This window comes from Marmota monax, unplaced genomic scaffold (genome assembly GCF_021218885.2).
Source record: "Marmota monax isolate L192 unplaced genomic scaffold, Marmota_monax_Labrador192_F-V1.1 WCK01_AAM20220418_F8-fsc00026, whole genome shotgun sequence".
Taxonomy (NCBI): Eukaryota; Metazoa; Chordata; class Mammalia; order Rodentia; family Sciuridae; genus Marmota; species Marmota monax.
Window position 1 is genome coordinate 15,480,117 of NW_026693108.1, and position 121,896 is coordinate 15,602,012.

Genomic DNA, 121,896 nt, shown 5'->3' on the forward strand with positions numbered 1-121,896 from the left:
GTAATATTCCATTGTGTATATATGCCACATTTTTAAATACATTTATCCACTGAAGAGCATCTAGGTTAGTTCCACAGTTTAGCTATTGTGAATTGTGCTGCTATAATCATTAATGTGACTGTGTCCCTGTAGTGTGCTGTTTTTAAGTCCTTTGGGTATGGACCAAGGAGAGGGATAGCTGGGTCAAATGGTGGTTCCATTCCCAATTTTCCAAGAAATCTCCATACTGCTTTCCATATTGGCCACACCAATTTGCAGTCCCACAAGCAGTGTATGAGTGTGCCTTTTTCCCTACACCCTCACCAACACTTATTGTTGTTTGTATGCATAATAGCTGCCATTATGATTGGAGTGAGATGAAATCTTAGAGTTGTTTTGATTTGCATTTCTCTAATTGCTAGCTACGACGGATGAACATTTTTTTCATATATTTGTTGATTGATTGTACATCATCTTCTGAGAACTATCTGTTCAGGTCCTTGCCCTATTTATTGATTGGGTTATTTGTTTTGTTTTTGGTGTGTGTGTGTGTGTGTGCGCTTAGCTTTTTGAGTTCTTTATATACCCTAGAGATTAGTGCTGTATCTGATTGTTTCTTTTGCTGAGAAGAAACTTTTTAGTTTGAATCCATCCCATTTATTGATTCTTGATATTAATTCTTGTGCCAAAGGGTCTTATTAAGGAAGTTGGGGCCTAATCGCACATGTTGGAGATCAGGGTCGATTTTTTTCTTCTATTAGACCACAGGGTCTCTGGTTTTATTCCTAGGTTCTTGATCCATTTGAGTTTTGTGCATGGTAAGAGATAGGGGTTTAATTTAAATTTTTGTTGCATATGGATTTCCAGTTTTCCCAGCACCATTTATTGAAGAGGCTATCTTTTCTCCAATGCATGTTTTTGGTGCCTTTGTCTAATATAAGATAATTATAACTTTGGAGGTTAGTTTCTGTGTCCTCTATTCTGTACCATTGGTCTACCAGTCTGTTTTGGTGCCAATACCATGCTGTTTTTGTTACTATTGCTCTGTAGTATAGTTTAAGGTCTGGTATAGAAATGCCACCTACTTCATTCTTCTTGCTAAGGATTGCTTTAGCTATTCTGGGTCTCTAATTTTTCCAGATGAATTTCATGACGGCTTTTTCTATTTCTATGAGGAATGTCATTGGGATTTTGATCAGAATTGCATTAAATCTGTATAGTGCTTTTGTAAGTATGGTCATTTTGATAATATTAATTCTGCCTATCCAAGGGCAAGGTAGATCTTTTTATCTTCTAAGGTCTTCTTTGATTTCTTTCCTTGGGGTTCAATAATTTTCATTAAATAGATCTTTCACCTCTTTTGTTAAGTTGATTCCCAAGTATTTTATTTTTTTGAGGCTATTGTAAATGGGATAGTTTTCCTCATTTCCCTTTCTGAGGATTTGTCACTGGTATACAGAAATGCATTTGAGCAAGGTTGGTTCAACATACGGAAATCAATAAATGCAATTCATCACATAAATAGACTTACAGATAAGAATCATATGATCATCTCAATAGATGCAGGAAAAGCATTTGACAAAATATAGCACCCCTTTATGTTCAAACACTAGAAAAATTAGGGATAACAGGAACATAGCTCAACATCATAAAGTCTATCTATGCTAAGCCCCAGGCCAACATCATTCTAAATGGAGAAAAATTGAAGGCATTCCCTCTAAAAACTGGAACAAGATAGGGATGCCCTCTTTCACCACTTCTATTCAACATAGTTCTTGAAACACTGACCAGAGTGACTAGACAGATGAAAGAAATTAAAGGAAAAGAAGAACTCAAATTGGCACTACTTGCTGATGGTATGATTCTATACCTAGAAGATCCTAAAAGTTCCACTAGAACTAGTAAATGAATTCAGCAACGTAGCAGGATATAAAATCAACACCCATAAGGAAAAAGGTTTTATAGTACAAAAAGTGGCAAAGGGGGGTGTCTTGAGAACTTACAGATAACAGGATTCTGACAAGCATAATACAAAGGCAGATAGCAGGTTAATGATCTACATGACATGATATTTTAAGGTAGGGAGTGAATTCAGATTCCAGCATCAAAATTTATGAGACGCAGTGAGGTGTTAGAGAGGGTTGTTATCTGGTCAAGGAGACCCAGGCATGGGTGAGTTCAGAGCATGGGCGGGAATTCCAAACAAGTTTAGGAATCTCATCAATTTATAGTAAATCAGAAATTAACTTTTCATCACTTTGTGATAAGATGGCTCCCAATCTTAAAATGGAATTAGGCTGGGTTCATCAAAAGGGCCTCATGAGGATTATGAGAACTCTTGTACCATTCACCCAGAGTCACGTGGCAGTTACAGACCTCTATGTGGACAGCACAGTCTTCACCATATCAAGGAGGAAATGGTTCTGTAATTGAACTGAACTGGACACTAGGCTGAGCCTCCCTGAAGGAAGAAATTTAAACATTTGGGAATGTAATCTGGGAAATTTGGCTTTAAAAAATATTCATTTGAAATATTTGGGTGATTTATCAAAAAGTCATTTTCCAGAAGTTTAAAATATTCTTCAAATGACCTGGATTCTTCCTTCTTGTTGATATGTGGGGACACATCCTAAAATATACACATTCTATCATAATTGCTTAGTCAGTGAACTTCAATCCTCTCTGGGGAAAGAAGTCAGGGTGACTTTTACAAGAGAGAAGTCAGGTCCCTCCAGTGCTTTGGTCTTGCATGTCCACCCACCTGCTGGACATTTGAACATGCATGGCTCTAGTCACCCCAAAGTCCAGTCAGCCAAATGCTCCACCTACCCTCCCCCATGAAGTCTCTCCTCCCCTCCCCATCCCCCTCTGTGGGTGTTACCCTCACTCACCATCACCCTTTTCTCTTTTGTTCCTCAAAGCCTTGAGTCACCAAGGCTGGCCAGGCCTTCCCTGCACTCTCTCTCCCACCCCACCCTTCCTTTCTGTTCCCATCGCCCCCCAGACCCCCCGCTGCTTCAAGCCTGGATAATTCTAATAGCATCCTAACTAATCGCTTACTTGTTTCTCTCCCTCCAATTCACTGCTGCCACAGTAATCTCCCTAAAACACCATTTAATCACGCCAAACCCTTAATTAAAAATCTTCATTATCTCTTCATTACCACCAGGATAAAGTCCAAGCGCCTTAGTTGCCTTCCACTATCTGGCCTCAATCCACATTTCCAGCTTAATGCCTACTAGTTTCCACCGTTTTTGTAGATTCCACCAAGACCCGTCTAGCCACACCATTCTCCCACCTGGAACGGTTCCCCCAGCTTCACTGAGATTTGTGTCTATTCTTTGAGGTCCCTGTCAAGTTCTTCTGCCTTGTGTGCAGCTTTGTCCCTGAATACCTGGGTCCTCCTAAGAGATCCTGGAATACTCAGTGCTCTTTTTTTTTTTTTATTGTTGGCTGTTCAAAACATTACATAGTTCTTGATATATCATATTTCACAATTTGATTCAAGTGGGTTATGAGCTCCCATTTTTACCCCATATACAGATTGCAGAATCACATCAGTTACACATCCATTGATTTACATATTGCCATACTAGTGTCTGTTGTATTCTGCTGCCTTTCCTATCCTCTACTATCCCCCCTCCCCTCCCCTCCCCTCCCCTCTTCTCTCTCTGCTCCCTCTACTGACATTCGTTTGTCCCCCTTATATTATTTTTCCCCTTCCCCTCACTTCCTCTTGTATGTACTTTTGTATAACTCTGAGGGTCTCCTTCCATTTCCATGCATTTTCCCTTCTCTCTCCCTTTCCCTCCCACCTCTCATCCCTGTTTAATGTTAATCTTCTTCTCATGCTCTTCGACCCTACTCTGTTCTTAGTTACTCTCCTTATATCAAAGAAGACATTTGGCATTTGTTTTTTAGGGATTGGCTAGCTTCACTTAGCATAATCTGCTCTAATGCCATCCATTTCCCTGTAAATTCTATGATTTTGTCATTTTTTAATGCAGAGTAATACTCCATTGTGTATAAATGCCACATTTTTTTTATCCATTCATCCATTGAAGGGCATCTAGGTTGGTTCCACAGTCTAGCTATTGTGAATTGTGCTGCTACGAACATCGATGTAGCAGTGTCCCTGTAGCATGCTCTTTTTAGGTCTTTAGGGAATAGACCGAGAAGGGGAATAGCTGGGTCAAATGGTGGCTCCATTCCCAGCTTTCCAAGAAATCTCCATACTGCTTTCCAAATTGGCTGCACCAATTTGCAGTCCCACCAGCAATGTACAAGTGTACCCTTTTCCCCACATCCTCGCCAGCACTTGTTGTTGTTTGACTTCATAATGGCTGCCAATCTAACTGGAGTGAGATGGTATCTTAGGGTGGTTTTGATTTGCATTTCTCTGACTGCTAGAGATGGTGAGCATTTTTTCATGTACTTGTTGATTGATTGTATGTCCTCCTCTGAGAAGTGTCTGTTCAGGTCCTTGGCCCATTTGTTGATTGGGTTGTTTGTTCTCTTATTGTCTAATTTTTTGAGTTCTTTGTATACTCTGGATATTAGGGCTCTATCTGAAGTGTGAGGAGTAAAGATTTGTTCCCAGGATGTAGGCTCTCTATTTACCTCTCTTATTGTATCTTTTGCTGAGAAAAAACTTTTTAGTTTGAGTAAGTCCCATTTGTTGATTCTAGTTATTAACTTTTGTGCTATGGGTGTCCTATTGAGGAATTTGGAGCCCGACCCCACAGTATGTAGATCGTAGCCAACTTTTTCTTCTATCAGACGGCGTGTCTCTGATTTGATATCAAGCTCCTTGATCCATTTTGAATTAACTTTTGTGCATGGTGAGAGAAAGGGATTCAGTTTCATTTTGTTGCATATGGATTTCCAGTTTTCCCAGCACCATTTGTTGAAGATGCTATCCTTCCTCCATTGCATGCTTTTAGCCCCTTTATCAAATATAAGGTAGTTGTAGTTTTGTGGATTGGTTTCTGTGTCCTCTATTCTGTACCATTGGTCCACCCGCCTGTTTTGGTACCAGTACCATGCTGTTTTTGTAACTATTGCTCTGTAGTATAGTTTGAAGTCTGGTATCGCTATACCGCCTGATTCACACTTCCTGCTTAGCATTGTTTTTGCTATTCTGGGTCTTTTGTTTTTCCATATGAATTTCATGATTGCTTTCTCTATTTCTACAAGAAATGCCATTGGGATTTTGATTGGCATTGCATTAAACCTATAGAGAACTTTTGGTAATATCGCCATTTTGATGATGTTAGTTCTGCCTATCCATGAACAGGGTATATTTTCCATCTTCTAAGATCTTCTTCTATTTCTCTCTTTAGGGTTCTGTAGTTTTCATTGTATAAGTCTTTCACCTCTTTTGTTAGGTTGATTCCCAAGTATTTTATTTTTTTTGAAGATATTTTGAATGGAGTGGTTGTCCTCATTTCCATTTCAGAGGCTTTGTCGCTGATATACAGGAATGCCTTTGATTTATGCGTGTTGATTTTATATCCTGCCACTTTGCTGAATTCATTTATTAGCTCTAATAGTTTCTTTGTAGACCCTTTTGGGTCTGCTAGGTATAGAATCATGTCATCTGCAAATAGTGATAATTTAAGGTCTTCTTTTCCTATTTTGATGCCTTTAATTTCTTTCGTCTGTCTAATTGCTCTGGCCAGTGTTTCGAGAACTATGTTGAACAGAAGTGGTGAGAGAGGGCATCCCTGTCTTGTTCCAGATTTTAGAGGGAATGCCTTCAATTTTTCTCCATTCAGAATGATGCTAGCCTGAGGCTTAGCATAGATTGCTTTTACAATATTGAGGTATGTTCCTATTATCCCTAGTTTTTCTAGAGTTTTGAACATAAAGGGATGCTGTACTTTGTCGAATGCTTTTTCCGCATCTATCGAGATGATCATATGATTCTTATTTTTAAGTCTATTGATGTGGTGAATAACATTTATTGATTTCCGTATATTGAACCAGCCTTGCATCCCAGGGATGAATCCTACTTGATCATGGTGCACAATTTTTTTGATAAGTTTTTGTATCCGAGTGGCTAGAATTTTATTGAGGATTTTTGCATCTAGGTTCATTAGAGATATTGGTCTGTAGTTTTCTTTCTTTGAAGTGTCTTTGTCTGGTTTAGGTATCAGGGTGATGTTGGCCTCGTAGAATGAATTTGGAAGTTCTCCCTCTTTTTCTATTTCCCGAAGTAGCTTGAAAAGTATTGGTATTAGTTCCTCTTTAAAGGTTTTGTAAAACTCTGCTGTATACCCATCCGGTCCTGGGCTTTTCTTAGTTGGTAGTCTTTTGATGGTTTCTTCTATTTCCTCAATTGATATTGGTCTGTTTAGGTTGTCTATATCCTCCTGACTCAATCTGGGCAGATCATATGACTTAAGAAATTTATCTATGCCTTCACTATCTTCTAATTTATTGGAGTATAAGGATTCAAAATAATTTTTGATTATCTTCTGTATTTCTGAAGTGTCTGTTGTGATATTGCCTCTTTCATCCCGTATGTTAGTAATTTGAGTTCTCTCTCTTCTTCTCTTCGCTAGCATGGCTAAGGGTCTGTCGATTTTGTTTATTTTTTCAAAGAACCAACTTTTAGTTTTGTCAATTTTTTCAATTGTTTCTTTTGTTTCGATTTCATTAATTTCAGCTCTGATTTTAATTATTTCTTGCCTTCTACTTCTTTTGCTGTTGTTTTGCTCTTCTTTTTCTAGGATTTTGAGATGAAGTATGAGATCATTTATTTGTTGGTTTTTTCTTTTTTTAAGGAATGAACTCCAAGCAATGAATTTTCCTCTTAGAACTGCTTTCAATGTGTCCCATAGATTCCGATATGTTGTGTCTGTGTTTTCATTAATCTCTAAGAATTTTTTAATTTCTTCCTTGATGTCTTCTATAACCCATTGATCGTTCAGTAACCTATTTTTCATTCTCCAATTGATGTATTCTTTTCCCTTCCTTCTTTTATCATTGATTTTCAGTTCCATTCCATTATGATCAGATAGGATGCATGGTATTATCTCTACTCCTTTATATTGTCTAAGAGTTTCCCTGTGACATAATATATGATCTATTTTTGAGAAGGATCCATGTGCTGCTGAGAAAAAAGTGTAACTGCTTGATGTTGGGTGGTATATTCTATATATGTCAATTAAGTCTAGGTTATTAATTGTGTTATTGAGTTCTATAGTTTCCTTATTCAACTTTTGTTTGGAAGATCTGTCCAGTGGTGATAGAGGTGTGTTGAAGTCTCCCATGATTATTGTATGGTGGTCTATTAGACTCTTGAACTTGAGAAGAGTTTGTTTGATGAACATAGCTGCACCATTGTTTGGGGCATATATATTTATGATTGTTATGTCTTGTTGGTGTATGGTTCCCTTGAGCAGTATGTAGTGTCCCTCTTTATCCCTTTTGATTAACTTTGGCTTGAAATCTATTTTATTTGATATGAGTATGGATACTCCTGCTTGTTTCCGAAGTCCATATGAGTGATATGATTTTTCCCAACCTTTCACCTTCAGCCTATGTATGTCTTTTCCTATCAAATGCGTCTCCTGTAGGCAGCATATTGTTGGGTCTTGTTTTGTGATCCATTCTACTAGCCTGTGTCTCTTGATTGGTGAGTTTAAGCCATTAACATTTAGGGTTATTATTGAGATATGGGTTGTTCTTCCAGCCATATTTGTTTATTTATGTTACTAAACATGGTTTGTTTTCCTCTTTGATTATTTTTCCCCCCTTTACTGTCCTACCTCCCACTGTTGGTTTTCATTGTTATTTTCCATTTCCTCTTCCTGTAATGTTTTGCCAAGGATGTTTTGAAGAGATGGTTTTCTAGCTGCAAATTCTTTTAACTTTTGTTTATCGTGTAAGGTTTTAATTTCATCTTCCATCCTGAAGCTTAATTTCGCTGGAAACACAATTCTTGGTTGGAACCCATTTTCTTTCAGTGTTTGAAATATGTTATTCCAGGATCTTCTAGCTTTCAGAGTCTGTGTTGAAAGATCAGCTGTTATCCTGATTGGCTTACCCCTAAATGTGATCTGCTTCCTTTCTCTTGTAGCTTTTAAAATTCTCTCCTTATTCTGTATGTTGGGCATCTTCATTATAATGTGTCTAGGTGTGGGTCTCTTATGATTTTGCACATTCGGCGTCCTATAGGCTTCTAGGATTTGGGGTTCTGTCTCATTCTTCAAGTCTGGGAAGTTTTCTCGTATTATTTCATTGAATAGATTGCTCATTCCTTTGGTTTGAAACTCTGTCCCTTCCTGTATCCCAATGACTCTTAAATTTGGTCTCTTGATGTTATCCCATATTTCTTGGATGTTCTGATCATGGTTTCTTAACAGTCTTGCTGAGCTGTCTATGTTCTTTTCAAGTTGAAATACTTTATCTTCTTTGTCTGATGTTCTGTCTTCTAAGTGTTCTACTCTGCTGGTAGTATTCTCAATTGAGTTTTTAAGTTGGCTTATTGCTTCCTGCATTTCTAGGATTTCTGTTTGTTTGTTTTTTATAACCTCTATTTCCCTGTATAGTTGATCTTTTGCTTCTTGGATTTGTTTATGTAAGTCATTGTTGAAGTGATCTTTCATTGTCTGATTTTGCTGTCTGATGTCTTCCTTGAGACTCCAGATCATCTGAAGCATGTATATCCTGAATTCTTTATCTGACATTCCATCTGCTGCAGCTATTACCTCTTCTAACGTTGAGTTGACCTGCAATGCTTGTGGTCCTTTCTTTCCTTGTCTCTTCATACTGTTCGCGTTCCTTTCTACTTGGTGAAACTGTTGTGCTATTGAATTTTCCCCCTATATATTTATATTGGTCTTGTATAGTTGCAAAGTCGCCCTCGCAGGCGCAGGCGGCGGCTCTGTCCCTCTGCGGGCCGCTAGGCATGTTCTGTCAGTGGTCACAGTTCTGTCTACTTTGCAGGCGCAGGCAGCGGCACTGCCCCTCTGCAGGCCTCTGGGGCTGTACTGCCAGTGGGTCGCAGGTGCGCCTACCTTGCAGGCGCGGGGGGCGGTGGCTCTACCCTTCCTCAGGCCACTGGGCCTGTTCTGTCTCTCGGTTGCAGGTCTGGCCTGTTCTGATGGTGGTCACAGTTCCGTCTACCTTGCAGGCGCTGGGGGGAGGGGGCGGCTCTGCCTCTCAGCAGGCCGCTGCTCCTCTTCTGCCGGTGGGTCGCAGGCCCGCCTACCTTGCAGGAGTGATTGGAAGCTCTGCCACTCCGCGGGCCACTGGGCCTTTTCTGTCAGTGGTCACAGTTCCGCCTACCTGACAGGCGCGGGGGGTGGGGGGCGGCTCTGCCCCTCAGCAGGCCGCTGGGCCTGCTCTGTGCGTGGTCACAGTTCCCTCTACCTTGCCAGTGCAGGGGGAGGGGGCGGCTCAGCCTCTCAGCAGGCCGCTGCTCCTCTTCTGCCGGTGGGTCGCAGGCCCGCCTACCTTGCAGGAGTGATTGGAAGCTCTGTCCCGCCGCGGGCCACTGGGCCTTTTCTGTCCATGGTCACAGTTCCACCTACCTGGCAGGCGCAGGGGGTGGGGGGCGGCTCTGCCCCTCAGCAGGCCGCTGGGCCTGCTCTGTGCGTGGTCACAGTTCCCTCTACCTTGCCAGTGCAGGGGGAGGGGGCCGCTCAGCCTCTCAGCAGGCCGCTGCTCCTCTTCTGCCGGTGGGTCGCAGGCCCGCCTACCTTGCAGGAGTGATTGGAAGCTCTGTCCCACCGCGGGCCACTGGGCCTTTTCTGTCGGTGGTCACCTGGCAGGCGCAGGGGGTGGGGGGTGGCTCTGCCCCTCAGCAGGCCGCTGGGCCTGCTCTGTGCGTGGTCACAGCTCCCTCTACTACTCAGTGCTCTTTATCGTAGTCTGCCACGAGTCATTATTTCGTTTTGAAGTTTTCTTGTGTTTTCTGCCTACATAGATGATATGCGTCTTCAGATCAGAAAATGTTCCAGATATATTTTCATATCTCCCCTTTGTTTACAAACACACTACCACACTTTGCCTGCCCTCATCCTCAATAAATAACAGTGATGCTATGATTTGGTTATACGGGGTATGGAGTTTGATGGCCAAAGGAAATGACTGCTGTGGTTGTTCATTGTGGTCCTTTGATTTGAGACAATGCGTAAGGGTGATTGGCATGCCTGATTATAAAGGGAATTTTCTGGGTGTGAATGGGTGCTCAGTTAAATTTAGCCACCCCCAAAGATGTATAATTAAAGGAGAAATGCTAGGGAAAACTGTGTGTGGGGAAAGACTGTACAGATCTGTGGACAGCCTTGTGCCCAGCTGTGGAATGGCAGGAAGGCAGAAGTACAGTTGTGTTACCACCTGGATTGGCATTGCCATCACAGTGTTCACCAGGTGTGGCTCTGCCCTCTTGCACTTGGGCTGGACCATGCTGGATTGAAGCACATACGCTGGGCATGGGGAAGCTTCAGACAGCTCTCCCAATTCTGTTTTGAATTTTAGTTCTGATTGGAATATGAGTTCCATGTCCTGAAGAGGCCTTAGTGGCTTAAAAACACAGCCAGGAACAGCTCCCTTCTCTCTGCTAGCCACGAGTGCATTTCATCTTGAGGGCCTATACTTCACCTCAACTCCCAGGACCCCTACATCTGAGGCCCTGCAGGAACTAAGAACTCTCCTTGTCCCCAGGGAGTCCTGAGACAGAGTGCTCAATATCATACATCCCATGACTATGGAGTGAGAACCTTCCTTAGTGCCATTTGAGTATAGAATACCTCCTTCCTATCTCACCCCACTTATCTTCCACTTTCTGGGAAGAACTATGAAACAACAACTAAAAAAATTTTTTTTCTTTTTTTTTTTTTTTTTTTTGTGTGTAGGCCACACCAGGTGGTTGGGAATGTTGGATTTCTTTCTTTCTTTCTACATTTCCTCTGGGGAGCGGGAATCTGGGCCACATCTGCATTAGCACTGTGTCTAGAAGCCAGAGGTACAAACGCTCCCCTTTACAGTGCCAGGACCCTGGGCACCAGCTGCAGGCTTTCCTATGTTACTGGCATCCCTAGGAGACATTTGTCCTGTGAGGAGCCCCAGGGACTAGCAGATGTCCTCTGACTTGCTTGTCCCGTCTTTCCCAAAGGGTCTTCTGCAACAAATTATTCTTAGTTTTTTTCCTCAATAAACCAGTATTTCAGTTAATGAGAACTGAGGTCACACTGTGCGAGACCCAGAAGATATCATGTCTAAGAGCTCCCAATGGTTCCAAGTAGGTGAATTCACACTCAAATGACCTGAGGTTTTCTCCAGGCTAAGGCAACATATAAATACTTATAAGCCATAAATTCTGAGTATCACAGGTGACTGAAGGAAGAAATCTGAGTTAGAAGTTGTCCTAGAAGTGGTAAACATGAGGAAAATTTAGATGCATATGAGAGAAAATGAAGGAGAGTGGTCCACACAAACTGGGCTGGAGGGATCCCTATGAGGAGAGTGGGTTTTGACGGATACAGATTGCTGAATGGAAGTTCATTTTCCCACCAGGCTTGAAATACAAATTTGGTCTAATCCATCTTTGCATCAGTGGCAACCAGCGTACAGTAGGCAGGAAATGACTGGTGAATTAAAGCATGAGAAGTGTTGTAATGTCAATAATGACCAATACTAGTTAATCAGCTCATTTCCTCTAATTTGGTTTAAACTTTTTCTTCTCCTACTGCCTTGGACTTGACTTTGTGACAGCCTCAAGTGGCAAGAAAGAGATGCCTAGATTATCTTACATATACCTGTAATGTTGACCACAGGCGGGTGTAAGAGTCAGAATGGATAAAGCTCTTGGGCTCCTTCAGAATAGAAAGACCAAGTTAATGACCAAGAAAAATATCACCAAAGGATTTAAAAGCTTTTTGCTATTGGATGGCTGTTAAGGTCCTCCTAGGAAGGGCGATGGCATCTTCCCAATCGTTCATGTGTGTTAGGTAACTTTATACAAGAATTCAACTTTCTCTGGGTTTTCCCCAGGTCACAGCAGCAGTTCCCAGACTCCTTTCTTGCCTGGATATAAACCTTACGTAATCTCCCCTGGAGCAACGAGGAAACTGCAACAATTTCACTCCCCTTGGAAGGTCATCTACAGCGCAGAACAGAAGTCAAGTAGCACAATCACTCTTTAGAGTGGGATCCTGGATGTCTCCATAGTGACCGCGCCTGATTGGTGATCTGCCGCCTCTGCCCACCCCAACTCACTCCGTGCCCTCTAGGCACTCGAGCGCCACCTAGTGAGGAAGTCCCTTTCAAAACTTTCCAACCTAAACACCACCAACTCCATTCGTTTCACCTTCCCTTGGAAAATAATTACTTTAACTTCACACCGACGGTCCCATTGTTTTAAGTATTTTAACAAAGAGTACTGACTTTGCAGTCAGAAAACTAGAGCAGACCAAATGAATTGAGAACCAAGAAATTCAAAGATTTGACCAGCTCTTTGAATTATTTACAATGCGTTTCTGATTTCTTTTCAACCATGTGTATTTTCAAAAGTTTGCTACCTTATTTTTCAGATATAAACAAAATCTTCAAAACTCTGGAAGGAAATTCAAGAGGCAGAGGAGAGGAGTTGGGAATAGAATGGAAAGGGACAAAAATGTGGACTTTTATTATATGCTATATACTGTGTGTTTTGAACCCTATGAATGTATTACTAATAAAATAAATTTTAAAAAGAGATGCCAGCATATATTCATGTTGCAAGCAACCATTTAGTTTCAGCAAAATATAGTATCACCAGCCAGGTGCCAAGGACACATCTCTGTAATCCCAGCTGAGGCAGGAGGATCACAGGTTCAAAGCCAGCCTGTGTTTCAGAATAAAAAGGGCTGGTGACATAGCTCAATGGTAGAGCATGTGAGGCCCTGGGTTAAATATCCATTACTTATAATAATAAATAATAATAATAATAATGGTAATCAGTCACATTAAATTTATTTGCTAATTTGGAAAAAAAAAAAAACTCCTTCCCATGAAACTGAAGAATTTTCTCCAAAAAACGTACATGTCTTTAGGCTAGGGTTGTGGCTCAGTGGTAAAGTGTGTGCCTAGCACATGTGAGGCACTGGGTTCAAGCCTCAGCACCACATAAAAATAAATAAATAAAACAAAGGTATTATGTCCAACTAACAAATATTTTTTTTTAAGAGAGAGAATTTGTTTTAATATTTATTTATTTATTTATTTATTTATTTATTTATTTTTAGTTTTCAGCGGACACATCATCTTTATTTGTATGTGGTGCTGAGGATCGAACCCAGCGCTGCGCTCATGCCAGGCGAGCACGCTACCACTTGAGCCACATCCCCATCCCCACAAATATTTTTTAAAAAACTGGTTGTATTAAAAAATAATAATAAAGCAGTGCATGTCTCCTGAATGTAGACAGGTACACATATAGAATGTCTCTCTCTCTCTCTCTCTCTCTCTCTCTCTCTCTCTCTCTCACACACACACACACACACACACACACACACCCCTTCACCTCTTCTCTGAGTTTCTTACATCGTACATAGGTAAACCTCTCAGCTATCGATTAAAAAACAACACTTAAGCCAATGACACTCAACTTCTTTGAGCAAGCTCTACCAAGAACTTTACCTAATTTGATCCTTCCGTGTTCTAACAAAAAAAGCAAATGGTGTTACAAGTTACATAGAGAGCTCAAAGAATATGTCTTTGAGGTTGCCACAATTGCTGAAGGAGGACTTCCATTTATCTTCTGCAACTTGTAGAGAAGAGATGTGTGGAATCCTGTACCCAAGGTGGCTTCTGTCATGACAAAGACGTGAACCCAGAAGCCATCAGCCTGGATGATACTGACATTCCTGTGATACTCTGCCAACATTATTGAGTTCAGGAGTGGCAGACCACTATATTCCTATCTGGCACACCTCAGAAAATATGATCATTTGAACTGAGATTATTTTATAAAAAATCAAATTGTCTGATTAAAAATGGAGAGACTATCAGGTATTCTTGAAGATTTTTTAGTCTATATTTATGGTCATTTTTTTTTCTGTCCACAGATTATTTTATGGTAGGCCAAAAGACTCTGGAGACTCCAAAACTGGTTCCATTGAATGGAAATAAAACAATACACAAACAAACGTGACAGCTTTTTCTAAGCAGGTGATACGATTTTTTTCAACTTATTTTGGAACTTTTAGCCAGCTCTTCAGTGAATGAAAGCCACACCACCATCTCCATATTTTACTGCAATTTACATTTGGATGAATAGTGGAGAAATATTGCATTTCTACCACATTTAAGCATAATAACAAAAGATGAAAATATAGATTTGGGATTTTTGCATATGAACACAAATTATGATCTTAGCATAATTTTACCTTAATAACATGAGTCAGTGTGCCGAATGCTAAATGTAAGTAACATCTTCTATCATATGCATGTGAATAAAACTGTAGAAAATGGTAAGTAAATTAATTCAACAATTAATATATGACATGTGTTCATGATTTTTCCTTAGTTACATTCCCTGAAAGTATTACATTGAATGGGAACTGACACCTAACTAATAAATAAATAAAAAGTTAAAATGAGGATGTTTGGAGATTTTAGATGTATACTGACCATGTAAGTTTGTGATTTTAGTCAAACGCTATAAAATGAGGTAGAACCAAGGAAAAGGCAATTTATTCTACATGTAAGAGTGGACTAATGGGAGAGGACCATTGGTTTAGGTATTATTTTTAATAAAAGAAATGTATGATTAGTGTATTATTAATTAGTGTATTATTAATTAGTATATTGATTAATATTCAGTATATAACTCTAGTTACATGACTAAAAGCTGAAAAGAAGTGAAATTAAACCATTCCCCAGTAAATTAAACTCATATAAGTGTACCACGTAATCTGTTAATCAACCACTGTCTCTGGGTTCACCCGGCCCTAACCCACCTGTCCTAGCATTGTTCTCAGAGCAACAACAGTGATCTGACATTTAGTAATGGATCACTTAAGTAGAAAAAGAAAACCCCACAAGTCAAACAGACTTTGATACTGGGATCTCAATTCATATTGCTAGAGCTATAATCGGAAAAAAAAATCCTCTGTGGTTTTTGTAGGTATATAATTCTGAAGTTATTTTCTCTGAAAGTGGAAACTTTGTTTGCACTTTGTTGCTTGATTCTTTACAGGTGGGGAGAACTTAGCTTCTCCATGAAATATTACAACTATTTCCGGTTCTGGGTTGACTGCATGTTATGATAATACACATTTTAACAGATGCTAGATGGGTTAATATTTTTCCATGTGAATGAATTATTTGGAAGTCCTTCTCCACTTAATGGATGGGACTGCAGTTTCGTTTAATTCTACCATTTGTAGCAACTGAATTGGAGCTAATAAGCAGCAGATCCAAACAGCAGATCTATTAAGTTAGACAAAGCTATGGTTAATCTGTAATTCTTTGAATATCTACTATATAGGTGCTGCGTGACCTAAGGTAGCACAACACTATCTCAGAATATTCTGTGAAAATTCCTTTAGCCCCCTGTGGAAGCTTATTTTTCTCTGAAGTCTATTTAATTCATTAGCTCTTCCATCAAATAAATTAACTAGAAATAAAGCGAGATATGGAATTTTCCTCAGTAAATCTTTCCCTGCTCCATTCATTCATTCATCCATCCAGTCAGTGAACACATATATATTATCTAATAAGTGCCAGACACTGAATATTTTAACAGCAAAAAAGAGACATGATCCCTGTCTTCATAGGGAAGACAGACTTGAGTCAAAAAAACACAAAAGCAAAAATAGAGTTATAAATCGGTGTGAGGGAGAAGGTGGAAAACAATGGTGTGGTCTGAAAAATAAAGAATAATTTACTTCAGAATGGGTCTTCTGAGAGATTTGTGTGAGGAAGTGCCATTCAATTGGCCTGAAAAATGAGCCTGAGGTAGCCAAGTAATGAGCAAGGTAGATGTATGTAAGCAATTGATATTTTTTTAGTATAAATTTATGATATTTGAGACATACTTCCACATAAAAAATTTAGTTATTCCTCTGAAATTGGAATTTAATGGGGCATCCTGTATTGGATAGGCAATCTCAGGTGGACCGCTGAGCCAGAGGCCACTGGGAAGATTCTGAGGTGGACCAGGCCCAGCCACTCGGGAGGGCATGAGGCAGCTACCATGTAGTGATGGAAGAGGGGAGTAGGTGAGTTGAGGGTGGTGGTCCAAGAGCCCGAGGCAACTGCATGGCTTATTGATGTTCCTCTTTCAGACCTTTGATTTTGCTTAATGCAAAATTTTGCAGCACAATGGTCAGAGGCAAATTTCAATTTCATATGATAACTTTTCAATTCCTATGAAAATCTGGGAAATCTTCTCAGCAAATATAAGAACTGTAAATTCCTGCAAGATGTGCTAATTTTGTTGAAAGACAAGTTTAAACAAGGATTTGAGTAGACATAAGTCCTCAACATGTTTGATAGCTGCTTTTCTGTTGGATCAAGGTACATGTAGGAGTCCTGGAGAATGCTCCTGTGGACTGGATGCTTGTATCCTCCCAAAACTCAGATGATGGAGCCCAAATCCTCAGTATGATGGTGTTTGAAGTTGGGGCCTTTGGAAGGAATTAGGGCACAAGAGTTTCACCCTCATGAATGGAATTAGTGCCCTTCTAAGAAGAGACCTGAGACAGGAGACAGATGATCTCTCTCCTCACCAGGTGAGAACGCCATGAGAAGACGGCCTTCTAAAAACGAGGAAGGTGTTCTCACCAGGCACCACAGCACCCAACACCTTGACCTTGGACTTCCCAGCCTCCAGAACTGTGGGAAATAAATTTCTGTTTTTGTGTGTGTGTGTGTGTGTGTGTGTGTGGTGCTGGGGATTGAACCCAGGGCATGCGAGACAAGTACTCTACCAACTGAGCTATATCCCCAGCCTAAATTTCTGTTTTTGAAGTCAACCTGTCCATTATATTCTGAATGGACTTAGCCACATGCTCTCTGGGGAAATGCACTGTACTGGCCGGCAGAGGGGCCCCACAGAGGCCTTTGACTCTGTCCATTTCAGCTCCCTCAGGTAGTCTCACATAAACCTCTCTGAGTAGCACATATAATTTAATCTTTTCAGATCTTTGAGTCAAGTAAACATACTAGCTTCTGTTGTATAATTTTCTACTTGGTGTTAGAAATCATGTAATTATATAACCCTCAAAAAAAAAGGTGTACAAGTGTCAAGTTTATTCAGGACATTTAGTTGGTAGTTTTTTTGTTAATAAACAGCTAAATAATACCACAAGCCAGGCATGGAGGCACATGCTTGTAATCCCTGCTACCCGTAGGCAGAGGCAGAAGATGATAAATTCGGGGCCAACCAACTTAGAGAGACCCTGTCTTAAAATTAAAAAAAAAAAGGAAAAAGAAAAGAAAGGGGCTGGGGATGTAGCTCTGGGGTAGAGTAACTCTAGGTTCAATCTCTCTCTCTCTCTCTCTCTCTCTCTCTCTCTCTCTCTCTCTCTCTCTCTCTCTCTCTCTCACACACACACACACACACACACACAAGATCTTTCATTCCACCCCTGGAATGATATAGAAAACAGTAGAAAAAGACCAAACTTTTTCTGTTCTACAAAGTCCTTAAACAGAATGAATTCACTCTGTTTAGAAATCTCCCGATGTGTTGTCTAGGCTCATGTGTGCCTCTAGTGTAACTTTTTTATTGATTATTTATAAAACTCTTATTTATGTGCCCTACGACATATTTTCTAGCACTTTCAAAAAGAAGGCTAACTAGGAACTTATTAAGTTTACTAAAAATGTCATTCATTGAAAGTCTACTTAGATATTTATTAAATTGTATTTATTAAATTATATTTAGAAAAAGAAATGAAACAATACTGGAAATTCAAAGAATCCCTGAAGCACAGAGTTGGAAATGGTACAAACTAATGGTAACAAACCTCATTGCCTTTTAGTCACCAAAGGTGCCTTCTCTAACTACATTTAAGCCTTTGACCTAAAAACTGCCCTCAACAAATGACAATGTGCATGAAGTAACACAAAAGGGAATCTGTGTTCCATATTCCTTGTTGGAGGTCTATTTTCCTATGGCTGCTGTAACAGAGAATCACAAACCAAGAGGCTTCAACCACACAAGTGTCTTGCCCCACCATTCTTGATGATGGAAGTCTGAAATTGAGGTGTTGGCAGGGTTAACTCTTCTGGGGGCTGAGGAAGGCTCTGCTCTGTGCTCTTCCCCTGGCTGCTGGTGGTTTGCTGGAGATCACTGCTGACCCTTGGCTTGTAGATGAGCAGGCCAATCTTTTGTCTTTGTGTGGCATTCTCCCTGTGTCCTGTCACATCTTCTTCCCTCTATGCGTGTGTGTCCAAATTTCTTCTTTTTACAAGGCCACAGTCATATGGTGTTTGGGCTCACCCTAGTGACCTCATTTTAACTTGGTCACCTGCAAAGACCCTGTTTCCAAATCAGGTTACATTTGCAGGCAGTAGGGATCAGGACTTTAACATCTTTTAGAGCAATTCAATTTAACCCCTAGCAGGGAAACCAAATAATAATCAAATTAATTCTTGTTATACAAATTTTTTTTGAAAAAAGAAGAGAAGGAAATCATGCTAAACTGGTTTTCTTAAACTGATTCTCTTAACCTCTGTTTTGATAGACAAATCTAGACAATTTCAGGAAGGCAAGATTCCTTATAAAGATGGGTCACCTAGACATGCAATAAAAAGGATCATAAGGTTTAGGGGGAGACTGGAGCTCTGTTTTCCTGTTCTGGTTTCCCCAGGTTGTTGGTGTCTTTGGGCAGATATTAACTTGTGTTTGTCTTAGTATCCTCGTGAGAGAGTTGGACAATGATCCCAAAGTTCCTTCTCAGACCTGTGTCAGTCACCGTGGAACACTGAAAGACCTGGTGAGGTATGCTCATGTGTGCCCGAGATGGGGACGAAGGAACTCTTTCTAATGCTCTAGAGTAAGATCTCCAGGGCCTCCTCCATGTGTCTACACTGTGTTCCATGTTGTCTTCACACTGATGTTCCATTGATTTAAAAGATATCCACCAATCGATTTGACTTTAGCTCTGACACATTGCTATTATGGTGTGATAGAAATATAAATGCACCAGTTGCACTAAATGGAAAACCTTGGAACATCTCTTACTTGGCAGTGCATCTGTGTGCTCCTCTTTCCCCTGAATAACTTCCTCTCCACTCACTGGAGGACCTGGGGCGTCCCTGTCTGAACAGCATTATAAAGGAAATAGGAGCCAAGGACTTTGCTTTCGAGGAAGTTGGTTTGTGTGAAAGATTCAATGGTGGATATGAACTAAAAGGAGCATGAACACTCTGACAAGTATCATGCCACATGATGTTTTCTTGAGAATATGAACACCTTAATGGCAGACATTAGCTGAGCTACTTCTTTAGTATGTTCTCATAAGAACCTCAGCTCAGAGAGATTGGAAAGTGTCTTGAGAGCATCAGAAAAGACCCCAAATCTGGCTCCCTTTGAAACCTGTCTTCAAAACATACAGGACTGAACTGGACCATGGACATCTACAGATGACTTGGTAAGTCCCTCTCCCTTCCTACGTGTGGCCAGCCTCATGCTGGGAACTTCATAAAATTGACTAGAAAACTGTTTTCTTACATTTCTATTGACACACACCATGCTGGCAAAAGTCCATCAAGCTGCCTAATGGTCATTGCTCCAGACGGGTGGGAGAGAGGGTAGCTTAGGTTTGGTGGTTTCTTTGCGTTATCAAGAAGTTATTTAAGGGCCTGTTTTCCTCTGGCAATTTCTACTGGAAGATGGACCTTTTCTGGAGCCCTCTCCGATGAGAGCAGTGCCACATTTAAAGGGGCCTCTCGTTGGGCAACAGTCACGATGCTTCCAGTGTTCCCAAAAGGGAGATGATTCTTCTTTGGCTAATGTTGAGTCTGGCTTCCTGAACAGAAGGTTTTTTTGCTTTTGTTTTTTTTTTTTTTTTTCTGAGAACAAGTCATTGGTCCCTGTCATAGTTTAGATTAATGTCCCCCAATAGCTCATGTGTAAGACAATGCAAGAAAGTTTAGAGATGAAATGATTGGGTTAAAGAGGTTTGAGCTAATCAGTGCATTAAGCCCCTGATAGGGATTAACTTGGAGGTAACTGTAAGCAGGGTGTGGCAGGAGGAGGTGGGTTCCTGGGGCCATGCCTTTGGGGTTTGTACTTTGTCCTGGTGAGGAGAGCTCTCTCTCCCCCTTTCTCTGCCCCCTGGCACTATGTTCCCAGTTGTGTCCCTCCACCACAACCTTCTGCCATGATGCTCTGCCTCACCTTGAGCCCTGAGGAATGGAGACAGCCTTCTATGGACTAAGACCTCTGAAACTGTGAGTCCCCAAATAAACTATTTCTTCTCCACAATTGTTCTTGTCAGGTCTCTTGGTTGCTGCAGTGAAAAAACTGACTTCAAAAGAGTCCCTGTTGGTTGGGAGGTTGGAATGGACAACCTCCTGTCACTCCTCTAATCAGCAAGGCTGAGGGCACCAAGTGATTTTCCCCATCACTAATTAGTGTGCTTGCTTTATTGAGGCTTTTCTGCACGAGGCACACTGTAGGGATCCCAGCGTTGAGTGCAGGTGTCTTCTTCCAAAAGGACATAACTTGTGTTGATAGGAAGGTACATGGGGGAAGAGACTACAGAGGAGCTCACTGCAGCTCCTTCCTCAGTGGAGATCTTAAGCACATGCTAAGCAGCATGAGGTCAGTTGTGTTTTGGAGTTGCAATGGCACTTGGGTTCAATAGCCAATAGATGGGGCCACCCCAGTGTACAGAGGAGTCCTTTACGAATCCCTGCAAATACAAATCCCTTAGCACCCTATTAGAACAAGCTAGTGACTGTGCTTTCTTTTTCAGTTGTCATAAGCTAATTTCAGGTCCACGTGTGTACAAGTCACCATCTTTCTCCCTCAGTCACTCCGCTTATCATAGCGATGGCTGTCACTGATCATAGGTGCACTCTGGGAGTGTTTAGTCATAGAAATAGCAGCATATAAATGTTGTTTTAGGGAGGAAGAACTCGTGGTCATTAGTGGCAAGGATAATAACCGTTGATGTAAAGAAATTTGGAGCTTATCTGACTGAAATAGGAAATTGTCTTTTATTGCCAGCTGATCCATCCCATCAAAGACAAAGGGAGTCCTTTGGCCTGGAACATTAGAAGGGTTGTCATCTTGGCTGCCTCTCAACCCTTGCATGGCCCCATTTATCTCCTCGGCTGACATTGTCTGTGACATGAAGACTCCCATTCACAATAGAGACTTCAAATAGGTAGGGAGGAGAATTAAGAGCTTATCAGACATCTGGGGATAGGCAACTTGGGTTTAGGCTTAGATGTTGTGGGATCTCCATTCTACAGCATCAAAAGGTTCATTTTGTACAGTTTGAAATGTAACTTTCAAAGATGACCCTAATCTCAGGGGAGTAGATAGTCTATCCGACATATGGGAATTTCACTAGACAGCCAGTTTTTGCTTCCCTGTGAGGAATTAAAGTAGATATGCTAAAAGGTTGTACCTTTTTCAAAGCTAATTCTCCCTGGAAGAAAGTGTTAAACCACAGTCGGTGATGGAAATGGCTGATAAGGTGTCTAGTCGGTGCCACTGCTCCGTGGGTGGCTGCTCTTTTGACATATCTGAATTCCGAGTGAGCCACTGTCTGTAACAAAGTCTTATATACAAAATGTACATGGTCAGAAAGGTCTGTAATATAACAAATACCCTTATCATCATGGGAATCTTTACAACAGCTTGGATGACTTTTTAATTGTGGCTTAATACAGTTAATTATGGCAACTCGTCCCCATTTTTCAGGATGATGAATTAATATTGCAGATCATTAATATTACTAAATTGGCATAATGATACAGTAGATTTAACGTCCCAGTTACGTTAAGTCCTGCTTTGTAATTTGGCTCTTTTGTTATTTGCCTTAAATAGGAAGAGCAGGCACACTGCGCTTGCCTCTTACAGTAGGCTGCATGTAACTACTCGTACTATTTTCCTTAATAAATTATTAATACAGAAAATCCCAAATGGAAGACTTCTTCATCTTCAGACTCTATATGAAGCCAACATTTTCTTTCTAATATCCACTTCATCAGTAATAAAAGTTAGAAAGCTCTGGCTCTTGAGCCAGGTTTTATAATTAGAGAAGGCTGTATTTTACATCTGCAAAATACTCATGCTTAGTGGGGAAAAAATGAGAAATGCGATATGTTCCATTCTGTTGCAATGGTTATACCATTTTAATCTCTTAAGTTCAATATATATCCTCTAGCAGGCTATACTTCTAGGATTTCATTTTTAGATCCTTAAGGCTGCATATATCTGTCAAACCGACATAATGAATTTAAAGTGCTAATGCCTAGAAGACCAGAAAAACATTGAAATATATCCTCGGTTGATTAAATTACCACCTCCAGCTACTTTACATCCTTATGTCCAAATAGATTTTCTTTTTACTTACCAAGTGCCAGATCTGGAAGATGTGGAAGATGTAATTTTATGGTGAAAACATGCACATGTCTTTAGACAAGAGCATTTTATTTAAGCATCTTTTTAAAGTCTGTTCAGTACCTCTGTGACAGGACTTGCAATTTGATTGTGGTTCTTTCAATTATGCTCAACCTTCAGGTTAACCTTAGGATCTAACAAGTAACTTTCAAGTGCATTCTTGGAATGGAATTTATGTTAAAAATCTGAAATGCTAATAACAATAATGAAAATATGTTAATTTGTTTTTGCAAAAATAAAGAGGCAACAGTGCATTCTAATCTTCATGTAAAAGTTGTTCCTTTAGGAACTGCTTAGGTTGACAGACTGACAACCCAAGGCAGCAAAAGGGACTCAGAGACATTCCTTGCTCCCAAGTGGGGTCACTTGGCCACTGAACTGTATAGTATGCCATGAGAGGGAGGTTTGGTGAAAACCTTTATTACCACCTATAAAAGTGGTGGTCAAATTAACCCTAGAAATAAAATGCTATGGGCCCCAGTGGGGAGAATATTGGTTTTCAATTCAACTTTTATTTCTAGAATTCAAGGTCGAATCAAAGCCAGAAGATAGTCACATCTTCCTATATGCCTGTATTTGCAGGCTTATGCCACTTAACTCCACATAGCTTTGTACACTTCCACATCGTCTGGTTCATACACTCAGAACACATGAACACTCAAGTACACAATCACAAATCTCAAATAGACACAGATTTCAATAATCATTCGAGAACAATATTTAACAGGAAGAGTAGCAGCCAGCATGGTAGCAACTACATGGGACTCGGTTTCTGATGCAAGATGGCCCATTACAAGCATCAGGTACATGACGCCCTGTCCCAGCCATCAGGATAAAAAAAGGACCAACTCAACCCACTGAGAGGTTCACCGTCCACTCCAATCTGAACCCCACTAAGGGTCTGAGAGAATGGTTCTGCCATGCCAAGGTTACATTTCTAGATCCTTGCGGGGCCAACATGCAATGCAAAGACAGGGAGCATCAGTGGTTAGACATCAGCATGATGCTGCGTCTGGGGGTGAAACTAAAGACTACGGTGGATGTGAAATAAAATGACAGGTATCAGAGGAAACAGGAGCAGGGACGGAAAGCAAGAGAGCAGATTTGTAGTGCTTTGAAATGAAACGTTATAATCCTTCTGACAATCCTGTTGACTATGAGCTATAGCACTAGGAGTACAACACAGAAAAAAAATACATTGTGGGATAAACAGCTTCTTATAAGGTAAAACTGAATGGCCCAAATAGATGAATAAGGAGACACAATGGAGGGAAAAAAAGAATCGAGTCAGTAGCAATGTAAGAAAAAGGTAAAAGTGAACAGAGGACAGAAAGGCAGAAAAGAAAAAAAATGTAAATGAGCGAGACAAAAAAGCCAAAAGACGAAAAAGAAAAAGAGAACAAGAGGGGGAAAGAAGTAATATTTTCCTTGATAAAAATGCACAAAAGGGAAGATGAACTTTGTTCTTTTTCTCTTTCTACTCTCCTCTCTTTTTCTGCTTTTCGCCTCGCAGCACGCCAGCCTAAGCTGAGAGCTGTAATGTCATTAAATTGCAAATGCTTTTTCATTTCCGACACACACTGTTTACTTATCTGGCAAAAACATATGTTGGAAGGAATCCGTTAAATTCTGCCCATTGCCTTGGGTAAAAGTGCAATGGAAACGGACCCACCGAGCGTCCTCTTTCTTCTTCTTTAGCACTCCCCTTATCTACAAGACGGCTTCGCAGAAAACTGGCTAGTTCAATGAAAAATGAAGATACAGCGGGAGATTAGGGAAGAACACTGAGCACAAAATTCCTGGAGAGAGGGTCACTCCATTGCAAATGATTTCACTCCTCTAGATCTGCATAAATTACTATTTTTAAGGCATCTCCAAAGTCTGTATATTTTTCTCACTCTGTCAAACATTTAATTTCACGCCCCGTGTTCTGAATATGCTAAAATGCATATCTCTGATGCACCTTTAAGCCAGAAAAACGAATGCAAAATTGAAGATAAAATGATGTGATTTGCACTACAAGCCTATTACTTGAGGTATTTACATATAGTTTACCTCTGCAGTTCTGAGGATGATTTATTAAAAAAAAATCTGGATTAAGCTCATATAAATATGTATAAATCTTTGTTTAGAAAATAGATTTTGCAGCTGTTGTGTCAAAAAAAAAGTTCTTTAAGATTCTGTGAAGAATTTTCCTTTTAGCATGCTTTAAGAGGGAAAAAAAAGGGGGGACAGAATTTGACATTCTGCTTGACGGGGAGGGAAAAAAGCCTATTGCACCATCCGGCAGTTATAAAGATTCCTTTTATTGCCCTTCTTTGCCCAAAGCAGCTGGCCCCTCCTTGCTTTTATTAGACTTATTTAATTTTCTTTCTTTCTTTTTGTCTCCCCCACACCCCAACCTTTTCCTTGGGCCCAAATCATAGTGCCCAGGATTACTAAGCTCAAATTAAATATTGGTGTTTAATGACTGAAACAATCATGAGCCTCTTGGATGTGTCCCCAGTTCCTTCCCTTTTCCAAGCATGCTGTCCTCCTCTGCATCCCACACAGATCCTTTCCACTGCCATCAAGCTTTGGAGCTGCCCAGGAGCTGTTGCTGTCTTCTACTTACTGATTTGAAAACAATGATTAACACAGGATAGGCAAGATGTCTCATCGTCTGGAGCAGCTGTTCTGAAAATACTGGCACTTTGTCTCAACCATCCCCACGTGTGCATTTCACCCTCTTCTCAATTTTTGCATCTAGAATTTTGCTTTTGTCTGGGGGGAAAAAAAACAAAACTAAAAACCACCTTCATTTAGTCCAGTCCTTTGCATCCCCCTCTGATCCCAGTCCTTGCGTAATCATTGTGGGGAAATTACTCTTTGCTATTTTCTTGTTAGGCTTTGGGTTTGGGAGAATTTAGATAACAAAAGTTGGCTAATTCCAGACTGAACACACATTGGACTCTGCAAATATAGCGCCCGCTACATGATAAGGGCAGGGCCCAGATCCTGGGCTGCACCTGCTGTGATGCTGTGGGAACAGCCGCCTCTGGAAGCAGGTAGTGAGAGCAGCTATTACTTCAAAGCCCACATTAATCCTTTCGCAATTAAAACAAGAAAGGGATGTTTACAGGCATTTGATCGCTTCAGGTGGAGATAGGCATTTGCTTACAGAGATTGAATTCCAGTTCTGGTGTGTCGGCACCTGCTTAAAGTTGACTAATGACAATTTAAAATAACAAAATTCCAGTCATTTTCAAAAGTTAAGAGTCATTCTTTTCACACAAAATGGCTTAACAATCCCCCCTAGTGGTCTAATTCCTGTTAACGGTGATTTATGAACAATCCTTTCCAAAACTGCCCGCTCGGTTTGTTTATAGGTTCATTGCAGGGGAAAAAAAAGTGCAGATAAAACCAAAATCAGAGCATTTAGAATTGAGCAGTGGATTCCTCCTTCCTGCTCCTAGACAGTGGCCATTCCTCCTGGAGTGAGCAGACCAACGCCTCCCATAGAGCCAGCTTTCTATCTCTGGGGTTTTCTTAAGACTAATAAACTGGGTTTCCAGTGCTCACACTCCCATCCCTGAAATCCCTGAATAGAGCGGGGGTGTGATGCACTCCATCTTTTCAATATTTCTGGTGGTGGATTTGGGTTTTTGAAGGGAAAAAAGAGTAAATCGTAGAAACGGTCTATGCCTTTCTTTCAGGAAGATTTGGCCCAAACTGGATTATTTCAATCCTTTAGGATAGAATTACCTTTAAATGATTGAAAAACTCTATATGTTTTTCAAGTGCAACCACTAAGAAAATGCCTGGCCATCGCTGCCATTCCAGTGTGTAATCCTTTCTTTTCCACACAAAGGGTGGGCAGGGCTGTTTCCCTCAGGGTGTACAGGTGAGGTGAACTGTCCAGCATTGCCCTCTGCAGCCTTCCAGGCCCAGGCCTGCATCCCAGGTAGGCTGCATCTGAGCTGAAACCACCTTTGCATTTCAAGTGGAGAATAGGCACACCAGGAGAGATCCTGTTCTCCTGAGAGCAAGCTTCCCCTCCCATGGCCAAGCTCCAGCCACATTCCTCTTCTGGAGTATTTAGTAACAGAATCTAGCACTTCCGCTGATCATGGAAGAGGCTGTATAGTTTTGTCTCCTTGATAGCCCAGATAAGGACAGTATATAGATTTTTCATATTATTGGAATATGGGAGGAGATGAATATTTCCAAAATGTGCACCTCCAAAAACATTGCAAAATAATCCGAAAGTCCTCAACCCTGACCCACAAGAAGCTTTTGATGTTATAGAAAAGTCACATAAAATTGAATCCATTGTTAACCTCTTTGCACTATAGCCTTGAAAGCTTGCAGGTTTTTAAGTCCAGTTTCCTCCCAAATGTTTAGACTATTTAATATCACTTGGACTTGGCTTCATTTTCTTCCTTTTAGTTTCTGCGGTCTCCATCCTGGTCCACAAAAACCATCATTTCTTGCTCAAAATATTTCCAGGTGCTCCAGTGCTTTCTTTTTATTTATTTATTTTAAACCCAGTGGCAAGAAATATTTACCTAATCATGCAACTTTCCTTCTTACAAGTCTGCTCTAGTTCTCAGCTACTTCATCATGAAACTTAATCTCCTCAGTTTTCAGGTGTCTTAAAAGGACTGAGCCTCTCCATTGAGCATTTAGTTATCCAGTTATTACCTTCCTCCATATGCTAGCTTTCATTTCCTACCCTAGTTAGTTAAACCTATCGGCTCTTCTTTGAGCCATGTCTTAGGTTTTGACACCTACATATACCTCTCCTGCAGTGGCAGATTCACCATGATACTCATGCTTCGGAAACTTCAGGTCCCTTGCTTGCATGTGCATTTCTAAGTCTTTACACCTACTTTTGCATTTGTTCTCTCAAGAAGGATGCTCCAAATTATATGAGATTCAGGTCTTACAAAGTCAGGACCTTCACCAGTCTTTCTCCTGCATTAGTTCACTTACATGTGAGCATCTACTTAGTCCAGAATCTTCTTATGATATGCACCCATGCCTGCTCATTCTCCCTCCCTGAACTCTACATTGTACTTGTGTGTGTTGTCAGTTTTAGGAGTTTTAGAAATTTCCTCCCCTGAAATTGTATTATCTTTTCCATTAGATGACATAGTAAGTCATTCCAAAATAGAGAATATCTCTTATGAATATGCTGTGAGGGTACTGAGGAGCAAAACAGAAGAGCACTGGTATAATGTTCTTAACATATTGAGCAAAAATACTTACCAAATTCTTTGGAGGAAATTTGAACATTATTAGTTTCCTTAAACATCTCATTGAGGCTAAAACTGTAATTTCCCAATATCACGATCATTCGCATAAAAAATCAAAGCTAGCAGTCATGGAGCGTGTTCATTGCTGAATCTTGAACCCAAGCATGAGAGGGTAATAAATACTTCTTGAATAGTTCAGGATGGGGTTAGGGATGGAGAGAGGTGCTTATTATTTATGTGAATGAAAAGCCAGGGGGATTTAGCTTTATTCTAAATTCTCCAGCTTGATCCAGAAATTGGTCTCTTCTCTTTTGAGTTCTACTTCTTTTTGTGTTAGATTCACTCACTCAAGTCTAATTCATGCAGCTGCCTGATGACCTTAAGCACCTCTAAGCTTAAATTCAATTAGATCAGAAGCTCCAGAATAAAAAACAAAATGAACCTTCAGTTTCCTAAAATTTCCAGCAGAAATTGCAAAATTGTGTCTCATTGGGCAGACCTAAGACACAACCTAAGTGGTATGTCCCCATGACTTGTGCCCAGGTACAGCCGGAGCTGGGCCATGTGCAACTCTGGGGAGGGCCATGGGGCTAGATTGAGAAACTGCAGGGATTGAGAAAACACTGGGAGTCATTTCTCTAGAGGAAACTGAGGTGCTATTGCCAGTATGGAGAGCAGGTACTGGGTTGGCAGAGAGAGCTAGACACAGTTTCCAGCCTCACATGGTTTTTATCTATTTGGTAAGAAAAAGACACACACCTAAAAATACAAATGATAAGCTCACACAAGTAAGGCTGTACCGGAGAGGTTCTGAAAAACAAGTTAAAAGATACTTCAAAAGTGTAACTATACAAAGCATTTGTTATTCTAGGCTATTTCCATTTTTATATAGAAAAATGTGAGGAATATCAGGGCATGGTAGCACATGCCTATGATCCCAGTGACTCAGAAGGCTGGGGCAGAGGATCACAAGTTCAAGACCAGCTTCAGCAACTTAGAAAGATCCTAAGCAACTCAGCAAGGCGCTGTCTCAAAATGAAAAAATAATTAAAAGGGTTGGGAATATGGCTCAGTGGTAAAGCACCTGTAATCTCAATCCCCAGTACTATCCCCCGAAAAATGTGAAGAATAATTATAAAGCAAAGGAAGTCTTTACAAACTGCTGGTTGGAAAATAATTTGGTAGAACCACTACAGAAAAGAATTAGAGATCATCTTGTGAAGCTGAACACTTGTATTGTCTATGGTCCTACCCCTCAGTGTATGTTGGAAAATTGTTTTCAAACATGCAGAAGAATGTCCAAAGTCCATTGACAGGTGAATGGTTAAATAAGTTATAGTATAATGACATGATGGAAAATGAAAGAATTGTAGACATGCAACCGCAGGATGGATCTTGAAAATGTGACTGAAAAAGTCACATTCAGGGTGACATCATGTATACAAAGCTCAAAATCAGGACAAGACAGACAATATGTTGAGTAGGCATAGGATGTATTTATAAAATATGACATGATAAAAGGATATAAGTGCTTTTAACCATAGCTTCAGGAATAAAAAAAAAGAAAGACAGAATATACAAACTTTAATATTTCTTTGTGCTTCCCAAATATCTGTTTATTGATTATTTTCTTTGAAAGGAAAAACTCTCTCACTTTGTTAGTCATTTAACATATTAAGATAAGAACTAATACAAATCAAAAAATAATTATAATTAATTAATAAAATTTCAAAAAATGAAAAAAAAAGACTGAATAATTTTGAATATACAATGGTAGACAAACTAATACAGTAAATCACATGTGTCCATTAGCCGGCCCTAACAACGCTTGACCTATGGTAATCCTTCCCTATACACACCTCCATCTACTACTATACTTCCATGTAAATTGGGGCAAATATCCATACACCATTATCATTTTGTGATATTCATAATGATATTGATATGAGGTTATTCAAAATAATATTCACCCATAACTATTTCAACGTATACCTCTAAAAATGACTCTTAAGGAACCCACAATACTGTTTTTACGCTTTTTAAAAGTCACAATAATTCCTTACTATCATAAAATATCTAGAATTCAAATGCCTCTTATATATCAAAAGTTGTTTATATAGTTGTTTTAAAGCAGGATTCAAGCAAGGCCATAACTTTTGGTCCAGTTGATATATGTCTATTTGTTTTTTCACCCTGTAATCTTTTTCTATCTCTTTTGTTTCCTTTGAATTTTTTTTTTGTTGAGGAAACTAGGTTCTTCTCTCCTGTAGAGTTTCTTGTATTCCACCTTTTGATGACTGTGTCCTGTGTTGAGTTTATCTGTTCCTCTGTCCTCTGGCTTTCTAATAAATTGATCAATGGAGCTAGAGACTTGGTCTTGATTCATGTTGTGTTCTTGATGAGTCAACTTTGAGTGGTTGTATCTTTCTATCAGGAGGCACACAATCGTGTGTGTGTGTGTGTGTGTGTGTGTGTGTGTGAGAGAGAGAGAGAGAGAGAGAGAGAGATGTTAGCAGGCATTGGTGCTTAATGCCTGATCCATTTGTTTTTTGGAGCAAAATGGTGACAGCCTTTCACCCATCTCTTTCTCATTTATTTTTGTAATATATAAAGAGAAACATTTCCTCATCTACTAAGAGTTTATACAGGAAAGGCAGGGTAAATGTTTGATCTGGAGTTTAAAAATAGAGGAGAACCTCTATTTTTGAAATCATGGATTGATTTCCTTAAACAATGACCAGTTTTTTGGTGTGATTATGAAGGAACATATTTAATCAGGTTTGCTGTATTTCAACCCACTGCACTTATCTCCAAGGTTTTCCACTTGGAGAACACCTTGGAGTTCCAGTTGGCTCCAGAGTCCATCAGAAAAGATTCTATTATTCTTTGATTGTTTTCTTTGCTTTCGATTTGACAAGATGCTCTTGCTTATTCTGAAATACCCCCTGCTGCCAACCTGGAATCAGAGATGTCTCTTCAAGGAGCCCTGGTTCCTTCTGAGTGAGAAGTGACTGATGAAGTTGACATGCTCCGTGCTGGAGATGCTCACGGTTCCTCGCCATTGTTTCTGGGTCTTTGCAGTCAGCAATGGGAAGGTGTACACAGTAAAGGCAAAGTACATCAAGAGGATGAGGATGTAGAGAGCTAGGCATGTATATTATTCACAGGTATACCCAATGCCTAGGTATGGCTGACACACCTTCTTCAGATAATGCTTACCACAGGTGTAAATGACTGGTCTTCGAAGTACATGGGTAGCTTATATCAGAAATCTAAGGGCCTGATTCAATTGCTATTCTTGAGCCTTTTTAAATTTGCAGCTTGTGCTCAAGACATATTAGATTGGACCACAATGTTATAGAAAACAAAACGAACAATTCGAAATCAAAAGTCATCAAAAGAAAAATTAAACTGATCGTTTATGGAAAACTAAGCCAATGATCTCAACTCCAACAAAAATAGACTATAAGAAAAAGAGCAATGTTCCAAGTAAATTATCCTGTACAGGCAGGAAGTGAACTGATTTTTTCTGTCATCTTTACTTACACAGATGTCTAATAGAGGAAAATCTGGCCCCTGTGGAACACATTCCTAAGGCAGGATTGGGCAACTCAATTCGAGCATTTCAACCATAACTATAAACTTGTTAGAATTCTGGTATCTACTGGAAACACTTTTGGGTAAATCTATTTTATAATATGTTATACCTCACACCTAGTGACTCTGATGACTCATTTGTTGCACTCTGGCAAAAGAAAGTGGCATTAAATTTTGTTTCTTGATAGGTGCAAGGAAAACAAACCATATATTTCTAACAAACCATTGCAAAATGTGAATCCAATAGTTGAACACAAAAGAAAATGAAATGAAACATATCTGAAAAGTAGCTGCTGTACTCACAAGCTAATCACACCTCAAAGCCTAACATTGTTTTTTTTTTTTTTTAAATAACAGAAGCAATAAAATCCTATTATGGATTAATCTTGTGCCAAATTTTGTTTTTTAATCAAATCTATTTTCAGCTAAAGAAAATACGAAAATGCAAATGAAGGGCCTGAGCCTCCAGATCTTGTGAACATGTAAGGGCTGATACACTTCAAAGATTTTTTTTTTAAGTCATAAATTAAGATCATCATACAACACAGCAAAACATACTTGCAAACCTTTTAATTCTATATTCCATGTAAAGTTTTAGCCTAATAAATACCTTTAAGAGGAGGGGGGTTTCAAGTCCTAAAATTAGGTGTTTAGTAAATAAATATTGATCTATTTCACTGTCTTGTGGATGTACCATCGTCTGCAAGGTGTTTTGCGTGGCAGAGAAACACAAGCACCAACAGCAAAGCCATCTGTGAGAGGAGACAGTGTGTCAAATGAGCAGCCCCGTCCTTCCCAGATGCCCACACACTTGAACTCCAAGGGTGAGTGCGTTCAGGGAAGGGTTGTTTTTGCAGATTTCCCCTGGGTGCTTTCTCCAGCTGGAATGAAATATTCATTAGTAGACCTAAACAAACTCTTCAGAACACTTTTATCTCCAAGGGTGAAAACACTATTCAAACAGGCTGCTGATGAAGCCATCCACCATCTTGTTTGATGTGGTTCTGCAGCTGAAAAGTGCTCTAGAGGCCCCTGGCAGTGCCTGCTCTCAGCTGGCAACTGTCTTAACCTCAGGGCGGCGGGCAACTGTGCAGCTGAACAGACTCGTCCTATAAAACACCAGCCCACACACTGGAAATGCAAAATATGACAATATTTACGGACATCCACTATATGGCGTCAGGTATCCCATAAACCTTCTTTCCTGCTTCTTCTTAGAATTCAAAACACGAAAGTGTTTTAGAAGGTGTGTTTAGTTTCTGTCCTGAAGCCAGAGAACCCAGAAAGCACTGGGAAAATACATATAAACTATTAATGTGTTTTTTAAAAATAGTTGGTGTGTATGCTTTCATGGAAATGTCTCGCACATCACTTAGAAGCAAACATGCATACAATGGGAAGAATTTTATATATCAAGACATGAGTATTAATACATACACATAGAACTATGAGAAAGATTACAACATTCAAAATGGAAAAGTTTGCATTAAGGTTGCAATAATGCAAAGAAATTGTAAGATGCTTTTGTTATTCATCCAATTACTACTTTTGTCCAGTTGGGTGAGTGAAATTAGGAAGATGATTTTGTAGTATTTTGCCTCCGTGGAATGTGTGGACAGCCTGTAGATGCTACGTAGAAAGTCACCAAATACAAAGGTTCCATCCAGATGACTCAGGCATTGCAACTCAATACCCCCCAAATTAAACTCAATATATAACCCCCATGAAATGGTCCCCCATCCTGTAATTTTCTGTTTCAATTCATGACATAGTATACATGGGAGGCAGAATTCTGAGACGCCCCCCAATGACCCAGGACCTGTGAATATGATGGGCTGGCATACTGGTGACTGTTATACTACCTGGCAAAGAGGAAGGGACTTTTGCAGATGTAAATGAAATCCCTAATCATTTGATGTTGAGTTAATCAAAAGGGAGATAAACCTGGGTGGGCTTGGTCTCATCAAGTGAAACTTTTAAAGAAGATCCAGAGGTCAGAGAGATTCTCCTGTTGGCACTGAAGTAAACTACAGCACTGAAAGGGGACCCGTGAGAGGGCCACAAGGCAAGGATCTGGGAGCATCCTGGGAGCTAATTGTGGCCCGTGGCTGAGAACCAGTAAGTGAGGAAGGACCTCAATCTTACCACTAGAAGGAAGTAAATGCTGCCAGCCAGCACTACACCTAAAAGAAGACTTCAGCTCCACAAAGGAACACGTCCCAGCTGACACCTTAGTTGTAAGGTGATGGGCAGAGGACAGGGAACCCGGGAAAACGGTGACATAACCAACGTGTGCTGTTTTAAACCATCACCAAATTTGTGGTAATTTGTTAGACAACAATAGAAAACGAACACATTATCAACGCGGCTTCTCAAAGCCAAGCAGAAATCATCCTTACCTATTCTTCTGCTGTGACGGTCACTCATGGTCAACTGCACTTCCAAAATACATTGTTCCTGCCCCCGTGGTGTTCTCAAGTCTGTTTACTTCTCACCTGGTTTCCGTCGTAGACTCTGACTGTAGACTCAAACCTCAACAGCCTGTGTCTGAATCGGAGGCAGGATTCTCTTAGCTTGATATATCACTGTTCGTGGCACGCTTCTCCTCAGATACTTCTGGGTAAAATCGCATCCCTTAGTCTGATATTCAAAGCACTGAGCTGGTGGCCGGCCATCTGGCTGCCCTCATCTTCTGGTGCTCTCCAACGCCTACCCTGCTCTCTGGCCTTACAGATGGCCAGATTTCCCCCCCGACATGCCCCTTTGGACCTCTGTGCATCACAGGATGCGCACTTTGCAAGGAATGCCCTTTGTTCATGGGCCACCTGGGAGACTGCCCCACTCATTCTCCAAGATTCCAATGTCTTCAGCTCGCCCTTCATCTCCCCCATGGACCCTTCCCTGACCACTCAAGCCTGCAGTTGCTTTCTCTGTAAGTCTTTTCACTAACTCTGTTCAGGACTCCTTGGACACTCAACATAACATCATTATTGGACTCAGGTCTCTTCTTTATCTGAAAGAGCTTCCTGAAGAAGACAGAACCTCCATCTCCATTTCCATTCCTGCAGATCTTCACCTCCAAGACTGCTTGGCACAGAGCAGGCAGTAAAACGTCAACAACGAAAGAAGACACAGCGGGGACTCGCCACCATGATCTAACATGACGTGAAACTTCCACGTAAGCTTGGCATTGCATCACACACTCGGCAAAGTCTAAAGGACACAGTGAGGAAAGATCATTAACTAATATCACCGATGCAGACAGACCATACAACAAGAAGGAGACTAAAACAAGACTAAAACAGGAATATTGTTAATTTATGCTATTAATAAATGAATACACGGAAAGGAAGAAAATTAGTTTAGACATGAAATAGAATCCCAGAACTGGATAAGAAGGGTGGGACTCCAGGGGTTGTGGATGTAGGTCTGTGGAAGAGCACTTGCCTAGCATGTGCCTTGGGCTCCATTCCCAGGAAGGAAGGAAGGAAGGAAGGAAGGAAGGAAGGAAGGAAGGGAGGAAGGGAGGAAGAGAGGGAGGAGGGGAGAGGGGAGGGAAGGAAGAAGAACTTCACCAGCAGAGGAGAAAGACCATTGTCATGAAAACCAGTCCTTTCTCTCCTCATGCCTCTTCGCTGTCCTGACATAATCTCACTGAGGATGTAGGGTGGAAGGGTGTCCACCCCAGTGTGGCAGAACTTTTACTGAAGATTTGTTTTTGTATATACTACATTCTTTTTGGATGGAAAAAAAGCTGCTTGCTTTTATAAATCTTTAAGAGATAAAAACTTAAGCATTGTTTATAATAATGAGAAACTGGGGAAAATCTACATACTATTTTTGGAAGGAGTATTTTATAGCTCTTACTAATGACACATCTATTTTTTGAGGCCAAGAGCAATACCCTTTGGAGGAATTCAGGGTTATGTTTGCAAAGGATTTTAAAAATATGAGAAAAAAATTAAACTTGCTAAGAATAAGATGAAGAAATATACAACTTAAAAAATAGCTAAAGGTAAAGCAAGATTCTCATTTTCTTTGACATTCCTTCAGAAAAGTACAATACTTAATAAAAATGAGTGATGATCTAGGTGCTGAGAAAGAGGCTGTGCTACCAATAAAAATCAGTCACATGGAGACCTGGGAGGTTTGTTACCCTACCACCCCAAAAAAATACAGCATAACAGTATCCTAGAAGATTCCTCCAGACCCTGTCTCCTTCCTGTTCCTTTCCCAGAGAGTCCCACAGTGTTCTGGCAAGTCTGCCAAAGTATCTTGCAAACCTGACATGTTCTGGATTTCTGTCTCTTATGCAGCACAAGACACTTCACCTGAAGTTCGTTTCAATCAAGAGAAGGAAGTAGAATGTAGCAATGTCAAGCCTTAGAATCTGACACATTCTTCATTCTGTCACTTAATTGTGTAGCACTGGGTGGATTACTGAATCAACTCTACTTGAACTCATTTACTGTCAAGGTTGTAAAGAGGATAAATAATAATATGCTAAATAATCCATACTTGGCCACTGCCTCGAATTCTCAAAGTGATGAGTAAGTTGTCACTGCTAGTTTCTTAAGATTTTTCCCAAAGTTGGTAAAGTAAACATTTTTTAAAAATGCCCAAATAAGCACATAGTTAATAAATTCTGTGTACTTAATAATCACAATCGCAAATTATTTACCACTGGAGACTTTAGATTTCTTATCAGCAGAAACAATTGTTTTTAGAGAATTTCTAAGACTGCTTTTTAGATCTAAGATTTTAATACTTGAATGCCAGTCTTGCTCTGATCTCAGCCAAATGCTTAAGACAAAACATTTCACTTCCCCTCACTGCGTGCACTGCGTGCTCGCCTGGCATGCGTGCGGCCCAGGTTCCTCACTACCACATACAAACAAAGATGTTGTGTCTGCCAAAAACTAAAAAATAATATTAAAAAATTCTCTCTCTTTTAAAAAAGAAAACTGTCTTATCTTTCTGTATTATCAGTTGAATAGAATAATGTCTTTGTTTTGTGGACTCTAAGATGCATGTATTTTTCAAATTTTAAAATCTCTGGAATTAGATGTGTCTAATGGCAAACGTTTGGAAAGCACTGTATCATTATTTGATCAGAAGCACTTTTTCTTTCTTAGAAAGGTTAATGGTGATTCTTATCAGCAATGGAATCTTAGAACCAAATATAATAAAATTCTGTCTACCTCATACAGGATTTTTGTAGGGCTCAGGCGAAATAAATGGTCTTGGAAAAGTTTTATCCATTGAAAAGAGGAAAATGGTTTAAATGCTGTCTTAAGTTCTTAGTCTCCGTATCTTTAGAAGTCTCATATGAATGCAAGGTCTTATGAAATTTCTTTCCTTAGGCAAAATGAGTAATATGCAAAGACAAACTAAGATAAAACCATACTGGCCACTGTGGTTTGCTATGGTTTATATGTAGTATCCTCGAAAAGCTCACGTGTGAGACAATGCAAGGTTTGGAGAAGAAACGATTGGGTTGTAGCCTTTCTCTAATCAGTGAATTAATCCCTGATGGGGTTAACTGAGTGGTAACTAGAGGCAGGTGGAGTGTGGCTGGAGGAAGTGGTTCACTGGGGGCGTGGCTATGGGATAAAAATTTGTACATGGTGAGTAGAGTCTCTCTCTCTCTCTCTCTCTCTCTCTCTCTCTCTCTCTCTCTCTCTCTCTCTCTCTCTCTCTCCTTCCTCATCCTCAAGTGAGCCGATTCTGCCACAATTTTCTGCCATGTTATTCAGCCTCACCTGGAGCCCCAAGGAATGGAGCCTGCTGTCTGTGGATTGAGACCTCTGAAACTGTGAGCCCCCATATAAACTTTTCATCCCCTACAATTGTTCATAGCAGTAAAATAGCTGACTAAAAGTTTCCCTATCCACCTAAGAAATCAAATGCTGAAATACATAGGTACTTTCAACCAACCTTCTCAGAACAATATTTCAACCTAGGGTAAGTTAATATTAAAAAGAAAGAAGTCTAGACGGCATGGTGACACACACCTGTAATCCCAGCAGCTGGGGAGGCTGAGGCAGGAGGATTGTGAGTTCAAAGCCTCGGCAAAAATGAGATGCTAAGCAATTCAGTGGGACCCTGTCTCTAAATAAAATACGAAATTGGGCTGGCGAAGTGGCTCAGTGGTTGAGTGCCCCTGAGTTCAATCTGCAGTACTCCCCCCACACCCTCAAAAGTCTAATAAAGTTATAAATCAACATATGTATATAAAATAAGCATTTATTTTCAAAATGCTTATCTATTTATAAAAACATAAGCAATAAACAGTAAAACCTATGTATGCAAGTACATGTTTTCATCTAGTAAGCTACCTTTGCAAGCTACAAATTTAATCTAATGATAATAGACACTTCAGTATTCTATGTATTTTTAAAAATGATAACTAGAAATTAATCTGTTTTTTTTAAATAACATTCTTTTTGTAACTATTTCTTCTCATTAAAAAGAGTATTACATGGTTCTTGTAAAGAATTTGGAAAATGCAGAAAAGGATGAATGAGAAAAAATTTTTTTCAGTGTTTATTTACTTCTATATATAGTATGTACAGTTGGAGTTAGAGAGTATCAGCATATATAGTTTATATCCACAATGGCACTTATGCTCACTTTATGACTAGTTTCATATCAGTAAATATTCTTCAAAAATATAAGGTGGATTAGAATAATTTTGAAAAAGCCAATGTTGGATTCTTGCCTGAATATTTACATAGAAGTTCTTGACTCTGTTATCATAAGTTACCTGCAGAAATTCTGAAAAAAAATATAATGGTCAGATCCCATTCTCAAAGATTCTCAATGAATTATTCTGGGATGGAATTTAAGCACAATTTATTTTTCTTACGTGATTTTAATTCATGCATCTGGATGAGACCTACTGTTTGGCTTCAAAATAAATTCCACATAGATTAAAATTAATTGAAACCATGGAATTAGTGAGAAAAAATATAAATGTAGATGTAATTTTGGAGTACTAAAGAAAGCCAAAGGCAGAAACCCTGAAGGAAAATATTCATATACTTGACTACATGAAAACTTTAAAATTTCTGAATGTCAAAATGTATATTTTTATATCCACACACAAAACTGAAAAGCAAATCATAAAGTGTGGCAAATATGTCTAATATGTATTATAGACAGAGCTCTTAGAGAGTATAAAGGAAAAGATGAAGGACAAATGGAAAAGGCCAAGTGTAGGCAAATCACCCAGAAAAATAAGTCACTATATATATGGAGATAAAATGCATTTCCTTTTTAAATGAAAAATGAGCTGAGCTCCACATCAGGATGTATTTCCCCTCTCCTGACTTCTGCCCTGCCCCTTCCCTGCCACCCATAACTCAGGGACCATCCAGCAGTGTTTACATTCATGACTGTAAGCTTTACCTCATTTAAAAAGAAAAATCAAACTCAAAGCAAATATATTAAAACTAAAACATGAATACATAAAGAGGAAAGTCACTCTGACACATAAAGATCTCATAAAATCAGATTCAAAGAAACATAGCCTCACTTTATTGCTGCCAGAGTCGAGCTCTGCACAGGTTCAACTTGCAATAAAAGGAAGTCTTTTCAATCTGCTCTAGTGACTTTACCCTTATTAGAATGCATACTCATTATTTTCTGATTACCCCTCTACATAAAACACACAGTTTTGTACCTTGGTTTCCACACCCCCTTGTACAGTATTCATATTTTATCTCTAAAGACTGTAATAAATCACTTCAAACACAATAATCCGTTTAAGAATGGATTTTATAGGCAAAAAGGCACACCCTTAGTGATGTGATTGCAATCATCAGATGCTCCAATTCTCCTCAAGCCTGCATTACCCAGGGTGTACACAATGATGCGGCAGTGTAGAAGAGGCTATTACTGGCTGAATGAGTCAACTCAACCCTGTGTGTACTTCCTGGTTTCAGGAGGTATCCATAGGAACCCTTTGAAATGTTTTGTTTTAGTAATTTGGCTCCTTTCTAGTTTTCACTAGAGCCAACACTTTTAAGATAATGCAGTTTAGACATGTCACAGCTGTGGAAACTCAGCATGAACTTGAGCTGACAGTGGTGTATCATCAAAAACTAGAAACACCAAAACAACATTATGATAAAGAGTATACATGTGAAAAAGAAGACAATGAAGGGCAGGAAACCTTGCCTTACAGTCTTCACAGCCCTGGGGGAAAACATCTGGTTGGGAGCAAACAGTGATTCTTTTAACCTAGGGAAAGGGTCTCACTGATAGAGTGAGTGGTCAGATCTGAGGGATGGGTTCCTGGAAGGGGAAGAACAGGCAGTGAAAGTCTACTTTCTGAAGGAAATATATATATATATATATATATATATATATATATATATATATATATATATATATATATACAATTTTTTTTAAAGTGAGCCATAAAGACCTCTAAATCTGGATGAGAGTCATAATCTGCGATTTTTGCTCTGTGTTTAAAACCTGACCTTCCTACACCAGGAGCATTTTTCCATCTTGAATTCTCAGGCTAACTTTATGAACCATCTACATGTTTTGAGGAACCATCAAAGTTAGAATTTATAGGGCTTAAAAAGATCATTAATTTGAAAATATTAAATTGTAACCACTATGGAACATCATTTATTTCCACAGACTCAATATCTTTACAAAATAAAATCAAGAATATCTGTTTGCTAGTTTGGAGAGAAACATAAATTATAACATTTTGGGGTGTTTCCAAGAAGAAACAACTTTCTACCTAAAAAAAAAAAAATCCACCTCTCTCTTGACCACACCCCCCCAAAACTTCTACAAATATTGACTTCTGGGTAGTCTTAAAAACTAATCTTCTGAAGGATCTGTAAGGCTCACAGGCTAGGCAAGAGATGTAAAAGTTTATTTTGTGTGGGAGTGAGTTGGAATGCAGTTGTGTGTGAATTAGATAGAATCTTGAACATATTCCAATCACACCTACTTTCTGTTCTAACCACATATGTATGATTATTTAAAACAAACATTTCATCTCAGGGGCATTTAAATATTATCTCCATGAATGGAGAGATTAGAAATAACCTCAAGTTCACTGAAAATTTTACACACAACCCTCAGGTCTATAAATAAGAAGCATGAATTGCACTGAGTAGGCAAAAACACCATCTGTCATCTCTGCCACAATCCTGAGGTGGTAATATTAGAACCTATCTCTCAGATTGGGCCACTGCTCTAACCTGCAGTTAACACTGTGATTCCTGTCCCCCTTTTTATTCCTAACATCTATCCCAAAGCACTCTGTACTCAAAGAATCTGTTTGCTCTGAACCAGATTCAAGATGGGAAAGTCACTGAAAACTGGCAGAGGCGGGTTTTGAAATCAGGTCTGTTGCCACAAAGTCCATGTTCTTTCCAGTACATTATAATATCTTCTAATCATGAAAAATTTCAGTAACTTTTATTCCTCACCAGCCATCCACTGAAGCATCTTAAGTAGAAGTGATGTTATCCAGCAAAATTTCAAAATAATACAAGTGATTTTAAATATTTCTTTCAAACACAAATGAGTTTTTCAACAGAACTTCTCAAGGAGTGAATTTAAATATTCTCCAGTTGCTAAAGTTTAGACTCTACTAACGTACCCTGGAGAGTTGTTTTAATTTCCTCAGTTTGAAATGGTAAAACTTCCAAGAATGGATTGAATGATACATTGGACATAAGAAATCTATGACTATTACTTATATTACTAGAACAAAAAAAGAAAAATCATATTCTATTCTTAGGTGTTGATGAGGGCAGACTTGATTTTAAAACAAACACTTTTGTGATAATGGCATTGATCTCTTGAGGAGGTTCTGCCTCATGGCCTGGTTATCTCTTAAAAGGCCCCACCCTTAATCTAGCTATGCTGGGGATCAAGCTTCCAACAGATGAATCTGGGGGACAGGTCCAAATATAGCAACTTCTCAGTTTATAAGTAGGGTAAAATCTCAAACCCTTCAGATTCTGGATATACAGTTGTTTTTAGGAGATCAATCATTTCACCTAAATTGGCATGTACACCTTAGAAGATTTTTACTCCCTCCCCTGACCTTTTTTTGCATTATTCCGCTGAGTTTGGTATTTCCTTTGTAATTCTTAATATCAGTAATTTGTATTTTCTCTTTTTTCCTGTGTCAATCTTGCTAAAGGTTTATATAAATTTTATTGATCTTTCCAAAGAACCAGCTTTTGGTTCCATTGATCTTCCTATGGTTTTTTGTGATTAAGTTCATTAATATCTGCTCTTATCTTTATTATTACCATCCCCTGCTTGCCTTTGAGTTTTTAGTTTTTTTATTTCCTTAAGTTGAAAGCTTATTAAGATCTTAAAGTATTTAATGCTATAAATGTTCTCCTAAGAAATACTGTAGCTGCCCCCCCGCCCAATTTTGATATGCTCAATTTTCATTTTTAGTCCATTCAAATTGTATTTGTTAAACCACAAATACTTTGTTTTTAAGACAGGGTCTCACTATGTTGCCCAGGCTGGCCTCCTACTCCAGTGTTCACAGGATTGTTCTACCCCAGCCTCCTGAGTAGCTGGGATTACAGATGTGTGCCACACAACCGGGTCAAGTCATGGACAATTTTTAGGTATTTGAGTCTCAAGTGTTTGTTTGTAGATTTTCCAGTTTACTGATTATGAGCACAGTGCATCTTTTTGTATGATTTTTAGTTTAGATTTGTATGGTATTTCTTGGTAATGGTTCATGTACACCTGAGCAGAATGTATATTTTCCTGCTGTGGGTTGAGTGATCTTTAAATGTCAAAATACCCAGTTGATTCATAGTGCTGTTCAGTTGTTCTATATTCTAGCTGATTTTCAGTCTTTTAGTTATCTACTGATTACTGAGAGAAGAATATTGACATCTCCAATTATAATTATGGATTTGTCTATTTCTCTTTCAGTTCTGTCAGTTTTTACTGCATGTATTTTTAGGATCTGTTTGGCGTGTACATTTAACGTTATTAACATCTTGGTAAATTGATGACCCTTTTATTTTTTCTTTATTGATTGTAATTTTTGTTACTCTGAACTCTACTTTGATATCAATATAGCCATTCCAGCTTCAAAGATCAAGCCCTTACCTGATACTGAATATGCTGGTTCCTTGATCCTGGACTTCCCAGCCTCTAGAATTATAATAAATTTTTGTTTTTTATAAGTTATTTTGCTATAGCAACGTGAACAGACTGACACATAGGTACATCTTTTCCCATCATTTTATTTTTCATTTACCACAACATATTTCAAGTGTGTGTGTGTGTGTGTATGTGTGTGTGTGTGTGTTGGGGGGCGGAGATAGCATATAATTGGGTCATTTAAAAATTTTTAATTAGTGTGTTTATAACATTTATACTTAATATAATTACTGATGTGTTTGGATTTAGGTCTACTGTTTTATTATTTTCTCCTTTTTTTTAAATTTTGTTTTACTTTAATTCAGCTCCACCTTCCTCTTTTTGGGGTGTCATTTTGATTTTTTATTATTACATTTTGATTTTCCTATTGCAATTTTGACAATCCCTAGTTGTACAGGTTTTTTGTTTGTTTAGTTGCTGATCCAGAGAATGCAGTATACATATTTAACTTTTCAGTCCACTTGGAACCAATACATGTGGCATATAGAAATCTTACCACCATGTAAGATTATCAAATTTATAAAATTATCAAAATTACTTAACATAATTATAAAGATACCAGCAATAAGGAGGAAAAATGATATAAAATGGAAAGAAGACAAAAATGATCATTATTTGAAGAGGCTATAATTGTTTATCTAGAAAAGACAAGAAAACCAACTAAAAATGTCTTGAAGATATTAGGAGAATTTAGGTGATTGGGAGCAAATTAGGATACAGAAATCAATAATCTTCATGTGAAAAACAACCATAAGCAAAATATAATGAAAGAAAACATTAAAATATATAGGGGCATCAAGAAATGCACAAAATCCATAAAAAGAAATCTTTAAAAGATGACTGACAAATACAAAATTACATTAAAGAAATAGGTATTTTCTATTGGTTTCTTGGATCACCATGAAAACTACCATACTTTCAGACAGTTGATATGTTTGGCCAATGGGATTAAGCACCATCTTAAAATCTCAAAGAGGTAAATTGCTGAGGTTGGCTAGTGAGACTTATCTATTTGGGAGATAGGTAGAACACAGGGTTTAATACCTACCATGTTAAGAAAGCCAAAGCTCCTTAAATTAAAATGGAAATTTAATTCATTGCCTTAAAAATACTAAACAAGATTTTTTTTCTTTTGAATCAGAAAAAAATAATTCCAAAGTTCATATGAAAAAACTATCAAAAATGACTGGAAAAGTTATCTTGATTTTTTATTTGTATGTGGTGCTGAGGATCGAACCCAGTGCCTCATGGGTACTAGGTGAGCGCTCTACCACTTGATCCACAACCCCAGTCCCTGGAAAAGTTATGAAAAAAACCAGCACTTACAGGAAATTATCCCAACCATAGAGTAAAGCCTATTTTAAAACTACAATAATTGAAACACTATAGTACTAGAGCATGAATCAATGGTTTACTGGACAGCCTTAAAAGTACAGAAATGATTAGCATCAAATCAGTGAAGAAAATATGGATTACATAATACATAATGTTGTAATAAGTGGACAACCATTTGAAAAAATTAAATTTGATCTGTAATTCATATTTTATAGGAAAATTCCAGGTGGATAAAACATTAAACATATAAAATAAAACTATAAATCTACTAGAAGAAAATATGAGGGATTTAATCAGAATCTCAAAGAGGTAAATTGCTGAGGCTGGCTAGTGAGACTTTTGTATTTGGGAGATAGGTAGAACATAGGAATTAGAAAAAAAAGAAAAAAAATCTGATAATTTCACTTATATTAAAAAAAATCTAAAAGGAAAAATATATCATTAACATAGTAGAAAGAATAATGGAAAACACATTTTAAATTTATATCATAAGTGACCAATTTCTTTAAGAGCTTCAATAAACCAGTAAGAAACAGACAACCAGCTCCATAGAAGAGTGGGCAAAAAACATGAAGAGATAACACACCAAGAAAGAAAATGTTTTTTAAAAATAAATTAATAGGGCTTGGGGTTTAGCTCAGTGGTGAAGTGCTTGCCTACCATGAGTGAGGCCCTGGGTCCAATTCTCAGCACCACATAAAAACAAATAAATAAATAAAGGTTAAATTCTTAAAAAAAATAATGCCAAGAACTATAATGAAATATTATTATTTGTCATACTGGCATCTAATATTGCACAAGGATACTTGCAATATTCTAACACCAGCTACCTGAAGTTAAAGCAAATATCAGTTTAATCCTCCATAGGACTGTCCTCACTTAAGAAACTAGCAGAATTCTGGGCATTGTAGGGCCATCCTCACTTCTGACCAATTGGCCACATGTTTGAAATTCCCACAACCCCCTCAAGTTCGATAATTCACTAGAACAACACGCAGTGTTATAATGCAAGCATATCTATGGCCCTTAAGTGACCACGGATGTCCTCTCATTAGTTCTTGTGATCATACCAGGAAGTTTTTAGACCATCATATGTGGTAGCAGATGTGAGTTTATTAGAAGGGATAGGAAAAAGGGGAAAAGGAGCTGGCACTGAGAGGGGTGGTATACCCCCCCTGCCCTCCAGTTGTATTAGGGGTCCCAGGGAAGTTTCCAGAGAGTTCCAGCCAAGTCCACCTCTTGATTTTTGGCTGAGAGCAAACTTGCATCAGACTTCCGAGTCCCCACTACACCTAGTCTTTCCAGGTGGAGAAGAAATTTTACTATTATAATGATATGCTAAAGATCTGAAGGCAACTCTGGGTCACTTCGGCCCACATTGATGGGTTCCTATAGATTAGAATTTGTTCCTATAGATTTTATCCTTACAGGGCTTTGCTGCTACTTCCCTGAGTTCTGGAATCTAGTCTTTCCAAGGGTCACAAAAGTCCCCCACTTCAGGGTAATTTGTGTTCTTATTACATGACAGGAACTTTTGGGCCTGCATTTCTCTTGCAGAAAACAGGTTGTTTGCTAAGGAATGAATGTAAAATATCCTATTGACTTAAGCGAGGCTGCAGGTAAATTGCTTTTAAAAAGAAAGTATGTGGGGGTCCGCACAGGAGGCCCAGTTTATGGAATTATCCCCTTAACCTCATGTTCCCACTGCTTACGTCTGTTACCTATCAACAGAACTCAGGAAAAGGCTATATGTGCAATTATAGTTTATTATAGCAAAAGAATACAAATCAAAATAGCTGAAAGAAGATGTGCATAGGGTGAGGTCTGGAGGATCCAGACACAAAGTTTTTGTCTTCAGAGGCATGTTACCTTCCTAGAACATTGACGTATGACTACGCAGAGTACTGCCAACCAACCTGAGAAAGTCACCTGAGTTGGACTGTTGTCTATATTGGGATTCCATTATGTAGGCAGGATTCATTGAATCACTGACCATAAGGAGAAATTCAATCTCCAGTCTCTCCCTGCTTCCTAGAGGTTGGGTTGTAATCATGTGACTCAATGCCCCAAACCTCTAATCAGATGGTTAGTATTTCTGGTGTGGCTAACCCTCATCCTGAGTCATCTTACTAGTAAAAACTATCAGGACCCACCGTGAATCACAAAGACATTCAATAACTCAGAAAATTCCAAGAAGTTAGACCTGGGAACTAGATTGGAGGAAGGCTAGGAAAATTCTTGATTACATAGTCTTAAATTCAGCCTTATTGATAATAGAAGACTAAAAACACCAAAGTCCAGTAAGAGAGAACTGATACAAATGTATAATATATACAATTGGAGTTCTGTGTAAATGGTCTAAGAGTCTATTGGGATACACAGGGCTGTTTTCACTCAAACTAAATGACCCCAGGTTGCTGTGATGGTATTGTCATTTTTAGTTTTCTGTCTTCTTCCAGCGACCTCCAACTTCTGTCAACATTCTTTCCTCTAGATGACTCAAAAACTTTCTTTTAAATTAGTGCATCTAGTTGTGATGGGCAAAGAAACCAGCCACAATGGTCCATGGAGTATTACAGAAAAATGGAAACTCCCTCATGACAACCTGTGTCATCCTCTTATAACTGGAGAGTTTTACTGTTGAGTCTTTATAACTACTTGACTATTCCAGACTTACACACTTCCAAGTTCCATGATTTAATGGAGAACAGGTAGAATATTACTAAAGTCACTATGGACATTTTTATTATTTAACTAATGCCACATTATAAGTACATTTAGAACTTCAGGATTGTTTTCATTCATTCATTCAAAAATATTTTGAGTACCTGGTGTGTACCAGGGGATGTTCTAGGTGTTAGGCATACAGCGATGGACAAAACAATGAGCAAACTCCCTTAGAATTTATATTCTAATTGGAAAGAGACAACAAAGAAAACAAAAGGATAATATGAGAATAATTAGGATGGGAGGGCAGCATTAGATAGGATGGTGTTTTCAGGATCTGATTGGAGAACCGTTAGAATGTAACACATACATTTAATATTTAAAACAAAGCAATTATATGGATTTTAGGAAAGCTGTTTCTCTTTGTCTGGCACTTGGGTACGAAAGATGATATAAAATGGAATAATTCAGGAACTTTCTAGGAAGAATAAAACCCATGGGGACTAAATGGAACTTATAAGAATGGACTGGAACTCACACCAATCTCACTTCCTTCAGTTGTCCAAAGTTAAGCACGGTGTTGTTTTGCAGAAACTAATACTGTCTGTCACAGAGTAATATACACACTTGGCCCAGGAATCACAGGCTTAAGGGGATGATCCAGCAGGAAGCTGTGTTCCTTGCTATTGTCCCATAGGCTAAGAAGATGAGTCAACAATGTGGGGTAAGCTGCAACAGTGCCTAGTGCCTTGCTTGGACCTTCTAATTACAGAGTCTGGACCTGACTGCTGCTTTACTTCCACCTTCTAAATCTCCTCTATCAATTGTTTTTTTGTGGGCTGAACTGTCTTAGAGTTACATAGGGACAAAAACTCTGGGGAACTTAGGTGGCACCATCAAATCTACCACAGATGGTTGAGGTGTCTGAAAAGGCATTTGTATAGAGAATTTGAAGGATGAGGATTTGGTCATGCAACCACGATTTGGAAGAGAATAACCTAGGCAGAAGAAATGGCTAGTGCCAATTTAGGGACATAAGCGGGGTACTTTTAGATGAAGAACAATGAGGTTGAGGTATGGTGGAAGGGAGAGTGATACAAATTAATAAAATCACATATAGAGGTAGGGATTAACTAGACCCTATGGGGACTTGCAGAAAACACGGTTAATACATGGGGACTTCTTTTTTTCTAAGTACAATGAGAGGCAAATAAGAGTTATCAGGGCTGTAGTAGTTGGATCTGATTTAAATATTTTTTCAATGTTTTATTTTGAAATAATTTCAAATTTCCAAAAAAGTCGTAAGATTAGCACAAAGAATTCCTGGATGCCCGTTGTATGGCTGATTTGTCTTTAAGAGGCTATTTTGGCTGCATAGTGGAGAATGCCTACAGTGGCAGGGCTGTCTTCCCACACCTCCAGGCCTCACTGCATTCCTACAGCCCAGTGTGCACAAAGCTTTTGGAGCTAGGCAGAAGGCTGCCCAGGTGTGGAGGCAGGAATGTTACTCACAAGCCACTACAAAAGTTCAAGCTATAGGGCTTCCACACTGGTGTCCAGACCTCATAGGAAAATCAATCCTTTATTGTCTCAATTCAGAAATCCATGCTGGAAGACAAAATGGCACTAACCCTTCCGATCTGACCTCTAACCAACTGGATGTTTCTAATGAGCATGACAATTCTCAAAACAAAAACAAAATCCTCAATGATTTGACACCACAGAAGCTATGTAAAAGAGTGGGTTTTACAAGTAATTTCAGGTTTCTAAAAAATTTCCATAGAATGTGCAGTCTCCCAAGGGAGAGAAGGGGTTCATGTTCATGCTGATATACAGATTCTAGTCTTATTGGAGGTGACCTTAGACTTGTATCACTTCTACCTTCATGAGAATTGGCTTAACTTTACTTGAGATTATGAAAAATTTCCCTCAAGTAAGCTCTTCTGCCTGGATTAATTCTCCCTGCTAGCAATACAGTCTGGCTGAAAGCCAGGTTCAAATTCTGAAGTACTGAGTTCTTTTCATTTCAGATTTCAGCACAATTCTGGATTTAATGTTCAAACCAACAGTAAAATTAACATGGATAACCATTAATTCTCACTAAAACCATACACATTGAATACGTGCTCATTAAATCGTGAGGGTAGAGTAGAAAAACTCAATGGATGGATGACCTTAGAGGAAACAGTCTCCTACTCTGTTCATTGGGAGCTTGGTTATTGCAATAGGGCTTAGTGATAATGAGGGTTAAGTGCCTGATGCATAGCAGGCATTCTTACTATTATGCATGTCAATAAGGAAAGAATTTTTTTCTTCCCAAAGAAAAAAATTTTTGCTTCCCAAAAGGGGCAGGAGTGGCAGAACATTTATCCCAAGAAAAATTGTAAAAGTGGATAAAAAAGAATTATCTGACAGAGGAAGAGAAGAAACGTTTTTAATCTTTCATTAGAGTTTGCACTATATGCTTATCTTCCTGTAATCTGTAGTGAAGAATCTCCATGTAAACATTCAGAAAGAAAAAAAGATGCTGTGTCATGACTTACAAACTATGAATTTTGTCCCTGATTACTAACCAAGGACAGTTTTATACATTTATTAAAAACTGTTTTCCTTCATTTAATAATGGCTTTTGAATAACAAAATAAATTATCTGCATTTCAGCTACACTTAGAAAAATAAACAAAAACTTTTAAAGTTAAATAAATGCAAGTATAGTAATACATTTCACATATGTTGATTATAGTTACTGTGTTCTTTATGTAAAATAATACAAATAATTATTCCTTTCCCATTGTTGCAATTTCACAAATTGTATGAAAAAAATTTCTCTCACTCTTTTAGATTAATTAACTGTGACTCAGTTGAACATAGCAGACATTAACTGGTTGTTATTAGTGATATGATAAAAGAAAAAGTTATGACCACTCAGCAGATCCTGTAAACCTAAAACATTCTTCAGACTTTCTAGTCTTAACCTGCAGCACTCATTTATTAAATGATAGACAAAGAACTATTAGGGAGGTGATTTAATCAGTGGGTTGAGCTTTGTTACTGTGCCATTTTGCTAGTCACACACAAAAATATTTTGCCTTTAGAATAAAGTAGAATACTATTCATTTCCAGTGAGACTATGTGCCAGGGAAAAACACAGACAAAGCCATAGATATTCTTAAGTTGAGCTACATCATTTAAACTAATTTATAAGTTTAATTATCAGATCATTGCACCATTTCTTGTTTAAAAATGTAATAAGCAGATAAAAATATTTTTAAATAACCAGAAATAAAAATAAAAAGGCCTGAACAACTTGACAAACAGCAACAGAATTATTTCCAGTCAGTTACTATGAATGGGAATATTCACTTTATACAGCAGGCAGTGACAACCATCTAGCAATTCTTTAATCAGGCACTTGATGGAGTATTTTTAAACTAGTGTACTCAACAGAAGGGCATCTTTCTTTCACACACACACAAAAAAAACAAAAACAAAAACAAAAACAAAAAAAACCCCACAAATATGGCTTTATTACAAAGGATTCAAGATGGCAACTACTTAGAATCCAGTGCCAACACGGATTATAACAAACCCAGTGAGTATTTTGTTTTTCAATTATTCATAGAAAATTTAATCCTGATTAAGTATCCTTGGGCAGGAATTCATGGGTAGTTGATGACTGAAACCAACATTTATGTGAAATGCTTCTGTTAATTTAATCTGGGTATATGGCTTAATTATGATTGAGGATTCAATGTAAGAGAAATGAATTATATCAGGATTAAAATTTTAGTACCATATCGCATAGTACCTTTTCCTTTTTTCTTTTCAGACACATAAACCTTTTTGTCCCTTTACCTAAGTGCTCAAATTTTAAAATCCTTTGTCCTTAAAACCCATGTAAAGTGTCTAGGTTTTATTTTTCATAAATTTGTCAAAAATCCTTTGCTAATCAAGCTAAACCTGAACTAGAGCCAAAAATGAAAGAATTGGCAAATAAACCCACCCACAAGTAAACAAAATCTTATTTAGGTAGCTGAGTATATTTTATATTCATTTCCTGAAGTAATCTCATTTTCAAATTCTTTAAACTCTAACATGAAATACATTTTCTTTAAAGCATTAAAACGAAGCAGTTTTTTCAATCAATGTATTACACTGATTTCATAACTGGACTAGTTTAGATATGTATATGCAAGTAATCATTTAACTGATTACTTTTTAAAATACTATCAAACCTGAGTTAGCTATTGATATGAGGCATTATAAGTGGTGAATATCTTACCAAACTATCATATAGTTCTTTTTCACATTTATTCCATATGGAAATTGCTTCAATCACCTTATAACAACACTCTTTCTTGAAAGTTTATTGTTTAAGTTTCTTTCAAAACATTTGACTTATTACCTCTTTGATTTTGGTACTGCTTAAATGCAGTTATATAAATAACATGCTCTGGTTTCAAAGTTCAATTCTTCATACCAAATGTATGAAAAAAGAGTCACTGTATTTGGATCCTTATTGCACTCCTTTAACCAATTCACTTTTTCTTTCAACAAAAATCAAGTATCAGAAATGAGGGCGACTTTTGTGTCCAGATGATATGGTCAGTGGCAGTGTTACTGAGGAAAGAGAAGAGACTTCCCAGTATAGACTGTGGGATAGGAAAAGTCTGTAGAGAATAACCATGGAAACAGACTGGCAAAGGATAACACCTATTGTGATAACCTGAAAAGAAAAGAAAAAGAATGCTTTTACTGCAAGCAGAAACAGAAAATATATTCTATTTATCATGAACACGTATATGCTTTTTATATACAGTACTCTATCCTTCATCTTTACCACATGTACATTTTATCAAAGAAATCTTCAACAGGAAAATATGACTTATGTTATGAACTGTAATTGTTCAAGGGAAAAATTCCTCCAACAGTTTACAGATGCCAAGTAAGACAAAAAAGAATAACTTGCTAAAACATTCTCTCCTAAGGGTGTGCACACAAGAGTATACACAAGAGTAGTAACTCACAGGAAAAACCAGGTTCCTGGCTAATAGGAATTAAGCATGCCACTACCAAATGCCAGAGTGCTCTAAAGCCCTTTCAGAGATTTTCAAGTCACTTCCCTATTTCTATATACTACCTTCCTACTTATTTACCCTTGTGAATACCTCAGGCTCAATAAACATTTGTGCATTCAAGCACATAGTGCACTGCTTTGTAAGGGGCTCCTGGCAGAACTCCACTATCAAGTGATGGAGCAGTTCGCCCAGGAGGGGAGGAATCAACACAATCAAGACTCGGCTACTTGAGCATGGCACTCCAGCCTGTAGTCTGTTACAGAAACTGACTGATTTTTATGAATCTATCATGATTTTTACCATTATGGAGCAAAAAATTTAATCTTTTTCTTAACAAAGATGTATTATAAATTCTATACTATGTGGCTGGGTATGTAGTTCAAAGTAAAACACTTGCCCAGCATACACAAGGCCCTGGGTTCGACGCCTAGCACTGGGGGTGGGAGGAGATATATATATTACATATTTAATATATAAAACATTATTCTGAAGAAGGCTGAATTAAGAACAAAAGATATTTCCATCATTTTGCTTATAAACTAAATTTCTAAAAATTATTTTATATTTTAAACAATCACAAGTTCAATATTTTGTCAGTTGTAAAGAACTCAAACTTCTGAATCAACAGGCCTCTCCTACCTCAATATTTTTCAAAAAAAGACTACATTTTCATTTAAAATGACTAGTTTGATTATATTACTTACCTTATCTCTTTGGTAGTCACTGAAAAGGATAGAAATGCACGTAAGAACAGGATGGCATAAAAACCACAGGATACAACCCTGAAACAAATGAATAATAAGTCAAATAAGTACAGCTTTGTCTTTATTTACAGAATGTACCAGATAAAAACATTGTTACTAGCACTGAATTCCTGATTGGCCTCAACTGGCCTTTAGGATAAAGCTAGCAATAAAATGTAGAAAAAATTTACTGTTGCTGTCATATTAATACTGTTTCTAACCAAATGTGTTTTTAAAGAGTATTTATAACCTTCTATTTGTAAATCTGTTATATATACAAATTTTGATAATACTTATAAATACATTAATATAAGCAACAATAATTGAGAAAAAGCAAGGTACAAATGTAGAATATTTTTGTAAAAAAACATAAAAATGCACATTCGTATGTGAATGTAGATACACAAAGAAACTTTGTAAAAATACACACCAAAAAACTGACTAATAGTGGTTACCTTTTTGGAGGTAATACGGAGAAGGGAGAATGGGAAGGTAAGAATGGAAAACTGTTTATATTATACTTTCCAAATATCTTTTTCTGGTTTTCCTTGAACTATTTCAGCATATTCGCTTTTCCAAAAATTAAATTTGAAACAAGTAAGTTAAAATATAGCTGTTGTGGGGTACACTGAAGATTCAAGGATTAAAAAGATGTAGAAAAAGTGTTTGGTACATTTTTACATGAATGAAAATGGAGGAAACTACATGTAGAAATAAATAAAATTCTCTGGGAGGATAAATTAGGAACTCCTATCAGTGATGATATGAGGAGATGGTGGTAACTGCATAGAAGGAAGCAAGGTAAGAAGTACTTTTTGCTACTCTCTGAATACTTTTAGATTTTTGACCCTATTCAAAAAGTTATATTAAAAACTAAAAATAATTTTTATTTAAGTTCAAATAAAAACATTTAATACTGTTTTGAACAAAAAAAGGGCCCAAACATCTCAAATATATATGAACTTATCAAACAATATCCACTCCTGCCCCTGTGAAAAATTCAAAAGCAAAATGGCAATTTCTTGCCCTTTGGGTACTTTGCAGTGGCCCTAGAACCCAGTCTGAAGCTGGGTTCTAGGGCCACTGCAGCAGCTTTGCAAAGTTCAACACCAGAAATAGGGAGGAATTTGGCTCTTCTGCCATACATGCCTCAGAATGCTGGTGGACCAGGCTGGATCTACTGCACACAGGAATGAAGGGACACAGATTTTTTCAACCTGACAGAAAAACAGAACCTCTATGGAAGGAAGGTTTCTGTGAGTTACTGCTCCAACACTTCTCTTGACAATCTTTCCTTTGACTAACTAGGTATAAGGAGAATAAAACAAACAAATAAACAAACAAAAAATATATTTTTTTAAAGCTCTCTCAGGCCTAAGAGTGATATACAAAGGGGGACTTAAAGGGCTGGGGATATAGCTCAGTTGGTAGAGTGATTGCCTAGCATGCATAAAGCCCCTAAGTCAATACTCAGCACAACAAAAAACAAATAAACAACCAAAAAGTACAACAACAAAGAAAGGGGGAATAAAATGGACATGATTTAATATGGGTGAAGTAGCTGAAACACAATAGGTACTCAGCCACCTGGCTTCATCTGCTTATGCTACAGGATAGCTCCTCAAGTGTTATAAAACACTGCATAACTCTGAGACAAACAGTTCAGCTAATTAATAAACTGTTGAAAAATTGCAAACTGTATTCTAATTAGAATGATAAATTAGAATATCATTAAAAAAATTAAAAAATATTCTGTTACCACAGAGAAAATGCAAAATCCTTATTGATATAAGAAACTATAATACAGGCAAAGTTGACAAAGATTACATGGAAAATACTACTCCATAGGTTCTCTAAAATTGGGAAGATAATGCCCACAGCATTATGGTTGTGAAGATTAAATGAGTAATACAAATAAAGGGCTTACAGTAGTTCCTAACACATAATAAGTAAACAGAAGTTAGCACGTGGATTTTATTAACTTCCCACAGAAATCAGAACAACATTCATAATCAGAATAATCACTTTTTACCCCAGCTCATACTTTGGCAAATGTGATGTAGAACTCTCTTTTGAGTGTGCTTCTCTCCACTGTGATGATTTGATAGAGTCCACATCCTAAAGACAATGCTAGGCAAATTCTTAAAATGATTAGGAGAATCCCTGCTAAGTTGTGGTGCGAATGGTAGCTGTGATGACTAGTATCTTCAAACTGTTCCCAAAGTAGTAAAATACTCTGCAAAAAATTTTTAAAAATTTAAACATTACATTTAGAGAAGAAAAAAAAATGATACCTACCTAAAATATTTTTTTTCAACTTTTGCAAACTTTCCCTTTAACATTATATAAATATTCCTAAGGGATGTAAAGATGTAACAGATTATAAAGGCTGTTAAATAATAAAGTACAGGCATAGTTTTTTCCTTGCTCTGATAACAACTAAGTCAGAGAAAATGAATTTTTATCAAGTGAGACCCAGTTTTGAAAACAAAACAAACAAAAAAACAAACTAGTGCTATCCTGATTCAGATATGACATCTCTAAGGACAGAAATATATTGAAAAGGTTAAGTGAATAAATGTAAACTTTCTTCTAAATCCATCCTCTTCTTACTTCAGTATTGTCAATAAAAATCAAACTGTTCTGCATTACAGTCTATTATCTCAAGGTAACTTTCAAATGTCTCAAGATCTTTTGTAATCCAGAATTAACAAGTCAGAGTTGTTGATTTCAGACTTCACTTTTTCATGGTAACCTCATAGCTAAAAGAAAACACATCTTTCATGTTCACTGTAAGTGCCCAGGGCACTGTTACACACCCTTATGTTGTCTGCTGACCTTTTCTCCCATATTGTTATTTCAATAGTGAAAAGCTCAGCAAGTTCTCATTATGCTGTTCTGTTCACTGCCATTCAGTAGAAATCAGTGTCCATCTTTCCTCCATCCTTACCAAACATCAACTGCTTAAATTACTGTAATATTTTTAGCATCAAACATACCTTTGGGCTTCATTTATTTGTCAACTCACCCCACAGAACCGAGTCTTTAGTGACTTCCAAAGAGTTTAGATAAATCTCACTATGAAATTCAATTCTTAGATTTTATGGATTTACCAGTAACCTCTTCCTTTCCTCATTCTCACAGTTCTACCCTAATTTTATTACTGCTAGTACTCTTAGTAAGTGAACTTTGTCATCCTGCACATGTAAAATTTTCTTTAGGAGCTTAAATTTTGCTATTACTGAAAGTGTTATTCCTTCCATAAAATTATGCCTATCTGATTTCTTAACCACATTTCTAAACTTAAATTTTACACCACAAGTACTATTATAGAATTACTATTTTTCATGTTTCACATTTTTAAAATTTGAACTCCCTATTTTCATACACATATGCCAATATGTGATCTGTATGATATATGTATTTATGTAGTCTTTGGTTGCCTGTCTCATCAACCTTGTCTGGCTGCTGAGGATCAGGGCTTTATCTAATGCATTCTTCCTAAATGCCCATTTAAACTCTAGGGTAGGGTCAAAATCTTAATTTTCAGTTTGTATTTGTCTATGATAATGAATTAAAATTATAACAAAATGATTAATGAAAACTGAGTTTAACTGAGTTTAAAAGAGCTATGAATTTAGAAATGAGAATTTAAGAAGAAATTAATAATATTCTCCATATATCCTGGATCAAAAACATTAAGTTGGTCTTACTTTATTTTAATCACTTCTAATTGAATTCATAGGCCCTTTCCTGGCACTCTCTACTTTCAAAATATCACCCACTAGGAAATAATCTTTCTCAAATCAATCATGTAAATTCAATACTCCTACGTCACTCAGCACCTACTATACTTTACTAATACTACGGGAAAAGGTGAATACAGCACCGGCTCCACCACTGATTAGTGAATTTTCAATTTATTTAATACATTAAAACCTACATCATAATGTCCTTTACAGAGCCCACATGCATATTTCATTATTATCTGTAGTTAATGCTGGCCATAGACTCAGTATAAATTTTTGTTCACACCTTTCTTTCTTCCTAATTTTTATAAATCCATTGCACGTAGGCATAGAGATATCTTAGAATATAGTCAATGCTACCAATATAGAGGAAAAGGAAAAAATTAAAAGGACCTATGTTTTGCTATTACTGAAAATCCTCAAAACTTATGTCCTCTATATAAGATTAGATCTGTTTTTGTATTTGTTTCCAGAAAAATAGACCCCATTCTATCTTATTCCATATTTTGCCTTTTAATTAATCTCCTATAGTTACTCAAATATTTTTATGTATAAAGTAACCAACTGTAAAGATCCTTGTCAATGGAATAAAATCTCAAATTCATTGAATCACTCATTAAATGGTCAGTACTTACCATGTAATAAAGAAATATGAAAGAAAGCTATTATTAAGTAGGAAACATTACACTTAGAAAAGCTGGTAGGATGCTCAAATCCAGGTAAGTTACAATTAAATCCCACAAACTATATATATTAGCACCTGGAAGGTTAACAGATTATTTGATCTTTAAATCCATACTTCAAAATGATACAAATTTCTCATGGGTCCCAAATTTCAATTCTGAAATACATTGGCATTTCTAAATATTGTTAAGCATAAAACTGGGTCTCAGCACTCACCACTCACCTGTGTTACGACAATGAACACGGCAATGCCAGTGGATGCAGGAGTAGAATCCCACTGGAGAGGTCTGCTTTGAGACTTCTTCATTCTGACTATAGTCCAACCCATGCATAGACTCAGAAGTAGGTATAACATGTGAATTTGCGAAGCAATGTCAAAAACTAAAGGGAAATAAAAATTGAAGTTAACCAAGTTTTCATAATACACAGAATTTGGTACTTTTTGCATTGAGATAAAATTACCTTTTGTTTTATTTTGTAAGCCACAAAAGTACAGGCATTTTTTAAAGAGACGCTAAGGAATTTCAATAAGAGATATTCATGGATGATAATTCTAAAGGATTACAAAAATTTCTGAAAAATATATAATGTTTATAAAAACAGTTAAAACAGTGGTAATACTACTTTAAAATGTATACATATATATGTATACATATATATATATACACACACACATATATATATACACACACACACACACACACACACACATACCCATATCATATCTCTATTAAGTTTAACCTTAATGACATACATGTTTTCCATTTTTCTAAGCTTTCATAACCATAGATAATCCTGATCAAAAGAATCAAATTTTAAATATAATTTGTGCCGTGTACAAAATATCAATACCTTTAATTCTGGGTTGTTAATTTTTTTGATGACTAAACTATATTGTAAATAGCATTTTCTAAAATTATTAGTAAGAAACACTATGACAATAAAGTACATAGCCACTGTGACATCCAATTATGTCAGTTTTAGTTTCAAAGTGCTGAAGACAAATGGAAAGCTTGGTGAATTAGTGCAATGTGCCACCAGGTGGCTATCACTTGAACTGCAGGGGAAGCCTGCTACTTTTAAAAAACAGTAACAAAATCACCTGTATCCTGTTCAGCAGTATAGGGAAACAAAATCTATAAATACTTCAAGTTCCACCCATATTTATATAAACTAGTAGTGATTGATTTTTTAAGGGCTATAATTTTTCATAGTGGTGTGTTCTGATGTGCATTTTGGAATAAATTTGTGATAATTTAACAAAGTGCCACACAGAAACTCTGATATTCATAAATTTTACTTCTTTTATGTGAGGATATTATAAAAACAGAGAAAACTAGCTCTAGTATATAAAGGTTCATGTTTAAAAACTGCAAGCTAAAAATCCATTTCTAATACACCTTTTCAAATATATTTTTACAGATTTTCCCCTTTCATCTAAATTAAAACTGGCTACTCTACATTTATACTAATGTATCTGTGGTAGTGAATTCTGATAATTACCACTACATTTGAATAAATAAAATGTTATGGCCAATCACATCAAGAACACTTTCTTTTCATCATAGGTTTTTGAATCACTGTGATATCAATTAATTTTATTAAACATTTCACAAATACACATTCATTTAATTACATAAAGAAGCTAAAGGAATATTCCTACATAAGCTGCTAAGTAGCTTATGTAGAAATTGATTCACTCATTCAGTGTACTTACCGTGCAATAGAAAATATGAAAGAAAGCTATTATTAAGCAGAAAATAATACATAAGCTGCTAAGTAGCAAAAACAAATACCTGGAAAACCCCCCTAATATTCTGGCTCATTTCTTTATGTACTAAGTAATACACAGATGGATATAAGACTATAACTGGATAGGTAGAAGACAGCTCATTTGTTGTTGGAAAGTAATTAATTTCATATAGAATACACAGATCACACAAAAACTCCATTCTGTCTTGAATTTTAATTACTTTAACTAACTAAACCTTCTGCTGTAGGAAGCACCAAAAATCAGCAACATCAATTTATTGCCATTCTAAACACACACACACACACCACTCCCACACACACACACACACACACAAATTTTTGTTTCTCAGCCTTCCATAAAAATGCAAGACTGACACTGTATTATATATAGCAGACACTCACAAATATTCATCAGTCTTTCATTTTAGTAATAGCTTTGCCACTAATTGGCTCTGTGTGCTTTGCCCCTTTGAATGTCAATTTCTTCATCTAAAATGCATAAGCTGAATTATTTCTAAGGTTCTGTCCAGCTTTAACAATCTACAATTCCATTAAATATTTGAAAGACTTCCAAAAGGGAGAAGCAGAGCTCTAGACAATGTTCAGAAAGGATAAGCCCCTCCTGCTTGTGTACAGAAGTGCACTGAACATATCCCCTTCACAAGGAGAATGAAAGGGTTTTCAAGTTTCAAAATCTTGAAACAGGTGTCAAGGTCTGGATGAGTGGGTCCAAAGATGATTAGTGGTAATTACCACAAGATACCCTAAAAGAGCAATCAGACTAGAAGAGAAATGTGGAAATATAAAGAAAAGTAAATCCTAATAGTAAATCCAAAGATAAAATGAGTTTCATATTAAAAATCTGCTTTGTAGAGCAAATCTTAGTTTTCCAATATTAAGAGTAGCATAAAACTTAATGTCCCTTTGCAGTTCTCTAAAATGTCATGATTACAGGACCTTTTAAATATCTTTTTCTATCATGCTTAATTGAAAAATTACTTCATAAAAGTTTCTCTTATAAATAAAAGAACAAAGATGTGGGATCAGCTCAATTATAGATCTACATATGGCCTAGTGTCAAAAACAGAAAAAAAGTTGGTGCAACAGAAAATGGAATCACAATAGGGAAAAAATATTCAGCACTGGGGTCAGACCTCTACTGCTCAATAGCTGACTGACATATGAAAACGTGCTTCATGTCACTGAGTCCAGATTCTTTATCTGCAAAATAGGGATAAGCATATCTACTTTTTGGTGAGGATAAAATCAGAGACTATATATGTAAATATGCTCTCAAAATAATGAAGAGTTACACATATTATTAAGAAGAAACTAGGGAGGATAAATGAGAACTAAATCTGTAACCTTGTTTTCAGTCAATATGAGTTCTAACCAACCTTGGGCATAAAAACTGTACTATGTTAAAAAATTACATATTTATGTGGTTTTTGCAATGCTGGGGATTAAACCCAAGGCCTCACACCTGCTAGGCATGTGCTCTGCCACTGAGCTTTTTTCCCCAATACAAAATAATTTTTAAAAAGGGAAAATGAACAAGCAGATAGCAAGTTTATCTTAAAAAAAATTAAACAGTGCTCAGAACAATACTCACATTCTGCCAAACTTCCCATAAAAGGTACCCCTATTCCATCCTTGGAATACCTGAGGAATTGAAAAGGAACATATTAGTGTAAATTACAAATGCGAAAAAAAGTGTTCATAATCAAAGCAAGCATAATTGTGGTGCACTAATTAGGATTAATTAGACGTAATGATGAACACAGTTTTAGTGGTTTTGAGTTACCTGGAGAAATGAATGTAATTAGCTAAAGCTGAACCAGCTTGTAACAGCAATGCAGTTGTCAGAACCTTTAAAATCATGTGCATGGGTCCTCCTTTCTTAATAGCCTGCCACAATGATTGAGCATAAATGCAAGCAATCACAAAGTACACTAGGACTAGGAGGAAAAAGAACTCATGTAACCCTGCGAAGAGAAGAAAGGGAGTTTGCTTCAGTAAAACAAAGCCAGTGCAGTGTTGGGCTGCTTTCAAGTTTTCCTGTCAATATATATCTAGACTTTTAAAACTGAAGTCACAGCATTTATTTTTGTGAGAAAATAAAGAGGGAAATTATTTAAAAACCAATTTTTTACTTTAGGACAAAGTTTTAACTATAAAAAAGTAGATTAAACCAACTACTTAAAGTCAATCTATTAAAAAAAAAAAAAAAAAAAAACGCAGTCAAGGAAGCCCAAAGATTCACCATAAAATCACACTTTAGTTTGAAAACAGCAAACGAAAACAAAGATTTCAATATTCAGTTAGATATACTTTTTACCCTAAAAGTGGATTCTTTTGTGAGAAGTTTAGAAATAGATCTATTTAGTCATTAATAGTTTGCTATACCTGGATGATGCTCCTCCAAGTGTCGTCCCTGGGCCAGCAGCATCACCAGAGAACTTGTTGAAAATGAAATACCTTAGGCCCCACTTCAGATCTACTGAATCAGAATCCCTGAAGGTGGAACCCATTAATTTGTGTTTTAGTAAGTTTTAGGGTGATTCTGATACCACTAACATGTTCTGGAATGCTCCATTACTTTAAATTTCCATTTGGATAAAACTTTAAAACACCTATTATAGCCAAAGTCACTTTCTGAGGTAAACTTTGTGTAGCTCTTGCCAAAGAGGAAATCCTATGGAGATCAAATGACTGCTCTACGATTAACTGGAATTGTGATACTAAATAACTGGCCACCAATTCGAGTTGCCAACAACATAACTTTGTTCTCAAAGGCAAGATAGGTCAGTCATATTTTTTGGGAATTCAAACAACAAAATATGAAAAGGGAAGTAGTCCATAAAAGACTTGATGCTAGGACAGGCCACAGGAGTCAAACTAGGCTACAATGAAATAAAATTTTGAGTGAGCAGAAATTATGAGCAAAGAGCGCTGGTTGGCAAAGATGAGAACAAAGTGCAGATGCTATATTAAAAAGGATGCAGTCATTATAGCGACCTCTAGTTCCAAAAAGCAGCTCTTCTCCATAGTCTTCACGTAACTTCATGATCAACACCACCTTTTCTGGGTGACTTGGAATCTTTTTCTGAGTGTTCCTCTTCCAGAAATTTTAGAATTTTTTTTTTTATAATAAGCCAGAAGATGTACTGAGGTTTACTGCTTACATTTACAGGCATCCCTCAGTAACCAAAGAGGACTGGTTCCAGGATACCACTGGGATACCAAAATATATGGAGTCCTTCATATAAAATGGTATTTTATTTTAATAAAAGCTAGGCACATGCTCCTATATACTCCAAATCATCTCTAGATTACTTATTATACCAATACAATGTAAATTCATGTTAACTAGATGTTATGCTGTATTGTTTAGTGAATACTGACAAGAAAAAAGTCTGCATATGTTCAGTACAATTTTTTCCACAATATATTTGATCTGGTATCCATGAAAATAGAACCTGTGGATATAAAGGGCCAATAGTACTTGGTTACACTCAAGACAGTCCCTAATATATAGCTTTTAAATTCTAACTAATATTAGAATGTCATGATAGCAGCTGAGATTAGAGCCATCTCCACAGAATCTGTGGATGAAGAATGTAAATTACACTCACTCCCCTTCCAATTGTGAACACTGAGCCTGCTCCAATTACCCTCGAGGAAAACTCCAGTTAATGAGCAGAAAAGGAACATTTACATTATGTGGAAAATAATTTTGGAAGATATAGAAGACACAAATAAAAGGGAAAAAGTCAAATAGTTCAATCTCAGTCACTTTAGGGGCATGGTTAGGAGGGAAAAAAACAAAGGCAGCAAGAAGTTTTTCTCCACTGGGTGTCTCCCCTGCTCTACCTTATATAAATATAAACAGTCACTTTCTAGAGCAGGGGAAAAAGTATGTTTAGACTTCAGGAAGAGAAGATCAAATAACAGAAGGGGCGTACTTCCTTTTTAAATTCCTTACATAGAAAAGCACTGCAGCTTTAGAAATAATGGAACCATAATCCTCAGATTACTGTAGGACTGGAACAATACAAAACACAAATGCTAACCATATTATAACAGCTGTGGGTCAGTAAAATTCCTTATACTATTCTGTGTATTAGATCTTAGTTTTTACCTTTCCTTCTTTGTATTAAGGAATAAAGCATTCTATTTAAAGTTTTATTTATAATACTTTATAGAATATCTATTACAGGATAAAGTTTCAGGCTCCATTAGGGTACAAATCTACCATGAAAATAAAATCCTCAGACTAAGAAATCAGAATAATGTGGGAGGAGGGTACTTTTAAAAATAAGACACTTATCACCAGCAAAAAAAAAAAAAAGCCTGAGGATTATTCAATGTTAAAAGTATCTCTCAGAAAGGACCAATTTTATAGCCAACAAAGCAAATTGTTTCACTGAAATAATATATTAAATGAACCAAACTAAGATACTTTGTTCACTAAATTTTAGATAAATGATTCTTTCCTTGAGGCCATCCATGAGCTACTTTAAAGATAAAAGGGTGTGTTGTGTCTACACTGTTTTTAAAATTTTTAATGTTTTTAATGAGTGTGTTATAGTTCTATATAATATATATAGAATCACACACACATGGGATATAATTTGCTTCATTTCAGTCCCCATCACTTCCTCTTTTCTCTTCCTCCTTCCTGCTGCTCCCCTTCCTCTACCTACTGGGCTTCCCTCCATTTTATTGTTTTTAAAATTGATACTTTACAGAAGCTAGAGCAAAATAAGGGGACAAAAAAACCAAAACCAACAACAACAACTGTGCGGGGGGGGGGGGATCCCACAAAAAAGGAAGGGAGATCAGTGGAGTGGAGGAAGGAGATAAAGGAGGTGAAGGAGGGCAGGAAGAGAGGAACTCTGGAATGAAACAGACCAAAATATGCTATGTACTTACATAAATGTCCACAGTGTATATCTACAAAGCACTGTTTTTTTAAAAAAACAAATCACTCCCCCAAAAGTCTGATTTTTTTCCACTTCAGTTACCAATTATACTTTTTTTATGCCACCAAGCTTCACAAGACCAAAACAATCTGTGTTTTTTCACACTGAAATTAAAATCTAAAAACAGATGAATACAAAGTGTTACTTGTCCTACTTAAAACAACATTCACTAAAGAAGAAACACATTCTTAAATGAACATGTAACTGTGGTGACACAGGTTATAAGGAAATGTATAGGTTGTAAGGCAAGTTCAAATGAAGAACTGGCAAAATCAAGTAGGAAGAAAAGTTAGAGAAGAGCTTCAATAACTTCAGCCCCACCTAAATGATGGGAGAGCAGAGGATAAGAAAAGCAGAAAGAATCCTTGAGCCATGGGGCAGCACTTGCAGCAGATCTGCTTGCCTGTCCACCATCCTTCCTGTCTTGGTCCCAATATGTACCCTCCCTCCTATGCCCCAACAGCAATCAGAAATTCCAATACCCTTGCCAGCAGAAGGTAAATCTAGCCCCTTCGACAGATTTGTTTACCTTTATCATCTTTCTGTATGGAAACTAACATTTCTCTTATAATGCAAAGATATATGACCTAGTTCTAGCCAATGAAATGTGATGGGAGCTTCTGGGAAAGATTCCCTTGCTATTAAGAAGAGATACCAAAATTTGCCAATACCTAGATGGGATGTCCAGAACAACTATAGCTAACCCTATGGGGAGCCAACCTAAAGACAAAGGTGACAGAGGATACCAGGGCAGAGAGACACTAAATAATCCGCTCTGGAAAAGCCTTAGATCCTTTTCTTGTTTACGATAATTAAGTATACCACTTGCCTTAGGGTTTTCTATTACTTTAAGCTAAAAACATTAAAACATGTTACCAGTGCAACATTAAGATCTAACCCATTATCTTTTGGAACATAGAGGAAAAAAGGGAAAACAGAAAAGCATGAACATATATGCTAAAATTAAATACAGTGAGATGGCAGATGGGAGAGCCTGTAATATTCCAATGAAAACCAGTCTATCTGCCTTAGGTAATAACACTCTTGGCATCCTAGGTGCTTCTTTTGGTCTCTAACAAGAGCACGAATACAGTTAACAAGGATTTTAATCTTTTTACAAAGCAGTTTCATTTGATTCTACCTTAAAGCATTATGCTCCTATTTAGTACACTGTCCAGTGGCATCAAACTTGCCTCAGTTCATTTTGTAAAATTAGACTGTATAGAATACAGGATTAACCAAAGTCTGTTAGATATAAAAACACTAATTGTTTTGAAAGAAAACAAATTATAAAATTTAACCAGATTAACATGTATCATTAATTGCAGCAATTATCAGCAGGTTATTCTAATTCAAACCTCCCAGACATACGGAAATAGTCAATTCTTAATAAATAAAGCCATAGCAAATCAATTCTCCTTACTTGGAGCAGATAACGAGATAAGTGACCAAGTTTCTGAAATGAACTAATTGGAGATTATTCCCTGAAAACAAATACCTGAGAATAAAAGAATCCCTCTTAAGCCTTTACTTTAAAAAACTAACACATCACCAAAACAATGTGGAGTAGAGACTTTTAGGTCAGTGGTCCTGACAATAAACAGAATCAACTTCAGAGCTCTGAACCAATCTGGATTTTTAAAAATAGCTTCTCTAGCTATAAACACAGTAATAGGCTGCAAACCATCAATTTGGACTAGAATAACAAAGAATTGCAGGCATTTTAATCAATACAATGATATGATCTTTAGGAATTAAACTAGTCAAAAATTAAGGCTGAGTACTTTTGGGTACTTTTGGCACTTTTTAATAATCAATCCCTGAAGGTTAGTCCTGCACAGAATCATGCTTAATGAAAATACACATTACAGTGAGGTTTTGCTCCTTGTTTAAACATTGTCAGCTACATAACCAATGTAACTTTACACATTTTAGAATAAGAAAAAACTTTAAGATATCAGAGTGAGCATCAAACCAACATCAGTGACAACATTAAGAAAAGTTAGAATGAGTCAGAACTAAGAAGCAAAGCAGAATGTAAATCCTAAAAAGCTAGCCATAACTCCAGATGTTAAGGAAAACACTAGAAGATATGGGCAAGGTTCAGGACAAGGCAGGTGGGTGTGGGTGGCATTCATTGGCCCAAGCACAGCACAGGGCAGAGATGTAATTGCATAAAGGTGTGGGTTCAAAGTTCAGATGTGAAACTGGAATGAGGGAAGAGAGCAGAAATGGAAGCCTGGAAAAGGAGGCAAGAAAAAAGCATATCGGGAGTCTCAAGTCCCAGAGAGCCACACAATAAATAAGACAACCTTTTGAGCCAAAGGTCTACTGCCTAGAAGGCAGGAGGGGAAAGGACAGCACATCTGGACTCCACTAGAGGCAGTGGGGCTGGCATATAAAGGATTACTTCCTAGTAAGCCCTTGCCTGGCCCTAAAAATTGGTGTTAAATGAAATAATGAAATCATACAGTAAAGTGATCTTTCTTTCCCATATCTTTTTAAAATAGCTTTACTAAGGAGGCATAACTGATGTAGATCATAAAACGCACTCAAGGTTAGTATACGATAATTTTTGGTATAGTTATACAGTTGTGCAACAACCACAATTCAGTTTTTTTCTTTTGGTAGTACTGGGGATTGAACTCAGGGCTTTGAATATGCTAGGCAAGTGTTCCCCACTGAGCTATAGTCCCAGCCCACAATTCAGTTTCTAAAACATTTCCACTTCTTCCAAAAGCCCCTGGTGCGTGTTTGCAGTAATTCTCATACCTGCTCTCAACTCCAAGCAACTATCAACTTTTTAAAAGTGTCTTTATTAGTGGATTATAGCTATACATAATAGTGAGGTTCATTGTGACATAACACATGCATGGAATATAATTTATTCCATTTCAGTGTCCATCTCCTCCTCTACTCCGTTGTTCTCCCCCATCTCTATTATTGCTCTTATAAATTGGTACTTCATAGATATACATAAAGGTGGAATTTACCATGGTACATTCACACATGCACACAGCATAATTTGGTCAACATCATTCTGCTATTCCTTTCTCTTCCCTTCCCTCCCCTGTCCCTTTCAAACCCCACCCCCACCCCACTGATCTCCCTTCCATTTTCATGGTGCTGTTGAAAGGGATCTTAAAAGTAATTTAGTCCAAGGCTGGGGATGTGGCTCAAGCGGTAACACGCATGCACGGGGTGCTGGGTTCGATCCTCAGCATCACATAAAATAAAATAAAATAAAGATGTTGTGTCCTCCGAAAACTGAAAAATAAATATTAAAAAATTCCCTCTCTAGAACACAACAGACACTAGTATGGCAATATGTAAATCAATGGATGTGTAACTGATGTAATTCTGCAATCTGTATATGGGGTAAAAATGGGAGCTCATAACCCACTTGAATCAAAGTGTGAAATATGATATATCAAGAACTATGTAATGTTTTGAACAGCCAACAATAAAAAAAAAAAAAATTCCCTCTCTAAAAAAAAAGTAATTTAGTCCAAATCAGTCATCCAATGCTATCAGATTTGGATTTCACCAATGCCTTTTCAAAATATGGAAAATAAATGTCAACATCTTTTATAAAGATAAAATAAATGACAAGACTAGCTTTCAATAATGATCCACACTGTTCTAAGGTTATCATTAGTGAAATCTGACCTTTAAGTTCATCTGCATTCAAAAACAACCTGAGTGGCTTAGACTCTCATTTCCCTCACAGAAAGAACTTTTAAAACTATCTATTTTAAAACATTAGCATCCCACTGACTCTATAAACTTTTTCAAACCAATGGATATTATAATATATTCATTCTTTATACATTCATTTGTGACCTATTACAAATGCTCTTTGACTTGCTTTTCTAGCTGTGGCAAACTTACACTTTGAACTAAACATTGGTTAAGTCTAACACGGCCTTATTTTTGTCCCACCCTCCACCCATCCTCTTTATGGCCGATGAGATGCAATGGAATTAAATTCTTCTCTAAGTAGACTGACTTTTTCAAATGGGCAAATAACTCATGAAGTCATCACTTTTCTTTGACAGATGGCCTATATAAATCCTTTTATAACTCTGACATGTTACTCCAACAAGTCTATTCTACTTCATACTGGGTTTATCGAAATCATAAGAATCCCTTAATTTTTGTTGAGGCTAGGAATCTCACTTCAATAGGGCCGGGCATAGTCACCTAAAATTTGGTAAAAATGTGTCTTTATGGAAGTAAATTTGACTCCAGAAAGCATTATAGATTCTGATCATTCCTATGTACCAATAAAGGCAGTCCCTAAATCTGCTCAAACAACCTAGTGAAAGGATAGCCTTGGAAAATAATTCAGTTTCTAAGCTAAACTGCTGAAATATCAATTTAAATTGCTTTATTAACATTTTTGTTTATAAATATAATTCTAAGATGTCATAAAACAATAAAAAGAGGTAGACCACACAGAGCAGACTAAACACTATACATCTCTACCATTCAGAATAAGAAACCTATTATTTTTGTGATTTTTAAAAATTCATTCTCTGCATTTTTAAATACACTGAAGTCATGCAATATAAAATTCAGTGTTCTGCCTTTTAAACTTAATATTATAGCTATCAAAATGTTATCAAAAGATTCATTCAGCCATTTCCCAAATGCTAAACACATAGATGACTTTAAATTTTTAATATTCTAAAAACACAACATGAAGGTGTTTTTTATGTCTTTTTTTTGTATTTAGGATATATTTAAATAGGTATTCTTACCAGATTCTCTAGCACTAAAATGGTCAAATGGATTTCCTTCAGCGTCTGGGTTTAGTAACACGATTTCAAAGGGGATATCTTCCACCTGAGAGTTCTCCTTGTCATCTCTGCATGTATACTTGTCTGCATAAAACACGTGCCATGTTTGTGGAGATGGAATCTGGGACACTGTCAGATTATGTTCAGTCTGGTTCATTGTCACTTTAAAGAGAAAGAAAACAACACCTTTCAAAGCAAAACTCTTTTAAAATTATTTATATGTGACAGTGGAATGCATTACAATTCTTATTACACATATACAGCACAATTTTTCATATCTCTGGATGTATATACATTATATTCACACCAATTCGTGTCTTTATACATGTACTTTGGATAATAATGATCATCACATTCCACCATCATTAATAACCCCATGCCCCTTCCTGTCCTCTCCAACCCCTCTGCCCTGTCTAGAGTTCGTCTATTCCTCCCATGCTCCCTTTCCCTATCCCACTATGAACAGCCTCCTTATATCAAGGAAAACATTTGGCATTTGTTTTTTTGGGATTGGCTAACTTTACTTACCATTATCTTCTCTAACTCCATCCATTTACCTGCAAATGCCATGATTTTATTCTCTTTTATTGCTGAGTAATATTCCATTGTATGTATATATATATGCCACATTTTTTTTATCCATTCATCTACTGAAGGACATCTAGGTTGGTCCCATAGTTTAGCTATTGTGAATTGTGCTGCTATAAACATTGATGTGGCTGTGTCCCTGTAGCATGCTGTTTTTAAGACCTTTGGGTATGGAGTGAGGATAGGGATAGCTGCGTCAAATGGTGTTTCCATTCCCAATTTTCCAAGAAATTGGTGAGGATGTGGGGAAAAGGTACACTCATACGCTGCTGGTAGGACTGCAAATTGATGCAGCCAAAGCAAAACTTTTAAATATGCTCACTGTTTTAGTTGTATAATCAATCTAGGGATTAGAATCCTTTTTTTGCCTCAAAAACTCAGGCCTGGGTGTAGTACTGGAATAAGGCATGTAAAGTATAAAGCAGATTAAAATGATGCATTTTATACCAAGAAATCACTATTAAAATACTGAAATACCACAAATGAAAATGGTTTCACTGAAACTTTGAATTTACTGTGATAAGAAAAAAAGATACACAATTTTATCATTTTAACCACTTTTAAGAGAACAGTCCATGACAATAAGCACATTCACAATGCTGTGCAGTAACTGCTGTGACATTTGACATTTTTAAGTTACTTGAGTTAAATTTTAAATGGAGCATTCAACTAACTAAGAAAATCATTATGATATCTAAAAATTATGACTGACAAGTAGTTTTTCAAAAAATTTTTCCAAAACATTTTTCTGACTGGTCATTCTTAAAAGCAGTACCGGGCTAAAGGTACAGCTCCATGAGACAGTGCTTGCTTGGGCCCTGGGACTGATTCCTAGCACCCATATCAAAACAAAACAAAACAAACAAACAAAAACATCAAAAGGCACTTAAAAGTAAAAAAAAAGAAAAGAAAAAAGAAATACAGAAGATGTGGAGCCAACCTAGATGCCCTTCTGTAGATGAATGGGTAAAAAAAAGTGTGGCATATATACACAATGGAATATTACTCGGCAATAAAAGAGAATAAAATCATGGCATTTGCAGGTAAATGGATGGCATTGGAGAAGATAATGCTAAGTTAGCCAATTCCAAAAAACCAAATGCCGAATGTTTTCTCTGATATAAGGAAGCTGATTCATAGTGGGGTAGGGAGGGGGAATATGGGAAAAATAGACAATCTCTAGATAGGGCAGAGGGGTTGGAGGGGAATGGAGGGGGAAGGGGGTTAGCAAGGATGGTGGGATGTAATAGACATCATCATCCAAAGTACATATATGAAGATATGAATTGGTGTCAACATACTTTGTATACAACCAGAAATATGAAATATTGTGCTGTATATATGTAATAAGAATTGTAATGCATTCTGCTGTCATTTATTTTTTTTAAAAAATCAATAAAAAAAGGAATACAGAAGATGAAAGTTACACTGGTTCAGGTCCATATAAGGTAATATGACATAGTGGGGGAAAACTCATGAAAGTTGGCATCAAACGGATCTGTATATATACAATAACACTCACTTTCTTCATTTGTAAAATGAAGATAATACCTATAGCAAAGAACTGATGTAAGGACTAACTTATATGAGTCACCCAGCATGGTATTTGTCAAAGTAGTTGCTCAACAAATTAATTTTCCTTCTTCTTTCTTTAATACAAGGTTTTATACTAATCACAGTTCTCAAATCAGGGTAATCCTGCTTCCCTTTAGGGCATTTTGAAAATGTGTGGGGACAATTTTGTTGTCATAGTAGCTGTGACAAACTTGGAGGGAAGCTGTGCTAAATCTCATGTAAGCTAGGTAAAGTCACATAGCAAAAAACTGTTCCTCCCTAAAATGCCACAGTACCCTCTTTTGAGAAGTACAAAATAATGATCTTTTCCAGATCTAAGACTGTAATTCTGCCCTAAGAGGCATTAAATAATACTACTTGAAGCTGTGGGGAAACTGTGGGAAAGTGGTGTCTCAAACTCCAGACACTATTCCAAACAGTGGAGTTAGCAGAGCAAGCCTTGGCTTTGTGTAATTCAGTAAATAAATTACATTTTATAAATTTGCTTCTTCAACAGTATAATGGAAGATACCTGCCCTATCTAGCTCAGAATTCTTCTGAGGACAAATGAGACACATGAAAAATCCTATATTAAGATATATGGTTTTATACAAAGTAGAGTATTCTTAACGCATAAAATTACATTGTTGATCATACTTTACTTTGAACTTTTCTGTACACTGGAAATTTTTCCTAATAGAAAACTGAGGAAATGTTATGTATAGGATGGCTTGATAAATGAGATACAGATGTACCTAGTCAAGATTCAAATTTTAAGGACCTTGAATTTACAACTGGAAATTCTACCTATTATGAGTTAAAATGAACAAGAGGATTTGATTCACAACACCACAACATTGCCTTTTTGGCTACTGTAGATTAGCAGACTTTATATTACTTCTTTTTTTAAATTATACAGTCGCTAAAAAAATGCAGCTAAGATTTTAGTTTCTGTTAAATTTTTGAAGACCTTTAGTAAAAATATAGTCAATCAATAGTTCAGGAATGAGACTGTTTAAATGTGAGGCTTGCAATTATATAATCTGGACCTCATTATATAAAGGTTCTGCTGTGTCTCTATCACTTGCACTTTTTCTCTTAGATAAGACAATACAAAAACTCATTATTATATTTTCATCAATATACTTTTTGATGTTTCATTTTAAATTACATGGACCTACAGAGACAAAAATGTGCTTCATAAAGTGATACTGGCCTTTAGTTTTTGTCTGTCTGTTTCAGCAAGCCTGGTAAGTGAGCCTCTTGACAAAACTGTATGTTTATTGTTTGTGAGACAAAAGACTACAGCACAGCATGCATATTCTATGCTGGTATAATTAGTACCTCAAATATTAACAAAAATTGAATTGCAGTGAATGGTGTTGCATGGCTAATTGCCTAGTCATATTATAAAAGAAAATGAATATTATTAACCAAAATACACAGAATAAAATACTAATATATTTAAATGATTTTAATACACCAAATACACAAAAAGATATAAAATATCAAAATGTTTTACATACAATATATTTAGCTCTTATAATCTAACAGCAAATTATCCTGAATCTCATTAGATTTCTTTTAGATAGAAAGAAAAACTCACCATTTTCTGTGCTTGTAGGTGTTCAGTTTTCTTGCTTTTAAAACCAAAATCGTTCTTGTCATTAAAAAAAAAAAAAAATCTGGCCTGGAGACACAACTCAGTGTAGGAGACTTGCCTTGTATGCACAAGGCCCTGGATTTGATCCCTACCACTATTCACACATATGCACAAAAGAAAGAAAGAAAGAAATCTGATGTGCTATGAAATTCAAGAACAAAAGAAGACTGAAAAATAATTTCTCAAACATTAATCTGAGTGAATCAAGCAACTAGAGATTTTTCAAATCTACTAGTCTCTTCACAGTGAGTAGTAGCAGTAAGGTTTTACATAGGAGTTGGACATCATTAATGAGTTCATTCCAAATAGGTGAAAGGCTATTAATTCCTAAAAGTCTTACTGATAGGAAATCCACTTCCTAAAAGAATTATTTTTAAGTATGTGGTACTATTACAGTGTCATAAATTTAAGAATATGCTTTGGTTTCAATGTACCCAAGCATCTATATAATAATATACTACAAATATGACAACTACTATATAAAAGTTCAAGACAGATTTTCTTAATATTTGGATTTTATTACTGGGAAAAGAATTAATAAAATCTATAAATCTGTATCTATTTATATCAATACATATTAAGTACTTAATTTATTTCAGGCACGAATATTAACAAAAACAATTTTCATTGTTCTAAAATTCCTGCTTCCTGATATCTTCCGTTCCATAATTACAAAGAATACTTTTGTACTTCACAGAATAGAGAAAAAGAAAATAGGAAAAGACACAGCAGCAAAAGGCTTCCTTAAGTTATACTCCTACATATAACTGTATCCTGGAGTAACCTTTAGAGTTGCAGCATCTTAGGATGGTCAGGACCCTAGAAACAGTCTGACTTATTTGTAGAACACATAAGTGAGGCTCAAAACAAGCCCTTTTATAAGTTACTAGCAGGGATTCCCAGTGTCGTGGATATCCTATTGCACTATACTTTCTCCCTGTGTATAGAAGGTCTGGGAATGCAGGAATATGAATCATGAAAATGATGTTTTTTAAGAGTATATCATATATGGCATAATACTGACCATGTGATAACAAGAAAATAAATTGGTATTCTTATAGCCCAAAGCTTTAAACTGCCTAACAAAGTTTGTTTTGTTTTTAAGGAAAAAAATTGTAGGAAAATGTCTTTAATAACTAGTTTATATTTTTAGGTTAAAAAAAAGTCTTAAAACAGATATAAAAAGCTTTTAAATAATTAAATTTAACCATATTTAAAACTAGCCAATTTTAAATTATGTACAGACAGACAATAAATAAATACCATAAACAACATTAAAAGAGAAACCAGAGACTGGGAAAAATACATGAAGAATTCTTAACTAATCAATAATAAAAAGCAAAATAATTCCAAATGGACAGGGTAATAAATAAACTATTAGCATAAGGGAAACCCAAATGGTTAATAACATAATTCAACTAAACTCCAAGATAATATGTTCCTCAACTTTAAATACATGGTATTACATGGTTCATAACTGGCTCCTTGTCCTCTTCCTGGAAGCCTGATAAATTTTTACTAGAGAGAGAAAGAAGTCTTTGCGGTGCCCAAAACAAAAAAGTGGTTCAAATCTGCTATTTAGAAAGAGCACTCTGGTTACAGAAGGGGAACCATCATGGCTGCGGAGTGGCCAGGTGGGAGGCAATTTCAACAGTACAGGCAAAGGACTACAGCACTGCCACAATGGATGGCAGACTGGGGACCTTTACTTTTATCCCTATCCTGACTGGCTGCCTTATGAGGGAACCAGATGGCTAATAGGAATGGATGTTTAGAAAGGGGAGTGTTTTATTTGTCTAGACAAAAAGAAGACTCTACCACATCCCTACATATGGATGAGTCTCTGAATAATAGGTGGATAAAGAGGGAAGAAGGTAATTCCTACTTTTTCTCAGGGATGATTCACATTTCTCATCTCCTACAGTCAGTTAACTTCCAAGGGGTAAAATGGGTAGAAGGGCACATGTGCTTCATTTCTAAATTATAAAAGCTTTCACTTGCTCTGGATGGCTATCACCACAACCACGAGACAATGTTGAGGAAAATGGATGAGAGCAAGGATTCAAGCCACTAGATAAGGATAAGGGAAATCAAGCCTCACCAGAGGCAAACCCTGGGTTTTACAATGACTTGGTGCTGGTACCTCCCAAAGTTAAGTATTTTGTCACCATATTACTAAGTCAATGACATAAAACGGCATCACTTGGGCTAAGTTTTATAATTAACTAACATACATGTTAGTGTGTTAGCTCAGTGCTGGCAGAAATATGCATTCAAAAAATACTATCATTGGTTCCATGCTGACACTGGGTAAAAATATATTTGTCATATTACCATAAATTATATGAATAGTAAAGAGTCTGAATGAAAGAAAGGACTCCTTTATAAATTATCTGGATTTTTAAAAAAATTTGAATGTTAAAGGCAGGGAGAGGCATTATATATTTTAAACAAGGAAAAGGTTATTTTCCTTAAAATTCAGCTTAAAGTGTACCAAAGTGTTATCACAGTGTGATATAGGCAAACATGAAATATCTTATATACTTCAAACATAAGGAAAAAAAAACATATCTAATGGTCAAAGAAAAAAGGATATACTCACTTGTCAACTGAGCTCTGGATAATTTTTCACTACAACTATAACCATGACTGCTTTCCTGCAGTTTTAGCCACTCCTGGGCTTGGAACAGGTAGAGTTTAGCTTCTTTTCCAATAGCTACTGCTATGTTGTTGATTCTGACACATAGAAGAGCATGGTCACCTTAATATTAAAACAAAAATGATCAACTTATTTGGTCTTATATGAAACTGAGATAGTAGGACAATTAAATACTTTCACTTAAAAAAAACCCACAATTTTTTATATTTAAAAACACATATATTTCAAAAACAATTTTTAACTCTTTTTTTGCCTCACTTTACAATCCCTATACATCTTTTATATTGTTCATAATCAATAGAAATTTCCTGCCAAAGTTTCTTTCGTTTTTTAACATGAGTTTAATATTTCAATTTATTTTTAATGTAAAAAAATAAGCCTAGGAAATAGCAAGAAAGTTTAAAGAAATGTGTTTTGAGGTATATATTTTACATCTAAGACAAAATTTTACATATCATACTTTTACAAAACAAAAAACTTTCATAACAATATATGTTAAGTCATTAATAATCGAATGAGCCTGGTTGCACACAATAACAACAGTGAAGACCTGGAACAGAAATGGCAAAAAGTAGTTGATTCTAAGAATGGGGACACTAGGTGACGAGAGGTAAAGCAGGAGCCTATTTTTCACCTTAAAATCTTCTTAAAAAAATTGTTATTAGAATTATCATTTTGACAATATATCATTTTGATTATAATATATATTTGTGTGTAGTATACATAATGAATGTCTAAGTCTCTTGCATAAATTGGTTACCTTATAAATTGTCAAATCATAAAACTGACTATAAAGCCCTGTTAACACCTTAAATTGCATTCTGAGTTATAGGCTGTTTTTTTCAATATATTTTTAGTATCATTTTACTGAAGTGTAATTCACTGAAAAATTGGTATTAACAAAATATATATGAGAATATAATTACATATTTTTATATGTGTATGTGTACACACACACACACACACACATAGAATGAGAAAATGTATTTGGAACACCCTATATCCAATCTGTCTTGAGAAATTTAGACTTAGTATATGTTTCTCTCCCATGTTTACCAGGTAAAAACCAGGTTGTCTTCTAAGTCTGTAAGTCTGCTGGTACAGCATCCACGCACACTAGATTTTTTCAGCACTGTTCAGTTGTGCCATTTATTATAGTGAGATTACTATCACTATTATTACTCAAAGTATTGTTACAGTGAGTTAAAAAAATGAAAATCTGACAAAATAATAAAACTATATAAAGGGTTTCTCCTTTATTCACCAAAGGTATATATTCATATTGGATTTTTTCCTTTCTCAGCTAGGTTCAAAAACTATAGACTTTTAAAAAGTCAGGTTCCCCTGCCTTTATATCACCAATTCTTTAATCTCTCAGGACTTTAAATTCCTTTCCCACACCAAAACCACTTTTCATTTCTATTATCTTCTTCCTAAGAATCCTTTTTAGGCCAATATTCTGATCTCCATAGTTGTATCTTTTAATGCAACTAAAGGTTATTTAGACCAAAGATCATAAGTTCACCAAGGACAAATTATTTGAAATAACAATACTAGAGAAATAGTTACAAAAAAATATCTGAAATTTTGAGGGTACAAGTAAATGCAACAAAAATTAGAGTCAACTGCAAGTTCATTCATTATAGGGATGATTACTGATTTTTGAGGGAGACCAGACTGTACAAATCAAAGGCAACTCTGATTTCAGATGGGCCAAAGAGAATATCAATAATGAAATTTCCGGGACACTATACATTATGAAGTTTCCATTGAATTAACTCTAGGCCTTAAGATCCATAGTAAATCACCCAAGTAACCAAACTGTTCTGGCAGTAATGGTAATTAGATTACAACCCCTCTGCTCCAAGAGGCTTTACCACACTGGTCTTTAAAAATAAAAGAATAAAGGAAAAAAAAAAAGAAATCTAAGTTCCTGGGCTTACATTCACCCTTAATAAGGCCCAAATGAATGTAATCAGGCCCAGTCGGGAATGGACAAAAGATGCTTGTTTAGGGGAAGGATCTCAAAAAGATGCAGCGATCAGATCAGTCATTTGTGTATTCTTTTGCAAGGGGAGGGCTGGGAAATGGACACGGGCTTTCAGGTGCAGAACACAACCTCTATTCGCCAGAGGCTGCAGACAAGCTCGGGACAGCAACTGCGGGGCTGCCAACGCCTGCCGCGATCCCGGCTAGTTGCGAAGGGGGCAGGGCCGAGGCGACCGTGAAGTGCAGGTGAGGCTGGCGAAGTCGCCCGGCTGGCCCGACGTGGCAGGGAGGGGCTGGGTGCCGCCCGCCCTCGGCCTACCCCCGGAGGCGGGGAGGAGCGGTCTGCGGGCCCTGCTGGAGCGATGGCCCGCGCGCCTCCATCCCTCTCCCCGCCCCCGGGACCTACCGTGGAACTCGAAGTGGCCGATGCTCTGGCCCCGAGTGTCTCGGGCCGCGGCGCTGCTGAAGCTGCCCCGCAGGGTTTTACCCTGGCTGCCCTGCGGCCACCAGCAGCACGTCAGGGCCACTGCCAGCAGCCGCAACCCCCCCATCCTTGCCTCCTGTTCGGCACCCGCACCCGGGGCCCTACCCGCCTGCGGCCGTCAGCCCCACGTCGGCAGCGGGAGGATGGGTGGGGCCAGCGCAGCGAGCCCGCCTCTCTGGAGACCAACAGCCAATGAGGTGAGGTTTTCGCCACGAGCCAAGCATATTCACCAATCAGAGGCAGAAGTGGAAGGGCATGCAGATCCGCGCGTCCCATCACTCCCCAGGCTTTTGGCTAGTTCCCGCCTTTTTTTAATGGAGAATTTGGAGGATGTTGCTTCGGGTTACTGAAAGCTTTTGCCCTCGGTGCCCCAGCGGATGGTGTCAATGCGCATGCGCGCGCTGAGCAGGTCGAAGGCACCTTGGAGCGGCTCATGGGATTAGGAAATTGCTAATAAAACACGACAAGAGCATTCCGGTCAAAAAAAGAAAATTCCCTTATATTTGGAACCATGTTCTTTTTTTCCTCCATGCCTATATAATTTACTGAGCTTGTCCACTTTAATGTTTCAAAGACACTTACATGTCTAAAGTATAAAACATGAGTCTGGCACCCAACTGATTTTTCATCCCTAGGTTTCCTCTTTAATTATATCATCACTTAGCATGCCAGAGAGTTGGGAAATGGAGCTCTCTTTACTCCCTCATATCCCATCAATTCAATTGCAAATCTCTTCTGGTGATAGTAGGAAGCAGCAGCCTATGGCAGCGGACCTTCCTCCACTCTTCTCTAACAGGCTACAGTCCACCTCTTCCTTAGAACCACAGAAAACTTTAGGAAACAATAATGATTGAACCACTTTCTTCAAAGGCTCTCAGCTGCCTTTAGTACACAACCCAAACTCTTTAGAATATGGCTCTCTAGTCACTCAAATTTTAGTCTCTCTACTGATCTCCATCCCTATGATTGTCAGTCTACAAACACCCCAATTTCTCCCCTCTAGGCCTTTGTCATTTGCAAATCCCTTTGACTGGAATAATTCTGCTGATCCTACTACTCAACCCTATATCACCTGCTATATCCCCTTCACCCCCAACCCTGTCAGTTTAGGAAGCCTCTGTGTTAGATGCCCCTGGGTCTGAAATCCCTCACTTCCTTATCAGGGAAATTACTCTACTATATGGTGTATGACTTGACTTATCTGACTCCCTCACTACATTATTAGGTCCAGTGGGTCAGAGACTATTCCTGTCTTAATGAAAGTAGGAACTCAAAAATTGTTTCATGAATAAGTGCATATAAATTATTCTCATTCCAAAACACACTTTAAAAATGTATAAGCAAGTTCTCACAACACATCTCACAATTTAGAAAAGAAACTAGGGTAATACCTACTATGGTATACATAGCATTTTCAGTATCTCTGGCTGACCAGGAACAAACTGGAGGTATTAATATTTGGGTATTTTAAAAACTGCACTAGTTCTTTTTTATTATAAAAGAAATTCATGCAGCTTAGAAAAAATTCACGGTAAAATTAAAGTAAAACTTAAACTTTCTATTTCCTCCTTTCCCCTTCCATATCTAATACCTAAAGATTACCCTTGTTAGTAGTTTGGGGTGGATCCTTTTAGACCAGTTGTTACAAATAATATGGTGTTAAATTAAATTAAATTAGACCTGAAGCTACCTTCAATACTTCGAGTTAATACATGGAGAATTGCAACTTAATTTAGTATATAAATGAACAGCAACTTAAGCAGAAGTATAGTCTTCTAACAAGTAACTGAGTCTCAGCCAATTATTGCAGGGGGGATTCAGCCAAACGCAGGCTGCCAACTGATCAGAAGACAACCATATCTGGCAGATGTGTTGTCATATCAAGTCCTGATAAGGCAAAATTGGAGATGTAACCAATTAAGCTGTTTCTGAATGTCACTTCCTTCTCCTTTGCATGTTTTTTTTTTAAAGAGAGAGCATTTTTTTAATTTTTTATTTTTTTTAGTTTTTGGCAGACACAACATCTTTGTTTGTATGTGGTGCTGAGGATCGAACCCGGGCCGCACGCATGCCAGGCGAGCACGCTACCGCTTGAGCCACATCCCCAGCCCTCCTTTGCATACTTCTTCTATAAATATTTCCTGCCCAGGTTGCTGGGTAGAGCTAAACTCTCTGAACCTTTCTTTCTTCTGAGTCTGCCCAACTCATGAATCATTCTCTGTTCAAATATACGCTGCTAAATTTGTCTGAATTGTCTTTTAATAGTGAAACTTGTAAGTCAAAGACAGGGATACAATTGGTGCCAAAGGAGAAGCCGAACCTGGGCCTTGAATGCTGGGGGACTTTCTCTCTCTCTCTTAATTTAGTTATAGTTGGACACAACACCTTTATTTTATTTATCCTCATGTGGTGCTGAGGATAGAACCCAGGGCCCCGAATGTGCTAGGCGAGTGCTCCACAGCTGAGCCACAACCCCAACCCTGGGGGACTTCTCTTTTTGTATCTTATTTTCTTCCCTTCTTGATCAGCTTTGTTTTTTCTCTCCCACTGAAGGCAGGTTTTCTGGTTCCTCAGTTCATTTGAAAGAATATGGCCACTAATAAGTCCCAAATTTGTATGTCCTCAGAATTCATGAACAACCAGACTATGGTAGAACCTTAGTCCAATTTGACATCCCAGGAAGAGGCTTCAATTGGCCTAAGATGAGTCAGATCCCCATCCTTTGACAGTGGATCAACTTGTGGAAATCATAAAGGGCAAGGTATTTAGTTCAGAAAAAAAAAAAAAACTATAAGTATTCACTTCAATATATTTTGGTCAACATTTTCAATTATATCATACATTCCATGATAGTACAATCTTTTTAAAGTCTATGTAACAGTCCATTGTATTTAAAAAGTTAGGCAATCTTACAGATTGTGTCCATTTTTTCCTTATTAAACAATACAGCAATGAACAATTATCTATATTATACATCATGAAATTTGGGGGGCACAGACTATGTACACTTTAGATTTTCATTTATATTACCACTTTGCCCTCAAAACAAAAAGTTTGTAGCAAATAACACTTCCATAGACAGTGAATGTTCTTTTGTTGCTGTTGTTGTCTTTGCTAAAATATCATGTAGGGGGAAAAAAAAAGACATTTCCTATTTGACAATATTTACTAATTGTTTATTTTATGTCAGGCCTGGTCCTAGAGATTTGGAATTATCACAGTAAACAAAAAGGCCCTAACCTCGTGGAGAAGAAGCAATGAACAATTCATCGAAGTATGTGTTGATGAGTGCTATAGCAGCACAATTCACAATAGCTAAACTGTGGAACCAACTTAGATGCCCTTCAGTAGATGAATGGATAAAGAAAATGTGGTATATATACACAATGGAATATTATTCCGCAATAAAAGAGAATAAAATCATGGCACTTGCAGGTAAATGGATGGCGTTGGAGAAGATAATGATAAGTGAAATTAACCAATCCCAAAAAACCAAATGCCAAATGATTTTTCTGATTTAAGGATGCTGATCCATAGTATGCTGGCCTGAGGGGGCAGACGGAATGGGAGGATTAAATGAACTCTAAATAGGGCAAAGGGGAAAAGGGGAGGGGAGGGAAGGGAAGAGAGTGGGCATAGGGGCAGGAAAGACCGATGGTCATCATTACCCTAAATACACATAAGACAACAGGAAGGATGTGACTCTACTTTGTGTACAACCAGAGATATGAAAAATTGTGCTCTATACATGTAATATAAGTTGTAATGCATTCTGGTGTCATATATAACAAATCAAAATTTTAAAAATAAATAAAATAAAACAAAGAGTAAGATGGTTCTATAGGGCTAGGATAGAGCTTGCTATTTTAATTGCGGTGGTCAGGAAAAGGACTCTAATAGGATGACATTCGAGCTAAGAAATAAAGAAATAAAAACTAGGCACAGATTGGAGGAAAGTGCATTCAGGCTGGGGTGGAGTAAGCAAGAGGGGAGAATATTAGGATAATACCTAAGAGTAAGGCCTAGGGAACATCTTTATCATGATTGCAAGTAGTCTCCTATGTATCTTATTAATAATAACGATAAAAAATAAATTTGCAGTTGCAACCTCCTATTTCCACATTGCAAAAAGAGAACTCTGGAGTTCTCAGCTTAACTGGTGCGTAATCTCTGATGATGGGTGAAGTGCAAGAGCTAAAAGAAGGCACTTCTTTCAAAACTCTGAACTTCCGTGTTTTAAGTAAAGCATAACTCGGGCTAGCAACAGTTGCCTGGAAGACGTTCCAGACACACTGCTCTGCCCCAACTCCCTCAATTACTCGCATTAGGTCTGGCTTTGGCCCAGAGGACCTGCGCCTGCGCGGTAGCCCTGCGCAGCCGCTCCGGAAGCTGCGCCGACTTCTCTGAAACGTGTCAGTGGAACTAGGTGTGTCGCAAAAAGTCGCGGTGATACTTTCCTCTGGTCTTCAGACCCCGGCGCTTTACGGTGCTAGGCTCTGCCGCGCTGGGAGATGTCGGCGGAGGGCTGGGCGGAATCCCAGGGTGCTCCCGGCAGCTTTGCGAAGCGGGTCCTGGTGACCGGGGGTGCTGGTTTCATGTAGGTAACAGCGCCGTCAGTTTCTCCCCGGAAACCCCAACCTTTTCCTGCGACTCTGCTTGCCGTTGGCAATTTGAGCCCAGCTTTGGGTGGGTCTCCTATAGGGAGGGTCCTAATACACCTCCGGGAGCATCCTACCCTTTCCTCTTTCCCTGGCCTATGAAGACGTGGGTCTTTTGAAACTGTGACTTCTACCAAACGCCTACCTCCCAAAGCAAGAGTATTGTAGTAATGTCCTCGCTTCTGCCTTGCCTGAGATGTACCTCCTGTCACTGCCTGAAGTGTGCACAAGTTAGTTAAGCTGTCGCCCACGGCTTCCCATGCGCCCCCCCCAGCCTGACCCCAACTTCCATCACCACGAAGTACAGGCCTTTACGTATAGGCGCCTCCAAAATGATTGGGGATTATGATAGGACTTATTTATTGTGCAAACTTCTAAAAATCCTTGGTTGCTGCTGACCTGCACTAGATGTTTGATCAGGTCCTTTCTCCTAATTCCAAAGTGTGTCCTCTGATGTGACCACTTCTCACACTCCCCGCCTTCCATCCTAGTCCTCATTACCCGCCCCCCCTTTTGCCTAGACTACTGTTGTAGCCTCTTGATTGGTTATACTGCTTCCGCTCTTGTTCCCTTAGAGTGTTCCTCACGCAGAGGTCAGTGTTTCACTAAGTCAGATCATGTTAGTGCATAGAATTTTACTCCAACGGTTCCTGCCCACTTTAAAGTAAAAACTTATTACCATATCTACAAGCTTATTTGGCCAAGCCTTACTTTTCCAACCTGATCTCTTGCTTTTCTATTCCTGGCATGCTTACCCTCTTATGATTCTTGGAGCACACCAGGCTGGTGCCCCCTTCTGTCTTGAGGCGTTTGCACTTGCTTCTCCTTCATTTCAGCTGCCTGTATCACTCAATTTGCGTTTTTACTTGGATATCACTTCCTCAAAGAGTTCTTGCCTGACCACACTATCTAAAATAACCCTTTTCCCAACTAACATACTTATCTTGCCTGATATTATATTGCATATTTGTGTTTCCTTGATTATTGCCTGCATCCCCATTCTAGAATGTAAACTCCATGAGGGTAGAGACTACTGTTCGCTAAGCACTTGGCAGAATATCTGACCCATTTTCTGAAGGTCTTCAGTGATTGTTGAATGGATGAATGCAAGAATAATGAACAAGAAACTCCTACCCTCAAGAAACTCAGTGTCTAGTGGAAGAAGCAGAAATATGGGGATTGATTCTTATTTATTGCCTATTAGCACATTAATCATCCCTTCTAATCTGATGGTCACTTGGTGGAGAGTACCAGGCATGCAAGTTTCACTTATGAGAAGAGTATGAACATGTGAGAGTGCTAGTCCAGGAATGGTATGACCTAGAAAATGCTGTGAAAGAACTACCAGTGCACATCTTGATTTTATAATCTGGTCAATGCTTGCCGCTGTTCCGGGGGCCCCAGCATTTCAAGTATTATAAAATTGGGTAGATCTTCCACTGAAATATGCCTCAGGTTCTACTGCAGGGCCCCTCTGAAGCCCAGAGGCAAACAGGGGTTGGTTTCAACTGTTATTAACCTGGGAAACCTACATTTTTTCAGGGACCCCCCTTGAGAATTTTGGTTTATAACACCAAACTCTTGTACCAAGACACAGGAATTGCAGAAGTTACTGTAAACAGACAAATGACTGCTCATATTGATTTAGTTTTTATGTAATCACATCTACAGTTCCTGAATAGGCACATTATAATTTCAGTGTAGTCGCTCTGAGTAGCACCATTATGTTTTTCATCCAGCATTTCATTCACACTCTAAAAGATGCATGGACAGTATAATTTGTTGAACTGATTTTTTTTCTTTTTTTTTTTTTTTTTTTTTTTTTTTTTTTTTTTAATTTTTTATTGTGGGTTGTTCAAAACATTACAAATTTCTTGACATATCATATTCCACACTTTGATTCTAGTGGGTTATGAACTCCCACCTTCACCCCATACACAGATTGCAGATTCACATCAGTTACACATCCATTGATTTACAAATTGCCATGCTAGTGTCTGTTGTGCTCCGCTGCCTTTCCCATCATCCACCCTCCCCCCTCCCCACCTCTCCCCTCCCCTCCCCTCCTCTCTCTCTACCCCCTCCACTGTATAACCCTGAGGGTCTCCTTCCATTACCGTGCAATTTACCTTCTCTCTCCCTTTCCCTCCCACCTCTCATCCCTGTTAAATGTTAATCTTCTTCTCCTGTTCTTCGTCCCTACTCTGTTCTTAGTTACTTTCCTTATATCAAAGAAGACATTTGGCATTTGTTTTTTAGGGATTGGCTAGCTTCACTTAGCATAATCTGCTCTAATGCCATCCATTTCCCTGTAAATTCTATGATTTTGTCATTTTTTAATGCAGAGTAATACTCCATTGTGTATAAATGCCACATTTTTTTTATCCATTCGTCTATTGAAGGGCATCTAGGTTGGTTCCACAGTCTTGCTATTGTGAACTGTGCTGCTATGAACATCGATGTAGCAGTGTCCCTGTAGCATGCTCTTTTTAGGTCTTTAGGGAATAGACCAAGAAGGGGAATAGCTGGGTCAAATGGTGGCTCCATTCCCAGCTTTCCAAGAAATCTCCATACTGCTTTCCAAATTGGCTGCACCAATCTGCAGTCCCACCAGCAATGTACAAGTGTACCCTTTTCCCCACATCCTCGCCAGCACTTGTTGTTGTTTGACTTCCTAATGGCTGCCAATCTTACTGGAGTGAGATGGTATCTTAGGGTGGTTTTGATTTGCATTTCTCTGACAGCTAGAGATGTTGAGCATTTTTTCATGTACTTGTTGATTGACTGTATGTCCTCCTCTGTGAAGTCTCTGTTCAGGTCCTTGGCCCATTTGTTGATTGGGTTGTCTGTTCTCTTATTGTCTAATTTTTTGAGTTCTTTGTATACTCTGGATATTAGGGCTCTATCTGAAGTGTGAGGAGTAAAGATTTGTTCCCAGGATGTAGGCTCCCTATTTACCTCTCTTATTGTTTCTTTTGCTGAGAAAAAACTTCTTAGTTTGAGTAAGTCCCATTTGTTGATTCTAGTTATTAACTTTTGTGCTATGGGTGTCCTATTGAGGAATTTGGAGCCCGACCCCACTGACTGTAGATCGTAGCCAACTTTTTCTTCTATCAGACGGCGCGTCTCTGATTTGATATCAAGTTCCTTGATCCATTTTGAATTCACTTTTGTGCATGGCGAGAGAAAGGGATTCAGTTTCATTTTGTTGCATATGGATTTCCAGTTTTCCCAGCACCATTTGTTGAAGATGCTATCCTTCCTCCATTGCATGCTTTTAGCCCCTTTATCAAATATAAGATAGTTGTAGTTTTGTGGATTGGTTTCTGTGTCCTCTATTCTGTACCATTGGTCCACACGCCTGTTTTGGTACCAGTACCATGCTGTTTTTGTTACTATTGCTCTGTAGTATAGTTTGAAGTCTGGTATCGCTATACCGCCTGATTCACACTTCTTGCTTAGCATTGTTTTTGCTATTCTGGGTCTTTTATTTTTCCATATGAATTTCATGATTGCTTTCTCTATTTCTACAAGAAATGCCATTGGGATTTTGATTGGCATTGCATTAAACCTATAGAGAACTTTTGGTAATATCGCCATTTTGATGATGTTAGTTCTGCCTATCCATGAACAGGGTATATTTTTCCATCTTCTAAGATCTTCTTCTATTTCTCTCTTTAGGGTTCTGTAGTTTTCATTGTATAAGTCTTTCACCTCTTTTGTTAGGTTGATTCCCAAGTATTTTATTTTTTTTGAAGATATTTTGAATGGAGTGGTTGTCCTCATTTCCATTTCAGAGGATTTGTCGCTGATATACAGGAATGCCTTTGATTTATGCGTGTTGATTTTAAATCCTGCCACTTTGCTGAATTCATTTATTAGCTCTAATAGTTTCTTTGTAGAGCCTTTTGGGTCTGCTAGATATAGAATCATATCATCTGCAAATAGTGATAATTTAATTTCTTCTTTTCCTATTTTTATGCCTTTAATTTCTTTCGTCTGTCTAATTGCTCTGGCCAGTGTTTCGAGAACTATGTTGAAGAGAAGTGGAGAGAGAGGGCATCCCTGTCTTGTTCCAGATTTTAGAGGGAATGCCTTCAGTTTTTCTCCATTCAGAATAATGCTAGCCTGAGGCTTAGCATAGATTGCTTTTACAATATTGAGGTATGTTCCTGTTATCCCTAGTTTTTCTAGAGTTTTGAACATAAAGGGATGCTGTACTTTGTCAAATGCTTTTTCCGCATCTATCGAGATGATCATATGGTTCTTATTTTTAAGTCTATTGATGTGGTGAATAACATTTATTGATTTCCGTATATTGAACCAGCCTTGCATCCCAGGGATGAATCCTACTTGATCATGGTGTACAATTTTTTTTATATGTTTTTGTATCCGATTCGCCAGAATTTTATTGAGGATTTTTGCATCTAGGTTCATTAGAGATATTGGTCTGTAGTTTTCTTTCTTTGAAGTGTCTTTGTCTGGTTTAGGTATCAGGGTGATGTTGGCCTCATAGAATGAATTTGGAAGTTCTCCCTCCTTTTCTATTTCCTGAAGTAGCTTGAAAAGTATTGGTATTAGTTCTTCTTTAAAGGTTTTGTAAAATTCTGCTGTATACCCATCGGGACCTGGGCTTTTCTTAGTTGGTAGTCTTTTGATGGTTTCTTCTATCTCCTCAATTGATATTGGTCTGTTTAGGTTTTCTATATCCTCCTGACTCAATCTGGGCAGATCATATGACTTAAGAAATTTATCTATGCCTTCACTATCTTCTAATTTATTGGAGTATAAGGATTCAAAATAGTTTTTGATTATCTTCTGTATTTCTGAAGTGTCTGTTGTGATATTGCCTTTTTCATCCCGTATGCTAGTAATTTGAGTTCTCTCTCTTCTTCTCTTCACTAGCATCGCTAAGGGTCTGTCGATTTTGTTTATTTTTTCAAAGAACCAACTTTTAGTTTTGTCAATTTTTTCAATTGTTTCTTTTGTTTCGATTTCATTAATTTCAGCTCTGATTTTAATTATTTCTTGCCTTCTACTTCTTTTGCTGTTGTTTTGCTCTTCTTTTTCAAGGATTTTGAGATGAAGTATGAGATCATTTATTTGTTGGTTTTTTCTTTTTTTAAGGAATGAACTCCAAGCAATGAATTTTCCTCTTAGAACTGCTTTTAATGTGTCCCATAGATTCCGATATGTTGTGTCTGTGTTTTCATTTATCTCTAAGAATTTTTTAATTTCCTCCTTGATGTCTTCTATAACCCATTGATCATTCAGTAACCTATTGTTCATTCTCCAATTGATGTATGCTTTTTCCTTCCTTCTTTTATCGTTGATTTTCAGTTTCATTCCATTATGATCAGATAAGATGCATGGTAATATCTCTACTCCTTTATATTGTCTAAGAGTTGCCCTGTGACATAATATATGATCTATTTTTGAGAAGGATCCATGTGCTGCTGAGAAAAAAGTGTAACTGCTTGATGTTGGGTGGTATACTCTATATATGTCAATTAGGTCTAGGTTATTAATAGTGTTATTGAGTTCTATAGTTTCCTTATTCAACTTTTGTTTGGAAGATCTGTCCAGTGGCGAGAGAGGTGTGTTGAAGTCTCCCATGATTATGGTGTGGTGGTCTATTAGACTCTTGAACTTGAGAAGAGTTTGTTTGACGAACATAGCTGCACCATTGTTTGGGGCATAAATATTTATGATTGTTATGTCTTGTTGGTGTATGGTTCCCTTAAGCAGTATGTAGTGTCCCTCTTTATCTCTTTTGATTAACTTTTGCTTGAAATCTATTTTATTTGATATGAGTATGGACACTCCTGCTTGTTTCCGAAGTCCATATGAGTGATATGATTTTTCCCAACCTTTCACCTTCAGCCTATGTATGTCTTTTCCTATCAAATGCGTCTCCTGTAGGCAGCATATTGTTGGGTCTTGTTTTGTGATCCATTCTACTAGCCTGTGTCTCTTAATTGGTGAGTTTAAGCCATTAACATTTAGGGTTATTATTGAGATATGGGTTGTTCTTCCAGCCATATTTGTTTATTTCTGTTACTAAACATTGTTTGTTTTCCTCTTTGATTGTTTCCCCCCCCCCTTTACTGTCCTACCTCCCACTGTTGGTTTTCATTGTTATTTTCCATTTCCTCTTCCTGTAATACTTTGGCTAGGATGTTTTGAAGAGATGGTTTTCTAGCTGCGAATTCTTTAAACTTTTGTTTATCGTGGAAGGTTTTAATTTCATTCTCCATCCTGAAGCTTAATTTCGCTGGATACACAATTCTTGGTTGGAACCCATTATCTTTCAGTGTTTGAAATATGTTATTCCAGGATCTTCTAGCTTTCAGAGTCTGTGTTGAAAGATCAGCTGTTATCCTGATTGGCTTGCCCCTAAATGTAATCTGCTTCCTTTCTCTTGTAGCTTTTAAAATTCTCTCCTTATTCTGTATGTTGGGCATCTTCATTATAATGTGTCTAGGTGTGGATCTCTTATGATTTTGCACATTCGGCGTCCTGTAGGCTTCTAGGATTTGGGATTCTGTCTCATTCTTCAAGTCTGGGAAGTTTTCTTGTATTATTTCATGGAATAGACTGCTCATTCCTTTGGTTTGGAGCTCTGTACCTTCCTGTATCCCAATGACTCTTAAGTTTGGTCTCTTAATGTTATCCCATATTTCTTGGATGTTCTGCTCATGGTTTCTTAACAGTCTTGCTGAGCTGTCTATGTTCTTTTCCAGTTGAAATACTTTGTCTTCATTGTCTGATGTTCTATCTTCTAAGTGTTCTACTCTGTTGGTAGTATTCTCCATTGAGTTTTTAAGTTGGTTTATTGCTTCCTGCATTTCTAGGATTTCTGATTGCTTGTTTTTTATAACCTCTATCTCCCTGTATAGTTGATCCTTTGCTTCCTGGATTTGTTTGCGTAATTCGTTGTCGAAGTGATCTTTCATTGTCTGATTTTGCTGTTTAATGTCTTCCTTGATACTCCAGATCATCTGAAGCATGTATATCCTGAATTCTTTATCTGACATTCCATCTGCTGCAGCTGTTACCTCTTCTAAAGTTGCGTTGACCTGCATTGCTTGTGGTCCTTTCTTTCCTTGTCTTTTCATACTGCTTGCGTATCTTTCCTGCAGGTGCGGGCGGCGGCTCTGCTCTCTCCTTATTCCAATTGGGGTGTCGTGGCTACCACGCCGGCAGGTCACTGGGCCTGTTCTGGGAGCTGGTGGCGGCTCTGTTCTGCCCCTACTCCAATTGGGGTGACGTGTCTGTCGTACCAGCAGGCCACTGGGCCTGTCCTGCTGGTCGGTCGCAGATCTGCCCACCTTTCGGGCACGAGTGGAGGCTCTGCTTTGCCCCTACTCCAACTGGGGTGTCGTGACTACCCCGCCTGCAGGATGCTGGGTCTGTTCCTGGCAAGGGAGGCGACTCTGCTCTGTCACTACTCCAACTAGGGGGGTATTTGTACCCCGCCGGCAGGCTCCTGGGCCTGATCCGCAGGTCTGTTGTAGGTCTGCCTACCTTGAAGGCGCGGGCGGCGGATCTGCCCTGCCCCTCCTACCACGCCTGCGGACCCCTGGGCCTGATCTGCAGGTTGATCACTGGTCTGCTCACCCTGCGGGCACGGGTGGCGGTTCCGCTCCACCCCCACTCCAATTGGGGTCACGTGACCACCACACCGGCAGGGCCTGATCCGGGCGTGGGATAAGGATCTGCTCTGCCCCTACTCGAGTTGCGGTGACGTGTGTACCACACTGGCAGGCCACTGGGCCTGACCCGCCAGGCTGTCACAGGTCTGTTTACCTTGCAAGCGCGAAGGGCGGCTCTGCCCTGCCCCTCCTACCACGCCCATGTACTACTGGGTCGTGGGTCTGCCCACCTGGCGGGTGTGGGTGGCGGCTCCGCTCCGCCCCCTCTCCAATTGGGGTCACGCGGTCACCACGCTGGCGAGCCGCTGGGCCTGCTCCGGGGGCTGGCGGCGGCCCGGCTCCTTCCCTCTGGCTCGAGGACAAATTGAGGAGACTCGGGTGACTGAGCCTCACCCCCCTTACCAGGAGACCAACTGCTTATGTCACCGCTGGTATTGATGAAGATCTCTCCTCCACCGCTTTCTGCTGACATCAGATCTCTGCCATGTTGGTATCCTATGCGAATGGCAGCATTTCGTTCCCCTTGCCAGGCAACCCAAGCAATGGGTGAGTCCTGACCTGCCCTCAGCAGGACCCGGACCGAGACACAGTTTCCGCGGGCTCCCAGCCCCGGTCCAGGGAAGTTCCGGGAGCCGGAACTCGGCCGCTCCGTGCTCGGTGTAAGCTCCTATAAGTGTAGGCTCCAAGAAGCAGCCCCCGCGGGCTCAGTTCCGGGAGCCGGAATTCGGCCGCCTAGTGTTTGGTGTATGCTCTGATAGTAGCAGGGTCCAAGAAGCAGCCTCCGCAGGCTCCGCAGCCTGGAGCCAGGGCGGTTCCGGGACGGTTCCGGGAGCCGGAACTCGGCCGCCCCGCGCTCGGTGTTCACTCCGATAAGATCAGATTTTAAGAAGCCCCCAGGCGCTGAACCCTAGCAATCTGTCTGCAAGCCGCAGGCGAATTGCAGCCTGAAATTACCTGTTCTATGGCTGAATGAGCTGCGGTCAGTCAAAAACAGGTGTGGTGACGTCAGTTTACCAACATGGTGGCTGCTGGCCTCCTCTGTGGTCTGACCGGTGTGGAGAACCGAGATGGACCGCTTCCTTCCCCGTCTCGAACCCAGAATTCAGCCCTGAGTGCGGTGCTTGCGCGGCTGGCAGAAACCGATTTTTTTTCTTTATATCCAGAAACACTAAATTCTCTATTCTACATAGCATAAAGGGAGCATAAGATTTAGTTTATAGATGTTGTTGGTGAAAAGTGTGCATGTGTGTATAATGGTGTTGTTTCTGTTTTCTTGGAAACATTTAAAGTTATCTTTGATTATTTTCATAATAGTCAACAGCATAAGAAAATATTCAAGAGTCTAAAGGGGTTGACATTTTCCACTCACAAGATGTTTTTTTTCCTTATAGTGCATCACATGTGATTGTCTCTTTAGTAGAAGATTATCCAAATTATATGATCATAAATCTAGACAAGGTGAGTTTCATAAAAATAAGCTTCATGCACTGAAATTACATTTCAATTTAAAGTACCAGAATCCTGTTAGTTTTTTATTTAGTCTTTAGCTGCTTGGGGGTCTGTATGGTCATGTGCTCATGCTGCGTTAAATCTTATGCAGAATCTTTGGAAACTTTTACTTATTATGCTAAGGCATGAAGTCAAAGTTTTGTGTTTTTTTTTTTTTTTTTGTACTTGGGATCAAACCCAAGGACCCCATGCATGCTAGGCAAGTGCTCTATCACTGAGCCACATTCTCAGCCCTTATGTGCAGTATTTTTGCCAGAAGAAAACCTTCACTCTTTCTAAATTAAGTATTTCGTAAAATGTGACTACCAGTTTTTTCTTGGTGTTGACATGCTTTATTTGATTTAATTAACTATTTGGTTTTATAATTATCATCACCTAGAAAATTGTACATGTTTATTTTACAAAATAAAATTCAGTTAAATTAATTTGATTTTGTTGAGAATTCTGCAGTAATAATTGGAGTTTCCTTAAAGAATCTGAAGCCCTAGTTGGAAATCATAGATTTTTTGAATCTGAGCAAATACAAATGGCACAGATACAAATGGTTACCTTAATTTCCTAAAACCCAATAGTTAAGAAGTACAGATAAAGAATAACCCTTAACTCTTAGGATTTTTTTTACTGCATTACTAGTGAACAAGAATTCTTTTTTTCCTCATCTGTACACTGAGATTTACCAACAGTTAACTCAGGAACTCAGGACCAGGTATAATGAACTGTAGTATGTATAAAACAGGCATCATTTTTGATTACTAGTAACTTTTCTGTCAGGAGTAGTAAACTTTTTTAAATACCAGTGGCCACAGGCAAATTTGGGTAGGAACATATTTTAAAGTACACATTTATAAAAAGGCTTTTTTTTGGAGTCTGGTATTTTGAAAAGGTATCACAATTACTTGTTTTTGTTTGTTTGTTTTTTGTTTAGTTTTTACTTGTAAGATGTCAGAAGCTGGGATGGGGATATAGCTTAGTTGTAAAGTGCTTGCCTAGCATGCATAAGGCGTAGGATTTGGTTCTCTAGCACCTCGATCAATGTATGTCAGAAGCTTAGAATATGTAAAAGCACAGAGGAAACACACTTGAAGAGAATATGTTCTTGTATTACAATCATTGACATCTATAGTTTTAAAAATAATTTGGTATTTTATAGGAAGAGCTAATATTATCACTTTTTGTGTTGCCCCTGACCATCCTCTCTTTTTAAGCTGGATTACTGTGCAAGCTTAAAGAATCTTGAAACCATTTCTAACAAACAAAACTACAAATTCATAAAGGTATGGAAGTCTTCTTATAATTATTGAACTGTGCCTCTTTAGTCATATTGAGATTATAATAACTTCCTACTTACAAACTTGTGTGTAAAGGGCTTGGCAGGCACACTTACTAAAGGCCTTTTAAAAGACCAAATAGTTAATTTCCAGAAGTACCACATGCTCTAGAGAATTCTACTTTTAGATATACCACATAAAAAATTGCATGTCATTTTTGATACCTTAGAAAATCTATGAGTAGCTGGATGAATTTGTGTGGTTTTTAATTTTAAGTCCTCACTAGCCTGTTTAATAGTGCCTACCTGGGATTCAGAGTGGTTGGTGTGAAGTGTGGTGTCCTCCTGAAAGGCTAGCCAGACCATGAAGCACATGGGATAGTCTCTCCCCATGAGGGCACATGGCCTCTAGAAGGCTGATTCTTAACTCACCACTCTTAGACAAGTCCCAAGTATAAACCAGAGCAGATCCTTCATTTGCAAAGGGAAATGTTACTTTCCAATGAAACTATGTTGTGATTTTATGTTCTTTTCTTTTAAAAATGATTTTACAGGGGCTGAGGTTGTGGCTCAGGGTAGAGCACTCACCTAGCATGGGCGAGGCCCTGGGTTCGATCCTCAGTACCACATAAAATAAATAAATAAAGATATTGTGTCCAACTACAACTAAAAGTTAATTTTTTTAAAAAAAAGTGATTTTACAAACTCTCTTTTAACCACAAAACCACAAAAATATACTGAGCAATTAGTTCATAATTCTGTTCTATGTAAAAGTATTTTCTTCAGTTACTAAAGGTTTTTTGAGAATATGTATTTTTAGAATAATTAAACCATAACTTTACTATAATTTTCCAATGTTCATTCTAGTTGTTATACTTACTTTAGACATATTTCAGTAATGGTTCTTTCAGAATTTTTAATACTATTTTCCTTTTTAATATACTAATCTTAGGTTGTCAAGAATATAATGAAAAAATGTAAAAGTATTTGGGTGGTCAATAAAATATTGTTTTATACTTATTTGCAAAAAATGCTTTGAATCGAATATCTGGAGAAATACATCATTACTGTACTTGTCTGACCATGTGGTTGAATGTTCAAGATATTCTCTATTGAACTGGGAAGTGGGAGATGGTGTGTGTTATAGCAAAAATGGTTTTGATGATGACAGTGCTCAGAGAAACCTAGTGTTTTCATGTTTGCTTTCTCATATAGGGTGACATTTGTGATTCTCATTTTGTGAAACTGCTTTTTGAAACAGAGAAAATAGATATAGTACTACATTTTGCTGCACAAACACATGTAGGTAAGCGTTGTCTTATGCTCTAGTTGTGACTGGCATTTCTTTTTCCTCTTGTGGCTAACTAGACTAAATCCAAAGTCCAGAAGTAAAACTAAATAAATGGTTATCTAATACACATCTTTGAAAGAAGATATACATGCTACACCATAAAAACAAGATATTTGCTCTGTCATTGATATACTTGGCACTTTTTAGATCACTTTTATTAGTGTGGGTTGAAATATAACCCTGAATAGATCTTAAAACTTTTGAGTGGAACCAAATTCAAACTAGTAATTATTTGTGAAAGGTAGGAATGAGGAAATGGGTCTTCAGCCGTAATTTTTATGTTGTTTTTCTTAAATTGGGTGGTAGATACACAATGAATATTATGTTGTTATTTGTACTGTTTTATGCATTTGAGATATTTTCTAATAATTTTCTGATATTGTTATATCGAATACAACATATATTCAAAAGAATTTAGAAGTGAAATAAATAATGGTAATGTGAACACCCATATAGCCATCATCCAAACAAAAATCAGAGTGTTGTCAGATCCTCTTTGGAAGTGCACTGCTATTGCCTGCTGTCTGATTTATTTCCATTGCTTTTCTCTGTAGTTTTTCTATTTATATTATTTTCCCTAAGCATTATAAGTTTTGGCTTTTTAAATTTTATTTAAAAAACATATAAGGTGATATGTAGATTTTTTTGTCTTTCTTCTATCCATTTGGGTATAGGTACAGTTTGTTCGTTTTCAGTACTGTATAACATTCTAATTTAAGAATTGGCACAGTTTACTTAGATATTTCACTCCTGACAGAAATTTGGGTTGTTTATGCTTTAGGGCAATTTTGAACAGTACTACTGTGAGCATTCTTACGCATGTGTCATGGTACACATATGTACACATTCTGATACATAATTAGGATCATAAGATTTGTCTGTTTCAACATAAAGATATCAAACTATTTTCCAGAGTATATTAATTTCTACTCCTCCAGTAATATGTAACTTCCTGTTGCTCTAGATCTCACCAAAACTTAGTTTTGTCAGATTTTTCCATTATTTCCAATCTCAGCAATGTGTGATTTGCCTTTTATTATATTTTAAATTTGTATTTTCCCTAATTGCTAATAAATTTGAGTATTTTTTATGTTTTTTGGTAATTAGGATTTCTTCTGTGAAATGCTGTTGAAATCTTTTGTCCAGTTTTTAATTTTGTGGTTTATCTTTTTCCTCATTGAAAGAGATGTTTCCAGAATTAGTAATCATTTTGGGTGGTTGAACCATTTATCTTTTTTTTTTTTAAAATATATTTCTTTTAGTTGTAGATGGACACAATATCTTTATTTATTTATTTTTATATGGTGCTGAGGATTGAATGCAGTGCCTCACATGTGAGGCAGGTGCTCTACCACTGAGCTACACCCCTGCCCCTGAACCATTTATTTAGGAAGTCATTTTCTTAGATGATGTATACACTTTGAAGTCCATTTCATTTGACATTGATGTGACTGTGTCACTTTCTTGTGTATCTTTTTTTATTAGTGCATTATAATTATACATCACATGTCTTTTTCCATTCTCTTTTTTCTTTTTTTTTAATAATTGGAAGCTTTTTTTTTTTTATTAGAATAGAGAGAGAGAGAATTTTAATATTTATTTTTTAGTTTTCGGCAGACACAACATCTTTGTTTGTGTGTGGTGCTGAGGATCGAACCCGGGCCACACGCTTGCACGCACGCCAGGCGAGCGCGCTACCGCTTGAGCCACATCCCCAGCCTCTCCATTCTCTTTTTTCAACCCTTCTGGCTTTATGGCTTATCTGTTTCTTAAAAACAATGTGTATTTGGATCATGGTTTTTATTTTAATTACTTTGAACATCCTTGATATTCATTCTCTTGCTTGCTTTTTAAAGGACTTAACTAAGAAATTGTTCTCTTTTTCTCCCTCTACTACTTTGGAAGATATATATTCTTTGTATTCTTTGAGTGGTTACCTTAGGAATTACACATGAATAATTAGCTTATTCAAGTGTAAAGTCCATAAAACCTTTGCCCTCCTCCCAGGTAATGCATTTTAACACCATTTATTTATTCCCAACTGTATTTATCTAGAATTTTAAGTCTATCTTATTTTGTTTTTCAATCCCATTACATATTTATTCCTACTATTTTGTGTAGTCAGTATTACTGTTTTGTTTTATCAATATTCATTTTTAGAGGCTTATAGATAATATTCAAATTATGTAATTTATTTTTCATTATATATGGAATATCTACGTACAAGTAGGTTTTCCACATAAATTATTAGGATGATTTAAGTGATACTGAAAAGCCAGGTTAACTGCTTGATACTTTTTTGTTTATGTGGTAAGCTTTATTTGACTTGGTTTTCTACCACTCTCTTACTTTCTTTTTTCTTTTCTTTTCTTTTTTCTTTTTTTTTGTATAATTATGAATTCATAGAGTTGAACACATTTGATTCTTTGTTTTAATCAGTTTCAGTTTATATTCAAATTGACCCACTACTAGCCACAGAGAGCCAGAGTTGCTTCCTGGGCCCTTAGTAGTCTTTGTTGCCATCTTATTCTCTGGTGTAGCAGGATGTTCTAGGTTTATCTTCAAGGTTTCTTCTAAGGATCCGGAAACAACCCTTCTTCTAAGGACTGAGGTTCCTTTTAGTGGGAAATAGTAGTTACAGGTCTCAGTCTGGGTATGTTCACTGTTACCAATTGGACATTGTTTCTAGGCTTTTTCAGTCAACTTCAGAGCTAAGGAATATTTATTTATTTGCCTATTTAAGATAAAATACATCATGAGTTCACAACGCATGAGTGCCTAACTCAAAGTTGTTATTAACCCCATGGGTCTTATATTTTCTTTCCCTTATCCTGAATACCTTGGTTCTCATTAGCACCACAATAATTTCTCATTTTCTTTTCTATTTCCCATTTCTTGGTACTGGGGATTGAACCTAGGGATGCTTATCCCTAAGCTATATCCCAGGCCATTTTTATTTTATATTTTGAAGTAGGATCTCATTAAGTTGCTGAAGCTGGTCTTCAATTTGCAATCCTCCTGTCTCAGCCTCCAGAGTTTCTGGGAGTGCAGCTGTCTACCACTGCATTCATTTGTCATTTTTTTAAAATCCCATAACACAACAATATAAGAATAACAATAGCACCATTATCTGCAATGACAAAGGTTTTTTTTGTTTTGTTTTCTTTTGTTCTTAGTAGTTTCCCACTATTTTGTTTTATAGGTTACTCAAAGCATGGCTATGTAACTAAGTAAATTCATTGTTTGATTCATATTTTCCATCTTGTTTTTGAGTTTTAGAATTACTTTCTTTTTAATTGTTTTTCAGTTATTAAAAATATAAAATAGTTCCAAAGTCAAATCTACCATATAAGGAATATTTATAAGTCTGTCTTTGGTCCCTGCTCTTCTTCTATGTTCAACTCTCCCCTGTAGAACACTTTATATACATTTTAGTTTATTCTTTCTTTTAAAAGAATTGATATTCTGTGCTCCTTTTAGAGAAGTGATAATCTCTAACATACAGCTCTCTCCCTCTTGCCTTTTTTATTTGACAGTATATCTAGGACATCAGTCTATATGTACAGTGGTTAAGTTTACTTCCCACTGTTTTAAATAATGCTGGAGTAGATGGCTTTGTACCTGTGTCTTTTTGTATATTTTTAACTGATGTTGGGAAGATATGCTTAGAAGTTGAACTGCTGGGAGCATTAATCTTCTAGAATTGCCAGAACAAAGTACCACAGACTGAGGGCTTAGAGAACAAATTTATTTGTCCCCATTCTGGGGCCTGGGAGTCCAAGGTCAAGGTGTTGCCAGGCTTGATTTCCTCTGAGGCCACCTGTTGGGCTTACAGCTCCTTTGCATTTGCTCTGTGCTCACAGGACCTTTCCTCTGTGTGCATTCCTGGCATCTCTTTTTAGGTCCAGATTCCTCTACACTAGGTAGATTGGACTGGGGTTCACCTTCAAGGCCTCATTTTAACTTAATCACATCTTTAAGGGCCCTAACTCCAAATATACTCACATTCTGAAATACTGGCCAGGTATAGGGAGGTCAGGTGTCACTATACATTTTATGTAACAGTTCAGTTTATATCTTTGGGTTGGGGGATAAATGCATATTAATTTGGTTAGAAATTGCCAAATTTCCTTCCTTAGGGTTGTAAGCATTTTGCATACTCATTCCCAGTGTGCAGAATTAAGTCTCCCCCACATGCCACAAAGCCTCAGCAACAAAACATTTTGTCAAATCTTTGATTTTTTGTCATTGTGATAAGTTGTAAGTGGCATTCTGTGAGTTTGAAACTTGGGTTTTCCTTATTATAAATGAGGTCGAGTATCATAAACTTAAGGACTATTTATATTTTTATATCTAAACTATTTTGTATCCATTTTACTGTAGGATTATTTTTATTTAGTTCTACAAGGTATTTATAGGTTGAATATATTAATGTTTTGTCTCTAGTAATTTCAAATGTTTTTCCAAGTTTGTCTTTTTTATTTTGTTTTTAGTCTAGTTTTTTTTTTTTTTTTGGAGGGGGGCAGGGGTTGACAATGAAAGATTTTTTACAAGGTAAAATTTATTAATCTCTTCCCTTATTGTTTGTGAATTGTGAGTCATAGTTAGGGAAGTTACCCCATTCCCTGGTAAAGAAGATGATTTATTCAACATTTACTGTTTTTATCAGTAATAAGTTGCTCTGAAATGCATAGCCCTCAAATTGTAGAAACTGGAAGTTTCAAAAATTTTAAAAATTTGAATACTTGAATTTTTAAATTTAGATGCATCATTTTGTGTTTCCTTCTTTTTAGGATAAAATGTTTTTTTGAAAATTTAACAGATTTTTTTCTAGGTTCTAAAAAAATTATACATACTATATAATATAGACTTACAGAAATAAATATCAATGCATATATATGTTATTTCCAAAATTATTTAATTATGATGAGTAAAGAGAAGGGAATAGTACTCTCTTAAAACTAGAATTGAGGGACTAGGGATGTAGCTCAGTGGTAGAGGGCTTGCCTAGCACGTGTGAAACACTGGGTTCCATCCTCAGCATTTCATAAAAATAAATAAGTAAAATAAAAGTTTGTGTTCATCTACAACTAAAATTTAAAAATTAAAAAAAACAAACAAATTGGAATTGATTGTTTAGTATTTGTTTTGTCCTTGGGTGAAATTGTTCTAGTTTTTTTCTCTTCTTTTAGATTTGTCATTTGTCCGGGCCTTTGAGTTTACCTACGTTAATGTTTATGGCACTCACGTTTTGGTAAGTGCTGCTCATGAAGCCAGAGTGGAGAAGTTTATTTACGTCAGCACAGATGAAGTATATGGAGGCAGTCTCGATAAGGTAAATAATTTACCTTTTCTAAGTTTACCTTAGAAAATCTACACCATCTGTTTACTTATCATGTACCATGGTGCAGATCCATCTTATTAAACCTGTCCTGCACTCTTCTCATCCTCACTCTCCAGAATTTTATGCCATGGTCTCTTCTGTTCAAATCAAATGCCATCCTAAATTGAGAAAAGCCTAGTTTTCTATAGATTTATTCATGATTTGCCTGACAGATTACAAGACAGCAGCAAATATAACATTTTTTGTCTCAACATCACAAACATGTAAGTTTACCAAGATGGCTTCAGAGTGGACAGACCGAAGCAGGAGTATGATAGGCTGCAGCAGGCTCCTATGTACCATTCTCTGCCAATCGGCAAATACATTGGAATATCCAGGGGCAAGTGTAAAATTATTGTAGAAAGTGGAATCTATTTTTTATCATTTCTAAATATTATACTTTTTTGCACCAAAAGATGACTCCATTCTCCACAATTTATATATTTTTTCTTTTCTCTTGTTTTTTGGGAGATAAATATCTATGCTACTAGATACAGTGGCACTGAAATTAGGAAGGTACCAAAGGGAAATCTCAAAAGAATATGTACAAGTAACAATTATTGGATATTAACTGTTAAGGGTTATTAACTCTTTTAAAGGTCATTCTCTGTACAATTGACACTTGAGGATGATTGTGTGATCTTGTGCCATATTTAAAGGAAAACTGCAGGTAACATGAAATTATGTGGAAAAAATGTAGTTCCTCATATTTCTATAGTTTTAATCTCCAAATAACTACTGTGGCTGACCTATAAACCTCTAAAGACCCACCTAACCTTACCCAGTAAAAACTGTAGTTTTCCTTTATGGTAAGCCTATTTTTATGTTAGTTGAATTTTTTCTAGTACTTATCATTTTAAAAAAGGTGTCTCAGATGCTTCTAATCTTTAGACCTGTGAGGGGTCATCAGACTGCTACTGGTTTCTACTCTGGCAAAGCTTTGAACTTGCATTGTGATAGAAGCATTCAGCATTATCTGGATAGGGGGTAAGGAAAGTCCAAATCTCTTCCAGTTCCAAATGTTGTCATTTCATTCAAGAGACTTAAATTATTTGTTGATTATACATTATAACGGAGGAGACAAAAGCATCATTCCCATGAGTCACTTATCTAGTGCCATTATTTAATTTAGATATATTGCATAGGATGTGCCCACAATTCTTTTTACCATCAAATAATTCTCTGATTTTGCTTGGGTGACCCTTACGCTGGTGAACTGCAGAATGTCCCAACAGTTACTATCAGTTCAACTACACCAAGATTTCTAGAGGCAGTGACTTCTCCACCAAGCAGATTGTAAATTAATTTTAAATGAAATCTGGCATCACCCTGAAGGAATTCTTATTTCACACTGTTGGGGAAGTTTACCAAAACGGCTTCAAAGTAGACTAACTTTACACAGTGCGGTTAAAAGACACACTCATTACATTTAGCAGTCAGCGTGGATACAACGAAAAAGAAAAGCCACATTAAAACCTTGGGTTGGAATGCTTCACATTTTCCATAAAACAGAAACTAAAATAACCTGTTACAGAGTTCTCAGGTTTTTTTCCCTATACATGAGGATTATCTAAACATATCTTTGTAGTAACTAGGCCCTGCCAGCACTGTGCTTTACTTGAGTTCACAGATCTGCTGTAACCTGCAGCTTCCCTGTCCCTTCTCTGGCTCTCCTCTCCTACTAAGCTTTGTTTTCTGGCAGGCAGTAAAATATTCTGTCACCACCACAGCTCCTGCTGCTGCTGGAACCTCATGGCCACCTTGGGTTTATGGTTTGACAAAGTATTGACTGTTACAATGGGTGATAATATTGAATGTTTCTATCACAGTGCAAGTTCTACGCCCTGCCAGGAGTAGAAACAGCAGCTGGCTGATGCCACTCCACAGGTCCCCAGATCTGAAGTGTCTGGGAGAGGGCTGGGGTTGTGGCTCAGCGGTAGAATGCTCACCTAGCACGTGTAAGGCACTAGGTGTGATCCTCAGCACCACATAAAAATAAATAAAATAAAGGTATAAAAAATATTTTTAAAAAAGTGTCTGGGAGACCTTTTTCAAAATGACAAAGTTTCCTCCCTTCTTAGATCCCAAATTTGAAGATTGATTGTTGCATTTGCCAAAATCATTGTCGCTCCCACTACCTCCAGAATTGCTTCTGTCTTTACCAGATCCATGTAGATATCCCCACTACAACAATATTTGCCACCACCATGGCTACTGTAAAAGTCACCATGACCACTGAATTTTCCTCCATGACCAGTGTTGTAACTACCACGAAAATGATTTCCATGGCCACCACCAGAGTTTCCAGATCCACTTCAGCCTCTTGGCTTGATGAAGCAGTAGCCATCCCGTTTCCAAAGGGCTTTCCTCCCCTCGGAGTGTCCATTCCCGGAGGAGTATTTCTCAGTGACAGACTGACTCACAGACGTGCCTGCCAGAGGTTATCAAAGCAAAGCGCTTTTTCTAGCCATTGCCTCAGTCAGTCCTGATTTCAGTTGCTTCAGTTTTCCCACGTTGTTCAAAGTTATCTCTTAGGTCATGTTCTTCAGTGTCTTTTATAATGCTGCCCACAAAGATCTTTTCCACAGTCATGTGGGCTCCTGGCCTTGGAGAATCTTCCCTTGAGACAGCTTTCTAAGGTTCCACAATCCCATCTCTTTTGTATGGCCTCACATTCATGGCTGCACCCACCTCCTCCACAGAGGAGTAAGTGGCAAGCCCAGAGCCCCTGGAGTGTGTGGTGTTTGTATCTCTCATTACCACACAGTCTGAGTGTTCCACGTTGTTCAGAATGGCTCCTCCAACTCCCATAGGTTGTTTCAAAAGTGCAGGCCTCCAGTGATCTCCAGGAGACTGTGACTTAGACGTGGCTTCATGAGAAGAGAGACTTAATAGTGCTTACTTAATGGCATCCATGGGCAGAAAGCTCTGTTTTTTACAGTCAGTTTTTATAGGGAACTCATTTTGTCTATATACACAAACACACACACACACCCCACACACACACTCACATATGTGTGTTTTGGTTAAAACAGTATATATGTGTATATATATATATATATATATATATATATTTTTTTTTTTTTTTTTTTTTTTTTAAACCAAAACACACACACACTGAAAAAAAAGTCAAAAGTTTAAAAAGACCTCTAGTGAGAAAAAGGAGACCCTGACCACTTGTGGATCCCTAGTCCTCTGAGAAGTAGCCACTTTCAACTCTCTGCAGTTTTTATCAAACTTCTTCCTTCTAATTCCCTTTCCACTCTCTATCAGATCTGGCACAGTAGCCCAAATGATTCTTAAAATAGAAATCAGGTCATGGCGTTATTCTGTTCAAAATCTGTCAGTGTTTTCACAGTGACCTTCCAGGGTCCAGGGTACCATTCTGCCTTCCGTCCAGCTCTCTGAGCTCATCTCCCATCTCTCTTCCTGAACAGCAGCTTTCCTGCAGGTCCTTTGGACATTCTTCTATCTTAAAGCTTTTGTACTTGTTCTTCTCTCTGCCTGCCTTACAGGGTTTTTGTGATCACTAAAGAAGTTACTGTGGGTGCATGTAAAGATTCAGATACACAGTGTTCAAGAAACGGTGTTTTTTTTTTAAATGCTATAGTAAACAATTCAAGTTCAAGTTTGTAATATGTTTTCTACTTAGAAAGTATATGTAGTACTTATTTTTTTAATATATCTTTTTAACATTAGGAATTTGATGAATCATCACCCAAACAACCTACAAATCCTTACGCATCATCCAAAGCAGCTGCTGAGTGTTTTGTACAGTCTTACTGGGAACGATACAAGGTAAGAACTGATTGCAGAAACTCTTGTACCATTTTATCTTGGACTCAAGTGTTAAAATTCCAACTCAACTCTAGCAGCATTTTAGTTATCGGGTAGAAGACAGCTTGAGAAAATGTAGTACTAAGGAATGTAAGATAATTGATTTGTGTGTGTGTGTGTGTGTGTGTGTGTGTGGTGCTGGGGATTGAAACCAGGACCTTGTGCATTCTAGGCAAGCACTCAACCAACTGAGCTATATCCCCAGCCCAAGATTAATTGATTTTTATATTGTGTGGCCAAGATATGACTTAACTTTTCTTGTTCAGTTCATTATTAAAGGAATAGTTTGAATATATATTTTTTCCTATTTCAGTAATAAGTAGAGTGTTACAGGTATAGTGAAGGCCCTGTTGGAAGCCCATGAGTAGAGGAAGACAGAGAGAGGAAGGATAGATTCTCTTCCCTGCCACATACTTCTCTGCATGGTTCAGCACTCTTGGTTTCTCATGAATGGGAGATAGACCTTCCTCTGGTGCTCTGACAGTGTTGCTGTGGGAGCCTTAGCCAGTAGGATCATTATCTTGAGGCCCGTATCTTTGACTTCACACTGATCTTTGAGTTGTTAGGGGCTAGATCAGAAAGGCATTCAAGATCCTCTTGCTTTTTATGTTTTAGTAGCATTGGTCCTCTTCCCTTTTGTGGTAGCTCTAAAGGGTTGATACAGTGGAGAGAGCCAACTTGGTTACCATCTAGCTAAGCTTAGAGTCCTAGAGTTGGTTCTTGAAATGGTCAGATGGAAGAGTCCTCAGTATTCTGCTGGCAGAATTACAAACCCGCCTCCATCTGTGCCCATTCTCCCCTGTCCCAATGAGGAGAATTGTCTTCATCCCCCTTTTGGACCCTTTGCTCTTATTGGAACCTTATCCTCTCCTGCCTTTCTAAGAACCGTAGGTTAGAAACAGTCTCTTTGTTCTGTCTTCATGACATGTGGAATTATTTAAGCAAAGGTGCTTCTTTTTAAAAATTCTGTGTAGCTTTCTAATAATCACTATTATAATTGCCTTAATGTTGAATATTCTTTAAGTTTCCAGTTGTCATCACAAGGAGCAGTAATGTTTATGGACCACATCAATATCCAGAAAAGGTAATTTTATTCCGAATTCATGGTGGTTGTTTTAGTGATTGCAATTTTTCTTTGTTTAAAATATCTTCTCATCATTTTTTGTCCAAAAAATTTATGCTGTAATTATACATAATTATTCTGCACAGGCCACAGAATTAGGCAAATCTTCTCAGACTTGAGTTTGAAGACTTGAATTTAAGTATCAACTTGATGCTCTCCAGCTGCCATGACCTAAGGCTCTTTGAGCATTGTCTTTAAATTGAGGGATAATGAAAATGCTCAGGATTTTGAAGGATTCAGGTGATATATATGAAAATACCCTGTACTTCCTAGGACTCTGAAGTACTACAGAATTTTCCCACTGCAGCCACCATGCTGCAGTTAAGGCTCCCAGTTTGCAATCACCCCATTATGTCAGGATGTATGGAAAGTTGAAAGCTAATTATTGATGCAGGACACTTGTAGGTAAATTTGTATTATATCATTGGGTTAACTGTGCCCCAGCTCTTTTTTTTTTTTCTTTCCAGAACTGAGTATTGAACCCAGGCCCCTTTACCATCTGTGCTATATCCCCAGACCATTTTATTTTTAATTTTGAGACAGGGTCTCACTAACTGTCCTAGGCTGGCTTGAACATGCCATCCTGCCTCAGCCTTCTGGGCAGTGCTGTGATCACAAGTGGTGAGCACCACTGTGCCCAGCTCCCAATTCTTTTTGATTGTGGTGTGCCTGAATGTCTTCCAGAAAGTAATAAGTAGTGAATAAAGAAATGTGCTAAAAGGCTGGGAATCCCTGTGCAGTTGGTTCTGTGTCATTAAGCCTGCTTTTAGGTAACTGTTGCCTGCTATGCCTAAATTTGGAGTCTGGGTTTTCTCGCTTCCAAGCTGGTTGTTTTGATCTGTTTGCCCAAAGAAAAGGGCCATTTCGTGGTGTGCTGGTATTCATATTCATATTGCTTAATTTTTGGAGTATCCTTATCAAGTTTAATATAAATTTAGTAATTTCTTGCTTGCCACGTTTAACATAAGTTTTCTTTTGAATTCAAGGATACTGTAATTTTTTATAAATCCCACAAGCACTTATTGAGTGAGTGGTTACATGTAAAGTGATAAATAAGATTCAATTCCTGCTCTTTAGAAATCAACACAGAAGTGAGCTTTATGATGACAGAAAACTGTCCATGAAGACTTTCTCGGATTCTTCCACTGTTGATATAATTTTATCTTCAGAGAACTGCTTTTTGTGAAATAGCAAGCTATCTTGGAGTTCTCTCACTTATTGAGTATTTAGGTTTTTTTCATGAGTTCCTGGTAAAATTCAATTTTTTCCATATGTATAGTTTTCTAATAATGATTTTTAATATATCATGAGTTCAGATTCATATTAATGAGTGAATATTTGATGTTTAAAATGAATCTTAAATATTCTTTTAGGTCATTCCAAAATTTATCTCTCTACTGCAACACAACAGGAAATGGTATGTTGTTTACCTTTGTACCTGTATGCTTTTCTGATATGTTGATAGTATTTGGTAACAGTCTCTCTTGAAAATCAGTCTTAGAGTTGGAGGCCATGAGTTGAATGTCCCACCAAATTTAAGAGTTCCTTCTTCATTTGAATAATTATAAGCTGTAATTCATTTCCATAATTTACTAAAATAATTTGTTTTTAAATGGCTTATTATAGATCTTTGAGCCATAGCATTAAAATTTGGTATCTGTCTTTACATAATTTTACTTTTTCAAAGGATTAATTTATATAGAACTGTAGACATTTCTTTAAAATGAACTTGTGGTATAAAATTGACAAATATTTATCATGGGCCCATGTTTGCTGATTTTTTATTGAATAACCTCAGATGCTTTGGACATCATTGAAGAACTAAGGTTAAAATTTAAAAGAGCTGGGCTTGGATTGTGGCTCAGTTGGCAGAGTACTTGCCTGGCACATGTGAGGCACTGGGTTTGATCCCCGGCACCACATAAAAATAAAATAAAAGCATTGTGTCCATGTACTAGAAAAAAATTTTTAAAGAGCTATTCATATTTTTGTGTTTTCAGTAAAAGGTTTCCAGGCTCTCTGTGGGAATTGTCTTCTCTTTACTTGTTCCCAGTGTTTTATCCTGTTTAGGAGCGCTTACATTTTTACATTTGATGATTCTGCTTCATTTAATCTGTTCAGCTGCATTCATGGATCAGGGCTTCAAACAAGAAATTTCCTTTATGCTACTGATGTAGTAGAAGCATTTCTTACTGTCCTCAAAAAGGGAAAACCAGGTGAAATTTACAACATTGGAACCAATTTTGAAATGTCAGTTGTCCAGCTCGCCAAAGAACTAATACAACTGGTACGTATCTTTTGTAAAAAGGTGGTGTTTACACAACTGTAACTAATCACTAATTTAGTCAGTAGTAGTTTACAGTTGATTTAATTTTTAAGTGAGTAAAGGGAAAATGAAATTCATGATTATAGGTATCCCATATATGTCTTCACTTGAAGCTCTAGCATTCATTTAGTAACATTTTTTTGAAAAAAAGATAATTCATTAAATGTACCTGCCCTAATTGTAAGATACCTCAATTTTGTAAATATAGACTGTGTCTTAGAACCAAAGAATACTGATATGTAAAATAGCTATGGTTATGAATATACATATATGTGAGGCAATATCAATTATAAATTATAGAGTTTAGTAGAGAGGGGAACCAAGTAATACCAAGTAATAACTAAAGGTCAGGAAAACTTGTTTTCTCCCATGGTTCATACAATGTGTATTATTTTTGAACTTCAGGTAAAATTTAGGTTATGAAGTATAGGAAGCATATGTAAAGTATTAAAAGTATTTTTGCTGTCTCCCCTGTTTTGAGGCAATTGTTTTTCTTGTCTTTTTAATCAGCTATTAAATACCATTGTTATTCTCTAGTCTCATTTTATAATTTGACTCAATAGCTTTCTGCATTTTGACAGATCAAAGAGACCAATTCAGAGTCTGAAATGGAAAATTGGGTTGATTATGTTAATGATAGGTGAGTAACAAGTTAAAACATTGGGAAAAGGTTGTGAAATCTTAGGTATTATAAATTATATGGGCTTAACTGAGAACTAGTTTATCTGTTTTGAATTTTCTGGTAAAATATTTTTTTCCTGATTTTAAGTGTTACACAGATTAGGCACAGCACTGTTACTAGCTATGTGACTTAAAGAAGTTATCCAAGTCTGAGGTGTCTTTCATTGTGAAATAGGGATAATATTATCTTACTTATAATGGTATTTTAAGGTTTAATTATGTATATAAAATACTTGGATCAGAGCCTGGCACATAAATGTATGCATTTATTTTTTCATTCATCACACATTTCATAAGTTCCTTCTGTGTGCTAGGCACTGGAATTAAATTGTGGCTGAAATAAATCACAAAAAGTCTAAACCACAGAGAGGGTTAAGTGTTGGGGATTATGGTTTTTTTAATAACAAATTTTCTACAATAAGCATATCATTAGAAGGAATTATTCTAAACTTTAATTATGGTAAAGATGCATGAAAACATATTATCTCTCTTAATATTTAAATTTGTAAATATTTAGCTACAATGTTATTTTAAATCTCTTTTGCTTTTCTAAGACCTACCAATGATATGAGATATCCAATGAAGTCAGAAAAAATTCATGGATTAGGATGGAAACCTAAAGTGCCTTGGAATGAAGGAATAAAGAAAACAAGTATGTTATAACTGGATATTTGGGGGGCAATTCAGAAAAATTAAAAGGAAAAGTGATGCATTTTTAGAACACCATACAAATTCAGCAGAATATTGTGATGGATCATGTGCACTCTTCAAATTGTAACATTTAATATACTTCTCTAACAACACTACTGTTTCCTGAGCATTTTGAATTTCATAATTAACTTATAAGTCTTTCTTTCTCTTATCATTAATCAAATACCTATTTAATTGATTCTGAAATACACAATTTTTCTTTCTTCATATCTGTGATAGGTATTTGTTTTATAATTGCTGATGTCTTATGATTATTATTGCAGCTTTCTTTCTCTTAGTAATATTTTAAATAAGTATCCATCTAGTATGGTCATTGGCATTTTAGATTTGTAATCCTTGAGTGTCTTGAGTCATTTTATATTGAAACAAACAAATACAAAACAAATTCAGATATGCAGAAAAATCTATTAAAATAAATAGAAAATCTGTATGTGTTAAAAGTCTATTTAGAAATGTACTCATGAAAAAAGATCTATCCAATGTAGAAAAAAGTCTTTATTAAGAACATGATGCTGGGCTGGGTTGTGGCTCAGTGGTAGAGTGCTCACCTTGCATGTGTGAAGCCCTGGGTTCAATCCTGAGCACCACATAAAAATAAATTAAATAAAGGTATCATATCCATCTATAGCTAAAAAAATATTAAAAAAAAAGAATGTGATCCTATGTTCATACATAAATACATGACCAGTGTAACTCCACTTCATATATAACCACAAGAATGGGAAGTTTATACTCCATGTATGTATGATATGTCAAAATACATTGTACTGTTATGAACTAAAAAGAACAAATAATTTTTTTTTTAAATAGCAAATAGCAAGGCATGGTGGTACACACCTATGACTCCAGTTCCCATAGGCTGAGGAAAGAGGATAGCAGGTTCAAGGCCAGCCTGGACAACTAAGCAAGACCCTGTCTCAACATAAAATATAAAGGATTGGGAATGTAAGTCAGTGATAGAGAGTGTCCGTGGTCAATCCCCAGTAAAAACAACAAGAACAACAACAACAACAAAAAACTTGAAATATAATAAACTTGGATTGAATATTAAAAAGCAAAATCAAAGAAAACTTTATTAGATTTCTTTTAACTTTTAAAAAATGCTTCTTGTCATAATATGGCATGAAATAATTTCATATATTAATAGAAGGAAGCTCACTGATCTCACTCTGCCTCTGATGCAGTATTACCATATTTATATGACCAAAGAGTACACTTTTTTATAAAATAACTTGTAAAACCAGTACAAATGACCTGTCCCTCTCACCTCAAATTCCTTAAAATTAAAATGTCTTAAACAGTTGTTGTCAGCAGGTTCAGTATTGTAGAAAAAAAAAAGAAAAGAAAATGAAGGGTTGATTTTAAATTCTCATATTTTCAGCCAATAAAATGTCTTCTAACTTCATTAAGTTCAAAATCAGCTTATGTCAATGTACCTGCAGCCTTTGTCTGTTGCTCAACTGATGAGCAAAACTTCTTACGTAGCAGGAACTCAGTTGTTTGTTGATTAATTGATGTTTAGTTTTTCATTTTTTAATCTTTGTCTTTTGTTTTTCCTACCAGTTGAGTGGTACAAAGAGAATTTTCACAACTGGAAGAATGCAGAAAAGGCACTAGAACCCTTTCCTGTATAGCCAGCATTCATATACTTGGCATTGTTTTTCAGAGAAGAAGAAAATTATCCTACCTCAACAAATGGTATGAAATCAAGTGACCAAATGAAGTGCCCTCTTTTCATTTGGAATTAGATTCATCACTTTTTGTATTAAATTCAAATACAGAGTGCCTCAGTCTTTGGAAGATTGTCAATTGGCACAGGATTTAAATGTCAGAATTCTTTCAGAAAACATCTTCTGGAAATTAGGAAGTAGTAGGCATAGACAGATATATCTAGGGGTGGGCCAGGAAGGAATCTCCTGAACAGCGCTGGGTGGATTGCAGCCTTGGCTGGCTTGGAACTCAGTTGGCCTCCCAGCCTTTACCAGTGGATAGAAGTCTTTTAAGTTTTTATTTATAGGAGAAGTAGGATGAGTATTATGCTGTAATTCAGCTTTTTTTCAAGGTGTGATATTGTGCTTTAAAAATGGAACAAAATGAATGCATATCTAGCACTTTTTAACTTTGGATAATTTTGTAAAATGCTTTTTTAAAACAGAATTTAAAGTTTTTGTATTTTCAAAATCAGTTGTTGACCCCTATGTAACCTGTATCAGAGAACTTTTATCACATGTTTACTGTTTATAATTATTTTATTTATGAAATTACCAGTATTTTAATATATTTAATGTAGAATGAGACATTTTAAGTAATGTATATTTTTATTTTGCTCTAGAGGAAATTTTTAAAATACTTGATTATGTATTATTTAATCACTCTGTCCTAAAGACTGTAAGTTGACTTGAAAAGTAACTGACTGGACACTGGGCTGAGAAAGTGAGAGAAAGCTAGTTTACCCCTCTGATTATCAAGAATACAGATTTCAAAGCTTGTCGCCTTGGGTCACTGGAGATACGGGCTGGAGCAGTTTCCCTCTATGTATTGTATGTATTGTTGCTAGAACCTCAGAGACTACGGGGCACCACTTTCTTCTTTGTGGAAGAGGATGTCAGAAATGGCAATTTGACTTTTACTTTGGAGGGCATGTCCTGGCACACCCTGATCATCAGACTCCTAAAAACTTTATTGAAATAGCAAGCTTCTGAATCATCATCAGGGTGAAAGAGAATTATCAATGCCACCAGTGTGCTCTCCTCTTCCTCTTAATCTTGCCTGGTCAGCCTGATACCATCAATGTGATAGAGCCATGTGACACTCTACAGGATATTCAGAAAATTCAAGTCTCCCAGGAAAACAGAACTAGTTCATGCAGCCCTTAGGTGAAACTGAGTGCAACTGTCTCCTTATCTTTTGTGATCAAGATGGAAATGTACACATTCACCAAATCATTGGTGGAATACCATGTATCCTCACTAAGAAGATGCCCTGTGGGCACCACAACCACCTGGGGAGTTGCTACTTGTTTCAGCCGGCAGTTGTCTGCAGTTGCTCTCCAGGCTACCCACTTTCATTGGGGACCAGATAAATGAGTTAAATAGAGATGTGGTGGGGACCCACCTCTGCATCCTTGAGAGCCTCAAGGGTGACCTCATCCTCATCATCTCCAAGATATAATTTTGTTATTGATTTACTATCTTGGCCAGCGGAGTGGCCAGTTGGGGCAAGGCTGTCAAGTTAAGGTCAGGGCACTGATTGTGAAAACTTAGGACCCTGACATGTGCATGGAAATATCTGGGTGGATGTCTTTAAAGATTTGACTGAAGTTTTTAACTATTAAGTCCTGAGTTTGGTCTTGGACTTTGTCTTTTCTCTACCTCAGGTGATAAGGTACTCATTTAATTGTCCCTTGTTTGTTAATTACATTCAGTTTTTCCTTTCCTTCCCTTCCTTTCCCTTCTGTAGGTACTAGTACAGCATATTAAAGACCAATCAATGCCATTATCCTTGTATGACTTGTTCACCTGAGCTTTTCAAAATCCCAAATTATTGTACCAGGCATGGCAGGACATCCTCCCCAGTCACCATACATGGGAGTTTTAGTGATGAGGTGACTGCTTTGCATAAGGGACTGTTCGTTCCCCACACCCTGGATGGTACTCATGACCAGCAAGGCAGGAAGTGTTTCAGTTCCAAATCTGTCTTACCAGCTGCCCTGCTGGATCACTCTCAGAACCAACTATGTCATTTGGATCCTCTGGAAAGCAGGGACTGAGACAGAGGGGCACAAGAAGTTTAAGGGGGAATGTTTAATGGGCAGGAGAAATTGTGAGGCACAGTACAGACCTAACAGCTGTAAAGAGAAGGGAGAGGAAGAAGGGCTGGTAGAGAAAGCCTCCAGCTGTGGTGCGGATCTGACAGGATGTCAGCTAACCCAACAGGGAGCTCCAGAGTAAGATCACTTGTAGGAGAATCTCCCCACTGGGCAGAAAGGGCCAGGCTCCTGGATGTGCTCATTGATGGCCAAGTAAGCTCAGCAACAGCCAAGGTGAATCCAGAAGGCATTGCAAGGTGAGACTGTTAGCCAACTGCGTTCTTGGCAGTGGAGTGACAAGCTCTCTCTAAGGGAATCCTGCATAATTGCCACCTGTCTGTTTACAGTAGCAAAGGGGGTCTTGGGATTTAATTGCTCTCAGTACAGATTTTCAACTAAACCACTGCCTTTAGTCCAATCCCTTACTCTCCTGAGCCTCTCTGGCATTCTGTTAGGTTACCTGCCTAATCTAGAGGTTCCCAGAAGGTTTTCTGGAGAAGAAATTCAAAGTGGGTTGTAACAGATGGAAGGAAGTTAGTAGAGGAAGCTGAGGGTGAGTCAAGGCAGAGGGATTGGCAGAGTGAAAGTGTTAAGTGGTGAATAATACTGTTGAGGGGATAGTGGATCCTCACTGTTACTCTAGCAGTCATTCTCAAAATGTGTCCCCAGGTCATTAGGAAATGCAAATTGAAAATATAGCACTTCACACCCATAAGGACGGCGAACTGCATTCTTGGCAGTAAGGACATAAGAAATTAGAACCCCGATGTACTGCTGGTGGGAAGGTCAAGTGATGTAGCCACCATGGAAAATCATGTTGTGGTTCCCAAAAAGTTAAGTTGAATTACCACATCCTCTTGCATTTTCACTTGGCATGGTTGAAGGAAGTATGTCATTGTGGGGACCGTGGGGGACTATATCTTGTCTCTGACTGCTTTCTTCCCCTGTTTGCTTCCTGAGTGCCATGAGCTGAGTAGCCCCACTACACTCTTCTGCCATGATGGTCTATATCCAAAAGAATTGAAAACAGAGACCCAAATATACATGTGCACAGGGGTTTTAACATTGTCACTCACAATTAGTCACAAGGTGGAAACCACACAAGTGTCCAAGGATAGATAGAATGGATAAATAAAATGCAGTATGTAGAGACAAAGGGAATATTATTCAACCTGGAATTTTTACACATGCAAAAACATGGATGAACTATGAGCAACTTATGAACATTATTCATAAGCCATACCCAAAGAGCAATACAGTATGATTCCTCTCCTGTGAACTACCTAGAGTAAGCAAATGCATAGAGACAGAGAATATGATAGGAATTTACTAGGGCTCAGAGGGAGAAAGGGGGGATTGTTTAATGTGTACAGAGGTTTTGCTTGGGAAAATGAAAAAAAAGTTCTAAAAGTGGAAAATGGTGATGTTTGTACAATTTTGTGAAGGTATTTAATGCCACTGAATTATACACTTAAAAGTGGTTAAAATGGTAAATTTTACATCATATACATTTTACCACAGTAATAATTGTAAAGAATGTGTTCCCAAACCAAAATCATCTGCATCACCAGGGAACCAATTAGGAAGGCAAATTCTTGGGCCACACCTTAGACAATCAGAACCTCTGGAGGTAAGGCTTAGGAACCAAGATGCACGATGTTTGAGAGCCTCTGCTCTGTGATGTAAGATGGGGAGAAAAGGCTGGAGGGGAATTAGTAGTAAGATGCTTGGACCTTGTCTTGCCAGTGAGGAGCTGATTCTGGATTTTAAGGAAGAAATTGACATTGTCAATTTGTGGATTTATCTTTTTTCTAATTAGCATGTGCTTCTTGCAGAAATCTTGGAAAATTAAACAAAAGTCTGAAAGCCATTGTAATGGTTTGGATCTGTAACATCCCCCAGATTTCATGGATTGAAGACATGGTCTCCAGTACAGTAATTAATGTCCAGAGGTGGGACTTTTAGGAGTGGGTCATAAGGGCTCTAACCTTTTGAAAAGATTACTAGATGGCAACTATAGGCAAGTGGCCATAGTTGAAGGAAGTATGTCATTGGGGGGACCCTGAGGGACTGTATCTTGTCTCTGACTCCTTCCTTCCCCTCTCTTTGCTTCCTGAGTGCCATGAGCTGAGCAGCCCCCCTCTGCTACACACTTTGGCCATGGTGTCCAGCCTCACCTCAGGCAGGCCCAAAGCAATGGAGCCAGCTGACCGTGGACTGAACCTCTAAAATCATGACCCAGAATAAGTCTTTCCTACTCTGAAGTTGTTTTGTCAGGTATTTTGGTCAGTGATGAAAAGCTGACTGCTGACTAACACAGTCATCCTTAATCTACCCCTGGAAGGTAACCTCTGTGATTATTTTGGTGTACTCCATTTCATTTTTCGGTGCATTTGTGCACATTTTTAAAAACCAAATATGGGATCATTGTAGACATACTGGTTTGGAACCTGCCTTTTTTCCCTTAGCAATACATCATGAACATTTTTACATGTTATAAGAACTTTTGCCATTTTTATTGACTGCAGAATTACATTTTGATAGCTTATTCTGGGAACAGTATAGAAGATGAATTTAAGGAAGAAAAGATTGAACTCCTGCAGGAATCCAACTTATGAAGCCATTGCAGTAAATCAAGCTAGCCATGATAAGGCCTAAAGCGCAACACTACAAATGGGGATAGAGCTGGGGACAGATGTGAGAACTTTTAGATTAAAAAACTTATTGATTGATGGTACATGGAGGTGATGTTTCTTGACTTGGGTGGTATTTTAAGATTTTGAATGTTGAATTGGAAAGAGTGGAGAATGGTAAGTTTAGAAGATGCTGAGCTTTGGAAAATGTTTAGTCTGAAGGGTCTGTGGGACATCCAAGTGTCAAATATAGGAATCAAGCTCAATCTGGGCAAGAGTTGAGATTCATATATATATGTATATATATTTGGGAATTAAATGGTTTATCAACACCCAAGAGTGGAACCTTTAAGAGACAAGACCTAGTGGGAGGCCGTTAGGTAATGAGGGGTACGCACGCCCTCATGGTAATCTGGTTGGTTCCCACAATAGTGAGTTGTTATAAAGAGAGTAAGCCTCTGAAAGTGCTCCCTGAATCCCCTCTCTGGCTTTTTGTCTCACCACATGATCTGCACTCATGCCTGCCATTGTGATGACTTCTGCCACAAGGCCCTTAACAGAGGCCCAAACACACAGTTATCTTCTCTTGGACTTTTAACCCCTATAACTGTGAGCTAAATAAATCTCTGCTTTATAAGATGTCTGGCCTCAGGTATTTTGTTATAGCAACAGAAAACAGATGAAAATATTTGGCCTCACCTGCAGATGTTGAGGTTCTACCATCTGTATTAACCATACTTTATGGGTATGATTTGTGTGCTTATAATTTATGTGCCCTATTAGACTTGGGAGTGTAATCATCTCTGCATCCGTGGGCATGGATGCACAGCATCTCAATTCATGTATAGGTTTGTAAAGGAGCGGGGTCTTTGTTGTTATCTGTCTAGGTTTCTCTCTGCCTCTTTCTCTATCCTTGCTCCTATTGAGCTCATCTCCCCAAATAACCCTACCACAGGCAGAGGCCTTTGCTTTTCTACACACCACTGTGTACACAAAGCTCAGTTTCTTCCTTAAACCTTTCATTTCATGAAGGAGATCAACCAGTTTAGCAAGTCTTATGCTTGCTTCTGATTTCATTTAGGTCTATTTGTTTTTTATTATTTAGAAAGACTGTTCTCCCTTTGGGGCTTCTTTGTAGAAACTTCTTTGAGTGATTCTTATTTGATCCTTTCTTACCTTTAATTGTATTTCTAATACTGCTGTGTTCATAGCTAAACTTGCTATGTTCTAACTGACAGTTTTAAAAAGGGGTTGTCTCAATGACAGAAGATTTCTCTTTGACCAACGTAACCTTTCTTTCCTAAATTCTGAAAGCAGGAAGCCCCCTTTCATCATCTTGACTTAAGTCAATTTAGAGGAGCCCAAGAAGCAATTTTTTTGTTGTTGTTGTTGTCGATAGACTTTTTTTTTTATTTGTTTATATGTGGTGCTGAGAATCAAACCCAGTGCTTCACACATGCCAGGCAAGTGCGCTACCGCAGAGCCACAGCCACAGCCCTGCGAGAAGCAATTTTAGTTCTTGGTTTCTTTCCTTTGACTCTAAAATACTGGAAAGCCTTCCAAATCAATGTTTCATAACAGTTCTGCACTTTGCTTAGTCCCTCATCTATTGATTTGGAATGAAAACATTGCTCTCTTAATGAAGATGGTTGTGAGAAATATAAATATATGGGTGTAAGGGGAGGGAAAGCCCATTTCCAGATTAAACTGCTGATTAAAAATAATAGAGGTATTAAATAAATATTACATAAGCCCTTGAGAAACATGTATTTCTAGAAAAAATATAAACTTGAATCATCGACTCAGTAGTTTTATCCACATTTTAAAAAAATAAAATTAGGTGAAAATACAAAGCAATTTTTCTTTACCCAGAAAAAAATACCCTCCAAAGCAAAATTTTTATTTGAGCTATCTGGTTATTACATATCAAATGAAAATTCCAAGCGAAATGTACATTTCCCTTAAGTTAATATACTATTCTGCAGATTTTCCTATTGTCCTTGTAACATTCTAAATAAGTACACTACCTCTGACTAACTGCAAATATTTCAGTTATCATAAAAAAGAATAGTGTACTGCACAGCTAAAATTAAATCAGTTTAAAATTCTCAGGAGTTGGGATTGTGGTTGCTTTAGTTAATGGACTAATCAAACCATAGTTTTAGATGATGTTACTGCAATATTCTAATTACTGCAATCTGATTTCCCTTAGTAATTGTGAAGGTCAAAACTGAATGCTTGATTCAAATAGGAAATTAAAAGTTAAGAATAAAAGACAAGACATTTTTATACCCAACATATGTCATGATAGATTATTATGTTGACCTTGTAAAGTTAAATATATCACTATAAATTACACTGGAGTTGACTACAAAGTATGGAAACTCTGTTTCCAAATTTAATATGTCATTAAATTGTGTTATTTTTCAAGAAAGATGATTCATTTTGTATTAAAAGCTATACATTTTTATTTTATGCTTTTGTAAGATTTTCAAAGTAAAAACAGAAGCAAGAATTTTTTTTGTCATATTATTCTGATCTGATGATTTAAAATATATGGCTTGTTATGTACATACCAAATCTTAGCAATAAATGCACAAAGAGGCTACCAAGACTGACTATTTTAGGAAAGAACTCTTACAAAATCCCTGGTTACCTTCCTATGCCTAAAATCCCATTAATAGGAAACAGTGTTCGTCAGTCTTTAATGAAAAATAGTATTAAAATTCAGAAATTTCCAGAGGCTATGGTTGTGGCTTAGTGGTAGAGTCCTTGACTAGCTCATGTGAGGCACTGGATTCACATCTCAGCACCACATTAAAGATAAATAAACTGAAGGTATTGTGTCCGTCTATAACTAAGAACATTTTTTAAAAAATTCCTGGATGTTATGTTATTGTTTCTAGAGGATTTTGCTGAAGTGTTTTGAGTTGAACTGTCACATCTATCACTTACTTTCAAATCACTCTCTCCTATATAGTGATAAAAGTCAATACAGTAAAATGTCAACGTTGTTGTATCTAGCTGGAAACTATATCTCCCAATTTTTCTATATTGGTAGGATCTGTAAGATATGACTAATATTTTAATATTTGTCTTTTTTCAAAAAACATATTTTGGTAGTGCTGGGGATTGAACTCAGGGCCTTGCTTGTACTAGGCAAGTGCTCTATCACTGAGTTACATGCCCAGCCCTTTAAAAAGAATTTTTTAAAATGTTGATCTTGCTAATTTGCCTAGGCTAGACTCAAACTTGAAGTCTTGCCTCAACCTTCCCAGTAGTTGGCATTATGGGTATGAACTTCCACACTTGGCTCTTTTCTCAAATTTTATTATGACAAATTTAAAACATACAGAAAAATTGGGAGATACAGTTTCCACCTAGATGCAACAACATTGACATTTTGCTGTATTGACTTTTTTCTCTATATATGAGACAGTGATTTGAAGTAAGTGATAGATGTGACAGTTAAACTCAAAATACTTCAGCAAAATCCTCTAGAAACAATAAATAAATAATGACCATGTCATTTTCATTCTTAAGAAATTAAATCATTTTCTGATATTCAATACACAGGTTCAAATCTCCCCATATTCCCCCCAAAGTCTCTCATTTGGTTTTTTTTTCCCCTACACATTATCCAATAATGATCCACACATTACAGTAGGTGATGTCTTTTAGACAATTAAATATAAAAACTATCTTTCCATTTTTTTGATGTTTTAGTTTTTTTCCATGACATTGACTTTTTTTTTTTTTTTTTTTTAAGTTTTGGCTGTGCTGGGGATGGGACCTAGGGCTTCACACATGCTGGGCAAGCACTCTACCACCAAGCCACACTCCCAACCCAACCTTGATGTTTTGTAGACAAATAGGCCAGGTATCTTAGAGAATGTCATATTCTGGGTATATCTGGTCATTTCGTCATGGTTTCATCAATCTCATTTCTCCATTTTCTAAATTTCTTACCAGTTGGAAGTCAGGTCTACCTGGAGGCTCAAGTGGCTTCAGGTCAAACATTTTCAACAAGAACCCTTCATAGGTGGCACTGGGCATGTTATGAGAACACATCCAGAGGCCCACAGAGTCAGTTTGAAGGAATTCTATTTATACTGACATATAAATCATTCTTAGCAGGTCCTTTTTTAGGGCCAGACTTTCATTTGGAAGCAATTAGGCCTCAAGATTCTCAAAGTTGGCATAGAAGTTCTTTAGGGGCTCAGGGACTTTGCCAGTTTAGTGTAAGTAGCAAGACTTGAGGACTGAATAAGTCATGACAACTGCCTCAAGACCTCACACCGATGGCATCTGAGGGGCATTGGTTCCAGGACCTCTGAGGATCTGAGGCTACTTAGGTCTCTGATATAAAATGTTACACTGAATACAGCTGATACACATTGTATACTTTAAATCGTCTCTAGATTATTTGTAATACAATGTAAATGCTGTGTAAATAGTTATCATACTGTAACATTTATGGACAAATGACAAGAAAATGTACATGTTCAGCATAGACAGGCTTTTTTAAAAATTTTCAATCTGTGGTTGGTTGAATTCAAGGAAATTGAACCCTCAGATATAAAGGACCAACTATTCCTGAAATGTCTATTGATCATAGATTTAAACAAACCTGTATTCTGACAAGGCTGGTCTCATATAGGGACAGGCATGGTGCAGTATAGCAGCTTTGACCTGGGACCTGAAACCTAGTTCTAGCCCTACTTCTGTCACCAAAAACTGTGTTACTGGGAATCATTCGTTTCTCTGGGCTTTCATGGATTCACAGTTAGGGTAGAAGTCCTGTCTCAGCTGATCTAAGCTCCCTTATGTTTTATAAATATTACTCTAGCACCAATACTTGATGCCTGTGTGTGTGTGTGTGTGTGTGTGTGTATTTATTTTAGTGACGTAAAGAATAGCACTTTGATTTTGCTTGTTGTATTCCTATGGAACAAACAAGAAAGTATCCATTATTTTTAGACGGAAGTATTGCTCTTTATTCAGCTATCTAGACACTTACTGTCATCAGGGAGGGCAGAATGTGTTGTCAGAAGAGGGGCTCTTGTCTGTGGCATGACCTGCCTGTCAGGAAAGGATCATACCTTGCATCATCCATGGGAAAAACAGAATGATGGGGCTGGGCTGCAGGTTTATTCTCTTTGGAAATGTATGCAACTTTCTGTGATTGGGAAAAAATGTAAGCTAACTTTTCCAATTATTAATGTTTGTACTGGGCTGGAATGCGAAGGGGGGGAATCTGAGGTTAGGGCCCTACTTTCTAACCCCCTAATCTGGGAAAGCTCTGAGCCAGTGTCCTGACCTCTCCAACTTCAGAAGGAAAGTGGGTCTGTGAGGCTCCCGCCTCACCCTACAGTCCTGCAAAAGTCCTGACCACAGGAAGCAGAAAAGCTTCGCCCTTCCTTGCTCTCACCCATCCTACCCACCCACTCACATCCCCTTGATAAACTCTGGCTATGTGTGCAAGGGTAGGGAAGAGTTGGCTTGTCTCTGTTCTTTTTTTTTTTTTAATAACAAATTCTACATTCTGAGTGCAGGTGCAAGAGGGTTTAATCATTGGCTAATGGGAGGAGATGGAGTTGGGGAATAAGGATACAGAAAGATAGACCTGGAGAAGAAAATGAAAGCAGAGGAAAGGGTTGTGAGAATTTTCCTCCTACTAGTTTAGGGTCCAGTGGTGGAGGTTGCAAATTAACTCACAATACATGGATTGATGGAGAAAATTGTAATTCACATGCATGTAGGATCATTCAAATGTAGAGAATGGCTGAACAGCTAAGGACAAAAGTTTGTGCACGAACTTAATAAGGAGACAGGAAGAGAAACAAACAGCTTTTAGGTGAATAAATGAAAAGTACTACCATTTGGTTTATGCAATTTCTTACCCAGCCGCTCTTAGTCTCCTTTCTTGCTGGAAGTTCCTCAGAGAGGAGACTTAGGGCAGCTTTACTTCTTGGAAGGCTATATAAGGGAAGCTCAGAAAAGGTTTCTTTCTGCATTCATTGTATTTCAAACGTGGTTAGTTTTAAGTAATTTTTAGACCATTTTAGGGTTGTGAGACCCTACAAGTCAAGAATGTGAGGCACCTGTAAGGTCAAAAGGGAAACAGAGTTTCCTTTTCTGAGCTTCCAGCCAATGTGTTAGAGAACCGACAGATGTAAATAGTGTGAACATGAGGTTAATAGAGTAATTCCATAAAATGGGCCCACTGTGCTGATGCCCATAAGCTTTTTTTTTTTTTAATTCCCAAGAAGTGAACAGGATTATGTCACATTTTTCAGCAAAATACCTGTTAACTGCAGGAGAAATTGCAGGCTAGAGATAATATCAACAGAAGGAACCCAGAAGACTTTTAATAAAGAGAGATAAGAATAATTTCTCCTAACAACAGAATCTGTAAAGATTGTATGGTTAAGAATCCAATTAGAACCAGTTAGCACGGGCCAAGGTGACCTAGAGTTGCCACGGCAGTGGGTACTTGAAAGTCCCATGTCATCTTGCTGTCAATCAAAAGTCAAGAGGTGGACCTGGGTGGGACTCTCTGGAAACTTCCCTAGGATGCCCAATAAAACTGAAGTGCAGGGGAGGCACATTGTCCCTCTCTTCTCTGAGATGACCCACTCTTTCCCTTGAGAATGTCCCCTTCCCCTTTCCCTATTCCTTCAATAAACGTACACCTATACCTCTGAGCGACATGTCTGAAATTTTTCTGACATGGTTGCAAGAATTGGGGTATGACAGGGGGACATTGCGTTGCCTCCAGTTCTCAGAAGGCCCCAGCTCTGTAACAAGTGAATACCATCTTGCCCCACCTTCGCTGGGGCAAAAGAAAATACTGATTTATTTGTAGTTTCTACCATTTAAAAAAAAATCAATGGATTTAGGAAACTTCTATATTAAGTTTATTTCATTTGATTTCTTTGGGTGAGTGATCAGGCCTTATCCTTAGTCACTGGATGAGGGTGGGCAGATGGGGGGATGAGGACAGTTGGAGGAATACAGTTTGGAGCCTGGCCCACTTCATCAAAAGGGAGAGACAAGCAATTAAACTAAGCAGTATTTAAAGAGCACTGAGTCTCTGAAATTTAAGTTCTGGAATCCAAGTTTTCTGGCCTTTAGGGTATTGAGCAAAATCCACATGGTTAGTTAGGCGTTTGGTAGATGGACGTGGGAGGATTGGATTAGAACATAAAAAAAAAGCTTGGTAAGTTGTTCTTGAGTATAATTTACTTAATTGTTTCTGGCCTGGTAAGTATACCCACAGGCTTTATATTGATGCATGCGATTCAACAAAAACAAAAAACAGTAAGATCTTCATCGACTTGTGGTTTAATGGCTTTAAATAAATTAACTTCTTTTGGATCAATTCAGCACACTGATGATATTTGCAATCTATTAACTTTTTTATAATACTTTTCCCCTAAGACACAACTTTAACATGTAACTTTGAAGAAATCATTTTACATCCATCAAGCAAAGGTATTGTTTTCTACATGCAGAGAACTTCAAAATGCATAGTCATGCACATAAAAAAAAAGCATCTATAAAAAAAGCTGGGCCCCAGCCCCAGATTCCAATTTGAGAGTTAGACTCTCATGCTAATTATCAATTGAAATAGAGTCTGTTTT

General features: G+C 37.6%; 2 protein-coding genes across 4 annotated transcripts; one reads left to right on the top strand and one right to left on the bottom strand.

The window, feature by feature from the left end:
* Positions 1 to 48,995: 48,995 nt before the first annotated feature.
* Positions 48,996 to 77,456, bottom strand: Gpr180 (G protein-coupled receptor 180). Of its 2 annotated transcripts, none has more exons than XM_046454951.2 (9): positions 77,231 to 77,455; positions 74,779 to 74,937; positions 68,333 to 68,533; positions 60,389 to 60,569; positions 60,197 to 60,246; positions 57,056 to 57,213; positions 54,444 to 54,635; positions 52,361 to 52,438; positions 48,996 to 51,304 (listed from the first exon to the last, which is right to left on the bottom strand). In XM_046454951.2, exons 1-9 carry the CDS (start codon positions 77,373 to 77,375, stop codon positions 51,146 to 51,148), a joined length of 1,323 nt encoding a protein of 440 aa, XP_046310907.1. In that variant the 5' UTR covers positions 77,376 to 77,455; the 3' UTR covers positions 48,996 to 51,145. The 2 variants fall into 2 exon arrangements, 1 of the variants encoding a protein (XP_046310907.1); XR_009227850.1 differs by having other exon boundaries at positions 51,288 to 51,304; positions 54,432 to 54,635; positions 77,231 to 77,456.
* A 4,259-nt stretch (positions 77,457 to 81,715) lies between these two features.
* Tgds (TDP-glucose 4,6-dehydratase) lies at positions 81,716 to 120,950 on the top strand. Of its 2 annotated transcripts, none has more exons than XM_058582787.1 (12): positions 81,716 to 81,905; positions 91,013 to 91,079; positions 92,336 to 92,404; positions 93,613 to 93,703; positions 98,941 to 99,083; positions 102,831 to 102,929; positions 103,993 to 104,052; positions 105,465 to 105,508; positions 106,213 to 106,378; positions 106,999 to 107,057; positions 107,653 to 107,750; positions 108,620 to 109,366. In XM_058582787.1, the coding sequence occupies exons 1-12, from the start codon at positions 81,820 to 81,822 to the stop codon at positions 108,670 to 108,672; spliced, it is 1,035 nt and encodes a 344-aa protein (XP_058438770.1). In that variant the 5' UTR covers positions 81,716 to 81,819; the 3' UTR covers positions 108,673 to 109,366. The 2 variants fall into 2 exon arrangements, with proteins under 2 accessions (XP_058438770.1, XP_046310882.1); XM_046454926.2 differs by lacking the exon at positions 108,620 to 109,366 and adding an exon at positions 109,373 to 120,950 and having other exon boundaries at positions 81,717 to 81,905.
* The last annotated feature ends 946 nt before the right edge of the window (positions 120,951 to 121,896 follow it).

Bases quoted from the DNA above. Each gene is read 5' to 3' on its own strand.
- Tgds (XM_046454926.2), top strand. From the start codon at position 81,820: ATGTCGGCGGAGGGCTGGGCGGAATCCCAGGGTGCTCCCGGCAGCTTT. The intron at 102,930-103,992 runs GTAAGAACTGAT...ATATTCTTTAAG, and splicing joins CTTACTGGGAACGATACAAG to TTTCCAGTTGTCATCACAAG. The intron at 106,379-106,998 runs GTACGTATCTTT...GCATTTTGACAG, and splicing joins CCAAAGAACTAATACAACTG to ATCAAAGAGACCAATTCAGA.
- Gpr180 (XM_046454951.2), bottom strand. From the start codon at position 77,375: ATGGGGGGGTTGCGGCTGCTGGCAGTGGCCCTGACGTGCTGCTGGTGG. The intron at 60,570-68,332 runs GTAAGAATACCT...TTCTCTTCGCAG, and splicing joins TTTTAGTGCTAGAGAATCTG to GGTTACATGAGTTCTTTTTC. The intron at 54,636-57,055 runs GTGAGTGGTGAG...AATTTTTTGCAG, and splicing joins TGTTCATTGTCGTAACACAG to AGTATTTTACTACTTTGGGA.